The sequence below is a fragment of the Syngnathus scovelli genome, chromosome 7 (genome assembly GCF_024217435.2).
Source record: "Syngnathus scovelli strain Florida chromosome 7, RoL_Ssco_1.2, whole genome shotgun sequence".
NCBI lineage: Eukaryota > Metazoa > Chordata > Actinopteri > Syngnathiformes > Syngnathidae > Syngnathus > Syngnathus scovelli.
The window spans coordinates 8,253,800-8,364,201 of record NC_090853.1 but is presented as its reverse complement, the minus strand read 5'-3'; the positions used below and the strand labels follow the sequence as shown (position 1 = coordinate 8,364,201).

The following is a 110,402-nucleotide window of genomic DNA, read 5'->3' as shown; positions in this document are numbered from 1 at the left end:
TGAAGCTCCACAGTAAAAGAGTTGAAGTCACACTGAAAGTGTGAAAATAAGAGAAAATAGTTTGTGTGCGTGTGTGTGTGCGCACGTGTGTGCGCGCGTGGGGGCATGTGTGCAGATGTGATGAATGCTAATACAAGAATTAATGTATTTCATTTTATCCTGGATGTAATGATAAGATTTCAACCTGTGTTGACATCGTTACCGAGAGGATATTACTGTGGTGTCTCTGACTCAGTTGACAGAAATCAAGAGATGTGAAGGCAAAGCCAAGCAGCTCAAGAAATGTGTGTGTTTAGTCTTAGCAGACTGAGCAACAGAAGAGCTAGCCTGCAAGGCCACCCAGCCTACTTGACTTGGGTGACTCGGCCATTAAGAAAATATGACTGCCGTGACCTTTGGAAAACCCTGCACGAGTACCCAAAACATCAGAGAACTGTGACCCTCCACCACGTGCATGAGTGGGAGTAGAGGTGAGTGCAGAAAGAGAAGATGAGGGGAAAAAGTTAAGGCGGGGGGCAGGGGGGGGGGTTACGCAGAGTGCATTTTTATGAGCCTGCGCCTCTCTAGTTTCTGGGTCATCTGGCTGCACGGGCATAAATTTGGAGGCCCTACTTTGCTTGGCCTTCCACGTTTTCCGCGCTCTTATCCAGGGTGGCTTGTTTGCAAACTTTTCCTCCAGAGTTGGCTTTGCTCCTTACGATGTAAGCCATTTCTCTTTCTTTATTTCTCCACTTTTTGGAGTATTGACCTTCTCCTCCACCATCTTTCCTTGCAGTCCCCCTCTCCATCTCTTTTTGTTTATAGTAAGGCAACACTACTTCTCTCCCTTCTGTTATTTTCTTCATCTCCCAGCCCGCATCCCTGCCCGCCCGCTTATAGATGGAGATTAACTGGGGAGTGCAGCACCATCCGTCCTCATGACTGTTTGTTGTTAAGGAGATGGATGAAGGTTCCTTCTGCCAGCCCCACGCAGCCGCAATTACACCAGCCGCCATGATGGATGGCGGCGAGGGAAAGGGCGGAGGGAGAGGAGGAGATGGAGAGCGGCTGATAGAGAGAGGGGCATCTATCACGCCCCTTAATCTACCTGTCAGTGCACAGGCATGAGCGAGCGGAGGGGGTCGGCTTTACCCCGACTGCTGCTCTGAGGTGTGTTTCTTCTCCCTTACTCGATTTGTTCCGACTCATTTTCGAAGACTCAAGGCTAAAAGGACTCAACTTATTAAATGTCTACGTGTAGAAGCAGTATTTATATACATTATGGAACACAAATGAATAGTTACGTCTACAGTTTTGACTGGCTTTATATGCATGATTGTAGTTGAACTGTATATGAGAGGTATTTCTAATATTTAAATGAAATTCACATTTACATTCAAAATCAATACGTGGCTTGCACAGACAACAGGCAGATAAAGCACTATACCATCTGTGAGGTAATTTTAAACATACTGAAAGGACGTTCCGGACCCTTGGAGACCCCACAACATAGAAAATGGATGCATGTCTTATATTTACACACTGACGATTCATTATTGCACAAGCTTAATGACAGCCAATAGGAGTGGAATATGCAGTGTTGGTCAACACCGCTGTAGAGTGCAACCGCCATAATAAACCTCTGTTAAATCAATATCTCACTGGCAGTATCAATCATAAATTACCATATTTTAAACAGCTCTAAGTGTATTTTTTTTGTAAATTATCCACTCACACATTTGCACCTGAGCAGTTTTATTCTCATACCTGTTGATGCCATCAAAGAAACTGCCGGCGATGAACTACAGTGGAAAAAATCTACATACAAATTATTGCCACAATCCAACAGAAACATTATGAGAAGCAATCAGGGGTCGCCTGCCCTCTGCTCCTCCACCCCCTCTCATCCTCATCTTCCTCCCTCATACCGCCTCATCTGTCCAGAGGAGTGAGAGATGGGATGGAGGGATTAATACTCTTCCGCCCAGCCAGCCCTGGGAATGATAGATGGACAGATCCAGGAAGGGAACGGAGGAGGACAGGAAGATTAAAGGAGAGAAGTCTGAAGGTTCATAAATTCAAAGTCGGAGACCTGGCCCACATCATGCACTAATAAGATCTGCAAGGAATCCATGATGTTGGAAAAAGGAGACAAAGGAGAAGAGAGAGAGCGATGGGGAGCAGTATAATAGCATTAGATATAATCTAATCATGGCAATAAGATGTGAATGGATAGCGGTGATTATGTAGAAGAGAGACGGTGGCGCCTTGATGAAGCTTGGAGGTGTGAGGAGAGAACATCGGGCCTGGCCTTTTGCCTCCCAAAAAATATTGCACTGCACCACTTTTTGGTTATTTCAGGTTTCCTCATTCCAATCAAGAGTGGCTTTACACATAAGTGGCTGTGCTGCTGTGCACTTGTTGGTAGATGCACATAGTACATATTTGTTTTATATTATGGCAAGGGGAGGGGGGGTCAATGCGATGTTAAGCATCCACTGTAAGTGAATAAAGTGCAGTTGTGCGGACGTGACCTGACTCAGATGACATAAAGTGCTCGGTCACCGCCCTCCTCTCATCTAGGACCCCGCACGCTTCCCCCACTTCTAACCCCCGAGTCCACCGGGGCACATTTTTCATGGCCCAGCTGTCGGTGGGCCGTGATTGGTTGGCTCGGCAGACAGATAGCCGATAGGCTCTGATTAATAGTTGAGGCCCAAGAACTTCCTCATTGATCAACGGGACAGGCTGGAGGAGGAGGAGGAGGAGGAAGGCTATGGTGGAAAGAGAAAAAGCATGCCTGTCGCTCTGCAAGTGCTGGCTGATAACCCGGTCTGATAGCGTGCGTGTGCGTGCGTGTGTGCGTGTATGTGTGCGCGCGTGTGTGTGTGTGTGTGTGTGTGCGTGTGTGTGTGTATGTACTTATTTACAAGTACAGATTAAGGGAAGAAAGAAACAGAATAAAATGGAAAAGTTGCTACTGTATTAAATTTTCGTCTGTCTTACATTGGGGTCAGGTGCCCGATAGCAGCTGATCACACTCGTCAGACACGCGCATGAAAGGATGACTTGACTATCTCATTTTCTTTGACTTTCACTTGAAATACTAATTATTGTTTTTGTCAGGCATGATTGACAGAGCATGTTTTACTGTATCTTGGATTGTGTGTGCGTGCGTGCGTGCATGCGTGTGTGTCTATCTGTCCCTCCTGCTGCTCTGTCCAGCCTCCAGTTGATTGATGATCTCCGCTCCCACAGGGTCAGAAGGGTCGTGACCTCCCACTTTTGACCCCCTGCTGAGAGGGTTTTTCTCTCTCTGTCTCTCTCTCTCTCTCTCTCTCTCTCTCTCTCTCTCTCTCTCTCTCTCTCTCTCTCTCTCTCTCGCTCTCTGTCTGTCTCTCTCTCTCTCTCTTTCTCACTCTCTCTCTCTCTCACACACACACACACACACACACACACACACACACACAGAAATACACGCCAAAAAACAGATGGCCTTATGACAACTGGCAGAGGAAAACTGCACATCCCAACATATATAGATAGATACAGTCATTTTAAAATCATTGTTAAATCATTACATCACTGACTTTGATACCTTATACACATATACGTACATACATACTCAAATACAATAATCAAACGTTTATTGGAATATATATATATAATATATATATATATATATATATATATATAATGAAATGAAAAAATGTAATCCGATTGCAGCTCAGTTTGATCATATGGGTTCATAAGAGGGAGGAGCAGTCAGACAAGATGAAAAGGAGGGAAAAAAATGCAATTGTTTTTATTATAAAGTCATTTTCCTTTTAATTTCAATAGTTTTGTGTCATTTTGAACCAAAATCGCTAAATTTGTATAGTTATTTTAAAACCAAAGACGAAGTGTTGGCTCGTGAGTGAACGATTCGTTCAAAAGAATACAATCTTTTCAGTGAACGAGAGTGAACGAATCACTTCCTAAAGTGACTCGTTCTTTTTTCAGTTCATATGACTTCAACCAGTAGGTGTCGGTAATGCACATTGAAGCTGGTGCCACTTCACCGTAAAACAAAACGAAGAAGAAAATTAGGTACCTTCCGTTCATTGCATTTCCCGTTCACCAACGAACCGATCTGTGAGCGAACGAGTCAGTGAGTGAGTGATTTGCATTTCCAGTTCATCGCGAGAACGGATGAGTGAGAGAACGAATCCTGACTTTCCCGTTCGCGAACGAGTTAATGGGTGAACTGCCTTCCCGTGCATCAACGGATCAGTCAGTGAACGTGTTGCGTCTCCTGGCGTGGCCATATATATGTATATATGGCGTGGATATATATATATATATATATATATATATATATATATATATATATATATATATATATATATATATATATATATATATATATATATATATATATATAATTATTGTTATTATTATTATTTTTTTTAAATAAACATTTATGTTAAAACTTGTCTGGTGTTTTATTCCCTGTTTTTATATTCGCCAATTAAAACAAAAATCAGACATTTGGTTAACTGCTTTATATGACAATATGTGTAGGTACACCTCATGGACACTTCAATAGGTACGCTACACGAAGTGAAAAAAAAAAAAAAAAGAATAAATAAATAAAGTGTTAGTTCCACAACAACAGTACATGTAGTTAATTTCTCGCACCTGGGATCGAACCTAGTTCTTATTGAGCAAGAGCACGACTCACTAACCAGTGGGCTATATCGACCGGCAGCCTACAATTGCATGCACTGTTTTGTACTCGTGATGTGCAGTCCAGTTCTTTTGAGTGAACTGAATCTTTAGAATCGGTTGTGTGTTTAAAGAGGGTAACTTAGAAAACATATTGGAACGCGGCCCCGAGGACTAGAGCTTGACACCTGTGACCTTTGACCATGATATTTCCCTAATAAAGTGGCCTGTTATTAGGTACACTTGAAAATGGCGGCGTACCTAATGGAGTGTCCGTGTGATTCCCTCGTTAAGTGCACCTGCGTGAAAATTTTTAGCTCCTGCAGAACGTAAAAATGACCAAAATCTTTTCACACAGGTGTGTTTAACGAGGGTAACTTGGAAAACATATTGGAACGTGGCTCCGAGGACTAGAGCTTGACACCTGTGACCTTTGACCATGATATTTCCCTAATAAAGTGGCCTGTTATTTGGTACACTTGAAAATGGCGGTGTACCTAATGGAGTGTCTGTGTGATTCCTTCGTTAAGTGCACCTGCGTGAAAAGTTTTAGCTCCTGCAGAACGTGAAAGGAGCTAAAACTTTTCACACAGGTGCGCTTAACGAGGGTCACATGGAAAACATGTTGGAACTCGGCCCTTCGAGGACTGGAGGTCGGCACCCCTGGTTTAAGTGCCACAAAAAAGTGCCACAAAAATTAAATGAAAGTGATATATATATATATATATATATATATATATATATATATATATATATAACAAATGCCACCTGTTGCTGAACCTAACCCTTAATTCGTAAATGTTAATAAATGTAATATTGCTACATACAAATACAGTGAACAGAACAACAATTGTGTGTTGTTGTTGTTTGTGGAACATGAATTGAACCAGATAAATAAAAGCTCTCCTCTTCTTTCATAATGTAATGGCGAAAATGTTGTGGTCCACCGATCCCATCAATTGCATTTTTGTTTTATACAACCAACAAAATGACCATTGTTTTTAAATGGTTCATGAAGGGAACATTTCCAAGTAGGGAATGCTGGAAAATTGTGGGTCTCATCTAAATGTGGCTGGGTCAGCAGTGTGTGCCTGGCATCGTTTTATAACTCAACAGTGACATCTGTTGGTTAAAGATTGTCCATACCAGGGACAGTGACAACATAGTGGTGCTTATTTCTATCTCTCGAAGAAGTAGCGCCTCCCACAGGGAGAAGAGAGAAACAAGGTGAAAGCAAAATATAATCAAAATGAATTGTAGTGTATTACACGTTGTCATCATTGATCCAGCAAATTTGTGATCCGGTGATTGTCTTGTTTTGGAATTTGTAGCAGAAAAATGGCAGCAAGACATGTCAGCATCCTGTGTGGTGAGGCGAAACCCAGGCAAAGTATTAGAGATTGCTTATGTTGATATGATAGAACATATCTTTTGAGGGAGGTGTATTTTTGAGTATTATAGTGTTATTATTTTTAATGAATCAACATCGAAAAAATCAAAACACTACACACTGTCACTTCATGTTAATTGGTACAAATAACATTCCTCACTCAATGTTTAAATGATGAACAAACTAAAATACTGTGAGGCTGTATGAGAATAGAAGTTAATAGAGCTTCATCATCATGTTGCATGATACATAAAACTGTTTATATTGCATCATGTGTGCTGCACTGCCAACAAATGTGAACGTGTGTCATCATCTGAAATTTTCAAGTACAGTACATACACACACACACACACGCACACACACGCACACACGCACACACACATACACATTTTGTTTGACTTTTAAATATGTCAAGAACAATGAGTTATCTAGTGCATGAAATGCGCCATACAAATAAATCTGCCTTGCCTTAGACTTTGTTACAATGCAAAACATTGACCTGCAAAAGCTTCTGGTTTATGTGGCCACCTGCTGGGCAATATTGCGATCACAAGAGTTGTAATTAGAGAGGCACCTCTCCATGCAACTAAATCCCGTGCCCGTGTGTGTGTCTAAGGTGTCATAGTAGGGAATCATGTGGTGTCTGGTGACACATGCATGTTAATTATTAGATGTGTGCGGAATATTTGTAGATCTAGATTAAAATATGGAGCTCCTTTTATTACAATTGACAGTTCTTGGACATCGAAATAAAAAACATACACTACTGACAGTCTTTTTAAACTTTATTCACAGACAGAATTTCATAGGCAGGTAATATATACAGATAAAAGTTGGTTGTATTTACCTAACATCAAATATTACGCACCCATCTGTTTTATTAGTAATAACATTAGTCCAGTCTTTGAGTCTGGACTAAGGCATTATACATCTTACAAAACAGTTTATCAAATAACGAAAACACATGCAAGGGGGGGGGGATATGGGTGATATGGGGGACAGATACATTATACTATTAAATGATTCACAAATACATTATTTTAAATAAATTATATTGAAAAATGATGGGCAATAAAACTAATTATGGCTCTTGACTTCTTCAAGGGTGGAAGTCGTGCGCAGTAATGCCCAGCGAAGTTTTCTTTTTTACCAGCCAAATGAAAATGGAATAAGCAAAAGCAAAAATGCAAGCAACTAGTCATCAGTAGTTTGGTCTTTCCGGTATAGAGATCAAGAAATGACAAACTGTAGCGCTTCTTTTAGGCGCTAAAGTTTGTGCGTGTGAGTGCTATTTTTGCGTTTTGTGCTGTGTCAACCCACAGATAATTAGCTTCCAAAGCAGAAGGAGAAACAAAAAGGTCACTTTGACAACACATGGAGAGAGTCATCTCTCCAGAGTCATCTCTCCTACCAACAGTAACCATCGTAGTACTCCCGAAGGGCAGAGGCCAAAAGGATTGGCTACATGAAAATCCTGTGAGAGAACCTGCATCTTATTATTGCATCTTAAGATTGGCTAATGGAAAAAGGGGAGGCAAATAAGCAAGGGATGGAGAAGTACATAAAGACGTCAAATGAGTGGTAAAGTGCAACATGATCAAATCCACAGGGTGCTACAGTAGCTGGGGAGGTGACTAGGATGTGCCGTATCACATGTGACCATCCCGCTCACGCCTCCTCGCAGATAACCGTCTCCACCACAAATGTATTCTCAAAATGGCGAATGCGGTGGCAGTCCTTCGCCTCTCGCTTGGTGAGGCCTGTGAGAGAAAAGAGTCGAGACGCACACACATGCTGAGAACCTAAACCACACTTTTGATCAGATTACAAAAGCAAGTCAATGACCTGCAAATAGCCTTTTGTGCTCGATTACTCACGTCTGCGGGAGACACGGCGGTTCAAGCGGTACGTGTCTTTGCCGTTGCAAAGGCGGTAGATGAAGGGTCCAAGCTGACGCATGTTGTGCACTTTGCCGGTCACCATCATCTCTTCATGAATTATGTAAGTCTGCGGCAGGTATGTTCCTTTCTACAGGACCCCCCAAAATACAGCACAATAGATGAAAATCTGCACTATTAAGAAACCATATAAAAAAATAAAAATAAAGATTTATTTTTTATTGCGTTACTCATTTTATGTGTGTACTCCATGCACACACGGCAGCACACTGCCCCTAAGAGGCCAAAATGTGCATAGCAGGAAAAGCCAGTATTCATATTTATTTATTGCTATTAATTTTAGAATATTCTTGTTTGTACTTCTTTTCTTTTTTATTTAGCATTTTTTTCTGGTTCTTTCAAGATATATTTGTAGTGTAAGGATTTTTTCCCTGTCCTACCAACATACGCAATTTCACATAATATGGCAAAACCTATTGAAATCAATGAATAATCAATTTTATTAATCGTGATATCAGTACCAGTGAAAGTAATCATTATTAATACATTACCTTGACATTGATAAGCAACTCCCAAAGGTTACGCGGGGGCATCACAATGGTGGTATTGAGCTCAATCACGTAGCACTTGTCCAGGGCAATATCATGGTAAGCAGTCAATCCCTGCAAAACACAACTGCTTATTGCGGATGAAGATAAAAATATACAGTCATACAGTATGTTTTGACGTTCCAGCAGCAGGTCTCTGGCAATTTTGCATTTACTTGATTTTCCACATGGGAAGTATGCTAACAACTCTGAAGCCAGTTTGAAATTATTCATAATATAGATTATAAAGCGAACATGATCTCAACACAAATGACAGTGAAAGAAAGTTGCAGACTAAACACAAGATGAAATCCTGGATCCTTATAAATGAATGCATGCTCTATGTGGGTGAAACAAAGTGTACATCGAGTACAAGTACAAATCAAATTGCTCACTCTGTGGAAATCGTGGATTATGTCAGCAGGATCGCTGCCTCCAAAATGAGGCACAGGCACAGTGATCTTCTCATAATTGTCTGCCAAGTAGATGCCAACGTTTTCTGCCAGTTCTTGTCGCCCACGCAGCGGTGCGTACACAGAGTCCTCGTAAACCACCTTGCAGTGGAACAAGTTTTCCTCTGGGGCCTGTTTTCATGCAAAAGCAGGCCAGAAAAATTTTCTCAAAGTTAATCAAAATGACTCATAATTAAAAAAACATCAACAAACACCCACTGTTTCATTCCCTAGCTTTGAAATGCGCATTTCGCAGTAATGACCAAAAAAAAAAAAAAAACGGCCTACGTGTGGTATGAAGTAGTAGCGGTACACATAGATGGAGGAGAGGACCAGACCGGCCATGAAGACAACCAGGCCGAACGTCAGGCAGCACAGCCCGTTGAGTGGCGACTTCTTGGGCCGCAAAGGCAGGACAAGTTCATCCTCCTCCTCCTGAGAAACGCAAATAATAAAACATTTGTACTGTATATAGGCAAGCCCAAATTTAAAGTTGAGCACTATTTGATGCGGCGTAATTAGAAGGGAAAAAGAAATAGAGAAGGTCCCCTACTATAATGCAGTAAATCTGACAAGATTATACGGTTTTGATTGAACACTTTGTAAAAACATACTTGGTTCTCTTTTGTTTTATGTGTCAGTTTTACATTCAAATGGAAGTGACAAATATCCTAAAGCTGGTTTTATTCAACTGTTGTTCTACAACCCTCCTATTCTTACAGGTAGGATTTATTGAAGTTATTGCAGATTGCTTCAGGGTGTAATTACTGTACACTGCAAGAAGTGTCTGTATTACAACACTCTATTAAAGCAACTAACTTCCGTTTTTTAAGCGGTTTCAAATGTTGCAAGGAACACCGGAAGTGATGAGAGTCCTTGGCAAGGAGACGCTCACGATGAGACAAGATAGTGTGAGTCCAGCATAAACGCCTCCAGTCTCACAGCCCATCTGCAAGTGCTGCTTTTTGGCGGGGTGTCACTATGTAGTAGGGTATGAATCAGCGGTGAAGTGAATTGGCTGTTCAAAACCAACGCTGAATCAGAATTTGCAGATTCCAGTCAGAACAGGTCATATTGAGGCGATCCCCGATTAATCGGTAGAATAATAGGATGATCGATTCCAAAAAGATTTGTTTGTGACAGCTGTGTTAGTTGCTGCGTTCGCTATTCATTTATATTCAGCGAACCAACTCGAATCTGTTACTGATTGTACTTTTGACAAAAAACACATCTAAGTACAAAAAAAAATGACGAATCCAGTTCGATCGTAATGGCAAATGGAGTGCATTTTTATAGTGCTTTATTTATCCCATATTTTATTCAAATCAATTATCCTATCACTTATACCAGGGGTGTCAAACTAATTTTTTTTCACTGGCCGCATTGTAGTCATAGCTTCTTTCGGAGGGCCATTATGACTGTCAACCCAAATAAATGTATGAGCACCTCATATTATATACAGTAAAAGCTACAAAACAAACTGACAAATAGTTTTCAAATCAGACGAATAAAAACTGGTCAAATATTTTAAAAAAAGATATTAAAAGTGAAGACAATCTACAATTCTAGTAATGACACGAATTTGATGCATACTTTGTGTTCGCAGGCCACATAAAATGATGTGGAGGGCCGTATCTGGCCCCCAGGCCTTGAGTTTGACATCCGTGCTTTATTTGAAAACATGAAAATAAACTATCTCAATCATTTCAGTGTTATTCTGTTCATTGTCAATGCTTGAGCTGAGATTGCTTATTCCTTGGACAAGATGTGCAGTGCCTACTCGTCGGTTCCTTATCTGTGTGAATGACACTCTGAACGGGAACATTTGGGGAGACTAAGCTAAGTGCGCGAGGACAAGGACACAACTGTGCATGTGTGAACACATTCTGTGATACACGCAACCCTTTGTGTTCTCTCTTCCCACAGAGATGGAGCGTTTTATTTCACACCAGCTGAAAGCGTGACGCACCACGAGGCCTATTTGCCTCCCTTCTGCTCTCTCCAAATCACATTTTTCCAAGTCAGGAATGCACAAAAAGCGCTGCAGTTTGTCAATATATTTCCTGTTCATTTGCAATCAGAAACACTGAGGTGTGCAGGAAATTTGCCACCCACGTCATTAGATGACGAGTGCATCGCTCACTAGCTGTGAACATTTAAATATGATCCTGCAGCCAGCTGCATCTGCCATCTTGTCAGCAAAAGCTGGTGCATTTCTTCCCATCCTGCCTGAGGTGAAAGGCTGCAGTTCTGAATTTTGGGCTAAATCCTCGCAAGTCATTGCAAACTGCAATATCCAATATATAAGCTGCAATATCACTGTACACAACTGGCTTTGTGTGTTGTCCTCTGGGGGATAATATATCGCGCATGTGTTTGAAATAAATTCAATGGACGCTGAAATGAGCGCATTGTAAGAGGAAGCCATCACAGCCTAAGCAGGTTTTGGAGTCAACCAAATGGCGTTCGGTGTCATGTTAAGCTTCACTGGCGTGCAGGTACACGATGTACACTTACACCGCGTTATAATAAATTAACCACAGGAAATATTGTTAACAGCATAACAGTCACTATAAAAAAAAAAAAAAAGAACGTGAACTCACCATCGGATGAGGAATGAGGATTTCGGTCTTGTCGCCATCATTCTGTTTATCTCCTTTCTGCCCCGCAACAGGCTGGAAAGTAATCTTCACCATGTCTCAGTGTGTTTGTGTGTCTGTTCTTCTGATCTTGTTGAATAGCTAGGCACAAACGAAACCTTCACCTTTCAGACGAGAAACCTTCCCACCGCTCTACTGCTTTTTGTTTGTCTCTCTCAACCGGAAGTGGGCTGCCGCCCCCCCACCGCCCTCTCTCTCTTTTTTTTTTTTTTCATTCTTAAAGGGGCCTCGTACGGGCACAGTGTTTTTATTCCATGTACTTTGTGGTCACTGAAAAACTAGCAATATCTAGACATTTAACAGCTTGATCAGGAAAAAAAAAAAGGAACCCCAAATACTCGCAGGTCGCCGCCATTCGTGTTTTTTTTTTTCCCAACGCAAACTTTTTTTTAGGATATTGAAAGTTTCTCAGCATAGTGTGAGTAGGCCTAATAAAGTATTTTTTCGGACTTGATATTACACGCAGTATACTTCCGTGTAAACAGAACTGCAATAATGTTCAAATTTTGTGTCAGTTGATTTTTGTGACAAATGCACAATATTAGTCATTCATGCACTTGGTACGTTTTATGCACGAGAGCCTTTTATACTTGGGTATGTGGTTGTTTTATGGTTGAATAGTTAAATCTTTTATATATACATTGAGAAATGTATTATGAAAAAAATCAACAGGCTATATTCAGAGAATGTTTGTCCATGTTCAAAATTTTGTTAAACAAGTGCATGATCCAATGTGCCCCCACCTGCCTCTATCATTTAAGATGCCCATCCCTGCATTAGGGCAATGCAGTTCATGAACTATGTCTTGGACTTTTTGTAACCCCCCCCCCCCCCCCAAAAAAAATAAAAAATAAAAAACGAAACCAAGTGCATAAACATCAGGGTTGAAGCCATAAAATAACAGCATTATTTCATTTCAAACTTTTTTTCTTTATTCTCATTCGGCTCAGGACTTTTGACACTTCCGAAAGCACCCATATGTTTTACGCTGAAAAGCTGCATACAAGCTGAGTTCAATGTGACATTTCAAAGTTGTTAAATTAACAATTCCAGTACAACATCATTAGTACAGCATCATGCACAGCCAGTGTAGGAACATGCATGTTCAATGTGCGTGGAGGGGCTGGGCTCTGAGCAGTGCTGTGGCCTGCACTATAGGTATTTATTACCTGTTTGATCTAGATATAGTGGACTACGTCAACTCACTGCAATTCTGTTCATAGGTTTGTTTACGTACCATAAGGACAAACCATCACGCCCAATTCTCCCAACCACAAATGCTCAACACTCATAACTGTACTGGATTTATATTCCATTAAAAGACCCTTAGAGGTAGTTGGAAAGCTACTAAGGTCTTGGTAAGTATACCACAAAAGCACTTTCCAAGAAACAAGCCAATAGCTCAGAATGAATGGGGAAATGCAATCACTGATATTGAGGAGTGGATATCCCTTGGGGTTCTCTCCTCCAATTTGAAGTTGGTTCTAATTGGCTTTTAACTAAAGCACTACTGATCTCAACCTCCCTTTTCTATCCAGGAGAGATGTTAGAGTAACCCAACCAGAAAGGTGCTGATTAAAAAAAAAAAAAAAAAAAAAGACAGAATGGATCCCTTTCTGAGCCTTTCACTTTCCCTCTTTGCACATTTTATTAATATTCCGTTGGGTAGGAAATATGGGAGCGACCCTTTAAGTTACAAACAAGAAACCAAGCAACCATCTCAGCAGTAAAATGAAATGTAAAAACAATTGCTTAATGAAGGTTTAGAAATTTGATTACCATTAACGTTATGTTTAAGGTAAATACCAATATTATATTCCTATGTTATGGTTTAACAAACAAAAAAAACCTACAAAGCAAAGAAAAAAAAGTCCATATGTACATGTTCTCACTATTCCAAAAAAATAATACAGAGAGAACTTTTGGGTTTTCACAAGTTTCATCTCTCTTGCTTTTCCCAAGAATTCTCAGTGCTGGGTTATTTAACAGCACTCAGGAGGTCAAGACTACTGTGTGTCATGGCATTTGCGAGCCCCCCACACACACACACAAACACACACCATATTGGACGAAGGCATTGACGCATGCATGTGCATGTCAGTCTGACCAGTCTGAACATGGCAGCAACACTGGCTGGGTCGCGGCAGTGCCGCCATCAGGCGTTGATGCCCCTCCGTCACCTTCCAAGGCAGGCAGCAAACAACCATGTTTCTCGTACCATTTCCATCACAAAGGTTTGAGGCCATAATCTTTCAGAACATGTGTATGTAAGTGTCGGTCATATACTCATATCTAATGAGTACTCATTACGACTAAAATCCTGACTTCTAGGTGTGTACCAAGTAGGAGGTGTTCATTAACTTTTGTTTATGATGGACTTGTGTGTTTTTGGATCATATTTGGGTTAAGGTGCATGGAAGCAGCAGCATCTACTGTTTTCTTTTGAACTAAAGAGGGGGGGGGGGGGGGGGGGGGGGGTGGACAAATGTTCACTTGATGGCTGGCAACTTCCCAACAACTTTGAAATGCTTTTTTTGTTCAGAAACCAGAATGGCAGCAGCTGATGGGTCCGTTAAGCAGGTGTTGAGCGGTTGGGAAGTGGTGGCCCCGCCTCCTTCGTTGTCCTTGGCACCTTGCCTCAGGCCTCCTGCGGGGTGGGCCTCTTGAGGTCCCGGATCTGTTTGACCAGGTAGGTCTTTTCATCATTAAACTGTTCATCCTCTGTTCTATCGTTCTGGAACTTGCTGAGGAACTCGATGAGCTTGGCCTGGTTTTTTAATAAGATGTCCAGGATGGGCTGCGTCTTGTTGGGGTTGGCCACAAACACCTGACACAGGAAGCGGAAAAGCACATGTTCAAGTGTGTGCCGAGTGCGGTACCATAAGATGGTTGCCAAGGAGTCTTTTTTTTTTTTTAATCTTATTCTAATTTTTAAGAAACAAAGATGGAAGGATACATTTTGCATAATATAATGCTTAGATTTGTAAATGATTTTCCGACCAGATTGTGACACATGAGATTGTGTTGCCAGTGAAAGTGTTTTTTGTTTTCTTCTCAATTACTTTACCTTAAAAACATGGAACGCCTCAAACTGAATGTTGCGGCTCTTGTCACGCAGCAAATTCATCATGAGCTTCAGATTTTCGGGCTTGCTGATGTATTTCGTCATGATGCTGAAGTTGTGCCGGTCAAGAAGCAACTCTCCTAGTAACTGTCAATTTAGAGTGACAAAACGGATGACGATTAATCAATCATTTACTTGTAGGATTTGAGGGCAAGAGAATACTGACTATGAGAATGGTTGGCCACTAGATGGTGCTCATGGGAGGGATAACTCTTGACACCATGAAATTGAGTGAGTTAATAGTAAGACATTTACAAACATGGAGCAGAGGAATGAGGAAGAGATTTTAAAGGTTGTAAATAATTTCCTTTGGATGTGTGTCTTCTGCGCTACTAATAAAATGGCAGTGTTGAATCCCGGTCTGAAGAAAAGTTAGGCCCCTGGTTTGGAAATTACGGACCTTTATTCAACTTTGCATTTTTAAGTCAACCTTTAGACAAACTGTATGTGCTTACATGTAGGAATAGAAGAGGTGAATTTTCGTATGTTTGGGGGTTTGCTTTTGTTTGACAAGTGATCAGAATAACATTTTATTACATTGGATTTGTAGACCTGTGCTTTTACCTTGAGAGACTGTCTTTTTGTCACGTAGTTTTCAGAGTGGAGTAACTTCTCGTATTCACTAAAGAACTACATAGAGGGGGAAAAAAACAGAACATTAGCTGATAGGCCAACGCAGCCCTGACAGAGATACTGTATGACTGATAACAGTTTAATAAATTGTTGACGGATTCAAACCTCGGCAGTAAATGTAGATCATTTATTCCCTCAATGATAATGTCTTGCACACTTTATGTGGATCAATGTCACACATCACAACCAAACTTAGTACACTTACTTTGTCATAATGTTGCTCCAGAAACTCTGCACTCAGTAGCTTGTGTCTTGTAAGGAGGTCCTACAATCATATTCGCAACAAATGTAGATTTGGTCATGACAATCTCTACTTCAATTTTTGCTGACGAGACACCACTGTCAAGTATAATTTAGGTTAGTGTCATAGTTGTAATCGTAAATGGTAATACGTGTAAATAAAAACTAAATTTGATGGCGTGATGACCATACAAATAAAATTGTGAAACCAGCTCATAAAATATAATTGACTGATGTCTATCATAGCTAAAATTTTGGCCTCTGCTCTCACATGACTTCAGGTTAAAAAAAAATTCTGTAAAACAGATGTTTGTGCATGTGCTGCGGTACTTATCACAATACAGCCTTCTTACTTTGAAAGTGGCGAACGCATCTGAGGCAATGTCAAACGTGGACATCTCCACATATCGGAAAAAGTCATAAAACTGCTCCGACCACAGTGTGATTTTGGCCAGGGGTTCATGTCGGATGCATTCCCTCAACATGATTCCGCAGTTTAGGGCAATCTCCGGAGACTCGTACCTGCGCAGAACAACAACAGGCCTACTGAACAACTCATATTAACCCAACACATACACACATAAGAGTATGGTTGCATTTTTTTTTCCCTCCTCAATAGATTTCTTGTGATTTGAGCACACCCGATAAATGTTTCCTACCCTTTTAATAACATGAAGAGTATATTCTGCTGGGTACAGAGGTACTCCACCGTCGGTGTTCGAGTGCCAATTTGACGTCTCAAGATGTTGTTGAAGATCTGTGCTACATCCTTCTTGCCCTGTGTGTGAAATGATAAATAACCAAGCCATTGAGGTAAGAGCACAGAAATTTAAGATAACAACATGGCCACACACTTCCATTTTTGTTTGGTGATGTGTATTTCTCAACCATACTCTCGCAGTCGGAAGTATTCAGGAGTGTGAAAGAAGAAGTGGCAGATCACACAACACAGCCACTTATGACACAAGTGCATGAGTCAAGGAAGCAGCAGTGAGCAGCTCTGATGTGGCACACAGCAGAAACACGGGGCTTTGTTATACACAAACCCAGAGAAGGTGTCACTGTCAATGTTTTTCCAAGACCGGGACTTGACTCAACTCTTTATTTTAATGAACAAAAAACAAAAACAAAAAACAAAGAATAATTTATAGAAAATGGGACAGGCAAGCATTAGATCCACACCTATAATCATTTTTTTTAAGACTGGTTTTGTCCAAGGGACCACCATTATAACCAAGAAGCAACTCGGGACCACTGCTTTGGTGGAATATTATTTTGCACCGAAGGAGGATAAACCTATACAGGCTATTTATTTGCATCTGTATGTCTATTTTGGGAATCTCAGCTACATTTGACATAATTTGGATATGTAAATAATTCACAAAATTAGCTGGAAAATAAATCAAGTCTAAATAATGAATCCATTATATTTTAAAAAATGTTACAATTACTTTCCATTTCCAATTTCGTGGACCAACTGCAATACTGCCACAAACCACTAGTGGGCCGCGGACCACCAGTTGACAATCACTGTTTTAAGATGTCTTCTGCTATCTAGTGGTACTTCTTGTAAAAACACATTTGTTCAACGTCAAACACTACCAGGTACCTATCAAACATCAACCAGTAGAGGCAAAATTGATTGAAAGATTTCTAGTGTCCACTTAAAACTAGAAATGTGTGGTTGTCAACATTTAACCAACCGGGAAGTCACTAATTGTTTATCAAACATGTAGAAGAGTGGCTCTCAACTTTCTTACATCAAGTACCACCCTAGAAAATGCAGTACTTAGCTTTCAAAGTGCCATTTATGACCAATGCTGGAATGTGTTTCTGAAAAGATTTTCTAAGAAACCTCTCTGGAATTGTACATATTTTTTAAATACAGCCACTGAAAGCTTATTTGCAAAGCGACGGTTCTCGAAACTCCACCTCTCACTCGCACCAGTATTGCACACTACTGACATTTGTGGTATAATGAAGCTCAACTTGTTCTTCTTCTCAATGACACAAATATGAGGAAGAATGACAAATAGTAACTTCAACTAACTGTAGAGATACCACTGATCTCATGTTTGGATTCCAAGTATTTCTCCTTTGAATGTGAAACAAAAATTGCAACCTGTTTTCTAAACAAACAAAACAAAATCAAGACAGTGGCCCACTGAGCAATACAATAAATTTTGACACCCTTCCAACATACATCCTTTCATATGTACTAATACAAAGTCATTTTCCATAGATAGGTACATGGTGGTTTGCTTTGTCTTCTTCATCAATAAGCTTTTACCTCAAAGTCAATGAGCTGGAGGTCAGCTATCAACGTGCTGAGCAAGCCGCTGTTGTAAAGCTCCTGAGCGAGTTGGGCCACAGCTTCGGTTTGGGGCTCTTTCTCATTAGTCCCATAAAGGATTTCCTTCATGGCCACCAGGCTCTTTGACACCTCTTCCGTGGCCTGAATAAGTAGATACATGTGAAGACTGAATTAATTACTACATAATGCATAAATGTATGGTATATTTAATAAGCCCAGGTACCATTTTCTGAGACTCAGCTTACCTTCTCAGCCTTTTTGTCAGAGATGTCATGCTTCTCAAGCACCGTCATGCTGTCCTTTAGGTTCTTGACGATGTCTGTCGGCGACTTGTGGGACTTGCCAAAGGGGAACGGCATGGCGGTGGGTTACCACGAGAAACTGATCAGCGCGCGCTCCACCTGAGTTGTCACATAAAGATGGAACCGAAATTGTAATTTATACGGCATGAAAGTAGCATTCTGCCCATTACGACACGTTTGAGCAAGTTCAAGTTAGTTGCAACACTGCGTGAAAGGGTGATACACAGAGGTGACTGTTAAATTATTCCACGCAGACGTGACAGAAGACATGCTCGTACAGGGGCTGAAAAAAATGATAACAGTAGATAAAGACCATACCATGTACGTCCATACATAAGTGCAACACTAACAACATCAGCACATAATGTGTACAGCATTTTAAATACAAAATGATGATGACAAATCATATTGGTACTTTAACCATAGGGTCAATGGAGTACTTGTACATCTGGATCTGAAAGGCAAATATAAAAAGAATCTGCATTGACCTGTAATTTCAAATTACTGCATTGGATGTCAAGAGGCAAAATAAGAAATGCTGTGGTTTTAAACCCCTCCTTCACCTTTAATACTAGTTCAATCTTGTCAGACTGATTTGAAGAACTACTTTTGTTGACACAATACATAAAGCTCAGTACAGCCTCTCCTACAAATAATAATAAATTTGGAATATATAAATATATAGTATATAAAATATATATCTAATAATATAGCACCTCATATCGGTCATCGGTTGACTCTGACCTCTAAATATCAGCATCGGTATCGATTTAAAAAAACAAAAAAAAAAAACATTGGTCGACCCCTAATTACAATTATGGTGACAAAAATTAACATGGTCAGTAGTACTATCATGATGTTGATAAAAGAAATGTATGTTATAAATAACACAGCAATATAAACATATCCACATACAACATATTTTATTTAACACAATGACAACATAGTCAACTAATAAAACATAATTCTCGTGTTAACTGTGTCAATATCTCTGCTCCTCAAACCTGAACCATGTGACCAAAGACACACATAACAAACAGCTGTTGACAACCTTATCTCACTGGAGCTGGTTAACTTGAGTTACAAAACAAGGTCACTTATCTACAGGGGCCCCACCTAGTTACTTTAGACTCACACCAGACAAACATTTTCAACAGATAGCAAGATTGCAAACCACATCTTTGTTGTAATTTTAAACAGGACCTTTTAGGTGGCCAAAATAGTTGCAATGGTAAAATGAAGCTTCATAATGCTTCATGAACCGGTTGGGTTTTTTTCCCTCTAGATGGCACTATTGGTTTAAAAGTGGTTCAGAAATGTCAAGTGTTGAACAAAGAGTGCACTCTAGAGGAGTAAAAAAAAAATACATCTGGTTCATGAAGCATCGTGAAGCTTCATTTTCCCATTACTACAAAACAGATAATCCAAGTGTGAATGAAAACTATGACAACAATATCCAATATAAGTTTGCATCATAGCATGACTCATAGTAATAGAGATAAAGACTCATAGGTTCGTGTCACTCATGGGTAAACACTGGAAATAAACAATTACGGAAAGTTGAAACTGCAACCCATCAATATTCATATTTAACACCAATAAAAGCATTCATTTTAACACGATTGGCCATGAGAAGTTTGCTTAATGTTACATCGTTAATAATCTGGACACACCTCAAGTTTCCCAGGTGGCCAAATCCGTCTTTCACCCTGACTAATGCTTGTTAACATATCCAGCAAGGCAGTCTTTCTACTCCTGACCTGCTTCAGTATCAGTGACGCAAATAGGAAGGTATCACATATGGCAGGATCCATCAGCTGCTGCTGCTCCAGTGACTGCTACTTGGCATGTTGGGGTGATCATTAAACCAAAACCTATTCACACATTTCCAACAGTAAGACAACAAGCTGAAGAAATATTACACAAACAATGCAAACAGTGCCACACACCTGAACTACTATGTGATGCATCACAAGAGTTGCAAAATATTGTCTGAGCTGTATTGGTTTCAAATTATTTTTGGAATTTTCTGGGCTGGCTACGTCATAATAGAGCTATTAGCATAAAAATGAGACAGTGCACTATAAAAACAAGTGAGTAGGATGCAGCGCAATTCTCCCCCCAAAAATTCTGGAATACATCTGTCGGAGTAAGGTTGTTTTGTGGGCTTGTTCTGGGGTAGCAATGATGAAGTGAACAAACGATCATCAATTTGTCGGATTGTTATTAGGTTGATATATTTTCTTTTATAGCGTTCTCTGACAACCTTAATTAAATCCAGGGGATAATAAATAAAAGCTAACAGCCCATTTAGCTGTTGTAACATGAAGCTGAGTACCTCCCATCTGTGTTCAACCATGCATGCTTTGTGATGGGCTAACGCCTGCCAACTTTGCGCCAAGCTGGCACAATGCATACTTATTCATTGCGTAGCAAAGACAGACACAGCATCAACGCGGGGCCATGGACGTATATGTCCCGTAGTACGTACTGATTTGGCAGCAAAATAAGAATAATATTTTAGAGAGGCAATGCGGCCTATTATGCTTCAATCACAGCTCACCAAACCGCTGGTTTAGGGCTGTGTGTGCGTTGTAGCGTGGTTGTCAGCGCTGTGACAGGCCTCCAGCTTCCAAATCATCTCAGGTGCTTTTACTCCTTGGGAGTGTGTGAGAGCACTGGCTGTCAAAATATGTAGTATGATCGTCGAAGGGTCACCAATATAACGGTGGTGAGCTAGCTTAGCATGGCCAGGCCTGGCAAAGGCTCCGCGCGACAGCTTGCACAATCAAGCAAGCCTATGACACCAACAACATGTTAAAAGATGTGCTAAACCACTACTCCTGACGTCATCAAGACAAATGTCAGTAATTGTAAGGCGTTTTAAATGAGATACCTTTTAGGGCTTCGGATGTTAAGTTATGTAGTCGCACAATATAATGACAAATTGGAAAGACTGGAAAATGCAGCAGATTACCTCGTGAACGGCGTTTTCACTCGTTCCCCCCAATTCGTCACGTCGGTAAAAGGCAACGCAGGCCCTCCTCGAAACAAAAAGTGCTTTGTTTTCCTGCGTCGTCGTGCCCCCTTGTTTGTAGTGTAGATAGATAGTTGTGTATGTGCAGCCACAGTTTCCCAGTTCCCCCTGCTGACTGTGTCCGGCTGGTAACATTGGCAGAAGCGCCACTGTCACCGTCACGTGTCTCGCGCGCCCCCCTTTGGCCGTCGGATGCGGTGCAGTCATTGCGGATGAACGTCCGCGAGGGGGCGCGCTGAACCCTTCATCAAGTCGGTGGTGAACCGCACTGTGGAGCTCCTAATTTGGTTGTTCACGCACTCATACTCAATCAAAGCAACATTTCAGGCAACGTGCATCACGTAAATAGATATTTTCAGGACTACACATTTTCATTTTCTTCCATCAAATTTAGTTTGAGTTATTTTGTTAGTTTTTGTTAGCTATAATAACTTTGATTTCCTTGTTCATATTCCTATACGACGTTGCTGTCATTTTTCTTTTTTTGTCTTATATGGCCGTAAACTCTCAATGGATTTTGGTAAATACTCAGTTTATCATTTAAAACATTTCTAAACTCAAACATAGAGTAGTGTACCACAGTACTAGTAATACAGCGTGGAAGTAGAGTTGACTCTGGACTGATAACCAGCTCACCAGATCACCAGGCCGCATCCAGATAAACATCTAGCCACCATGCATCCTTGTTTAATTTCAAAGTTTTCTTTAGTACATGTAATTAGACTGAAATTGATGAATGGATGTTAAATTTTTTAGACACAAATTTATAGATTTATAAAGTTATTGATTATCAATTATTAAATAATTATTAATTATAACCATTAATTAATAGTTAAATAGCATATATAATTAATGTTAATAATTTGTGTTGGCACCTCAATTGTCACTTCAAGATGAAGTTGACTGCTAGCACTGGTCACCTTGCCAGAGGCTCCTCCTCTTCTCCAGCCTCACTGTCCAGCCTCTCTGGGGGTCATTACTCTCTTCATGCTGATTAGGTTTGCATGAATACAAGCCTTTGTTCATCCTCTGTTCCCACGACCCAGCATTCGCCTGGCAGTCGCGTGGCTTCAGTGCACGGACCCCCGCTTCAACGCTCCGTCCAAAGATGGGTTGGGCATGTGGTCAATCCGACATCTGCTCAGCAAAACGTCTAAAAGCAGATGCTCGACACTCGCCAGTACAAAGTGTGGTCAGTCAGCCGCTCCCTCGTTCAGTAAATTGCACACTGCAGGTATTTTTAAGTCCGTATCTCACTGAGCAGCAAATATTTTGCGTATGCTGTTTTTTTTTTGTCAGGGTTTATTGTCTAATGTTGCAATCAGTTGCAAAAACATTAGCCAGACATTCCTAAACAATTTTAAAGTTTGCAAACAATTTCTCTTGTCACCATCAAATTTTGAAACACTGTTGGCAACTGTTTGCAATTGTTTGCAACCTTTTAGGAACCCTAACCAAATACCAACATCTGTACGCTTGCAAACACGCGGCTCAGTGAGATTCGGGTTTTGGGGAAGGTGCTTTATCCCCATGTCAGTTGAACCGGAAAGTGCAGAAATAACTTATTTAAGAAGAAGAATACTTTAAATGATCTCACCAGAGAAAATTACATGTCACAATTCAAGGATATTTCACTTCATGACTGGACCATATATGCACTGTGTCACACCCAATGTGTATGCACGTGTGCTGCCCTATTCCCTGGTGATTTGTCAACATTTTCTTTCCATCTGTCTGTGGCCTTTGGGAGTGGAGCTCTGGCCTCTTTGCAGGTGTAATATAACGTTGCTGTCGCGAAGAATGGCTGAGGGGCTCCCCGGGGCAAATACATGGTAACTGCACACCCTTGTTCATCTCTGGGAGAGCAGGAAACTTGCAACTTTCCATGGGTGGAGGCCTGAAAAAGAGTGCATGGTTTCAGGGTGGACATCTGTTGCTCGTGCTTTTCCCCCGCCTCCTCCAGGCCGGTTGGTTCTCTGAGTGAATCTTTTGAATGGAGGCAGTGACCTGGCAGTCTTGAGTGTGTGTGGGAAAATCCCACAGCCAAAGAATTGCTGTATTCACATGCTAATCGTGTTTGTATAAATAGGAGGGACGTAGAGCGCCGAGGGCCCTAGAGACACACTGAGATTCAGAGAGGAGACTTCCAGCATCATGACTGCTTCATCGATGGCACACGCTGGAGGAAAACACGCTAGTGCAAAAGAGGAACGGAAGGTGTGCCTTCATTTTATACTATTAACCATTCTCTGGTTTGAGACAAACGTACACCTTGTTGCTTAGCTGTGACACATCTTAACTGAGGTTTATTTCTCCCTCTGCTCTTTACAGATGCGGAAGCCTCTGATCGAGAGGAAACGGCGCGAGAGGATAAATAACTGTTTGGATCAATTAAAAGAGACCGTGATCAACGCCTTCAGACTCGATGTGAGTACTTCACGTGTCTTAGCTCTTGATCAGAACGGCTGAAGAGAAAGGAACTTTATGAAAACTGTCTTTTTGTCTCTCAACAGCAATCCAAACTCGAAAAAGCGGACATACTCGAGATGACAGTGAAACATCTGCAAAATATCCAGATAAATAAACTTACTGGTGAGAATCTTTGCCAGATTTGTGTGATGCAACTTGTTCTATTTAAATAGTGCCTTTGGAGTTAATGTTGTAATGTAATTTAAAATTTTTAATATATATGATCATTTTTTGAAATAAAAGCCTGTAGAGCATCCAACAAATTGCTCATGACATTGTACATGTTTCAATGAGAACATTCTGGGAGGGAATGCCTGATGCACGTTATGTCGTCACCACTAGGGGCGCTATGTTAACCAGCCATCCTCCCTTGCAGACCCTTTGGAGGCCCAACAGAAATACAGCACAGGTTACATCCAGTGCATGCATGAAGTACACAACATGCTCCTCACTTGTGACTGGATGGATAAGACGCTCGGCTCCCGCCTGCTCAACCACCTGCTCAAGTCCTTACCGAGGTCCACTGAAGAGCTACAGCCCACAGCCAGAAATGATGTCCATGGAACTCCAGTCAGTCAAAGTGCTCGACCTCAGCGCGATTCAATCAGGAGGGAGCGACCCGGCTGCCATGCGTCTGCCGTCTCTGGGCGCCAGGATAGAGCTGTGCTCCGCAGTTCCCACTTGGGGATGCTGGAGATGTGGCGGCCCTGGTGAAGCTCCCAATTCAATTTCATCAGCATGTTGTTAGGCCAACCTCTGTTATGTATCTTATAGATATGCTGCTCAGAAGACAAACGTGGGGCAGTTTTGTTCCAGTCGTTATTGTTTTAGGCGTGCTATAATGTTTCTATAAAGACCTTTGCGCAGTACTTCCCGTCCGAAGTTGACTTCTCGTAGCCTGCATTTTAGAAGGCTCTTATTAATCTTTCATATATTTATTGTGTTAACACGCTATTTATTTGCCATTATAATGTATTTCTTTCCTTCATTCTTTCACTTTCTTGCCATTGCATAGATCTTTGTCTGATCCTTGTGCTGAATTAATATCATTGACAATAAAATATATTATTTACTGAGGTTGTTCTGACTGCAATTTGGTCTACTGTATAAATGGATGTGTTTGCTTTGACTTTTTTGTGACCTCACTCAGACTACAAGAAATATCCCCATTTGCAATGACTCTTTTGTAAAATACCATTGTTGACATTTTTAATATTTTCTATTGCACTGACTTGCTGTTTTGACATATCAGTGCTGTATCCACCCACCCATTCATCCAACCAACCATCCATTCACCCGTCTTTGCATCCATCTGTCCATCTATTTTCTATCCTAATTAGCTAAAATAGCACCATCATACAACAGGTACTGAACAGGTACTGAAATGAAAAGGAATCCCAACTCCACTCAAATAATGCAGTCACACAATTACAATTACACAAAGAACACAGAGAACACGCTGAGCTACAACTAAATAATTGTAATAACTTTTATGTCCACTTCTATGGCTATCATCACACTTCTATGACTGTCATCACTTTGTGTGGTGGTTTCTAATTGTTTTGAAGTGACACTGTAAGCATTATTTGGGACATTTTGGTTTTTACGCCTGACAAAAGTCTAATCTGTATTAAATATAAATACATTAGGAAAAACAATGTCACTCCCATAATGCAGTGCTGAGACCGACCGCGGGTGTATTCTGGGCAATGATGTTGTAACTCATGAATGGGATTTCAAAGCTGTACATATGGCCCATTCTCCTTCATTATGGTCGTTATGAGTGGCCCCCTTCATGGAGAGGGGGATGCCTGGTCCCTCATCGAGCCCTCCAACAAAGGCTGGTCGGGACAGCTGCTCCCAGTCCGCACCATTAAAGATATGGCGCGGGGATCTGGGGGTGGCGAGGTGCCAAAACCATTCCACTTCAAAGGTCTGAGACGCTTCCTTCATTTGGGGCAGTAGAGTTTTACTGACGCTTCTTGCAGAATGACGCGCAACAGTGGCATTTCCGTGCGTAAACGTGCTCGGTATTTGTTTATCCAGAGACACTGTGCGCATCTCTCATCAAAGCCGCTCCATTGTAGTGCTCGTTTGCATAATAATAGACTGCACAGAACGTTCACAACAGGGCAGAGATTCTATTATGCAAAAAGAAAGATATTCCACTCGAGTAGGAGAAATAAAAAAATCTATGATTTCGCAATATATTTTAAGTGCGGTCTTAGTAAGTAAAAGCACAATCTTAATGTTAGGAGGTTGATAACGTGGGAATACAGTAGAGTTGCACACAAATCAGAAGTCAACAAACAGGGAGAACAAACGCATATGCAGTAGACACGGGCCATGCAACACCTGTCGCTTTCTTTGGATAAGGGCCCTTAATTCCCCCGGCTGATTCTGTTTGGGCCGAGGGGCCGCCAGCAGCAGCAGCAGCAGCTGCCAACTGAAGGCATCGCATTACAACCACCCAACAGGCGAGGCGATCTGCTGAGGCATGGACACAAAAGCGAGCAAGAAAGGGGAACGGTCGGGCACAAAACTTGCCTAAGGAATCCATCCAGATCCAATACAAGAACATTTCTATTTTTTTTTATTATGACATCTAGAAATATTGGAATACTTAAATCTTATATTTATCATTTTAGATGTAGTTTGCATTGATTTAATTCTAATGTAATTTTAATTATTTAGCTTCAACGTACATCACAGACTATATGTTATAATGGATGCCATCTCATTTATCTTTTACTATCTCATACAGGGCTGCATATTGTTATGGCAAAAACAAAAAAATACATGGAATTAATTAAGTTAATATTCAATCATATGAATTGATTTTTACAACCTTAAGTGGCTGTGCCTTTTAAAACTAAATGAATTCAAAATAAAAACACAGTGGAAGAAAAATCAAACATAAATGTGTTAAATACAGCACAATTGCAACTACTGTTAACACAAATACATATGACAAGGATTAATAGACCTTAACTTGCTTATTCATATGCAAAAAAGTATATATGCATTATTTAATATTGTGTGCCAAATACACTGGTGGGACAAGAGTATTAAGATTATTTCATATTATATATATTATATCATATTAAAGTAAATTAATGAAATTTTTTGCACATCATATTATAAAATAGGCTTCGCTTGGAAGAAATAGCTAGCCATCTGCCATTTAATAAATAAATAAATAAATAAATAAATAAATAAATAAATAAATAAATAAATAAATAAATAAATAAATAAATAAATAAATAAATGTGAGCAGTATCGCACGTTCTGTGGCCTTTACTCTTAAGTTTTGCATACAGATGGGGAAAAATGAAGTAGTCGCTGCCTTGACACAGAAAAACTCTCTCATTAAAGTCTGTCCAGCTCTTGCGTTGCTGACCAGAGACAAAGAGCTGCTTGCCTATTGGCTGCTGCCGTGTGCGCTCTGTTGTCCCCCAGCAGGAGCAGCTCGGCCCCTATTCACATGTAAATAAGCCCCTATAAAAACTAACAACAGTCAGCCGGCGACTGCACCACGTCTCACTTGTATTGCACAATAAACACGAGAGGACTGAAAGCTCGACTGCGCAACATGGCTCCTTCTGCTCGGCACAGCAAGACCGATATTGGCGTGCAAGAGGAGGAGTGCTACTATGGCATCCAGAAGGTGGACAGGAAGGTAGGCGAGAGGACATAGGAGAACATGTCGCGCTGAGCTGCAAAGCGCAGTGGGAATAATCATGTGGAAATGTAATGTGTTGCAGACAAGGAAGCCTCTGGTGGAGAAGCAAAGGCGAGCTCGCATCAACGAGAGTCTGCAGGAGCTGAGGACCTTGTTAGCAGATGCAGACGTGAGTACGCACTCGCACGCGCGCTTCATCTTATTCAAATGACATTCAGAATTTACTGTTAATTTGAATTTCCAATCCCCCTATCAACAGTTGCACTCCAAGATGGAGAACGCGGAGGTGCTTGAGATGACGGTGAAAAAGGTGGAGGACGTCCTGAAGAGCAGAGCCGAAGGTTTGGACCTCTTCCATGTCATTCAAATATAAGAGGAGATCAGCAATCATCATTGAAATTGAAAGTCTGGAGGCTGAAATTAAATTCATTGGTGTGGCTCCTTGATATGCAGGCTCTGAAATTAATCAATGTCCGTGATTGCTGCATGGGCCGGATGAGTTCAGTGATTCCCAACATCTGAGATTTGAGAGATCATAAAAATATCCAATGTTATGTAATATTTATGCATTTACAAAAAATAATGTCACATTTCCATCACAGTTGAGTTTTTCCTAATCTGCTTGCGCCAACAGAAGCGGACACGCTGAACCACGAAGCAAGCGAGCGCTTCGCAGCCGGCTACATCCAGTGCATGCACGAGGTCCACATGTTCGTGTCCACCTGTCCCGGCATCGACACGACAGTGGCCGCCGAGCTTCTCAATCACCTTCTGGAGTGCATGCCCCTCAACGAAGATCACCTCCAGGACGTGCTGATGGATCTAATTGCCGACACATCCGGGAACGCAGATGGCACGTGGCGCGGAGGCGGAGACCCGCTTTGTTCGACGCTGGCCTCCCCCGGGGGAAGGAGCGTGTCCAGCGGGTCGTCCTCCGGCACGTCCGGCGAGGACTCATGCTCCGATCTGGACGACACCGACAGCGAGCACAACCAGAGCACTGCGGAGGCTTTGGAAAACAGGGAAGCTCTGAGCACGCCCACCGTGACCTACTCCAGGTCCATGTGGAGACCCTGGTAGGAGCCCGCCAGTTTCCATGGGCTGCGTGGATCTATGGGCGCCCTTGAGGAAAAATTCCACCCCAAAACAAACACTTACTAATTACAAATGAACACACTCTTGTACAGTTGCCACGGCCATGGATTTACAAATGCTCTCCACAACTCACCTTCACAATGACACTGTGGGTCCTTAGGATGGTTCATGTTTGTTTTTTTTCTGTCTCTTTGCACATGCCAACTGAAAACGTCTGCAACTGTCCATTGGATTTCGTGGCTTGGTTATTTCAGAAGAGTGGCTTCTCCTTTAGGCAGCACAATGAAGTAGTGGGTAGCGCATCTGCTTCCCAATGCTGAGGTTGTGGACCCCAAGCTCAGCTTTGAGCTATCCGTGTGGCGTTAGCATGTTTTTCCTTTTTTTTAAGTCCGACTTACATTCCAAAAACATGTATGCCATGTTAAACGAAGACTCCATATTGTCCATGGATGTAAATTAGATTGTAAAAGGTTGTCTATTTGTGCCCTGGCCACCGGTTCAGGTTGTCTTCACCCATGCTGACCCCAACGAGGAAAAAATATCAATAACACTGATCAACAGCAAATTTTAATCAGAAATAGCTTTATGTGTCCCTAAACATATTTTTTACCCTGATTTCAAAAACATCTCATTTTTACCCCTAGCACATCAGGTTTGGTAGATATTTGCATTATTTGTCTTTAAGTTTGACCTATAAAACCTTGTACAATATGGATTTTACCATTCGTTGTAATCTAGAGCTCTGACGCTTCAGAAAAGAACCTAACCATTAATTCATAAATATTAATAAATATATACTATAGCACATATTATTATTATTGTTTTGTGAAAACCTTTTGTGCTAGAGAAAAGTCAAGGGCAGATTCTGAATCAATGCCAAAAAAAATCTAGAAAAGTTGACATGTCTGATTAAAAAAAATGTCAACGCGTTGACCAGTATAATGGTTATAATGGACGTCGTTTCCTCAAAGGCATGTGGCCTAACAGTGACACTCTTCCTCACAATATTCACTTATCGTTCTGCCACTAAGGACAAATGAGGAATTGAGCCCTTTATGTGAATAACTTTCACGTACTGTATATAGCATTTGTAAGGAGAGAAGCAAGCTCTTTTAGAAAATGTAAGTTTGGCAGTGCCTCTGATTAATATAAATATTTCTAATGTATTTCATAAAGATTTGTAGTTTACTCCTTTAGAATTGTTGTCTTGCTATAAAGTATAGATCTCTGGATTTGCTTAATAAAATACTTGGATGGAAATGCTTGAGCTACTTATGTGACTCAATGTGAATAGTTTTGTGTAGAATCTTTTTGTTTTGTGAGTGACGATGAGCTGTTAATGTGAGATTGTTCTTTAAAAAAACAGTGGGAGTCACATCAGAATCATGAGTTGAACTCAACTTTGCCGACTTAGAATTTGGATTTAATAGCTTTCACTAAAAATAGCCACAAATATAGCAATTAGCTTGTTTTGCATGTAGTTCCTTGTGTCAGTTTATTATTGGATATAAACCTTCAAAGGCCTATCCTTCTGCCTCCAGACTGAAAATTAATGTGGAAATAGGAAGCATACACAGCAGAAACATGTTGATAGCGTGTCCAACTTTAGAACAGTAAAAGAAGGAGAGGGGCCAGTACTTTGAAAAACATGCCACAAATTATGGCATGGCATCAGCAAACAATTTAGTCTGATTTTATTTTGTCATGTAAGTAATAAATAAATTGGAATGTAGTGGTGTAAAAGTGGTTCGAAATGTAAATAAAGTACATATATGTGAAAAATCTACTCAAATACAGAAAGTTTTGTAATTGCTCATAATATTCTCGCCATTGTTTGAACACTGCACAAGGGAATTTAATTATTCAAGTGCTATTTTAATCCTTAATAATTGCTTCACGTTGAACTTTGCATGGCAAATGTTTTTAGTTCCTGATTGCACAGACATGCACACAGTCATAACAAGCTGTTTCAAAACATGTTTTGTTGAAGGTTTTGTGTCCTTGACCCGCATGCAGTTAGAACGTCACGCATGGTACACAGACAGGGTGTGTCAAAACGAAAAGAAACTGAATTTTGCTTTCATTCCATACGAAGCCCAGCACGGCTTCATCCGTGTATTGTGAAGTTCTTAATCCAATCTTGAACTTGAATCTACTCTGTTTATTGTGAGCTATTTGACAAAAAGAACATTCTTCATTAAATGTATAAAAATACATCGTTCAACAATGCAAAAACTCTTCAACAAAACAACTTTCGCATTGCTTTTCGTTAGATCTGTACCTGTTGTAGCTGGTGAATGTGTGTGTGCGTTCCCATTAGCACATCCTCCCCTTCGAGTCGCACTTCTTTTCACATGAGCTCATTGACGAAAAGCTGTTAAATCCTGTCAGGGTTGAATGGACCCACCATCAAAATATACTGACAGCCATCGCCTTCCTTCCTGACAGAAACAAGCAATAGTGAAAAACATTCTCAGTAAAAGCAAATGTTAGTCCATTTCACGCGGCCCAAATTGGATAAATGAATATTTGAATAGAATAGTTGCTGTCAGATGATCTTGAAAGTATTTAAGACAAGTAAGGCTGAGTGTTGGAGAGGGAGGGGTGTGAAAGTGACAGGAAACACTCTCAAGGAGTAGCCGTGATCAAAGGTGCCACTGACCATTTGACAGGGAAGCGTCAAAACCTTGCAGAGCTGAAAAGAACTTGGAAAGAATACAAGCTGGCTCAGATTCTTCAAAGGCACAACACATATGCACGCACACACACACACTGAGCCAACAAAATTAGAACAGGCATATGATGATCTCATTTCAATTTACACAGTTTGAATTTCTCCATATGAAGCTTGAACCTAGTTGAACATTTTCCTTTACCAACGTCATCTTCTCTTTCTCCATCACACAAGAGGCAGGACTTGAGCGTCTTCATGCATCAGCTGAGTTTTGGTTCAAAGGTCATCTTACTTAATGCAGCAGTTGGCCCGAGAAAGATTTAACGGGCGCTCGGCGGCATATGGCACTGAAAAGGATCCCCTGGGGAGCCCGGCAGCCACCCTCAACTGTCTTTGACTGTGAGAGAACAATCACTTGGAGCAGAAGGCTGAGCACTCCATGTGTGTTTAAAAGCATGCTACTGCATTAATAAGAATCTTTTTTTGTTTTCATTCTGTCAGGAATGATTGGAACCAGGGCGACCAAATGCAGCTTGAACCGGGGTTTATTGAAGGGAAAGGAGTTGGAAGGGAGGTAGGTGGGGAACCGAAGACACAGACGGGATAGAGACTCAGGGACAGCAAACAGACAGACAGAAGTCCACTTAGACACGGATAAAATTCTGACCGTGAGGCTCCAGACAAGACCAGGGGAAACCGACAACAGGGACGGAAGACAACAGTAGACACAGACAGGGATGTACACACGGGCAGGGCTTAAATACATAAGGTAACAAGAGGAAGCAGGTGACAGACATTACGGCGATGAAGGGGTGTGGCGGAGGGAAGTTGCCGGCCGAGCGTGCTCTGGCACGGACGGGCGAGACACATTCACTCACAGAGGCCAGTGAGTGTTCAGTTGTAGACTGAGGTTGAAGTCACATAATTATCTTGGGATTGAATTGATTGAATTGAGTTCTTTCGGGATTTTGAACACCATTTATTTTCCATAATATGACTGACCCTTATAACTTCAAATTTCAATACAAATACCCCATTAGGAACTTGTCTAAAATGTCATTTGATTTAATTGTTCATTTGTTTTTGAATTTCTTAATTATTTTGATATCTCACTGGTGTTGGGGGCTCCCTGAAAAGTGCTGATTTTGGAGGATTTCATCAAACGTCAATATATTAATGTATAACTATTGTTATCTCAAAATCCATTTTGTCCCCTAAAGTGTCACATGATTATCAAACTAGGCATGTGTAATTCTGCCTAGTAACTATAAAAAATATACTCAAAACTTGGAATTTTTTAGTCACATAGCACTACAATTTTTATTTTTATATTTTATTCTGAACATTACTGTATGTGTAAAGACATATAAATCAGTGGCTGCAGAGAACCTAAATCTATTTGCTGATACCAGACATGTTTTCTTTGTTTAGTGCGCAATTAGTTTTGTCGATTTTGTGACGTTGGTCATGGAGTCTCTTTGCCCTTTCATGCAAAGCATTTCTTTGAGGCATTAAGTAAGAAATTCACAAAAAGTCCAACTAGGAAGTGATCACAAATCTGAAAATCAATCATTTTCAAATTGGGCCCCAAGTTCAAAACACAGACGTGCGACTTCCAATCAGTTTCGGTCCACTTCTGCTTTGTATTTTTGAACTCCTACCTGTAATAGTTGTTGCTTATTTACGAGAAATATTGATAATTATCTGTGTATTAAGTATCATATGATGCAGTCTTTCAACGGTTTAAATAGTTCTTGTAATTTTATTTGAACATTATGTCAAACTTTCAAACACAAATTCCTACAAACAAAAATGCACAAAACTGCACTATAATTGAATCTAACCAGACTCATACAGTGGCAACAAAACATTGTACGCGACACATTTTCATGTGCCAGTCCTGCTTATGTATATATTTGTGCATTTACAGGTCAGGCTGTTTCCTCCCATTCACGCACCACTCTCATCAGTGTGGAATTAATTGACTTCCCTCTTTGTGGGAAAACAGTAAGGCGTAAAAACATTTTCCATTTCCTATTCCTGATGTATGAACCACACTTCCATTCTCAATGCGGAACGTATCTAAGACTGCTGGGTCATCCTTATCACTGTACTGAGATGTACAATTAGAGCAAATGGAGTTTCTTCAGGTTTCTTTCCTCTCCATGCACCGAGGCGTGGAGCCCATACGCAAGGGAATCCTCGCACATTGTCCAATTGCGCATTTAGGGGCAGTTCTTCACTGTTCGCAGTAGTAACATGACAGGGGACTACGCCCATCTCCAGCCACACTTGTATCTAAAAGCTTTTCTGCAAATGAAATTAAGTGGACAAAACAGGACCACAGAAACCCATTTAAAATTGAATAAAAATAACAAAAGAAAAAGACAACCACAAAAACTACTGAGTGGGATGTCCTTGGTCCAGCCTGTGCTACATTCCGAAACCGAACCCAAGTTTGTTGAAGGACCTGAGCTGGTTCCGGGGCACCTAGCATCCTGACTTTATACAAAATAGCAAGAGGGTTGTTTTGGCAGAAATATTGGATAGATATTTCTTTGCTATGGTCCCCTGATTTCCTCTATTATTCTGTATTCACAGAATACACAAGGATTGAATACAGTGCTGGAAACCATCGAGGCATGCAAGTTAAGTACTCTTCGATTCGTATGGATTTCATACTCTTTGGGGTTTGGGGGGAATAAATAATGGCGCACATTTCCTCGTGTGTAGGATTCATACTCCAGTTTAGATTAAATCTCCGACTAAAGTGATATTTAAGGTCCTGTAGATGACTAACATGTAACATACACAGTAGTCAACTGTTAATACAATCTTGAAGTAATTTGGCAGTAGCATAAGAAACCCTGGTCTGGTTTATAACAACTACAAATAAATAAGTTAAATGCACGTCTTGTGGTGTGCATCTGATTGTCACTGCTGAGGCAATTTACAGTCAGACTGCGTGTGTCCCGTCCCGTGGCTGATGAGTGAGTGTGACACTCGTCAGTCGGTTTGCCTGACTACAGAAGTGCTATGTGATGGTCCAAAAACTAGGTGGTATATATTATAAAAAAAAAAAAAAAAAAAAAGCAAGAGGTCCCTGCTGACAACAGCACATCAGTTCCAATATTCGTCATGGGGAACAAATGTGACAATCATGTCTTCTTTCATTTTAAGTTACTTTCATAAAGTTGAACAACTACACATTATTAAATGCTCCCAGGAAAACAGGGGGAATTAAATAAAATGGAAAAGTGTACATTTCATATCTGAGACTGTGTTGAGACAGCTGTACAGCATAAAGGCTCTGCGTTAACAGACTGCTGCATGATCCCACTTTCTCAGAGTCAACACACAAACACGCTTGCAGCATTCACACAATCATCACAGCTTCAGTTCATCTGTGTTTAAGAGTCTTGTTGAGGACGACCAGGCACACGGTTGTTGCGTGTCACATTTACAATGTTGTGTGTCTGAGTGTTCGTGTGTTAAGGGTCCATGGCTGGTCAAGTGTGTCTCCTCTCCCTCGAACGTTTCATGAGCCAGGGTCCAGTTTGGGCTGCGACTCCTCCGTTTGGCTCTGAGCATTCTCGCATTCTTGTCTCAGCTCCTCGCCCATCTCCCCCATGTCCATTTCAGGGAGGTTCTCCTCGATGTGGTCCTCTGCAGCATCTTTGCAGTACAGACACTCCTGAACACACACGCACGCACAGTCACGTTAAAGGTTTTAGTTGGTTGGCATGCTTTGACTGGCCAACACACACAGATTAACAGTCGTATAAAAACATTTGCGTCTCAAATCTTTTAAGGAATTCACTGCGGACCTTCACATTGATAGCTGCAGGTAGACCCCCTCTTCGCATCCACGGGTGTTCCTCCAGCAGCTCTCGCCGCTGGTCTGAGGAAAAGTGGGGCTGGCTCTTCTGCATCTGTCTGAGCCGTTCCTTGTCTTCCCGCAGGATCTTCTGAATGTCCCTATGGAACAAGTCATGCAACATTGTAATGTTCTGCTCAAGGGAAGGATAATAAGCCTCACACAGTGTGCATTTACAATTACAAATCACCACAATTGCTCTGAATTGTTGACTCACCTGCATGGCATTTGATACGTCATCATGACCTTGTCGTCAGCATTGGCCATCAGCAGCCAAAGAGGCTCCTGGAGAACGTATTTGATGAAATGCTCGCCCTCGCCCTTGGCCGACGCCTTGACTTGTGACTGGCCATCGCCAGAATCTCCTTCTCCTCTCGCCTTGACTTTGGTTTTAGTCTTTGGGTCATGTTCCAAAGAATCAATACTGCCAAAGTATTTGCTTGTGTTGCTGCTCCCTACATAGCGGTTTGGAGAAACAAATTTAAGTCAAGTCAAATGGGGCTTCAAAGCAGCTTTCTGTTAGCTTTGATTAACAACTATGGACAAACCTGTTCTGCTGCCTGAGGCTCCACTTGCTGATGTACCGCAGCCATTGCAACCAGAGCCTGAACCTGAGCCCGATCCAGATCCTGATCCTGAGCCCATGGAGCCAGATGTTGCTGAACCGGTGCCGGAGTGAGAGTCCTCCTGCTCTTGGAGAAGGATATCCAGTAGGTCACAGGATGACGAGTGACCGTCACTATGTGCGCCATCTTCTGGAGAATTAACCTGCATCGTCACCTAACACAAAAAAAAACCCCCACAAAAGTTGGAAAAGCTGCCATTTGTGCAATCATTCATTTGCAATAAAAGTAACTATTATCTATGTTTGATTGATTGGAGTTTTTTTTTTTTTTTTAGTTTCAGGGGGTCGAGAGTCAGCAGCTTGCATTTGTTCATACATTAAGCAAAAAAAGTGGACCATACTACCTACAGTAACATTACGAGGTGTGATGAGTGACATTCGACACATTTCCCAAAAAACTGTCATAAAACCAGCTGAATCAAAATAAATACATTTACACTTAAAAAATTAAAATTCTTACGTATGAAATCAATAAAGATGTAAAGGAATGACATTTTGGCTATGATTGGCTCGTTTTGTATCATTTTGTCAGCAGAAAACATTTTCATTAATATGTTTTTTTCATCTCTAATGTTTATTATTTTGTTCATTTAGTTTAAGTATAACCTTGTAGTCATTCTACTTGTACTAGAGAGATAAAGGGCCTACTGGTAAACGGACCTTAAGCTGAATACCAAAGATAGTGAATATATTGCTATGTGGCTTTCCATGCGGTTGTTTTATCGATAGCTAGATCTATAGAAGATTATGACTTGAGTCAACATTTCAGTTCAATGCCAAGAAAAAAAAAAAAACTCTCACCTGCTGAAGATTTTCAGCCTTGGCTGAGGCGGTTGCATTCTTTTCCCCCGCAGGTCCTGCTACAGCAGAACATGCCGCTGGACTGGTGCCTTGGAGTCCAACAGAGGCCACTGCACTGTCCTGCCGTTCTACGGAGCGTTGGCCCTCTTCCATGCTCAGTAAATTGAGCTGCAGGGGCGAGCTGCACCGTGACTCAAAGAGCGTCGGTGACGTGGTGCGCTCGCGTGCTCCAGAAGCCGGGGTAGAAGAGCGAGAAGCTGCCCCCTCTCTGGGCTCCAGACCTGAGGCTTTAGGGGCTTGGGTGCTTAGGCTATATGGGAAGGGCTGAGGTGGATATGGGGCTTGAGCTACAAATGGAGTCTGGACTGAGAAAGTAGGTTGGGCAGTGAAGGGCTGCTGGGCAGGATAGGTGGTTGGCCGAGCCTGGAATGGCTGCTGGGCTGGAAAGGCAGTCGGCACGGGGAAAATCTGTTGGCTGGTGAAGGGAGGTTGTGTTTGCATGGTGTACGCTGGCTGTGGGGTCTGAAAGGGCTGCTGGCCATTGAACTGAGGTTGCGTCTGAGCCTGCTCCAGGAAAAACGCTGGTCTGGGAGCAGGCCCCATTTGGCCCAAAGGTCCCATTTGAGGGAACAGGTAATTTGGTAGCACATAAGCCACCACTGGCGCAACAATGGGTGCGGGGAAAGGCGTGGCAGTGGGAGGGACTTGGTTGTTCTGGCCCTCAACAAAGCCTGTAGAAAGGGAGGGGTCGGGAGGGGGGACCTGTGCTGGAGCCGTAGGTGCCGGTGGATAGAGCTGGTACGCGGGCACCATGGCTGGGTAGGACACATTGAAAGCTGACAATGATGCTTCAGATGGGGACCATGACGTTTGGTTGAGGCCCTGAAGAGGGGGGCGGGGTTTGCGGTTCGAGACGGCGCTGTCTGACGACTCGGGATGCTTCATGCGTGGCTTCTTGGACTTTCTGTTACGGTTCCCCTTTTTGGCAGTAGTCTCTGGCCGAGTGGTGCCCTGTTTGGCAGCACCTCGTAGTCCCGATGGTTCTGAAGTGACCAATTACAAGGTCAGAAAGTTGTACTTCACAATATCCGCATTTCACCAAGAAGGTCATTCAACACATCAAGGACACGAACACACAAAATACTAGCTCAACTGACAACTAGCTCAAAAGACTATGACAAACTAGAATTAATATTAGTGACCATGTATGCCAAACGTTTCACAGGAGTGGAACATTTTGTTTCAACAAAGCAAAAAAACAACTCCTCATTCTATTCTGTTTCCGCTGAAAGTATTTGTAAAACTAGTTTTGGCACCAAAAGTCAAGACAGCCAAACCAAAGGGCAGGTGAAAGTAGAATGAGATTGTCTCTTTCATGTGGTTCAAGACTAGTAAGTAGTTATGGAAATAGGCCATAGTTGAATTCAACTTCAGTGCTCTTATCCAGGGCTGGTTTGTGCTATGGGCAATATGGGTGACCGCCCAGGGCGCAATCTACGTGGGGGTGCACGAGCGCTCTTAAGATAAAAAAAGAGGGCGGCGGGGGACAGCAGAGGAAAAGGGTGAGGGATTCCAAGGCTACACAACTGCTTCTGAATAAATTGTAAATTGCATTGCATTCATAAAAATAATACCTATCCACATGTAATCAATTAGGTTATGTGAAAAATTTACACACAAAAAATAAAAATAAAAATGGACAGTGCACGCACTATGTTATGGCCGCATTACCTGATGCACGCATACGTGACGTGATCAATGTTAAGTTAAGGTTGTTTGAGGGACCGGATGGTGTTGGCAAAAAAAATTGTTTCCGGGAGGGGGTGCGGGGGCGCCGCGATGCATGGTTCACCCAGGGCGCAAAAGTAGCCAGGACCGCCTCTGCTCATATCAAGTAAAACGCCCCAAGTTAGAGGGAGTGAACTTAGTTAGTGACAATCCATATACAGTCATTTCATGCTGTCATTTTGAAAATATTGCTTACCTTCAGGGTTGACTGGCCCTTTCTGCCTGTGCAGATGGGTGGAATAGTCCTTCTGGAACGTCCTGGCTTTACAGAGTTCTCGGCAACGAGTGAGGAAGGCCTGCTCTTCTTTCTGCGTGTGGGCTGCCAGCACCTGCTTGGTCAGTCCTAGGCGCTTATAGGCCTCTTTCTCCTGGCTCAGTGGAGATACAACACTAACGGGCGGAGCAGGAGGGGCAGGGCTCTCAGCCACGTCCTCAATTATTTCTGCCAAAACAGCACATTCATAAACGTCAGTCATTAGGATTGCTCCCATCTAAAACCCTATGCTGCTCTTACACTCTCTTGTTTTTTGCATGGCATTACAACATATTGTTTCGTATTAGCCAGTGTTTCAAGTCCTCATCTCATAGCTTTCTTTTGTCTTCTGTTTCTGAGGGAATTGTAATATTTAACTGCGAATATACACTTACCAGACTCTGGCTGTGGCTTCTTGTCTCCCACATGCACAATGGTGCTGCTATAGCTACACTGAGATGTGATTGACACAACACTTTCGGCCTTGCTGGGTAAGGGAAGGGGTCCCATTGGTGCTCCAACCACTGCGGCTTCGGACTTCTTCAGCGCTTTCATGTTTGACAATCCAGGCTGGCCCTCTAGCATCAAAGCATCTAAAGAACAGAGTCACCCATTGTTCGCTCTGAGTCTCACAAATCTCATCATCCATGCAACCATCCATTTTCTGATAACTAAATCCAACAAAGGCGGCTCGGTGACGCGCTGGGTAGCACGTCCGCCTCACAGTTAGGAGGGTACGGGTTCGATTCCACCTCCAGCCCTCCCTGTGTGGAGTTTGCATGTTCTCCCCGGGCCCGCGTGGGTTTTCTCCGGGCACTCCGGTTTCCTCCCACATCCCAAAAACATGCTTGGTAGGCCAATTGAGCACTCCAAATTGTCCCTAGGTGTGAGTGCGAGTGCAAATGGTTGTTTGTCTCTGTGTGCCCTGCGATTGGCTGGCAACCGGTTCAGGGTGTCCCCCGCCTACTGCCCGTGTACGGCTGGGATAGGCTCCAGCGCACCCGCGACCCCCGTGGGGACTAAGCGGTTCAGAAAATGGATGGATGGATGGATAAATCCAATAAAAGTCATTCACGAGAAATGCAGAGGGGACTTTCTCAAGTGACAGGAAATAATCTAAAAGACATATTAACGATAGTAGTAAATAATAATAATAATAATAATGCTGCTGTGAACACATTTTAGTTATTACCTAACCATACAAGACATTTGTCTAAGAACCAGAAACCGTGACGGCAAAACTGAGATACGAACCAAACTGTGAATTTTGTAAACCCTTCCACCCCTACTATGTGTCTACGTGGGTGTGTGGACGTATCTGAATGATCAGCCCATACCTGTGTTGGAACCACCAGGAGCCTGCACATTGTCCTCTGTACACTTTTTGTCATCATCTGAGTTGGATGAGGTAGTATTTGAAGAAAACTGGTATTTCCTCTTTACAGTAATGGGGATGTTACAGCTCTCCAGGTACCTGAAATAAGGGTACAGTAGATTATATATCTTGAGAAGGAATACTACACAAACACAGATAGGCACACACTCACAAACACTTACCGGATAACACTGTCAAGGCAGCTAATCTGCTGGTAGGAGCAGACAGTCTGGTCTTTGAAGGTGAATTCATCCATGCTCGCTGCATTACCATCTTTTGGTGCAGAATCCTTCAGACGCACCACTGGACTCTTTTGAGACACTGCCATTGTAGGAAGAGAAACAGAAACTTGTGTCAGACAGATACACAGCAGGCACGTAAAGAGGTTTAGCACAACTCGTGCGTACAAAAGAAAACAAACGAGCTGTCACGCTCTCCCTCAATTTCTGCAGGTAACCTGTCTCAGGACAGTATGCTAGGATTTTTCACAGTAGAAAAGCATCCTGTAACAACATTTTAATTTGCTTTTGACCACTTCTATAGAAAACAGTGACACCTTAAAATGAACACTTTCGATAATTGAAGAATTGAGCTTACCATCAGAGTTCTTCTTTTCGGGTTTGGATGGGTATGGAGCTGGTGAAGGCGGAGGGGAGCGCAGGCACACCTGGGAGTCTTGGTTCTTGAGCATGTGAACTCCCTTACAAATCTCCTGAAATGTCCTGGTGGGCTTGGCCTTGCTTGTCTCCTCAGCTGTGTTCCCGTTGCCATTGCTTTCACTGGATGAGCCATTGCTCACCTGTTGTTCGTGCGAACCGTTGCTGCCGTGGCTACCATAACCACTGGATCCCATGTTGTGAACCGGCTAAGGGTAGAGAAGCCATTACAGAAGCTGGCAAAAGCTTGTGATAAGGTGTGTTTAAATAAACTATAATGTGTATACATACTTGTAGGAGAAGCCTGTGGATCTGCTCACTAATTTCTTGGATGTCTGAGTCCATCATCTTCCCTTCATTGAAAGCCAGGGCTGCAAAAACATCTTCATTCACAGGACCCCTGAAAATAACATCAACCGTGTCAGTAAAACAACTTGGATATGGACAACTCCTGTATAAATGATCAAAATCTAAATTCACCATCAAAAGGGGTAAGATAACTTTTAAAGTGTGCGAGTAAAAGACTTACATGCGGACTTTGTGCCTGCCGATGACAAATGAAACTTTGCGGCTCCATGGGTTGACAAAGCTGGACCAGCTGGTGTCGATTGTAATGTATTCGCCATTTCTTGCGCAGAAGCGGATCGAGGAGTGGTCAAAAGGCTGGCCAGCATATTTTAAAACTGTTGGTAGAAGGCAAAGTGTTTATGATATGGCATGGTCATGCAAGTAATTCACAAGTAGCCAGATGGCACATATCAAAAACCCAGAAAGAAATCTAGCCTTACTCTTGCGATGCACGGCCAGCATGATAGGCCTGTCACTCGGGTGGAGATTGAGCAGTACAGGTGTCCCGATCAAGTCCTGGGGGAGGTAACCCAACAGCGGAACAGCCCTGATGGAGAATATAAGAATATTAGAAATTATTTCCCACATGACATAACCTTGTTCATTAAGTTCAAAAGGCATTCTTTTACTCGCCTTTCATCCACATCCTGAAAAACACAGTTGGGGGTGTGTGTGGTGGTGAAAATGCGCTTGTCAGGAGGGATTCTGGGTGCTAGTAACAGAGAACAGAGAAAAGAAAGTCTGCATTAGCCCTTTGCTGAGATATAACCAATTTAAATCAAGGATGGAAAAGAAGTACATTTTAAATTGCCCAACTGGCCCCCATCAAATTCATATTTTTAAAGCAGGAAGTGAATCATGCTTCTCACATATCATTAGTGGTCTCACCTTCATAACCGGAGTGCACCCTTTCTGCCAGTAGGAGGCAGCAGAACTGTTCCTCAGACAATTCCGCATCTTGAACTTTCATTAGGTAAGGAGTCATGCGGAATGGGTAGTACTGCATGTCCCCATAGTGTTCCTTCCCGCCACTGAAACACATAGATGAATAGTTCAATTAGTTTTGTTTCATTTATATCACAAGCAGACTTGCACTTAGTTATTTTGATGTGTTGTGTCTTATTATCGATAGTTTAAAGTACGGGTCAGCAACATGTAATTGGCTCACCAACTAGTAATTTCCTAAGAATGTTGTAGAAGTCATCATTTAAAAACACTTGCACAGATTTAGAGAAGTGTTGCGTATTGATATTTATGAATTTTCTATCTTGATAACCATTTTACTATTAAACGGGTATTTTGAACACATTTCAGAAGCATGTATAAATCATACATGTAGCCCTCAAATAGTTTCAAAAAGATTGGTTGGTGACCTCAAGTTAAGCCTTTAATGCAGCTTCAAGCAAGTGACCTAGGAGCAGTACTTTTCTGTGGTGGGGAAAAAAAGTCCAAGCAGCCCAAACTAAGGCGGGTAAACCCAAGAATAGCTGTGTTAAGCCCAGTTGGGAAGAAAGTGCAAAATAAAAGGGGCTGAATATTAGAAGCTCACAGCACTACCCCACACACTCTCTTTGCTCCTGCTTGGTGCGACTTGTCTTACTCAGGGATTGTTAGAGCAGAAATCTATGAATCAGAATCTGCCGTGCGCTCTCACTCACCTGATGCGGCAAAAGAAGGATTTCTCCTGCATGCACTCCGTGGGAGAAGACTCTGAAAAAAACACAGGGAGGAGGGTGGAGAAACAGGATGACTATATACTCAACAGTGCGCATGACCAGAATCACCCATCCGTTGCAGTTGGCTGAGATCAAAACGTCAGTGTAGTTCTACTCAAAAACATCCCCAAACCAAAATTTTATTAAGATAACAAATATACCTGCTGTACTGAAGGTGTTAAGTATGATTTTTTTAAAAGATATTTGAAAACGACAGGGGCCAGCATACACTCCATAATATTGGCACCCCTAGTTAAAAGCCTTATGATAATTTTGTTTTTTATTGCTGAAGCATACTCTCTTCTGGAAAATTGTAGTTATGATTCACCAGATACACAAATAAGCTCCTTGAATGGTTATCTCGGTCCCTAGACCTCAACCTCTTCTCCAGGTTGCTGGATGATTTCAAGAGCTTGTGCAAAGAGAAATAGTTGAAAAACCTTCTTCTCTGTATTCTCCTTCGTTTGAAACATAGGAGTAAATTAAGTGTTGTTTTGTTAGAAAAAAGGGATATGTACTAAGTATTAACATCAGGTCTGCTAATAATTGTGGCACATGATTCATGTATAAAATTAAAAAAAAAAAAAAAAAAACTTTCCTCAGTGTAGGTTTTTCTTAGCCACTGAATAAATGCATTTGAATTAAAGGTTGGATTTACTTAAAAAGGGGATAAAAGAACTCATGAAAAGTGACAGAATACATCTTGACGAGGGGTACCAATAATTATGGAAGGCAGTGTATATTAAACAGTATAATAAAAACAGTGTGGCGGGTGTCTGCATAAATTGGTTTGTGTGGTATTGATCATGCTAATAAAATATGTGCGATGTGTGTACAGGCATGTGTCAGTGGGTGGCTCATGTGAAGGAAACGGATGAGTCTATGTGTGCAGGTGGTGAAATTTAGGTTTCATGTGGGTTTCCCACGTGCCTGGTGCAGCTGGTGGGAATCCAACATCCATTTAGCGTGTTTGAATGCAACACATCCCACCAGTTTCGAGATTGCTGTTACCTGCTCCAGTGCACATGCTCCACGAGGGCAAGCGGTAAGGTGTCGTGAAGCTGTAGAACACGCTCACGTCCTGAGGAGTCAAGAATTCCACAAACTTGGCATTATGGAACACCTCACGCTTGCAGTTTAAGATAGTTGCCGCTTGATCGGAGATGTAAACTATTTTCCCTGTGATTAGTGAGACAGCCACAGCAAATATGTCCTGCAAGAAACAAACCAGATTGCTGTTAAACACTTTAAAAGAAAAAAAAAAAATGTGGTCATGACAATTTTGTACAGTAGAAAGAGGCAACCTTTGAGCGGCAATGAATAAATGTATGTCGGTGACAAAAGAACTTACAGTGTTTCTGAGGGTGTATTCAGAAGTGATGCTGTTGATCTCCTCAATGGTGTAAGACGACACTTCAAAACCAGGTGGTTGGCTGTCGTTGATCATCAGCATCTGGTAATACTCCTCGTTGGCTGTAAACGAAAAAACACCACATCTGTAAAGCTGTAATTGAAGACGCTGATCCATGACAACATTTGCCCAACAACATTGATGGTATGTTCTTGTTGCGGACTGACACAAGTTGGAAATCTTACCTTTCACCTGCTTGACACACCGTAGAGCATATTTGAGTGTGTTGACAGTGGTGGATTTGCCCTTGTTCCTCTTCTCCATGGGCAAATGCATCTTCAGTTCCTTAAGGGTCTTGAAGAGCTCCTTCTGTGTCTTTGCTTTAGCCGACTGTTCGCTGCTGCAGAGCGTACACGAGACACATACATGTGCATCAGAGAAAATGTCTCACCGAGGCTGGCACACTCTTGAGTATAAATTGGCGGAGGAATGATGATGGGAGAGACTGGCACTGAGGTGAGTCAACGTGATGAATTAAGGAGCCAAACATGTGTAAGGTTCATACTAACCTGCAACCACTAGTAGATGGATTGTCCTGCTCGGAGCTCACCAGACTGAAGGCATTGGAGCTGCTTGGTGGCGAGGGGCTGTGAGAGTTTGAGCTGTACAATAAACAACATGGTATGGACAATGTTAAGAGCAAAAGAGCAGCGAAAGGGCCCCAAAAAAATTTTACGTAACACATCAAGTGATCCAGGAACGTGCTAGAATGTGTCGGACCAACAACTTGTAGGTGAAGAAGGCCATTCATTATGCATGGAAGACCACAATGATTTTTTTATGGACAAACTTCTCGGTAAAATACGTCGATCAAGCTAATTACGATCCCATTACAGAGTCTTCAATGCGGTGCAAAACACGCTGTGGATGTTTCTTGGACTACCACAAATCAATCGCATTAGAAAAGATGTATTGTATTTTCCATGTGAACTACGACAACAAAGCGCATGCACGAGAAATGCCTGAAATTCAATTAGTTGAACTTTCCATATTAAAAAGTTACCAAGGTGTTTAGGGTCGCAATGGCTCTTCGAGGGCTCCCAAGGAAACCAATTAGTCCATGAAAACTTGTCCAGGATTTGAGTTTAGACATTCCCAAAATTTTGCATTGCGCTTACACGGACCAAAATGATCAGACTAATGATCAAAAATGTTGTCTGTTACTTTAAATTGGTCACGGGTGGCTTCATAGGGATAGTTCAGAAGGCAGTACATTAGTTTTAAGAATTAAGGTGCTTGTGAATAAAACTTTGGTGTCACTATCAATTTGAGTCGAAAGAAAGCAAGACAGCGTTGCAGCCATGACTCATACAAGAGAAAATGGTCCCTCTATTATATTTAATGATCCATACTTCCATGACCTAGATGGTCCGCTTCCACATAACGGCGGAATATTCATACACGATTGAGTGCGTTAGGGTGCTCTCACCTCTTGTTGCTTCCCGATGACTCGTGGAGAGCGGAATCTTTCCCGTTTCCATTTGAGCTGCCCACAGATTCATTGCCGTGAGACTCATTTCCATGCGATTCGTTGCCATGGGACTCGGTCCCACTCCCACTTGAGCCGGCCATCTCTACATCTTCGTGTAAGCGTGTCCGCTTCCTTTCATCGTGGGGAGAACCAGGCGAGGCAGGGTGCTCTTGGCTGCTGTCACTGCCTTCTGAAGCCAAGCCCAACTCTGGCTCCATGTCACCCCCATCCCTCCTGCCACAACCCTCGCTGTAACTGCTGGCCATACGGTGAAGTTGGCTGATGGCGGAGCACGAAGAAAGTTCTCCTTCCTCCACTTGAAGGCTGACCCTTTCGCGGGACCGTTCCCGCCCGTCCAGGGTTGAATAGAGGTAATGCTGAGAGTCACTGCTCTCTGACATGGAATGGGCCAATGGACAGGAGATAGGACTCTAGGTTGTCTTCCTCATGGCAGCACCACAAACGGTATTGTAGTGGGGTGTAAGCGTAGTTGATCCCTCACCAGGAAGCATTCGCTCTATAATAAAAGAAAATAATATGCATTATTATATTGCAATGAGATTTTCATGCGCAAACAACAAATAATTTGAGCCTGTTCGGAGAAGCTGTACATCAAAAATTCAGCGGTCAGGACTGTGATCAGATCAGATTGTTCGGGATTGGATGCAAAATGACAGGGCACCGTCTTCCAAAATAAACCAACACTCCACCTGCGCATGCACACATCTTCACAGTCTACCCATTCCTCAAAAGTTCAATCATCAAAAATAAAAGGGAATTCCAATCTTTCTGGGTGAAGCATTTCAATTGAAAGAACAGTATAGTACAACTATGAAATATCTCTACAGTCAAATGAATATTTCAAATACAGTAGCAGTCATAATACATATTTGCAATCATCATTCTTGTACTTTCTAAAGGATAGCCACCACAGAACACATTTGGATGCAGATTTGCTTTCTTGATTGCAGCATTGTTTTTCAATATTAGATCATTTACTGGAAAACTCAAGTACAACAGCTCTCAGGGAGCACATTTAATACACATTGTATGTTAATAATGCCTTAGATAGTAATTCTACACAAACGTGGTCAATTATCCATGATTTCACCTTATGTAACGCAGAGATGCGCAGCAGAATTTGCTAGGAGGCGCAATACGATACAGGTGATGTGCCTTCTGTGTGTCTGATAGCAACCATTCCCTAATACTGTACTAACAAAGTTAATGTCATGTTTCTTCAAAAGTCTCTTGAAGAGGTACTTACAGTATGTTTGTTTAATCCACCCTGCAACAAGCACTGTGGAAAAAATCCAAGCAAGCTGCAGCTACAATACTTATGTAAACCGTTTTGGGCAATTTGATCATTCTACTCTTTACATAAGCACCTCTGTGCAAAAAAAAAACCCAAAAAACTGAAATACAGGTATTTCTCTTAAAACGCACAATAAAGTCCAAGCAGCCACACATCCTGCTGCTTTTCACATGGGCTGAAGTTCAGAGGAGACCTCCTATTGGCTGCAGCCAACAACCAGTCAGGAGAGAACAAGGAGTGTCAACATGTTACAGTCATAATAGCCAATCAATGATCAAACATCTCCTTCGCTCTCACATTAAAAAAAAACTATATAACGTGTGTATATTGTATGATACGGTACGTTTCTTAAAGAGCTTCACCACAAAAATCCATCCAAACATGCACCCATGACACTACAGAATAACCACACATTCTCTAATAAATAGCAAACTGCTTCTAATGCCACTTCATCAAGGAAAACTTTACAAAACTAGATTTGCATTAGAAGAAAGTAAAAATAAAAACATCAGCATATAATGAAGCATGCCCTTGCTTTGCTTCTGTATTAAACTTATAAAAAAAACAAGATACTGTTTAAAAGGGCAAGAGAAAATGACACACAAGTACATTTTGACTTAACAAAGACACGAGAACCTGGAAAAAATAAATTTACCACAGACTCCTTCTACTGGGAACACACAACAATGGCAAATAAATAAATTGCCAAGGAAAAAGCTTCAACGTCCCATAGAAACATGCTCGCAGACGCATAACTCTCAGAATGACATAATGAAACTAAAGTCAAGTACAGTAGTGCTTTAAGAACTGCATCATTATTCAGGGGCTGAACCAGTCATACTAGCCCAGCTATCGCAGCATTATACAACGGCTGCTCCAGTCACATGGATTTGGATCCAGCTACCATAGCCTTATTTCATAAAACCAAATGTTTTCCACTTCATCCAGGCGTGGCACTTCGTCGAACTCATTACTAACAGAAATTATAAGAGTAACATAACTAAAGTCCCAAATACGGAGGGAATATAATTGTAACTTGATTTCTTGTTTGATTTCATTCTGTACAGACACAACATAAACAAGAAATAAATAGTTACATAATTCCAAGAATAGATTTATATTCCAATGTTTTCAAATAATCCTCTGTGACTTCCTGAATTTTAGACAAATGAAAACTGTGTACTCAGAAGTTAAAAAATTAAAACTAGGGAAACACTGTAGCTCAAAGAAAACAATCATAGATTTATAATTAGTGAGAAAAAAAAGCTTTGTAAAAGCCGACCTGACTTTCACAGTTCATTGTGGACGGGCTTTAAACTATAAGATTTCTGTAAGGCCTCAAGGCCTTAAAATAATGAGCAAAAAAATAGCCGTATATTAATAATTACTTCCACTTTTCTATTAAGCGGCTGTAGAATTGCCTCACTTCAATCGGCTATCCCCAAACATAACAGAATGTTGCAATTTTTACATTTAAAATACATTTTTACTTCTATGAATCTGACTATGCCTATTAACCGGCTTCCACGTTGGTAACAAGACATCATATTGACTGACATCGATTATTTCACATGCTCCCATGTGCTTGTACTTTAAAGGTCAGAAAATATACAATAAAAACGCTTGAAAGGGGCAAAAATCCTCCCTTCCTCCTCCTCACCCACAGTGACCTGCTATTCACAATCCACACACACGTTGACCTGCAATCCACAGCACGGTACACTGACACAGTTATGTAAAAGTGACGAACCAGTCCACAAACAGACACAAAAACAGCATTCGCGTGCCCCCAAAGGGCCCATGTCGCACAAATGGACATCGTCTTCCTTTATAGGTATTCACAAAACAATCAAATGTTATTTCTGCCTTAAAAATAGTAAAAATGTAGAGCAAACAGAGTGGCCGCGCATGCGCAGATCGGACTTAGTTATGCAACTTCTTTTTACGCTTTGACTACATCTACAAGGAGGAATTTAAGCAAAAACTCACCTGGTTGATCGAAAAAAAACTCCTCTTTCTGGACGTGTCAGACGACATGTAAAAATAAAGCCGAAAGGCAAAAACAAGACCCACGTAAAGCTCAGTGTTCGTCAATGGGAGACGGCATTCAGGCAGGCTGACACAGTAGTCGACAAGTCCTCCCCCAGTTTCCTCCGGTTTAGATACACCAGCCAATCAGCGAACTCATAGCGCGACCTCAATTCTCTCCCCGCCTCTACCGTTGTGCAATTGGTCAGAAATCGTAGATATCTGTGGAAAACGTGACGAGTTTACAAAGAGCTGAGCTGATTGCCCGAAGGACCTGCCAATCATTTTATATAAACAAGCCAACCTCCGCACGTGGAATCCCATGTTACGTGTCTCGCGTGGAGCGAGCGAGCTGGTTAGTTGAAACTTCTAGACAACGCGTTGTCGACGGGAATTACATAAAAGCAAAAGACCGAACAGACTTTTATTGGACAGTCACACATGAAGCCCATTGATGATTGCCTATTCACCAGTTAAACCTTTCGCGACGTGCGGTCAAAGCACTTAAACTTTGAAAACACGAATTCCTTCACAACTTAAGCGACGACCAAAAAAAAGGTCGTCAACCTGATGCAGTCGTAACCACAACATTAGGTACACTCGCTAAAACCAATAAAGTCCAAAAGAAAACTCATCCATACACTTATCCCAGCCGACACCCAGTCAGTCACAGGGCACAGATTAACAATCGTTCATATTGGGATTCACAATTTAGTACAAAGACAAACTAAATTGTATGTCAAAGGCTGTCTGTGCAAGGTAAAATGTTATGTAACTCGCCCTGTTTTTCTTCTTCTTTTTTTTAAGATAAAGCTCATTTTGTTTGACTTAGCAATCGTGCGAAGAAAGGGCAGAATGATGCGCAAGGGGTCAGAAGCGCGTAAAACAGGGACGGCTCCTGGATTGTTTTCTCCCGGGGCTAAAAGCAGTAATTCACACATGGGTGGCTGAGAAAATAATTCATTTATAAATCTGTGCAGCCCTTTCAGCATTTTCTTTTATAATCTAAAATATATTCATAAATTGTTTTTCTAATTTATTATTCCAGAGCCAATTCTTGCCAATGTCAGCTTCAACTAGCTACATTTATAAGGGGGCTTAATGAGGACAAGCAAGTGTACCTAATGATGTGTCCAATAAATGAGCATTATGAGCAGACAGCTCAATATGTTATCCCATATTTTAATTTGCATAGCAAGTTGCTCCGTTTTATGATGCTTGCGCCATACTGAAGCCCATATTGTGTTTACTTGGTTGCAACACAGGAAAATGAGTCCATCATGAGCGAACATGTGTTGTTTTCCCATGATGTCATGATAGCCACAACATATTTTACGCTCCACGAAAGTAAATCGCACAAATATAGCCACACGCTTGGTGAGTAAGTGCCAATGTCTGGTCAACAATCTTCCCTGCTGTCTGCCAGCCTGGGGTCCACTTAGTACTCCTTTCTCACATCAACCTCCTTTCACTGCTTACATGCACCCACCACTTTCAGTGGCATCACACTGAGATGCTAAAAATTTCCAGGTTATGTCGCTAAAGGCTCTCAAGCACAGCGGGGAAGGCTCTCACTTCCAATTTTGTTACTATGGAGTAGGAAATCTACAGACTGTGCGAGATGATCACTCGACTTGGAAAGATGGCTGCAGTGAAGGAAGGAATTCCAGAATTTGAGGTTCAGAAAGTAAAACAAAAATGACACAGTTTGGCTTTAGCCACAGGTGCCACAGGTAATTTGAGATCCTCAGTGTATCCATGAAATTGAGGTCAGGAGAATGTGAGACTCTAGAACCTTTACTTTTTTTCTGTTGTTGCCACTGAAGAGTTGACCCGGTCTTGCTGTACATGTTGGATCATTGTCATGTTTGTAAAGTCTAAGTGTTTCTTACTGTCTTCCAAGTTTTCCCAAGAACATGCATTTATCCATTTGCGCTGACGTTGCTTTTGGTTTTCTCTTTACATCTGTAACAATCTTCATTACAGTTTGGCTGAAATCTTTGTTGGTCTACCCAACCATGGCTTACAATCAACAACTACAAGATCAAAAATATTAATAATATATAACTGTTTAACCAACCCGAGTTGTTTTACTAACCTGAGAGAAAAGAGGAAGAACTTTTTTTTCCCTGTTTGTCACGTCATCCAACGCTTGTTCCAATTTATGCGAGGTGTCATGCGCGTATCAGCCCATGAAATAGGCTCCATTCAATATTCTCCACTCAACACCATCCTGTCTTTTAATAACATCACATCTTCATCACATCATTAGACTGGGAGAGTTTACATCCCAGTCCACAGGTGGGTGGAATTTTCTGAACAAGTGAGTCACCATGTGGGCAGCGCTGGAGCTTTAAAAGGCACATCTGATTGTCAGGATTATTTAACCAGAAATCCTCTTGGTAATATGTGTTATTATAACAATATTGAGACCACTTCTTTTTATTATTGGGTAGCAAGAATACTGAAGTGTAATGGATTACTGGTAAAAGGTTACTTTACAGGTACATATTCATAGAGTTTAAATTTATTTGATAAATGCAGCGTGCCAAAAGAGCAACAAAAAATGTAACACATATTAAAGCAGAACTTTGTTGTTTTCAAACCGCATTTGATTCTGCTGATCAATGTAAATCTCCCAGTCATATAAATCCTTCATGATTCATGTATACTGAACCCATTTAACACTTAAGCTATCGATATGTTTGTGTTTTCATCCACCTGGTTATATTACATAAGTTTGATGACCAGCACCAGCAGGTAACAGCCACAGAGCAAACATTGAGTTCTCAATCCAAGTGAGCCAATTAATAAGCACTGCGTGGCAACATTTTACAGATAATGAAAAGAACAAAACTGAGAGGGCAAATAATAACAATTAATACTTAAACTGCTGCTAATGACAAGGCTCAGAAATTGAGCTTTACCCAGCTGATTATCAGAGAAATAATAAGTGTGTTTTTTTACTTAGGTGGTGGTTTTGTCTCTCTGCTGAACAGTGTTATAGAAAATGGCTGACTGGTGATAATAAAAACGTAATAATAATGACCTTATTAATAATTAAATTATGTAGAGCCTTTCAAGGGACACAAGAACACCACTGTCTGTTGACACGAAGAATAACAGTCTAAAATAAAACTAACTAGTGCGTTTCAAACAGCTTGAAACACACTACTTTCACAGGACATTACATTTGCATCAATACAAAAACGGAAGTGTTTCATCCATGCATTTTCTGTAACGCTTTTCCCCATGGGGGTCGTGGGCGTACTGGAACCTAACCCAGCAGTTATCAGGCAGTTGGCGGGGGGACACCCTGAACTGGTTGCCAGCCAATCGTAGGGCACACATCCATTCGCACTTGCACTGACACCTACTGGCAACTTAGAGTGCTACCATGCATGTTTTTCAGATGTGGGAGGAATTCTTAGTTAAACCCACACAGGCACGGGGTGAACATGCAAACTCCACACAAACACAAGACCATATGCATTATTTTGAATGGACAGGCATCTTTATTAAGGCACATTTGTTCTTGCTGTGATTGATAACCTACACTAGGCTAAAATATTTAGTGCTTCATGATCTAAAATATTTTTGGCAATGTCATTTTATGTTTGACTGTTTAATGCCATACTTTGAGCTTTAAGATCAGGGCACGAATTCCGCAAAACTGAACACATGCACACAATCCCCACGTAATGAACAGACCACAGGAGGAAATGCAGCACAGGGGAAAATAACCTTTAATTAATAAAACTTATTAATAGAACTCCTATGAATAACACCAAACAACAATAAAATTTGACAATATCCAGTGTCTAACTAAGACTGTCAATGGCTAGTGGTGCAAACTACAGTTGCTATACAAAAAAAAAAAAAAAAAGATAGGTCAAGACCGTAGGAATTTTATACATGTAGATATGGTTTATATACTCATTGATGGATATTGCACAAAATACAGAGACAGATCCTTGGGGGGTGCACCCTGTCAAAATAATCGCCCGATATAAAAACTGCTCCTGGGAAAAAGTGGCACATTCATGAATAAAGTCGGCAACAAAAACATTTGCTTTTTGTTATTTCTCAGCAAGACCAATTGTCGTTGGGTGGCGGGTTATTATTATATATTTTTTAAACAAAATAGATTGCATTCATAGTAATTATTGTTTTGGACTTGATTGGACTTTCGGGGAAAAAAACCCATCTCACATTTCTTTCAAAAATGTTCCAGTGTTTAAAGGTCCAATTTGATTCAAGTCAACCATTGTAAAACAAGGACAAAAGGCTCACTCCCATCAAAGTCTCCTAGAATGAGGAGAAGAGCAATAAAGACATCTCAAATAAAAAAATACAATCCGGCTACAGAAACGGGGTACACTTATAGACCCACTGCCAAGCTGTACTTCCTGTTGGTGTCGATGGTCCTTTAAAGTATAGAGGAATGTTTGAAGGAGCTTGGGGCTGTGGTGAGACCATGTACCCATTCACTTCTACAGTACATGTGGCAAAGACATCACACCTCATGCCAAAGAGCGACACCGGATCAGCCTGTGATGTGGATGCATCCTTGCCTTCAACGTGTCTCTGGTGCTCTAGGAGCGGTTGTCTTTGGCAACATTGTGGGCCATCCAGTTGACTTTGGTTGTCCAGCTCTCTCTCAGAGCCTCATCAAATTTCTGCCGGAACTGTTTGAGTGCCTCTTCGTCTGTTTTGCCCAAAGCCAAGGAATCCTGTGGGGTGGCGACCATGGACGATAAAGATGATAATATTAAAAAATAAAATAAAAAATATTTGTACTTATATAGTGCATAAGAAAGGAAGAAATTGACAAAATTGGATAAACTGGATTAGTGGCAATGTGACAATTTAAAAAAAAATACACATTTCAAAACCGGATCTTATCTGTGCTCAATTTCCAATACTGTGTGGCAGAAGTGAGTGCCGCCAGAGCCGTATGTGAAGTACAACACTGCCCCCTGCAGAGTTGTTAGTGTATATCCATACATGTTGCTTATTACAGTAAACAAAAAATGATCAAAACCGGTTTTGAGGGGTTCTAATTACTGTTCTGTCACTCCAATGCTACTGATACCTCATTCATTTTAATTAGGCATTATTGCTATGTCAGCAAGAAATAGTGCTGAAAGGCATGCACGCAAGTATCATAATCACCTTCAGGTATTGGATGTCTTTGACTGAAGTGAGTTCAGGCAGGCCAGCGGTAAGCATGAGGGCAAACAGGGTGATGAAGAGGTTCCCATTCTTCCTCAAGATGAGATAAGCCTCCTCACAGTACTGACGGAAGCTGCCAATACAGTCAGTCACACACAATGGAACGTCATTCACAACCGCAAGTAACATTGATATTAAAGTGGTTATGTTGAATATGGGTGAAACATGCACATGGAATGTCTCTATGAGCTTATAAATTTATAATATATATATTTATAATTTAAATATTAATATGATGACCAAATTACTTTCCAACAGCTTATTGAGACTTATAACTTGATAAAGTAGACTAAGTGGAACAGACCTGCCAAATTTTTCAGTGTACCCAGTTTTGCCCTGTTGTATGACGTGGATAAAGTCGTGTGTGAGGATGAATGGCACACGTTCCCTCTTTATGCCAAACTTTGACTTGAAGTTGCCCAGTATGTGACCAAAGTCTATGTGGAAGAGCTGGTGGGCAGAAAAAAAGGCAGTGAGCTCCAGCTTTAAATCAGTATTATTATTATTTTTTTATTTACTGGTCTTTGAGGATACTGCACACTAAATTATAATAAATTAATTTTCCAACCTGCCCAGTGCTGCGGACCATGATGTTGTCACTGTGGCGGTCCCCAATGCCGAGGACATATGTGGCTACACAGTAGCCTGCACATGACAAGGTGAACTCCTCAATGGCCCGATCAAGAGCATCTCTGTTTGAATGCAAAAATCGATATTTTTCAGAAAAAAAGTACAAGCTATACATAAGAAATTACTCATCCTGTGGTACCATCATACCCAGAGTTGCGTTCCTTGAGCCAGTTGAGCAGAGCATCCTTATTGAATGCGGCAGTGGCTGCCACATTGGAGCTGGTCAACTGGATATTGGCAATTGTGTCAGCCGATGACACAACTTCGATCAGCCCTGCCCGGTCACCTGTCGCTAGGCAACCATATGGTACTATCCTGCACGACATACGGCGAGAGAATCAGGTTTTAGGGTGTAAACACACAAGAACTACCCCAGGGCAGTCACTATCAACTATTTTATCGATTATTCCATCGATTAATCGAATAATCGGATACACATTTATTTGCACCCACTCAATTATTGTTTTTGACACAGTTGTTTTTGTTAATTGATATTATTTAGTGATTCAAAATCAGGGCTTTTCCAGATATTCAGCCATAGGCACAAGGTAGTTAAGTGCATCCTGTTTCCTACAAAGCAACAAAAACAAGCAGATGCACTCACCTGAGATCGAGATTAGCCTCCTTCCATAGCAAATCCATTAACCGCAAAATCTGCAGTGTCATCATATCTTGTCTTAGGTCTGGGGAGGAAAAGTGAAATAGGAATTTTAAAGTCTGACAACTGTACAGTAACTAAAAACGCTCCTCTTGACTTTTCTTACCATCCCCATTCTTAAAGATGATTCCTAAGGTGTCCCCTGCCAGCAGCTTGTTGTTGTAAACAATCCAGAGCGGCTTCATCTTGGAGTCCATGTAGCGACACTTTTGCACACTGCCATATAAAGAATGAGTATGTTTAAAAAAAATAAAAAAAAATAAAATAATCCCCCTTTAACACATTGCCCCACACGCGGGTTGTCGACTGTTGACTCACTTCATGCCTGACAGCAGAATGTTGGGATTTAGAGGAGAGTGCAGGTCCGACAGAGTCTCTGAGTAGCCACTCTGCTTTAGGCAAGTCATCATGGCCTCCTTGGTCAACTTACTCCGAGCATTCTTCATGGTTCCCAGCTTTATTAGCTCATTCACTGACTTTAGCTTACTCAAGGCTTCCACCTAGTTGGAAAATACCCAGAATTAATCAAGGTAAATTATGATTTTGTTGTCTTACTTTTACATTTCTACCAATCAGCATATTAAAAACAGTAGATCATCGATTCCCACTGCTGTGCATGTTCGCCTTAAAAACACAGTGTCAGCAATATGTCAACGCAGAATGTGTCGTGTCCTTTTCAAAACAGGAAGTGGCTAATGCACAACAGGGTTGAAAAGGAAGTAGAATGTCCAAGGGACCTTCTGTCAGAGCAGCAGAAAGGGTAAAGGTTAAGGGGCAAGGGGGTGATGCTATTGCCCCTGTAAGAATACTATAAATCCAATGTGATAGAGATGAAAACAGATTTATTTTATTCTGGTCTAATTTATATAATAATAATAATGATAATAATAATAATAATAACAATAATAATAATAATAATAATAATAATAATAATAATAATAATAATAAAAGTAATAATGCGAATAAAAATCCCGATTGAATTTTAAGACGACGATTACATTGATTTGGTGTGAGTTTAGATATGTTGAAAAAAGATACCTGTTTCTTTAGAACCTCAATATGAGGGATACTGCCTCTACAGTAGGCTTCAAGCATGAGGGCAAACTGAACTGAAACAGCAGGCATGTGGATTTCTGACCTATAGGTGGCAGCACACACAAAGACTGATCAGCAAGTGGAAAACTGTCTTGCTACCCAGCTTTCAATTTTATGTTGTAAGAAAAAAAAGACAACAAAAACCATCTCTCTTTGGACTGTAAACAAACAAACAAACAAACAAACAAACAAACAAACAAACAAACAAACAAACAAACAAACAAACAAACCTTAAGTGCCAGAAGAGGAAGTGCCCAATCTTGCGATTTCCTTGGGCTCGCTCCAGCAGGAAGTGGGTAAGGGCGCAGTCATAATAGGGTTCATAACGCAACACCTGAACCAACTGAAGCAAGTACTGTGACAGCTCTTCGTTACTTAAGAAGAACAAGAGGGAAGCGAGAGGTCAGATTCTTACACTCCAGAAGATTGACAATTTGAGAGGAAGCATACAAACATGATGATAGTGGAAATGATGCAAATGACAGAAGAGGATGAGACAAAGGATGAGATTGAAAGGAATTGTGACAGTATTTATGCTTACCTCATATCATACAAGCAGCGTACAGCATACTCTCTGACGTATTGATCTGGATAGTTAAAATCCAGAAGCTCCAGAGCGTCTCTTGGACACAGTTTGGGCCAAATCTGAAGCAGTGCTTGCAGCTAAACCCAGACAGACATAAAATCAAAATTATTCGGAAATTTTAAACACTTAGTACATATAGGCTGGGGGTATGTAGTGTTGTTATGAATACATTTTACTCCAGTTAGAAATTAAGATGATCAGAATGATTAACTTTACATGACAAAAATATACTCTAGGGCTACATTTAACCATAAAATACAATAAACCAGATAGCAGACAAGGGACAGCAGTTAACTTGTCAAAATGAAACAAAAACCGTGGGATGTTTATCCAGCGTGACATTGTTATGTGCGTTTAAAATTTGTGGCATTTTCGTTTTACTTTTACACATGCACTTGTGTCTTTTGTAGGCTAATTTGTTTTAGGTAATTTTGGCATTACATTTGAGTTCAGCAACATTCATACATGCATTTATCTAGAGCTTTCACTATGAAATATCTTTAGAATCAATTATTCTAATGATTATTCCACCAATAAATCAGTTCAAAAATATTTTTTGCATTACAGTTTACTGTAAAACTGTTTTTTTCAATGTCCGTTTATTAATCAGTTATTGTTGTTTATCTGATATTATTAAATGATGAAAGAAAATCAAACAAACAGCAAATAAGCAAGATCTCATGATAAGGAGTGATGTCTTCAACACATTTTTTGAAACTTAGAGGTACTTCTTGGGGACTGATCTATACAAATGTTCGAGTGATACTTCTGAGATGGATTCAAATGCATCTAAATGTCAAATACAGATAATTCATGCTAGATCTTCAAATTGTGTTCCTCATTGTAATAAATTCCGTTTTTACATAAATTGATTATGGTTTGGTAGGTGACACGCCAGAAAATAGGGAAAATGTTGATCACTGTTTTCCACAGTAAAAGCAGATCCTTGCAAATTTGTTTGAAATTTTGATTAAATACAACACCTCATAAATAAATAAATAAATAAATAAATAAATAAATAAATAAATAAATAAATAAATAAATAAATACCACCTAATTGTAGCATTTTCTAGAATTTCTTGTTTTTGCAAACCTGGGCCATGTCCTCGTGTTTGCTCCACTTGACGGAGAGCAGCAGCTTGGGCAGTGACTGAGGGAAATTTTCTCGGCAGTCGTGGCGTAGTGTCCAGATCAAGTCCTTCTCATTCTCACATAGCTGAGAGAGTGCATCCCGCTCCATGATCTCCTTCAGCTCAATGTGGAACTTCTTACCGCCACGACCCTGAGGAAAGTGAGGTAACGTAAGAGAGAGACTAGGATAGTAAAAAGGGAGTTTGAAAAGTGACTGTAGTTACTATAAATGTCCACTAGAAGGCAGGCGTGTATCAACATTGCTTATTTTTCTAAGCTTCTATAAAAGTATTCAACCTAAAATAAATATGCAAACTAAACAAAACAAAAGATTCATTTCATATTTTACAATAAAGGTATTAAATGTATTCAAACTATCAACACTTGCAGAGCATTGCAGATCACACACTACCTCACAGATCGTGCATTGCAAAAGAAACACAGAACTAATGTTAGGTTCAGGCATGCCAAAGACAAAATTATGTAATGGGCTGTCGACGCCCAGGGGTGGCTTTCAGGTTGACGGATACGTAAGGCAGGAAAAAGCAAGAAATCTGATTGGAGTATCTTTTCTTCTGTTACACGCTAACAGAAAGAAACAATGGGTTTCAAAGGAAGAGCGTTGCTCTCGAGGGAGTGGTCATATTTAATAGCATTATTGCTCATGATGCCATGGAGTTTTTTCACTTGACTTTATATGTGCAATTACAACCTACTGTACATTAACTCACCATTGGTGCACAGTCACTTGCTCCAGCAATCTCAGCAGCCTTTTCCAGGATCTGTAAAAAAAAGTATGAATGGACATTCACCCACATATCAGGGAATTCAGTGTCTTGAAAAACTGTTGAACATTTTCACAAATTACTTACAACCAAAAATTCCAATGTTTTATTATTAAGATTTATATGATCAACCTACACAAAGTAGTACTTAACTGTCTGCTAAAGACTGTCTGACTTAAGTATCAAAAGTTTCATGATATAAATTTGATAATGTAACAGATGCCATGTCTTAGCTGGTTTACAATAGCGCCATACTTTTCTCATATTGAGACGGATGGATTAAATAGTTCTCCTTTTGATGATTCAGAGTTGGGATATATACAGTATATGTTTTATAATTCAACTATGCTTTAAATTTCACAACTTGTCTGGTGAGTTCCTTGGTCTTTATGATGTTGTTCACGAGTGTTCTCTAACAAAAGCGCTGAGGCATTTACAAAACCGGTGTATTTACTGTATACTGAGATTAAATTACACACAATGAACTCTATTCACGAAATAGGAGACTTTTGAAGGGAGCTGATTCACTGGATTCATCCATCAGTACAGGAAATGAATGCAAATGCACAATAAATATTTAAGATTTATCCATCCATCCATTTTCTGAACCGCTTTTCCTCACAAGGGTCGCGGGCATGCTGGAGACTATCTCAGCTGAAAATGTTTTTTTGCGATGTGCGAGGAAATCGGACGATTCATGATTTATATCATAGAATTTTGAAGACTAACGTATTTTCCGCACTATAAGGCGCACCAGATTATAAGGCGCACCTTCAATGAATGGCCCATTTGAAAACTTTGTCCATGTATAAAATATATACATTTGGCCTGCGGGCCGGACTTTGGACACGCCTGCTGTAGTGGTTCAATATTGGTACATATATAAGGTGCACCTGATTATAAGGCGCACTGTCGGGTTTCGAGAAAATTGGTGGTTTTTAGGTGCGCCTTATAGTGTGGAAAATGCAGTAATTTGATTACGTGGTACTTTGTGTGTGTCTAGCTAGCACATAAAATCTCAACAAAATACATTTGTGATTCTAAGGTCACAAGATGTGAAGTTCAAGGGGCATCGATACCTTTTCAAGGCACTGCAGGTACTGTACCAAATGATCAACAGTTCAATTGCTTACTGTGGTCTGACCTTGTCAAAGGGAGGGAACATGATGGGGTGCTTTGAGTATTTGAAGAAATTGATGTGCAGAGCTGTGGCGTTTTCTGTGAATGGATTGGTCTGAATAGTTCCAATGGGATTCAGCATCTCTTCAAGTTCATCTGACCAAAGCAAAATCATTTCTTGGTTAATTGCTGAACACGCTTAACCAGGTTTTCACTGAAGTCAAATAATTAGAAGTGAACGGTTGAGTTTAATACCAGGAAACGAAGACCAGCAGTGAAGGACGAAATCTCCCATCTTTAGCTGACCTTTGTAGTCAAACACCATTGTGTTCACCCAAGCTATGGGGTAGTGCTAACAAATAACGACAGAAGTTAGGGGTCAAGGGTATCGTAAAAGCGGGAAGGGTAGTGAACCTGCTGGCTTCTTACCACTTTCCCTGCTTTGCGAATGGTCTGGTACTTGTTTGGATGGGCGTTTTTGGTAGACTTCTGCTTCTTGACCTTATCCATGACGGCATAGATGGCAAAGCACAGGCGTGTCATCCGCGGCAGGTCACAGACCGAGATGTCAAACTCTAATGTGCTGTCTTTCCACGTGTGCTCTGAGCGGCCGTTGCTCTCGCTGCTCACAGCTGGTTTGCATAAAAGCTCTGTTCCGTGAAAAAGCCCGGCCCTGACCTGGACCTGTGTAGACCATCACAAAGAAATATGATCTGGTTTAAATTCAGTGGCACTAGTGACAATAAATATAAATAATGCATTTTGGAGATGGTTATTATTTAGTAAGCTAGGAGTTTCCAATCCAACTACCTTATTTTGTATATATTTTTTTTTTTTTACTGTTACTGATTTCTTTATGTTAATAGTAATGCAATACTGTAATGGATGTGTACAAGGTTTACCTTAGCAGTCTCCTCCGCATTCACCTTGCAGCCTTTCAATAGAACTATCTTAAATGGGTTTGGCACGTCCCACACACAAGTCTGTTCTTGCTGTAGGATGAGAAAAAATACAATGAATGCAGCAGCAGCAGCAGCACAATAAACTGCCATACATATATGCATGCATTCATATCCTGGATTGCAAATATGTACATAATGTGTGCATGTGGTGGGCTGTATGTTGCGGTGGGCACGGTACTACTCCAACCACAATAATAACAGGTGTGTCTGTGTGTGTGAGTGTATGTCGGCGGGTGTGTGCGTGTCTTTATTTTTACGTTTTTGTAACATTTCCATTGTTGAATACTTGCTAATTACAATAACTTGCGCTTTACAATAATCAAACATGAGGGAGAGACAACACCATGTTTATAGCAAACTGAGCGGTCTATTTACTTTTGTGTATTTATTTTTTGGGGCAAGGTGGCAAATAAAGGCAGGTAACAAAAAACAGCCTCATAAAACACAGGAGTTCATGGCGACGCATGTTTGCTTGGTAAATCTGAACACCTGTAAGTTTTTGGATATTTGGTTGAAACAATGACGGCACACGACCGCATAAACATTGGGTTATTTGAACAGAGTATTTAAGTGTGCTGAAGAACATTTACTGTCTACACATCACATCTAAACTAGCTACAAACAAACCATATTAGGTCTTACCCCAGCCCCTTTTGAGGGCCATTGATTTGCATTTGTCCATGCACCCACCCCATATATTAATCAATAATGGTTATAAAACACTATAAACATATTTACGTCAAATATAATAATAACAACACTATTAATAATTAATAAACATTACACCATTTATCCTGTTATGGATCAAAGGAAAGATGGAACATATCAAAGCTGCCTTGGGATAAGAGGATAAATTGATTACCAATCAATGACAGAGTGGACAGTAATAGAGCCTGAAAGGCTGCTATGTGAATCACTACACAAATGCTGCCCTGACAATGATTATCTTTAGAAAAATCTCAATAAGTAAAAACAACAATTCTTAATTTTCTTGAAAAAGCCTTTCCTTATATTCTAATTTTCTAACAATTTCAGAGTGTACAAAGAGCTATAATAAAAATGTATTCATTATTGGGGTTGCAATTTATACTTGACTGCACTGCATCACACTGTGTTTGTAATGACCTTTTTCCGGCTTCTTGAGAATGAAGCACATGAGTGACTCACAACGGTAACCCTTGTTTTTGGAGGTAGGGGCACAGGCGGGTTGGAGGACTTGCGACTGACTACTGCTCCAATGGCGGCGATTTCCTTTTCAAACATGGCCTTGACTGTACTGGAGGAAACCAAGGTAAGGTGTGGAGACTCCCTTGCCTGCATACATGTGCGTATATACTACACACAGGAAAGGATACACTACATTGAATAACCAATAACAATTGAATAAACATTTATCTGATACATATTGAAAATGCCATGCTCGGATATAATAAGCAGTACAGCTTTTTTAATTAATTTTATTCTGACAGCAATATGATTGTATAGGCTCCATATTTTTGTATCGGTATCAGTACTAAATGTATTTTGATACTTTTTCCAAATAAGAAGAGGACACAAAAAATGTCATTAATGACTATTATTTTTTCTTCATAAAGCTGATCAGTAAACACAATGAAATGACACAAAGACAATAATTTCAAAGCCACACATTTTTCAAATGAATAAAAAACGATGTAAACCACTGAGATTTTCTTAATGCACTCATAACACTTTTAGAAACAGTGAAAGTACAAGTCTTTTCTTATTGCACTAAGTTTTTTCCAAGTCGAAATACTGGCATATAGTCCTTCGTGACATTTGTCTCCGTGCACCTGTGTGTGTGTATCTGTCTCTCTGTCAGTCTCATCAATTTAATCTTGATTCAACATTAAATTTTCATCTTAACTTGCAATCAAATGCACCCACTGACCTTGTATTCACAGAGCGCATGGTCTCCACAGAGGAACTCCATGCAATGGCTGACTCTCAGGACATACTGTCCTCTCCATGCCTCCTCCTCATGCCCATGAGTGGTCAACCACTTCCTTAGAGCCAGATCTATCAGCTCGGCAGCGTTGCAGGATGCAGGCACTTTCAAACAGGCAGAATCCTTCAGGAAAAAGAATACAAAATATGAGTGTGTTTATCACTGCAACACTGTAGTTCTAAAATGTACATAAATCCTAATGAAGTATGTACTAGTCTGCATGAAGTGCTATACTAAATGTTTTGTGTTTATGTAAAAATGTAACGACTAAAAACACAGCACATAACACAAGTCACACATGTGCGTGTTGAATCAACTCAGACGGACGGGTCAATATGTTCTGAATGAAACAGGGAGGCTTACTGTCGTATTCTAATTATAGCTCAGTACTGACCCGATTCCTGAGATGGAATTATAATTTCCTGGCGATATAATCGAATTGCATCAATAAATTAACAGAAGCGTTTTGGGGAAAATGCAGGCGCATACCGCACAAATCTTTATGTTTAAACAACATCAGCATAGGTATGAAAACATCAATAGAGATCAGCGGCTACATGGCTGACAAACAAAATGAAATCCCTAAAGGAAGACTCACACCAATGAACAATGACCATGTTTGCTTTACAACAATAACACACTTCCTGCCCATATTACATCTTATTGTGTCTGACCTTCCAAATAAAAGTTTCTGCCAATTTTCACTTGAGCATAATATGGCCTTTACTTGTGTAAGGGAATACTGTAACGCAAAAGGTCTTGAGGATCACCCCATGATTATGAACTTCTGTGTGTATAACAGAAGGACAGAACGAAATGCTGAGGGAAATGGAACCATGGACCAAAGGCAGGGCTTCAATCCACTGACCTATCCGTCAAATTCAGTGAGAATGTCATAATTATGATGTTAGTTCTGACTCATTTAGACTTGTCACATGACGTACATGACTTTTCTGAATTACACTCATAAGATGACACAGAGCAGAAGAAGCTGTTGAGAGTTGCTATTTGGCAAAAATAAAACAGCCAAATGATCTCCATTTGCAATATTTGGTGTTTTCTTCCTTCAATCTGACAATAGGATGGAAAATGATCTGCTGCTGGCAACAATATGTTGCAGTCAGCTGCCTGCTTGACACTAGATGGCATTGTAATAGAATAAACAAACACATGCCAAAAAGAGAAAACAAAAAGCTGCCTGTTTTAGCTCATGTTTTTCTTTCCTCTTTAGTGAGCCACGTTATGCCACAACATTTTGTGACAAAGTTTACATTCACTGATTTACTAAGTTTGAGGATGCTGTTGATCATAGGTATGAATGTGAGAGGTCATCTATCTCGATGAGAGCCCTGTGATTGACTGTCTATTATGAATGAGCGTGACAAGTTTTCTATATCGGCCCTGCAATTTACTGGCAATCAGGTCTTGCCCAAAGTCATTATAGAGTGGCTCCAATTTAGCTGCACTCCGAGCGATAGAAACTGGATAAATGGTTATTCATTTCAAACATTAACTAAAACAGTGTTAAACATACAAAGTTGTGTCAAGGCCGCTGGGCCGTGGAAGCTCACCTGAGATTGGTCAACATGGATGATGACTTTTAAGGTAGCTGAGCGGTCATTGAGTCCATCTTTGCTGATCCAAGGCTCAAGCTGTGGGCAAAAACATGCCTGCAACCACTCTGTCCATGTCATCATCTGGAGACGTTGCATTCTCTCTTCACTGATGCGAGACATTTTACAGCGAAAGTCTTTTACTTCCTGGTCATCCATGCCATCGAGTTCATGAAGGCCTAGTAGAGATTGGGGGGGGGAAAAAAGCAGTTGCAATTTTCGTACAATGAAATGCTTCGAAGCATAAGACAAATATAATGTCATACATATCCTATCGATTGTCGAAACCATATTTAATTTTGGCACTTTCCATATGTGGAGAGACTTTAAATGAAAACGTAAGAAAGCAACAAAAGCTCTCCGCAGACTAGTAAGTCTAGTGATATTATTCTTCCTGACCTTTCAGTAAACATATGTGGCATTCAGAATGTCAACCCCCCTGGCTCATTCCAATGCAGTACTTCCTTTCAAATATTATTATTATTATTTTTTTTGTGTGTGTTTATTTGTGTGGATTACTATTTTTGTACATGTAGCTTAAACATTCACAATATCACAAATGAGTAACTTTAGAGCCACAAAGACCTATTTGGCCCAACATGTACATACAGTGGAGGAACCAATTTTAGAACTACAACCCGAATCTCGTATAGAATTAAACAGACACCTCCAAACATTAATGCTGGACCTAAATGCCAAAGGTACTGCTTGGGTGATTAAATCTCTTATGACTCAATTTTACTAAAGAGTTTTCAGCACAATAGTCCCTTGCTAATGAAAACATCATGCTGCTATTTAAAGCCATTTAACATCCGCATGACCCCCTAGCTTTGATTGAAAGTCTCTGCTCCACCTCACCTACTTTTCCACTTGACTGACATAGCAGAAGTTTATTTTACATTTTTATTTATTTTTAGAAAGATTCCAAGAACAGAAAATGTCCATTGAGATCTACTGAGCTGAGAAAAGGAGACTGTGAAATTTCGTGCCCATACCATACCACCAAATGCTTAACCTTCCCCTCCTATCCAAAGTATATATTTAAAATTCTACTAAAATGTTTTGCTATTTGAGTAATGATATACCTGAAAAAGCTTTATCTTGAGCAGACAACAGCCTTATGTTCTGAATGATTATGTCCCACTTTTTAGTAGAACCCATATTTGGAGCCAATATTCATTTTCAGTAAAAAAGAAAACGTTTTTAGGATGTCAATTTTGTTTACAACACAAACTCAACACTTTGTTCAAACACCTTAAGGCATAAACAGATTTCAGATTTGATACACCCATTATCTGAACCACTAATCTTCACGAGTGTCGTGGGCGCGCTGGAGCCTAACCCAGATTACTTCGGGCAGTGGGCAGGGGACACCCTGGCCTGATAGCCAGCCAATTGCAGGGCACAAGCATTCACAATCACACCTAAGTGCCTAATTACAATACCTTGTTTTATTACCAACCCACATATTACGAGTTTCTCTCTTACATTACAGACATCTTTGATGACAAATTCTAAGAAAAAGTGCGGAAACCTCCCAGGCACAGAAACATCTTAGAACGTTTAATGGAAACTTCAACAATAGAGAGAGAGCTACCTAACTACAGCATAAAGTGTTCTAAAATTTCAAAATAGTTTAAACGTTAATGTTTAACTTAAACATTGTCGAGGGCACCTCCGGCAGCTCTTCGCTTTGACTTGGACATGCACTTTTTCATTGATTTTCATATGATGTATTATTTGTGCCCTCTCTGCATCCATTGCAACCTGGTGATCCTGAAAGGGGGATCCTTCCATCTGTGGTTTCTCATTTTTCCCTGGTAGTTTTTTTTTTGTTTTTCCTTGCCCTTTTGGGAGCTTAAGATCAGGGGATGCTTTGAGAATAATTGTCAATTTTTGTCTATGTGAAGCCCTTTGAGACCGCTTGTGATTTAGGGCTATACAAATAAACTTGACTTGACTTGACTTAACTTTGTGTTAGTTAGTTGAAATAAAAGAAATGTAATGAGTTCCCAAGCTAAATGAAAAATTAAGAAATAAAAAAATCCTGAGGCTTGCCATATTTTGTGATCTTTTAATGGAAGGCAGATTAGTTTTTTTAAAGGTCGAGGCTGATATGCGTGAAATGCCAAATACTGGCCCTGACACTCAGCTGAGCTAATGTTCTAACCTGAAGCCCTTTTACACTGACGTATTGTAGAAATTATTTTTACACTAGACCAGGGGTATCAAACTAATTTGTGTCACGGGCCACATTATAGTTACGGTTGCCCTTGGAGTGCCATTACGACTGTATATAATTGGGCCATTGATTTGAGCAAGGTACAGACGGGACAGCTGGCTGATGAATAAATGTGTGAAATTCTGTAGTGGTGTTGCTGGGGAGGAAGTGCTGAAGGCATGTTGTGATCTGGGAATGATTTCTTAGCTAGAACTCCAAAGCAACTTAATTATTTTGAAATCGGACTCTGTGTGACAGCTTGAATTGTTTATCAAAGATGTCTTACCCTTGCCAATAAGCACACCAATTTTGGAATCCAGCAGCCGTTCAGCTCGACCGCAGTTGCGTGTCACCAACTTGAGAACCGGTAAGAAGGGACGAACATCACATAGTCTCCTCGTTTCATCTTCTAGTTCTTCGTGCACGGCCGTCTGGTTGACACACTGGAACATGTAGCTTTCCATCTCGCCCAAGGCAAGAAACAAGGGGAATGTCTGAGCGTGTTTCCATAGGAGCTACAGAAGAGGAGAATTAACTGAGAAAATTTATGACAAAATAACTTTTGAATTAGTAAGTTGTCTAGGTGGAGTCTTATGCAAGGGCCAAAAGTATGTAACTGTATGTACTATCTCAATCATAACAGAACTTTTTATGAAATACAGTATTGTCAAAAATCACTTCTGTACAGTATGTGTTTCCCAACAACATTGCAGTTGATAAAAAAAGTAACTTTTCCAATATGTTTACAAAGATTAAATTAATCATTTCCTAAAAAAACAAAACACGAAGTTTGCATTTAACTTTTTCTACATGCCCTTAATCTGTCTAGCAAAAGTATCATAAAGCATTTTCAACTACATCACTTGGCTCTTTGATCATTAAATGGGCAACAAGGTAAAAAATAAAGTTTCTGATTTAAGTCATATCCTTACTTAACATCTCACGTGTCTTTATTCATTTGGTGAAACGGCCAAGAGGGTTCTTACTCTGGCAGGCTTCTCTCCTGTTTGTCATATGATAATGTAATGGTGCTTTGTCTTCTGTTTAGAGACTTCCTTCGGGGATCACTCTCATATGCATGCTCCACTGACATTATATATTTATAAATATATAAACTCAAAATGATCAAATTTTCACAAATTACTCAACAAATGCTTTTGTCAAAGAAAGTAATTTCACATGTGGTGTGCATAAGTGGTTAATCACCTTGGCTTAACTTAAATGTTATTTTTTTTCTATGTTTGTCCTGGAGGACAGAACTCTGTTAAACGGAAGTCAAGTCCAAAAATGTCTTCATTATATTATGTTCTATACACCCCCAATAATCTAAACATGGCATTCTGATTAATATATTTGTGGAACATGAATTAAGCAGCAAAATTCCCATTATCACCCATCGTGGGAGAACACTTGTCAACTGAAAATGGCATGAGAGTGCCAAAGGGCTCAGCTTAAAAAAAAAAGGTTAGAACTCGTATTTGCAAAACAAATTTGAATTGTCAAAGTAAAGAAAGTTTCTGTAAAACAATGCTTAACGACTTAATGACACAAATCAGGGAAACAAAATTCCACAAATCATTTCCGAGACGGGTTTGAACAATAATTGTGTTAAACACAAACGAGCTCTTCTTACCAGTTTGATATGTTGAAAGGTGGCCTCGCGTGGAACATCCATTGGAATGTAGATACCAGTGGGAAGCAGGAAATCTACCGTGATTTGGTCCGGGGCATGGCCAGCCAAGGGCGAATGGTCTGCCCATATGTCCAGGAGGTCTGTCATGGCTGGAGGCATGGCAAGAGGTAGCACACACCACCTCAACCATAAGGACCTGCAGAACAGTCAAACAAAAATGTGTGGTGATTTAAAGTGTATAACTGGAAGACAAAAGAGGCAAACAACTTCCTGAAACAATCCTTGCACTGCTTCTTGTTTGCTACATACAGATGGTTCTGTTTGTAGCCTTCCTTAACAACAAAGTTCGCATAATTCAACGGTTCAGTGTCCACATGGAAGCTGGTGGATTTAACTTGGGCTAAGGCCAGTGCACAGCGGAATGGCCACTAAGCAAACAAAACAGGTCAGCCAGCCCTTTCCACAGTGGACACTTGTCCCCATGCAGAGAACACGTGCAAAGACCACATAACAGACATGTTCAAATTAAAATCTAGGACAAAATATATAATCAAACTCACAAGTGGATGTGGGAACTCAAATCCGACGGGTTCTACTGAGTTGCACAAAGAGGACATCCTACTGCTCTCAATTTGTGCTTCTTCAACCACAGCACTTCCACCTGCTCTTTTCCTCATTAGCTTGTCCTCAGATGTTCGTGCACATTAACTTCTCTACTTCGCCACAGATCCATTGCGGCTCAATCAGCCCGTTGGAAATGACAGGCCTGATTGCCTCTAATGTTCTTTCCCTTCCAAGCTAAGTGCTTGAGCAACCAGCAGATGAGCCGCTGTTATGCCACGTGTCTGAGGATGGTGCAATATCTGCAGAGTGTTTGGAGCCACTTGCCATTATCAACTGTACAAATGGAGCTAATGTAAAGTGTGTTGTTCCAAAAGTAGATTGCCCGGGGAACCTCTCTTTAGACGGCCTTTCTTCGACTGCATGGGATCACGATGAAAGATAATCGGGTAAATGAAATAGACACGCTATGGTATTATATGAAATACCCTGAAAATCCCCTCTATGGATTGTGTGCCACCAGGAAACAAACAGACAAAAGTGAGTCTTGAATGTTAAGGGTGCACGATTACCTAAACGACAAGAAACATGAAACCTAGCATGTCTGACTGATTTATTCATAAGACCAAAGGCCACTCGAACAAGATGTGCATGAATATAAAGTCTGAGCTTGTTAATTATAGGCTCTATAAATGACGTTTTCACACAAGACAGCTTGGAGAGTGTCTGCACATGCTGTGATGGCACCACACTGTGCCTCTCTGTCTCTCTCACATACACATGGGTTGATGTGTGCGCACATAGCCACACAAACGCAGGTGAGTGGGGTTATTAAAAATGTGGTGGCAGAAAGCAAAAAGTCTACTGAAATGTCAGGTTTCAGTGGCAAGCTACAGTTCGAGAGGACAGCAAGATTCATGCAGCAACAAAACAGAGGAGCCTGAGGGGCTACAGCTAGCAGACAACCTCCCCTACATTGATAATGGCCTATCTCTGAAAGTTAAGAAATATGAGCCAGTTTATGTTATGTTCTTCTTTTCTCTTTAAAGTGACATAGAATTTGCTTCCTAAACATTCCTTACGGCACACTAAAATTTCAGTTACAGAAGTTTATTTTATTTGTCACTTTTGTGTAAACAACAGCTACCTGAGATGTAAATAATTTGGTCACCAATTAAGATCCAGCAAAAGGGTTAGACATATGGTTTGACACATTTTTCTGAATAGGGCAGAAAAATCATAAATCACAATCAATAAATCATAATCATAAAAACAATTATGATTAATACACAGTTTGACCCATGCTTTGTGCAAAATGTCTACTCATGGGTCAAGTCAAAGTTAATACAATAACTCAGAAGCCAAAGATGATGAGAGAAGTTATTTTAAAGCACTTAAAAACTTGTGGTGAGTGTTTCCATAAGCAGATGCATTGTGGTTCTTTTAACACTCGTGTTACACAGTACCCTGTCACGTGATCTACATTTGTGTGTGCAAATGTTGAAAACAATTAGGCGCCAACACAGTTTGTGTGTAAACAGTGACCAAACGCTTCGTGACGCACTTACTTCCATAATGTGTTAAATATAAGTCCACAGCAACGGAGTCACCTCTTGACTACATACACCGCACTCTCCCGTAAATGACTGATGACAAATATACTGGCAATATTGTGGGTGCTTGTGTCAGCAAAGTGTGACTGTGTGTTCATGTGTGACTGAGTGTAGGTGGAATGTGAAAACAGAAGGCTGCGTGGAGGTCATGTTGACGACATCTTGGACAAAGTTACCTCCAATGTTGCTCAAAGAAAAAAGTGTGACTGACTTACTGGAACAATTACAAGCCACAATAATGTCCCAATACAGGAAACTCACACTGTTTATGGATGGTAGAGACAGAGCCAAGCCCTGAAAACTAAAAACAAAAAAAGGGAGTAATTGAGACCCCCACCCCACAAGAACGTCTAAAATTGTTTGAGTTGTCAACATACTTTGATGATCCCAAAACAAACGTTTCAAACAGATTTTCCAACATTACTCTAAAAAAAAAGATCTTGTTGAAACAAAACAAAAAAAGAACCGGACGTATGACGATAATCCCGTGTATCTATCTGCTTTGGAAGTCATAAAAATAGAAATTGTTAGGCAAGAATCTACATTGCACGTTAGCTTTTGAAGAAAAAAAACAAAAAACATACATGCTGTCGCAAACTTCCCTTAAACACCCAGGCTAAAATGAGTTGTCCCCAAAAAACAAAGATCTGATCAGTCAGGATGCATCATATTTGATTTCTAGCTCAGGCTATGGTGGTCTTTTGTGGCATCATTGAACTTTATAGAAAGAGCATCTACGAAAGTGTGGGTTCACTGTGTACTTTTTCTGACAAGATAACAAGGAAGGAAGAATCAATCCACTTTGGCATTTGTGTGTGTTGTGTGGGTGCTTTTTGTGTCTGAATCAGCAGTCACAAAACAGCAACAATACCTATATTTAGGATTGTAAATGGGTGGGTAGGTGGTGACTGTTCAGTAAATACTATCATGTACTTTTCCATTACAGGTTCCAGAGTGGCCATGGCCCGCACCGCCCTGGCCTCTCTTGGCCAAGCTTGTTGCTTTTCCATTACAATCAACTGGGAAGGGATCAACTGAATTGTGTAAGCCACTAGAATCAAATGACTGAAGTCACAATCTTGCTCGACCTACCTTATAGAACCAGGCACTGAGGAACGGTTCCATTGCACCACCTAACAGTGTAATGGAAAAGCGACCACGTGGTGCCAAACAAGATTGCTTTGGGGTATAACCAGTAGAATGTAAGTGTGATGGACAGACAGGAACAACACTTGTGTTCATGGATGTAGAGTTTGTATGCACGAAAAAAAGTTCTGCCTTCTTGCACATCAGTGATTCAAGCAGACACACTGATTTTCGTGATTTTTCTCCACGTGTGTATACATAAAAACAGAACACACAATACATACCAACATGTAGTGTCAATTTTGCAGTGCGCACAGGTTGTTTCGGATTAGTACTGCTACTTAAATTGTCAAAAACAAATGATACTTCAAAAAGGAATTCAATTAACACACTTCTGTAAGTTTTGTTGCACACTTGAGAAAACGCTGCACACTGAGAATCAGAGCACTGGCTTACAGACATGCAAGAAGAAAATGTAACTGTGCTGTCATTTTCTTCATTGCTATGTTTTACTATTCTTTCTGAGTTTTTTAAAACAGACAGTAAGTTGTAAGATGCAGATACATTAAAAATTCCAGCACTAAGCAAAAAGAAAACATCAAACAAAAGCTTACAGCATGTGACAATGTGGATTTGTGGACAGAGAGTTTTTCTGTATTAGCATAATGTTGCACGTGGCCCATTCATATCTGGATCAAACATCGTATTACAGCAACGATCTCCGGTGACACAGAGGCACACACCCACACTCAGGAAGGAAGCAATGACACCAGACAGGAAGTGAGTGACAAATAACAGCCGGTGAAAAATTCCCAATAAGTCATTCATAAAGTGCTGAATCAGATGCTTGGCATATGTTTTATTTCATTTTTTTTTCATCACAAATTAAATTTGAAATTGAGTCAAAAACCACTTCATGCCAATCAGTCATTTTTGACAAGACCATATTCTCTCTTTCATTTTGTGTTTTGGTTCCATTTCAAAAGAAATCCAGGGCCACTGAATGAAACAAATAAATCAAGACTTGTTTTTAGCAGACTAATATCCTGTAGGGAAGTGATGTTGAACTTGTAAACCACAAAGTGGAGCTTCAAAATAATCATATTCAGAAAAATGCAATGAGTGGGCAGACCAAATATACTTTTTCCTAGTTTATTGTTGATACTGACATACTATAACAGCCAAAATCTTCAGAGGCAACTGCATTACAGCATCGACATAAAGTACTGTTATCTGTGACATTGATGAGCGACTGCCAGACAGATTGTGGCAGTGCAAGTCTGCAATGTGACAATATTGAGTCTGAATGACATTAGCTCTAATGGCACTACTTGCCCTTATACATCAACTGAGTGGAAAATGAATGAAGACATGGAGACAGAGGGCAGTCATGAATAGAAAGGAAATACCATGGGCGCTAAACATTGGTTTTAAGATCATCCAACAACAGAATAAAAAAATAACTACAAATATCCATCCACCCAATTTTCTGTACCGCTTGTCAAGCAGTCAAAACTAGAGCTGTGTATGAATCGGTGGTTCGCTTGTTCAATTGGGAATCGCATATTAAAAATAGATTTATTATTTGCGGACTAGAATGAGATGATGTGACATTACTGGAACAACTGTTTTGTTCACACTGTGAACAGCTGTCAGATGCTGTGGCAATGACTGTATGCGGTCAACGAAGCCCAGCGAGACTGTATCAATGATTTTATTTTTATTTTTTTTAGTTACTTCACTGCAGTCACGTCATGCAGGGATCAAAGGGAAGTTTAGATCATTTGTTGGGTACCGCTGGAGCGAGAACATAAGCTACGGATGGCTTCCAGCCAACTAGCAAATAAAACAAAATGAGCGGAATGATTTAAAATAATCAGTTCAGGATCAATCCACCCTGGGTTGGCTACTGTATGGCAAGGGATCATGGAGATGAATGTGAATTATTTTAATCTAAAACTAACACGTACACTAATTCAAGCTGCCGGAAGAGATATCAATACATAAAACTTTATTCTTGGAGAGGGAGTCCTGCGATAATCTCTTTGTGGTAATAAAATGACACGTGGTTTGCTACCATTAACAGGTATCGATAGGGGAAGAGGCTGATACCCAGGGTATGTCACACTCTCCTGGCTGTTTTACTACCAGGAACTAGAAAGTAGAAATTAGAAGAACAGATAAATTACCATTAATTTCATGAAATTTTGGTCTGAAAGTTGGTTAGTACAACATACAAAATAAGTCTAAAATTAGTGACGCTATTACCGTACACCCTGGTGTAATAAGGAGATGGTGAAACTGTTCAAATTGAATCCTGCCCAACTCTAAAGTTGGGCAGGATTCAATTTGGAAGTTGTAACGCAACTTGAAAACAGAGTTAAAGGATGTGAGAGACATTCTTAAATTAATGTTTAATCCCTCTAGGGAGAAATTCAATTTGAATTCTACAGAGAGTGATGTGTGAAAGATGATAAAGAGAGATAAGAGAAACGCCACAGTTTGACTACGTGACACAATGAAGTAACTGTAATGGGTGGACCCAACTGGGAAGAGTGTCCACAATAAGGCTCTGTTTTTGGCAAGTGTGCCTATGTGAACATGCGTGCCAGCAAGGACAGTCCCGTGCCCTGCACAAACACTGCCCTTGTGTTGCCCTTGGCTCACCCAACCACCCCTCCTTACAACATTTCTTTCTTGGGCACAAACACGGACACACAAAATCTAACCAGCTTGACCTCAGCGATCCTCCACACGCGCACGTACACACACTTGTACGCACGCACACACAAAGCTGGCTCGCGGGGGCAAAAGGGTCACATGGCGATCATACAGCCCCCCAGACTTCCACAACAAATATTTACACTCACATGATCTGTATTTTGAAGTGTGGATTCCAAAGCCTCAGGTGACCTGCAGACACATTCAGTACCTTGCACCACACACAACTAATAGGATCACAGACATGTAAACAACCTGAGAATATTTTATTGCAAATACACCTAAATCTTGATTTTACGTAGCCTTTGGGGTCCAGAATTTGGGAATTGCATTAACCCTGAAAGCGCGTTGTATAGAAAGTCTTGGTTTTTTAGAAAGGCATGTTTTTAGGCAGCCGTCTGTCACCTTGAGTGGTCAACACATGTCGAAGTCTATTGGCATTTTAATAAGAAAACCATTATGCAGATGACAATATCAGGCAGATTGAATAAGTCATTTTGATGCTTTGTGAATTGGATGGAAAAGAGAATAAAGCAGCCAAGACAGAATAAAGCAGCATTCTACTCGTGTGTCCGGCCACGCTCTTTAACTTGTGAGTGACTGTGTGGATGAGGTGCTTCCGCGAACGTCCCCCTTTCCGAATGAAAAACAATCCTAGCCTCCCATAACACTGTAATAAAGGAGTCATAAAGATCAAACAGCCTGACTTCTTATCAAACGCATTTAAATTGTTCACGGAAATTCATCAAATCACTAGCGTTAAGGTTTACGCGCCAGTCATTAGACTACGGTCCTTATATCGTCCATTTAAGATACTACTTGAAAATGTATTTATGAGAAAAAAAATGGGGGTCCATGACCAAACCACGTTAGACAGCAAGTCGCGTTGGATCGAAGCGAGTAAAATCAAAATTTAGGTGGTGTTTTTTTCTCGGTCTGCAATAACTCCATCCAGCTTGTAACCATCTGACATCCCCAAACTGACTTTTCCAGAATCTCATTGCAGCCTCTACGCATGCTCTGCCAGGGAATTGACTTGAAATTGATTGTCAGACTGCAACCTTTACTTCTTTACCTTAATGAGTGTTTTGGGTCGTTATCCGTCTGGCAGCTAAATGGGCTTTATAAATAAGCATAAATTATTCAACGACTGCCAATATGGTTTCAGAAAATAGCAGATCAAAAGCTCTGCCGTTGACTGACCTCATAGAAGAGATAACGGAGGAAAAAAGTTAACAAAATGTATTCTGTGGGTATATTCGTTGATTTAAGAAAATACTTTGGCTTAATATATCACAATATATTTCTAAAACAATTGCAATAAAATTTGAGTTGAAAATTGCAAATAACTGATGTGAAATCTTAATTGACACTATGTCCAGATGGGAAAGTATAGTTCAAGATGGAGGAGGATAAATTGTGGTGTCCCCCAGGGGTCTGTGCAAGGACCTTTATTGAGTTTGTTTCATATTATTCCCCCCAGAAATCTGCAAAGAAAAGTTTGGAAAGGAAACAATTCAGATTCTACGATGACTTGATTTTACAGCCTATAAAGTTGTTTTTCCATGGGCATTAAAAAACAATCTAAAAAGACGAGCTATGAAGCAAATTACCTGACCTGGATATTATAAATCTACTGTATGTAGTCAGATAAAAAGTAAGAATTCAACTAAACTGACTAATTATTTCAATTTTATTTTCTTATTGAAAGAATATTCAGTTTTACAATTCAATAACATTTCCTTTGTCAATATCATGCAGACAATTTATTTCCTTACGCACAGCAATGACGTGAGGTCATCTTTAGTAGACATCTCCATGAAATGAATAGAAAATTATCATATAGCATATTCACTTCCGTAAACAATGTCTTTTTTGCCTGTGACTTGGCGTTATGCTTTATGCGCATGCGTATCACATCACATGTTCCGTTTACATTAGAAGCCACATTTTTTTATATTGTAAACGAGTACACAAAAAGATTGGAATTCACATTTGAATTTATTTCCTGTTTTTATGACTGCGACATCTAGCTGCCAAGACATTTCAACAACATATAATGTAAGATTATGCACTCCGCATTGTCTGGAATGTACCATGCCCACTAAATTAAACCGAACTAATCTTATCTCCCAATGAGGAGTATTTTGGTCTTCCTTTAAATCTGGAAGACTCGTTCTTTCTTGAGGCTTGTCTTTGACAACTAAAATCAAATCTCTAATGGATGGAGCTCAGATTATTGGCTTTGGCCATAGTACAATAAATAAATCATTTGTGGTGGTGTATAACACTAATGGGACTGCTGGGAATATGATTGTGTACATCATCAAAATAGCTCTTTGTCAGCATTACCACCATTGCAGAGAAGTATCATTGGAAATGATAACTACTACAGAAACCCAAGACACACTGATATGGAAATAAAACTTGTGATCACCAACAAAAGCACACACGAACTACAATTTGGTGTTGAAAAGTAGGAAGTTAAAACATACTGTAACTATAATTACAGTCTGTCAGGCAGTCTCAACAGAACATCAACCACTGGTCATTTCGTGTCACCATGGAAAGATGGGGAGAGACAGCCAAAAATAACACTGAATCGAGGCATTGAATGTCGTAGGGACAGTTTTCAGTATTGGTCTCTCAGCATCTTGCTAAACCAGCATTCATCTAAGCATTGGACAAAGGGCCCCACATAGGCAATGAATGACATGCACAAAGACACACACAGACAGACACACACTCAAAGATGTACACAAGTCTCAAAAATGCTGGGTCAAAAACAACACAATTTGGATTAAAAATTGGACTCTAAAACTGACCCAACTTCCTTGGGTGTTTTGTAAAAAAAAAAAAAAAAAAATTCTGGACAGAACAACCCCCAAAATTTTTAACCCAGCAGTTTTAAGAGTGTAAAAAATGGCAGACCTTTGCTGGGACAGCAACATTACAAAAACATCTACACTTTCTGTCATGACTGGACTAGACTACAAACACTCGTGCAAAAGCAGATCTTACAGACTATGTAATGATGCCCAACCCTGTTATATTTTAGTAGCAAGAGTAATGGGACAAGAAAAAAGAAAGAAAGAAAGGAAAGCCACCCAAACAATGCACTGAACGGAGGGGTTTCCTAGTATTGTAGGGTTGAAGCATATGGCTTCATGTTGGTATTTACATAAAAAAGAAATATATTACTGATTACCTTCTTGGTCGTGTTAGTGTGTTGGGTCGATACAACACAATATGGATCATAAGTAATTGGAGCTATTCTTACATACATGACTAGTAGGGGAATCAGTATGAGCAGGTGGGAAGAATCTGCACCCATTACCCATTTTTGATGCCTGTTGACAGTTTGCAGGAGGAAATGTGGTGCTGCACGCCGCGAGATGCCACACCTGTTTACTGGTTTAGACGTTTACCTAGCGGTTGTTGAATGAATGAATGAATGAATGAATGAAATTGTTTGGTTTAAGCTTTGCATAAGCATGTGCAACTTTCACATACAGAAAAGGCAGTTTCACCAATGTCGAGTCACACATCAAGCAAGGCTTCTATGATTTCAACATCAATCAAAATAATCTTGATTTTTTTCCCCATATTCTCCTGTCCGGTCAGGAATGTGTAATTTAAAAATCACACCTGGCTGTTTTGATTTTTCATTGTATTTACAAGTAACATTCAAGAAGAAAGAGGCAGTGCAACAGTCATGGCTGTGCTGTGGGGCCTGGAGGAATTAAGATTGACATTTGAACAGCAGAGTCAGCAGCATGACTGATACAGGCGCTATTTATGGAGGCCCAGGTGGAGGAGAGGGCAATCCGGCCTGATACTGTATTTATTCAACAGTGGGAATTTCAGCAGATGACATTTTTGACCAGCTACTGTGTATCTGGGCCACAGAATTAAAACGCCGCACTGAACTAACAACATTCTCCTTTTTCGCATGTTTGTAGTATTCATCAATTAAGTGTGTTGATGTTGAGTCCCTTAATGGGGTCACTTAAACCAAATACCCCAAAAAATATGGAATTATTTTTTTTAGAAATGTGGAGAATATAATCCCTCCATTTCCAGTATGTAGTAAAATGTAGATCAGACCTTGCTCACCCCTAATGTAGATATTTATCAGCCATATCTATATGGCATCCACGTTTCTACCATCTGGCTCAAGTTCAACGAAAGGAAACCAAAGAGATCAAAATGTGAAGCGACTGATATGGTAACCAACTTTGTACAAAACAACATATAGCAAAGCAGTGCAGTGATGACACGAAACACGGCTATTCCAGCTAAAGTCAGCCAACTTCCTGTTTTTCTTCAGTGGTTAAGATGCTCAATCTCGTCTCTAACAGATTGTGAAACGCAGCGGTTAAAAACAACCAACCCACACAGTCGTGAATATATGAAAGTCAAATATGTCAAAACAGGCAAAAAAATGATGAGAGTTTAGGTATGAATTTGAAGAAAGTGATTACACATACACCTATGGTGAAACCATACTTGGGTTGGCCAGGAAGTGAGTTGTTTTACACAGTGATAAAATCTCAAGCAAAAGATGGCCAACATTTAACTCTTTGAAAGGACACATTGAAAGCGTCACACAATCAAAAGTTTTGTTTTCTGTGTTTCTTTTGACTTTTAGATCGTTTCCAGAAAACAAAAGTTGCTATGTGATCAGCATGCGTTGATCTTTCTGACGCAAAAGGGATGACGCTGCTGCAACACTCTGCCTTGTCCCTATTGGGCTAAGAAGAGTGAAGAGTCCCCTTATCATTGTGCAGTCACTCGAACAGACTTTGATACAACCTCTGTCCCTGATACCCCTCTCCCCCTTTAGACACACACTCTTCCTTTCCTACACCTATCTTCAAGAGAAGGAATGTTAGGAATGCTAAACGTTAACATGACTCAAAGACTCATCATCATCATCCAAGTCTCTCATGTGCAGGCTTTCACAACACTTTTTGTCTGCAAATACTACCTCTATTTGGAATAACATCGGAAATGTGGATTAGTCACTGGATTATTTTGACCCTTCATTCCTGCAAGCAACTTCAAAACTGTGGCCTACTTATTATACTGTACAGTTTAGGGCATAACATTTTAAACATTTTGGGGGGCCCTGAAAAGTTTGGTAAACTTTGGAGGGAACATCTTGTTTCACATCGTTGTACTCTTGCACAACCTTTCAAAAATTGCAATTACTGTCCCACGTGGCTATAAAGCTTGTAGAGCAAGTGGCATTAAATAAATTAACTAAGATATGCCAAGTAAATCAACTATTCATTAGAATCACCTTCACATAAAAAAAGTGCGACTAAATCATGTGCTCGTGCCACGAGTTCTACAAAGTTAATGTAGAGCCATGACACAAAATGAACACACAATTTCTACTGTCAAGATAAAGGATTTTTTTACAAGCACTGAACTGGACTTTTTCTTGAACTGAATTTAGGTTCATCTTTTAATTTTAGCAGCCACTGACAAACAGCTCAAAATGAGTGGCGTGTGAGTGAGACTATATGTAATCTGGCATTTGCCCCTCAGTTGCTGTAAATTAGCTACCTTTCCAACTGAGCAAAGGTCTCACTGAGCACCTGTGGATCCACTTACGGTCACTCCAGATGACACAAAGACTAAACTATCTGGCCATAATGACTATTGTTAAATTAGATAGAGAGACAGACAGTGACGTATTGTGGCTGTGTGAAGTCGGGCATGGGTAATCGTACTTTGATTCTTAAACCGCTTTCCCACTTCACAGTATCAACATGGACTGGCACGGTTGTACACAGGAATACAATTCGTATTCAGGGACAAATTCAATGAGATATGACTTATTGTTCGAATCGGCTGGTGTTACAGTTAAATGTTTACGTAATGGTCGCCTACTGGTTACATTTTACAATGTCCTTTTTGGGTTGAGTCAGTTTGCTCAAAGGCAGCTCTGGGGTTTTTTCCTTGAGCTCTTATTTTAATAATCTGCTATCAAGTCATATCAAGTGGTTGTGTGTTATTATCACTCAAACTTTTAAGACAGTATATTAAGCGTTGTGTTACTCAGACTAATATGTAATATCTGATAGAGTTGTCGCAAAAAAAAAAAACAAAAAAACATCAAAACAGATTTTGAGCTATATAAATGCAAATTTTGAATCTGTTTATTTGATTAATTATTGGAATAATCGATAAAATAAAATCAATAAAAAATAAAAACAATTAAAAAAAATGCAATAGTGACAGCCCCAATAGGTGATCTCTGTAAATAGTATGACATAGTATGAGCCATGCAGCAGGAGAGTGTCTAACCTGCCACTGAATTCCATAGCTGTATTTTGAGATGACCCAAGCCATGAGAACTAGGTTGAAAAAACAAAAAATAAACAAAACAAATAAAAAATAAAACAACCTCAGGGTCTCCCTAATATGTGCTTAGGCTTTGCTGTTCAACCGACTGCATCTGATAAGAAATGGTGAGAAATCATTTACTTCTGCCACACACAGGAAAAGAAATTGCTAATGTAAGCCAGTTACACATTCCTCTCCTATTATAACACAAAAGCCCAGCTCCATTCTCCACACAAGAATTTGTACAATTTGTAATTCTTTGAACATGCCTGGTATAATCTGTATACAAGTGAATAAAGCTCCCTGACTACTATTTGAGGAAGTAGAGTGCAACTATGAAGTTGTGCCCTGCACCTTGCCAGTCTCTTCACCCACCACAGTCAGCTAGGATAGGCTCCAGCTTCCCCATGATCCTTGTACATAGTATGCAATGCATTTATTTACTGCCATTACATTTTGTTAAAGGGTAAGATATCCCGCCCACCCTTGCACAAAATAATTCACTATTGTATGTGCCAGGAATAGTCAAAACTGTACTCTGGTTAATATTGCACTGAACGAATATGCAAAAAAATAGAATTATTTAATATAAAGTGGGCAAAATCTTCACTGGTCAAAACATCAAAACTATAGTGGTGAATTGTCTGCTAGTGCTAATATAGTGCAGTTGCCATTGAATTGTGTCAGTTGACCGATTTTTTTTTTTTTTTTAGAGCGATGGCAATCAGAGGCATCTTTATAGGCTTACAAAATCCGGTTGTAGTGATGACAATGTTTTATGTAAATAGCACATAAAATGTCTTCCTTTGAAACCATTACGAAATCCCACATCAACATTGCTGCGTTTGTTTAATATGAGCTCAATGCACGTTTAGGTCAGGTCGTATTGACTAGGAAGAAGTTTTAAGTAAATAGCACGTGAAATGTCTTCCTTTAAAACTAATATAAAATCCCACATAAACATTGCCATGTTTGTTTAATGTTAGCTGACTGCTCGTTCAGGTCAGATTGTATTCACTAGAAAAAAGTTTGTTACGAACAACGAGGAGCCAGTTCAGAGGAGAGTTGACGACTGGACGATTTAATAGAAAGGAACTCTGGCTGTGAGGCAGCCCTGCCGGCTGCATGCCAAGTCAAAAGCGAACAATTTATATGTATTACATGTCTCAATCTTATCAGTTTTTATTAACTCGAAGCTAATACAACATGAGTTAAGCACTCGGATATCTTATGTTGGCACAGTGGTTTAGATTAAGGCCGTATTGTGCAGTGTCATAGTAAACACAAGAAATCAAATAACTATGCGAATAATAGTTCATTTGTTGGGCGGTCAAATGAGTACAGAGAAAAAAAACTGCCATGTTTGATATTTTCTTCTTTTTGAAATTCTGTGGGTGTGGCTTATATTCCGATGCGTACAACAGTCCCAAAATGGTGGTATTTAACGTGGCATGGATTCCCAAACTGTGGTGGGCTTTGATATATTGTATAAAGGGAGATTATTTGTACATTTATAGCCCAGACCTGCCAAAAACACTTGATAGGTTGAACACAGAGCAGGAGAAGAACAGATGAATGACTTGGGAATATCTGTATTTGATTGCCATCTCCAAAAGAATTTGCATCAAGCCGCATCACTTGATTTTGGCACAATTTAGTAATGACTCTTTACACGCACCTCAACAACTCATTTATGAATAATTTGATTTCAGCATGCCTTCCACCACATGTCTCTCTCTGTTAGTCTTTTTTTCTTTCTGCCATCTCCTTGCATTCCTTGGCAGGTCTTGGCCTGCTGTATGTTTGTTACCTGAGGGGAGAATTCCAAAAGGCTCCTCCTATCTCACATTTGTATTTCTAGTGAATTTTCATGTGGATCATGCTAAAAAATATATCTTTTATTTATTTATTTATTTATTTATTTATTTATTTATTTATTTATTTTCTATAAAAAGCTTGGCTTGCAAATAAACATGTGGGTCTGTAAGCCTAAAGTATTGTGAAATGCTCCAACAAGTGAATAAGTCTCAACCAACTCCCTTTCGCTATGCACTCTCGGAGGATGTTACACAAGCCACTAACGGTAATACCAGAAAAATGTCAATACAAGGACCAGGCTGTTGAAGTGTTATACGAGTGTGTCGACGTCACATTTACGTCTGAAGACTATTTAGCCTTCTTCTCTGTTTGACATTTCAACAACAGCCATCTTTAAATGTTAGCATGTTAGCAAGCATGTCATCTACCAAGCACCATTGTCCAAGCACTTACAGGCTTCAGTTAGATGTGGGAAAAAAACAACTCTTGATTTACGGCGGTGGTGGGGTGAGCGGCATTGTCACAATGAACTTGCCAAAGCAATAAAAGTTTTGATTGGTCACATTGAAGGTTAATACGGGACAGCAGAGTATTGGTTGAGGCCATGTGCCTCACAGCCAGACTCTTTGGGCTTGCTTATTCTTTCAGAATAATACTGTATGATGGATCATTGAAGAATGAATTATTCATAGATGTGAAAATGAGTGTGAATGCTTGTTTGTCCACGTGCTTTACAACTGACTGGCGACCAGTTTAGGGTGTACCCCGTCTCACGCTCAAAAGTCTGTAGTCAAGGGCTCCAATTACGTGCAACCCTAATGAGGACAAGCACTCTTGGCCTCTATGTGCTATTTCATATTTTACTATACTTAAAATGGGGTTGAACAATCATCGCAAAGGCTGCAATATGGAGGGAAAAGCAGCCTCATTTTGATCAGTTGACTACATTATGTACATACTATGTATGCATGGATTATCTGTACGTGCGCGTGTGTGTGTGTGTGCTCAAGAAGGATTATTTTAAAAATTGATTAATCTAACAATTAATTTTTGTATCAATTGAAAAATCTGATGAAACAAAACACGGGAAATGTGCATCCCTCTACTATTCAAAAACAGGGCATGATTTCCAAATTGCACTGCATAAAATGCACAAACTTATATTATGATTTAGTTACTGGTTCGATCTGTAACTTCCAGTATGCAGCAAAGGGGGAGGGGATGCTACATTGCACACAGGCTGCAAATTATGGGCTTCGGGTGATGAGTTTTGTGATTAGCATTGATCGACATACCGATCAAATACTTTTCCACGTAAATCAAACAATCACGATTGGAGCATCGCTAGTTAGTACTGTAGCTGCTTTGTTCACTCATGTCTGCCCAATTACGTCAGTTAGCCTTATCAGTGTTCTGTAAAGTTAAAACAACAGTGGGGGACGGGGGGAGGGGGGGGGGGGTCAGCTGGCAGTTGCCCCTTCTCAACGCAGGACACAGGGTGGTGCCTGAAAAAAACAACTGTGCCATAAATAACTGCAACGTCACAGTGACATTTTGTTGTTGTTCTTTGTAAGTTTGTCTGTGTTTTAGACTTGTAAACATGTTACAGACATATGTTTACAAGTATTTTTGTCATTTTGCACTCACAGATAACATGTAAGATTTGACTGACTAAAAACTATAAGTTCTGTCAAGAAGATTCCTAAAGCTTGGCTATATGCTGAAAACCCGAGTAATGATAAATAAATGCTTTGGTCTTGTATGTTTAAATTTATGCTAAAATTAAGGCAAAAGAACCATGAAGTAAAATGAGAGGCAATTTATCAAATTCAACAAGACTTACCAAAACTTTTAGCAGTCTTTTAAGCATTCAATACAACAACTTCACAAAATTCTACTAAACAAGTCATAAATCAGATATGCAAGTCAGTTTGTGGCTTTTTCATAAAACCTTTTATGGCTCATGAAAAAAATATGTGGACCACACTTCTTAAGCCCTCAACTATCAAGCAAAAACAATCATTTTTTTCCCATAATCATCCAGCCCTAAGACTTGTAGGTCCTCCACTTTTCCAGTGATATGTTTTTAAAATATGATTGGCATGTCAGATTAAAATTCTCTCACCTATTAATTAAAACAATTTGCACGTTACATCAGTTTAGTCTCCCCTACCATTTTCTTCATGTGGGGCCTATCATAAAATGTGTCCGCTGCTCCGCTTAACTTTATGGTAGAATGGCTGACAACATCAACAAAAGTTTCACATCCTCTTTGTTTCCCTTCAACTGTCGAAGATGTGTGCAGCTGGTATCAGTGGAATACATCTTAAATACAAAATACAGTGGTTGACTGACGCAACCAGCTTGGTAAACATTTCACATGTGACAGCTGTGCATCTGCTGTACATCTTAAAAACAAAATACAGTGGTTGACTTCCACGAATGGCAACAGCCAGCTTGGTAAACATTTCAGAGGTGAGAGCTGTGGCGTTTAAAGTAAATCCTAAAGATCAATCCAGATCTGATCCACTGGTGAAAGGAGACTTGCATTACAAAATGTTAAGAGTTTGACAAATGCTGCGCGCCTGGTAACATGAGCAGAGGCACAATAAACGGGGATTTATAATGGCCCATGATTGCCAGAAGCCAAGAAACGAGTGTTGAAATTTGATTTGAAAGAGGGCAAAATGTCATTTTCTTTGCCCACACGGTATACCAAATACATGGCAGCAAATTAAATTCTGGATCCTAAACGTATCCAAATGTGCTCCACAGATCGGGCATTTTCCCACTGTATATATAAATTAATTCAAATAAACATAATCTTACTGCAATTATGCATGGAATTCCTGAAATGCCTAAATGATGCGTTTGACTAGAAAGCGTGTCAGTTTAAAAGTCGCCAGATTTATGACCGGAGTTCGGCGCGACCCCTCATAGCAGGGCAACAACTCAATTTCACTTGAAAGAAGATCGAATGGTGACTTACCTTGGGTCACCCTTCTTGGAAGGACTTTAGACAGCGTTGCAAGAAAACAAACCTCGTCACGGTTCACGACAAGATTAGTATCAGGCGTAAAAGGGTCGAGTAAGAGGCGATCATCTGGCCGGGTGTCTCCAGTCTCAGGTGGAAGACCCGCACAGCGGACGAGCTTCCTGTTTGTAGCCGGTGAAGCACCGCCGCCGCCACTGATACTTTCTCCGCCAGCAAGCCCACCTCCTCCTCTTGTCTAAGTTAGCGATAGAAAGTTGCACTTCCGGTCCCCGTGATTTAGAAACTAACGCTACTTCTCAAAGTTCACTAAACGCTACCAATAGAGAAAGCACTATAAACTTCATAGCAACATTTGGAGGAATTATTTAGAAAATGGGTGGCTTGGCAATGTGAATATATTTGCACTCATTTAAAACTTCAGATAACTATAATGTAGAATACCTTTATTTTGAAGGTCTAGTCTCTATTCATATGTCGTTATTCTTTCTCGCCTGTCAGGAGCAGACTACATAGTTTGCGCTAATAACATACGCAGTGTCGTTCCGCTCTTTTTATTTAATCAACAAAGTTCATTTATATTTCAGCATGACGTAATAAAACAAACAAAACAAAAAAATAACAAAAAATACAATATGTCTACCGTATCTTCCTTTAGTCCAACTGTAATGCGGCCATTGAACCATTCCTCACGTCAATTATGAGTTTAGTACAGCACTATTGCGCTTCACTCAAATAGATTGCGCCTTGTTTGTAAATACATAATTTTGCTCCCCTTCACCAAAATAGATTGCGCCTTGTCTGTAAATACATAATTTTGCTGCCCTCTGGCGAATTTTTACCCTTCACGCACAACTACATCATGGAATGAGGCATACAGTACATACAGTTGCATACAGTCCACGTAAATTATAAGAGACACATTTCACCGTGTAAATAATTGAAGAACCAGACAAAACTAGTGGAGTTACGTACTTGGTATTGATATATTTTGCTGCCATTCAACTTTATCTACTTATTAATTGTGCAGTTATATATCACATATCTTGGGGGCGTTTAAGATTTTTGAGGAACCGTGAACATGTTTTACTTTTACTCACTCACTTCTTGAACAATATTTTATTGTATCGCTTTTTCTACACACAGTTAAGTTTTGTTTGGTTGACTCATATGAGAATTCTTCATGGATAACTTTTTTGGTATTCTCGCTATAGTTTACAGTTTTATAGATGCAATCGTGTGCTTCTCTTGTAGGCATACGGGTCCTTGGTACGGTTACGCCGTAGTATATGACATTTGATTTATGTTGTTATTATTTTGTAATAAACATATGTGTAGCTGGCAAAGGTAGGCTTTGTCATCACATGTCACATTTGCCTTTTTTATATATAAATGTTTTTCATATCAATATTTACGTTCCATTTAGGTTCTAAATTCCGATTTATAAACGTGTTCGGCTTAGGCGTGAACTCTGAACCACAAGTAAATAATTATACAAACCATAAGTACTTCCTCGTTAAACCACAAGGGAGCAGTACAGATCTAAGTAGTGCATCCACAATTTCGAAAGGAGCACATTTAGGCGACTTTAAAACAACTTTGACTCTCATCAATGAAAGTTCAATTCATTGATGTCCGCTTACTCGTTACTGCGACAGAATGGAACCATAACACACCACAAAAACCCCAGCATTAAACCATGCTGACACGAACACTGAGACAGTTTAGTCACGAATATCATGTAGCGTGTGTGTGACAAAGTAGTGTATCAAGATCAACCCAATTACCTTCTCATTGCCTGAAAACCATTTGTTCAAAGGGAGTAGCTGATAGTCATCCAATCGTTGCTTTCCCTCTTATTTGATTCAAATATCCCACGGCCATTCGTCCAAACCAGCGCTGCAATCTCATCACATATGCGTGTAATAAGAAGCACATTAAATTTGAAAAGTTAATTTAAGCGAATGCCAATAACCTTGCTTAATTGTCAGAATGGCCTTGCCATTGGTTTTCCTGCCTGTCTGGCCATAAACCTGCTCTAAAGCGTAAGAAGAAGAATCACAGGTGTTCTTTCTTATCGGCACAGGAATGTGGTTTCATCCTTGATTAATTGTAACGTTAACAGGAGAACGATTCTTCTAAAAGTTTTTTGTTGCGGAAGTTTGTAAGGGATGGAGAAGAGGAAAGGGTTTTAAAAATAGAACCAGTCAATGCACGATGGGAAAACACATGCCATTTAAATCCCGACAAAGCAATTTGCAGCTCATAATCAAGAGAACGGAAGCATTTTATCTCATTTCCCTTCGCAGTATAAGCCGGCTTGTTCCGGTTCATGTCGAGGCTGGTAAAATTTTAAACACATCAATGCTTTCATGGAGTTGAAATGCCATGAAAAAAAAAAAAAAAAAAACAAGAGCGTGGTCAAGAACGTGATTGGCTATGTTTGTTTGTTTCTTCCATCAAACATAAATGCACAATTTTAAGCACACTAAAATGTTTATTAATGGTAATTCTTCGTCTTAACTAACAATTGGATTGGAAATGGATCCAATTACACTCAAATATATTATTTGCTTGTCCCAAACAATAAAAAGGAGTTGATGGATAATGGTCGTTGCTTAGGAACTAAATATATGTTGTGATTAATTTTGTACGTGTGGAACAGCCTGATAGATACAAAATATTTGGTAACTCCTTTATTTATTTATTTATTTATTTATTTATTTATTTATTTATTTATTTGTATTTAGACATCTTTATTAATGGCCAATTTATTTGTAGCTTTCAAGTGTGCATTCATACTTGCAGTTAGTCCATGAATGAAATGGCCTATACAAAGAAACACAGTGAAGCACGGAACAGAAAGAGATACTGGACATAAGTACAACTTGTAGGGCAAGATAAACAAGATATGATAAGATCAAATTAAAAAAATGGCAAGACAAGATGGTGTAAAAAAAATATACAGTTAGTAATTTTAAACTAACAAGACTAGCTTTGCAAGCTTTTATTTTCCTTTTGTCACACACACACACACACACACACACACACACACACACACACACACACACACACACACACACACACACACACACACACACACACACACACACACACACACACACGCACGCACGCACGCACGCACGCATGCGCACACACACGCAGGAATCGAACTCACGATGTGGATGTATCCCTCCACCATCCTCGACTGCCTCGATTTGCAAGCTTCTTAAACTGCACTAGTCACTAGTAACGAGATGCTTGACAGCTAATGAGCTCAAATTTAGAGATCCGCTGCTCTTTTCTTGGTTATAAACAGAACTGGGAAATCTTGGTCCAGAAAGTAAAAACCCTGCCAGTTTGGCAGTTTGGCATTGTCGCTTTTTTTTTTTTTCTTTTTACGGCAGGTGAACTATCTTGTTCACCTGATGGTTGAGTTCAAGCACCGTGGCTTAAGTCACGCCGTGGCAGGGTTCTTACCTTCTTGACCTGGATTTCCCATCTCTGGTTATACAGTAAATACAAGATTATAAATTTGATAGAACACATTAATTCATAGTGCAGAAGTGGCTCAAACCAAAGAATGAACCCAAAAATTCTTACTGCTGATGAATAATTCAGTAAACTGCTTGGATTCTTTATGATGTCTGGATTTATAAATCTTTTACAGTTATATAGTTATTGTTAAGTACTCAATGACAATGTCATCGACAATGACAATGTTAAGTGTTCAATGACAATTTAGTGAGTAGGTTCTACATAAAACATCTTATTGACAGAAAAGCTGTTAATGCATATATAGCAAAATTGCGTTACAGCCATAAATTCTTGCAAATAACACTTGGATTTGGGTAAATATTGAATTTTTGATACAGCTCATATAAACTGTATAAACTGTACTTATATGGTGGGCAGATTAGGTCACCTTTTTTAGTCACCTGACCTGGAAGATATACAAAAATAAGTTCCAAATAAGAAACAAAAGTTATAACAACGTTTCCTATTGATAAACCTTGCAGCGTATATCAACACACATTATTGTGATTATTTTGGCTTGATAGAGAAATATTAGACGTTGCTATTGTCTTGCCGTCTTGTCATCAAGATAGCAATCAGCAGCAATGTAAAAACATCACGTGAAGAAATCCCTGCATGGGTGAAATGAACCAGAAATGTGGAGGGGACTGTAAGAGTGAAACTTTTAATATTTGACCTCCAAGAAAGGGGGGCGGAAAATAACACTCGTCCTGATTCAAACAATTGCCGGATTTTCTATGAATCAAATGGTTGCATATTTTCCTGTTTGGAGCAGATGTATAGCAAACAGTGGTGACCCCCCCACTCTCCTTTTCAATTGCTGTGGAAATGCTTGCTCCTCATTCTAAAACAGAAAGAGAGAATGTCAGTCATTCAATTGTGTGCGGGAAATAGTGTGACTTGACCGGACGGGTTGCATCGCATATGCCCCGTTGAGCATGCGAGCTCTCATAACCGGAACGAGTGCAGGTAGAAGTGCAGCACGGGTTTGCGCATGCGTGCAAAACAAAAGGAAACGGGAGGGTCAAATGCGTTACTCCTACAGCGACTTGACCTCGTTTGTCGTGTTGATAATAATCTGTCATCTGGGTGCGCACGACAAAGGACACAATCACGGTTATTCATGCGACTATTCAGCGGAAAAGACGCACGCAAACAAAACTACACGTTATTCTAAATTTAGGAGCCGTGGGGGGTGGGGGGGGGGGGGGGGGCACGATGAGGATGTGCTTCGTTCAGGCACACGTGTAAAATATAAAATAGAGGCGCAGAGATTTATTTTAAAAATAAATGCAAACAACTCGATAAAGAAATAATGTCCGATTTAGCCGAAAACACTTTCAAAGGAGGTTCACGTTTCATAATGGACACATTTAAATTTTGTTTTGAGGAAGAAATCAAATCTTTTACTTGGGCTTTTTTTAAAGAATGCCTCATGATGTTTCATCAAGATATCCTCCAAGTATATATAATTTTTCATCCTTCCATCCGTATTCTGTTGACGTTATTCTCAATGGATGATGTTAATTTCATGAACATCACCAAGTTTATTCATTTGTCATCAGTCTCTGCATGGGGTACAATATGGAAGTTGAGAAAGAATTTCAAATGCAATAATTCCAGAAAGACTCTTCGGGAAGGTGTTAAAATGGCAAAGCATGTAGGCAACTGCATACTTATTCTGTTTAATTAAACCAATGTATTCAGTTGTGGATTTTAAAACGTATAAGCCTACTTAAAAACTGACTTTTTATTTACAAGGAATGTCGACTAATTATAAAAATGTTTAGTTTAATGCAACCAGCGGGCCGCGGATCGGTACCGGTCCGTGGGTCAATTGGTATCGGAAAAATATATATATATACGTATATATATTTATATATATACATTATATATTATCGACGATCAATTAATTCAGGTCAAGACGCTCGCCTCGGTCACATGACATGTTTCCCTAGTCTAGCCGGCAAAGTAAGCAAAAATGAGTAAGAATTTATTTTGAAAAATATAAAAATTTGGGGATTCTCTCCCAATTACATCCGTTGGTGCACCTGTGGCTCTTGACACAGGTAAATTCAGGTCAAGACGCTCGTCCTGGTCCCGTCTCGAAGCTAGCAAAAATGAGTAGAAAAAGACATGTTTGGGAAGAGGAAAATGTGGAGACAGAAGAATTGGCTACAACCTCCAAGAAAAAGAAAACTGGATTAAAATCAAGGCAGAATATCATGGGATCGCCACTAAAGCGCTGAAAACCCTGCTTCCCTTTCCAACGGGATTTTCTGCGGTTACAGCGACCAAAACAAAGCTACGGAGCAGGTACTTAATGGTGAGTTTTATTCTAATGCGCTTTGCATTTGTTTTTCTGCCAGTCGTATAATTTTATTTCATCGTATTTATATATTTATCATAAATTTCCGGTCCGTGAAAATATTGTCTGACATGTAACCGGTCCGTGGCGCAAAAAAGGTTGGGGACCGCTGGTATAATGCATGGCTAATGGAGATAAATACACTAATTGTACACGAAAATAAGCCGCGTGCAATAATTTTGCACGAATTAAGCAAAGAATAATATTTATTTATTTTTGGTGATATCAGTTTCCGTTGAAGTCTTGCATTTAGAGTGTGGCCCACAGAGTTTGCATGTTATAAAAAACTTAAAACGGTGTTTTTATTGTCTTGATACGTGCTTCATAACGGCACATGTGTTAGAAACTGCCGAATAACTAACAACTCGCGCAGCATGCTAAAAAGCATGCAGCTATTTTATTGGTTGAGAGTTCCGGATGGAATGTTTTTACGTGATTTATACAGGCAGAGTTTTTCTTTCTAATTTCATTCATATTAATAATAATATTTTCACGAGTCATTAAAATATACCTGGACAATTGGTTTGATTAACTTAGAGGTCTATAAAATAAAGTTCATCTAGTCACTCACAGTGCTGAATGTCTGGGGCAAGACCAAATCTAGGCTTGTGGAGCCATGAACCTCGACTAGCCTTATCTCCCCGAGCCCCTGAGACATCCTGTATGCAGGCCCATTGTTCCAGACCTCCCGGGTGAACTGTCAACCTCTGTGAGCGCATGCACACCTGCCTTGCGCGCCACACTTCACCGACACGTTCATTAATATACTTCGTCGTTATGAAAACCTTTGTTCTCTTGAGGTGAGCAACTTTATTGAATAGGTGGGAATAAATCTTTTTAGACTCGTTGCCCAAACATTGAAGAACTGTCATAAAATGATAAAGCAAAGGTTATGTTTTATCGAACCAAAATTCGTTACAGAAACGTTGTAGAAATGCTAAAACATTTTCATGATCGAGTCAATGTAACAGTTACATTATAAATATTCCGTTACATAACGGAATATTTTCACGCGTCAAAGCGTCGTTTCATGTGTTATGTACATGAACCACATCCCTCTAAAAACTCGTCGGTGCTAATAGTTTATGTTGCGCGTTGCGCGCATGCAAAAACAGTTTTTAAAACACTCGTATTTGTTGTTCTAAGAAGTGTGTTTGGAATACATATGTCATTCAAACGCGCCCTTATCTCCTGCCTGTTTATAAAACATAAATGTGAGGAAGCAGAGAATGTACATTGCTACATGCTCCCCGTGTGCACATGGATACGCAAGTGTTGCTGCTGGTTGTATTCCGATTGGCTGGTATGTGATGCACGACAGGCAACAAAGTGAAACAGATTCAAATCATTTAACCTTTGAGAGTTTGTCCTTGTAAAACACTGGGAAAGACAAATATGCCTAAGCGCGATCGAGCTCCATGGCTGTGATAAAAGACAGGGCATAATAATGATAATAATAATAATAATAATAATAATAATAATAATAATAATAATAATAATAATAATAATAATAATATTTGAAAATTAAACTGCTGCAAGGCAAAATCGAATGCTTTCATTCTTAGTGTGCTTCGACTTAAACTTCCATTTTTTTTCTACTGTTACAAAGTTGCCATTATTATGTTATGACGTGTAAAATTAATATGGTATAAATTAAATGAATTAAACTCTTGCAAGGCAAAATCGAATGCTTTCATTGTTAGTGTGCTTCGACTTAAACTTCCATTTTTTTCTACCGTTACAAAGTTGCCATTATTATGTTATGACGTGTAAAATGAATATGGTCAACCCAACCACCCTGTAAAAAATACAGCAAATACGTCAGGGGGAAGACTGTTATTCCTGCACATGCACCATAGATTTAATAAAAATTCCCCTTGGAGCAGACACACGGGAGTCTGTGTGTGTATTGATGTTGCACTTGGATGAAAAGTGTATTGGACAGTCGTGGGGAGAAAATGAATATGAGTGTGTGTATGCGCCTCAAAATGAAAACATTGCTCAGTTTCACTTTGAACATGGGCGCCAAATTCATGTGATCTCAGAAGGGTGAGCCCATAACTTCATTACCGTGGAACTCCATAAGAGGAAAATAATAGACTTCATCTATCCACTTTCTTCCATGCAAAGACCAAGTGTACACTCAATTTGCATCATGAACTGAATGGAGCCCTACGTATTTATTTGTGACGTCCACCCGAAAGTTCAACTCAAACAGCAAACGTGCCAAACACAACCATTCTTATTATTGAAATTTGATCACAACGTCAATGTGTTTGAAGTTGTAGCACAATATATCGGGTTATTCTGCTGCTGTCACAACACAGCTATGTCCCTGTGGGTGATCTACGGCTGTCACCCAAAAACACACACCCAGAGGATGTAAGTCCTCAGTGTGTATGTCACCTGGCGGGTACTTCAATTGTTGCATGCATGCACACTAGAGAGAGCTTATAACAGACACCAATAATAATAATAATTATTGGTTTTAATGCGACTGTGGCTTTTGCTATTCTTGTGATTAATGTGCTTTTGGTTTTGTCGTGCATAACTGTCAATGTGATTTTCATCAATATTTCTTAAATTAAAAAAGTTGAAAATACAAGTTTCAAATACAAGTCTTATTTTAAATTGGCTGTTTTTGTAAAAACAGAATTTCGCAGTATGCTTCTTCCCTTTAATCTTATTTTCTCTGTAGGCAAAATGAAGCTGTACGTTTCAATGTTCAAATTAAGTATTTTCCCCAATAGTCTTCCGATATGTGCCAGGCTGAAAATGTAAACATTATAATGTTAATGTGCTACAGTACAATACAATACAGCTTTATTAATAGTTTGTGTATATTTTATGACTTCATGATATAAGAAGATTAAATTAGAATCAAGGGATCCGGTTATTTGCTTATAGGCAAATTAAAATAATCCATTTGTTTAATTTTGCGCAGATTGTGAAACGTTCAAGGGAAGTTTTTTTTTAATGCTGTTGCAAAAGCTAGATATTTCCAGACATTCTTTCATCACCAGTAATTACCATTGCCTAATGTTTGAAATAGATAGCGTCATCAACACTGATTTTTTTTTAAATCAAATACATGTTTATTAAAAAATTCACAAATCTAGAAAATATGGAAAAGTGCTAATTAAAATTAAACATGGCCCCAAGATCAATGAAACAATATACAGTATCACTTTTCTTAAAAAAATAATGCAAAACCTGGTCCTGGCCTATTTCATGTTATTAGAAATTAATGTGTGTGTGGGGGGTGTCAATAGAAAACATAGAACAACTAAGTGACGATGAATCATTTTTGTCAACTATAAAGTTACAACCATGAAAGCCTGGCTCAGTTAAAGTTTTTAGAAGCCTGAAGTTGATTCAGTTCTATACTTTGGCTTGCATTTGGGTCAAGCCGTGCGTAAAGTTGAGAAATTATAAATGAATTCCACAACCATTTCACGGTGGAACAATACACGAGTTCGCCACAACAAAGTCACACACACAGGCAGTCCAATTACACATGTTGCGCTACCTGACGCGCCCTGGTGACCCCGGCGTTTACACTCGAACTCCGGTTTCGCATCATTGGCACCTCCACTGGCTGCAAACAAACATGGTGTGTCCCCCCGCAAAAAACATTAAAAAAATCAAAATCACAGGAAACGACAACAAGGAGTCAGTTCTTATTTGTACACGGCGCACATTTAAATATCAATCCTCGTGTGCAAGGCTGAGTGTTTGCTCTCGTGTTCCCAATACGAGCAGTGCATCATGGACAGCTCCGCGGGCTGGCGGGAGCAAGCGAACTGAAGGCCGGCCCCGTTGCCGGCCGAGACCGGGGGCGGCGCGGCGGTGGCCGGGCTCAGCTGCTGAGAGTGGTGCGGGTGGGCCGGGTGGTGGTGGTGGCTCATGCCGTTGTAAGAGTTCACCATCCCCGGGAGCGCCATGCTCTGCACCCGCGAGTAGGGGTTGTAGGAGGCGGGGGCGGACAAAGCCTTGACCGGGCTCACATTTCCGCTGGCCATCTGACAGGACGTGTAGGGCATCGGGGTGGGCGGCTGGCCCAGCGACCACGAGTTATTCATGAAGCTGGACTGCAGGTACTTGGGTGGAGACAGATAGCCGTAGCCGTCCCCTCCAAACAAGGACTTCCCCGGCTGAAAGTGCGTGGGCGGCGGCCGGAACGGTCGCTTCATTCGGCGGCGCCTTCGGTAGTTGCCCTTCTCGAACATGTCCTCGCAAGCCGGGTCGAGGGTCCAGTAGTTACCCTTCCTTTCCCCGCCGCCCTCCCGCGGAACCTTGATGAAGCACTCGTTGAGACTCAGGTTGTGCCGGATACTGTTCTGCCAGCCCTTTTTGTTTTTCTCATAGAATGGAAACTTACTGATGATGTACTGGTAAATACCAGACAGAGTAAGCCGCTTCTCGGAGCTCTCCCGGATGGCCATCGCAATGAGGGCCACATAGGAATACGGAGGCTTCTGAGACGGATCCGGCTTCTCCGCGACTTTTTCCTGGACCGGCTCTTCTTTGGGCCGCTCTTTCTCCTTCGCGGTGTTGCTATCGTGGATCATCAATGCCATTGTGTCATCGTCCGGGTTTTGGTATGTGGCCATCATTTCCCAGCGAAACCAAACCGGTCCGGTCCAAAAGCATGCAGAAAAATCAACGCGCTTGTCTCCCGATGCTCCCGTGGTGGTGATGCGCGGACACAGCAGCGATTGGTGCACGAAAAAGTCTTTCGTTTGCGGCTCTTTAGGTGGCCACACATGAGGACCTTCTTCGCTCTTTTTTTCCCACCAAATTGGTTTATGACCGAGGCGCAACTCAAGTTGTGATATGTGACTCGGTAAGCCCAACCCTTTCCTCGTTTTTTTCCCCACGTTCATACTCGTGCTGCGTTCGCTCACTGAACGACGTAGTGACTCGTGATTTGTGCACATGGGAGTTCCGCCTCCGCTTTAACGCTAGATTCAACAATACGTTACACCTACTTCATGAAAGTATAACCTATGCCACTTTAGCATGCATCATTTTTTTTGCCAGCGTTTCAAAACAACATGGCAGTTATTATTATTATTATTATTATTACTATTATTATTATTATTATTATTTACTGCATATAACAAATGTATTTTGTTGCTCACATTTAAACACTTATCAGTTAAATGGCTAATGATATATACATATTGCAATGCAAAAATAATTATATTTGTTGCAGAACAGTGGAACCCGGCTTAGCATCTTATGTGTATTTTTGCAAGTCAACTAAAATGGTCAGATATTGCTCAAGATGTGAGCATTTTTAAACGAGTAGCCTACCTCTCTGAAAATGCCAAATTCAGACTTTATCATTCGTTTGCAAACGCAGGGACTTGATGCCGCACTTATCATTAAAATGATCTTAACTTCGTGGGACAACATCAACAAAAACATCAGCAACGGACGCACAAATAAGAGTAATAATAACGTGAAGAACACGAACAAATATTGTGCGATTTAAAAGTTAAAGTCCCAATGATTGTGTTGCTATTTCACAAAGACTTACACATACAGACCATCATGTTAAATATTATTAATTGTTAAAGTGCAGTGATGAAAATCTGTTGCAACATTATGGGTCAGCAGCATTACCAAATTGTTTCAAAGTAATTAATAATTTGTTGTCTCGTTCCTAAAAATAATGGCTTAAGTAACCCTTCCCCTCAGAAAATACAAACTGAATCATATAACGAATTTTAAACACACAGTAATTCCTCTATAGTGGAATTGTCTGTTCAAGTTGAAGGTGATTTTAGCAGAGGTAGTTGCAGCGTGTTTATTGTTTTTGCTTTTGTGGTGCGTGTGCGCGTGTGTGCGTACGTGTTTGTGTTTGCGCGCGTGTGTGTGTTTCAAAATTGCTTTCGCACATAACTTTATAGTACGGTCACATAATAGGCCAAGAAGCAAATAACATAAGAATGAATAAAAACAATAAAAATAAATAAATAAATAAAATAAAAATGGAAAAACACAATATTTAAGTATGGGACACAACTGTTTGTATTCGTAGTCAGCAAAGCTGCGCGAGAAGTAATACCGGTCAGAGACAGCTTCATTATCTCACGATGAGAAGGGAGTACATAGAAAAGCGCTCATTTTCCTGGCCACCCACGAGGGTCCCGCCGGGCTCTCGTGGAGTGCATTTCCGTGTTGTGGGACTGTGCGCAGGTGGAGCAGCATTGGCATATGTGTCATCACCCTGCCGACAGTCTGCACTCTGCAGCTTTGGCCGCAGCAGCTGAACTGCGCCGAGCCAACCGTCTCTCAACGTGCAATTACCGCCGACTGGCACGTTCAAGACTTCCACCATTCGTCTTTCTGCAAGACTAAAGACTTATGACGATCATTTCAATATACTATTATGCAATTGAGCTACATTAAATAAACGGTACGTTAGCTAATAATTTAATATAAACACCGGGCAAGACTCTTTTCTTTGGTTTAATTAGCACACTTTTTTAATTGCAATCAACCCTACATACTGTAGTGCATTTAATTGCTTTTTAAAAGTACGCTGCACAGGCTATTTTCAAATGATGCTTAAATGTCGTACAGAAGTTCAACGAAACACCCCGTGTTTAATGATTAATGTAAATTAGTATACAGAGGTGAGAGCAATATAACGGCCTCACCACTGAAACATAATTGCAAATCATAAAAATCATATTTTAACATGATGAGAATATTATATATTGTATATTATACAGAGATGGACAATGAAGGTGAAAACTGTCCACCAAAGTCTCTCTCTCTCTCTCTCTCTCTCTCTCTCTCTCTCTCTCTCTCTCTCTCTCTCTCTCTCTCTCTCTCTCTCTCTCTCTCTCTCTCTCTCTCTCTCTGTGACATGCGCATCGCGTCACAACAAAGCACGTAAACCAGTGTGTCAACAATGTGTAAACAAAACAAGGGGTTTGAAACACAAACTGATTGAGGCGCTGTGGAATGTTAATTTGACACTAGCTTGTTTTCGTGTCATCACCTAAAAGTCCAAAAATAACATTTGGAATAAAGTCAATAGCTAAGTATTTGTGTCATTGGTATAGATTTGTTACTTAGCCAACATGTTTTTTTTTAATGTATGGCTAAGCATTTTTAATTTCTTCTCCAAAAATGCACTTACCTTATTACAACTAAAAACTAGTAAATAGAAATCCGAAAACCACAACCCCTCACAATCAATCAACAAACATTGTAAATGCATCACAAACACAAAACGTAATATTTATTTATTTATTTATATATTTATCTATTTCTTGATTTTTGTATTTATTTATTTGTATGATGCCCTAATTGTTGCAGACTTGACCATACATCATACTGAGTGTCAAAAGAATCAAGTAACGCAGGAACCTTCTTTAAAGTGTAAATGCAGACACTGTAGTCTACAGTACTTAACCTCCATGAAAAAAAACGGATCAAATACATGTAGTTGATTAATTATTTCTGTCCTACAATTAACACACAGAGGCAATCAACATGCGTATTGACGGTTTGAAACAAAATGCTTTTTAGTAACTCCATCCAAGCATAAATAAAAACAACCATACAAACAACTAAAAAACCCCCCAAAAAAAACATAAATCTTTACTCTCATGAATACCTGACAAAGAACCATTTGTCTTCTTGTCTTATCTTTCCTATATAGGCCTATACGGCCGTCACTGCGAAGGGCCGTAATGTAATTTGAAAGAGTGGAATTCCTGTCTTCTTGCACTTCCTGCCCTTGCAGATCTGGGACTAGGATGTTTATCATAGCGCGTGCGGGTGGAATGCGGCGGACGGATTCGCCGGGTCAGGTCGAGACCAGAGAACTACCACCCGGGGTGGAGAGGACTCATCAAGGCAGTGACCTGCATGTTTGCAAATGAAGATAATGAGGTTGTTGATCATTATTAGGACCAATATTAACAACATCATAAATTCTGAGACCGTGACATCACATATCCTGGTGAGAAATGACCTGTACGGATTATTCAAATGGTGTGTATACCTCGCACGTTTTATATGATTTTATGGACTATAAATTTAATGCAATGGAATTGTTAATGTGCTCAAATCATATAGATTGAATTTGTTAATTGAATCTTTCTGAGATGAAAGAAAGGCATGCAAGCAAAAAGGAAGGATGGATGAACAGCAGGATGAGGGCGGGGTAAAAAAGGCAATGGGCCCTCAGCCCTCATGTAGTTCCTTCATCATGGCTGTGGTCTCTCTCAAAAGAGATGATAGAGCAAATAAACAGTGACCACCAGGTTTCCTCCTCCACCTCTACATCCCCCCACAGATTAAGTTTGGGGAGGGATGAGGGTTCCTGGGAACCTATTGTTAAAAAGTGATTTAAATGTTTGCTCTAGGCCACCAACTCATGTGGTGTAAGACTTTTGTGATCTTGTATATTCATATATTTCCACGAGGACCACCTTTTGGAAAGAGGATGTTCAGTGGGTGGTGTGTGAGGAACATTTCCTTACTTTGTCCAGTCCATCTCCTCAACCTCACACATAGTAGTTTTTTTTTTTTCACCCCATAACCATTTATTCATTTTATTTGGAGGGCAGGTCTTCACGGTTCTAAATGGTTAGAAAAAGAAAATCTGTTCCAGAGTGAATTGTCACCATCTTCATAAGCAACATAGATCATTTGTAAGTGAAATTTGAAACATTTTAGTTTTCATATAGGTCTGACTGAATTGAGATGGAAAAATAATACAATCTCAATTCCTACAATAAAGCCACGATTATGACAGAAGAACAAAAACCGGAAAACCACTGAAATATGCACCACCCAATGTTGTTTCTTAAATTCACAGACACACAAACCTTAAAAGAACCCCCCACCCCCGAAACAAAACATCAGATTTCACCCCCAAATCTTACTAAAATTAGCAGTGGTATAAAACCTTAGGGGTGTTTGGGTCTAGAGGTTTCACTATATTGCATGAAAAGGAGATTAAAAAAAAAAAAAAAAAGAGCCGAGGAAGCCAAGACGAAGACCAAACCCTATGCGAGTCAACAGTCAGTTACACGGTAATTGTGGTTGGGGCACTGAGCCATGTGCCCCAAGGCAGTGATGTGAACCAGTGACCTTCGCATGATACTCCATCCATCGCAGTTAAAAAAAAACAAAACAAAAATTAAAAAAACTACAAAAAAGTTATGTAACTGGAGACATTATTTAAAGCAGAACAATCCTGCAAACATTTTTTAATAGCATACGGCATAAAAATATGAAATGTTCTATCCGGCAAACATTTTTTGTTGCATGTGCAAAAGCAAGAAAATTATTATAAGTTGATGTTGGACTGATGAAATGGATAACATGATGGGGAAAAAAAATAAGGGACTGGAGGAGAAAGGTGAAAAGAGAAGAGCCACATTGTGTTCTTGCTAACCTTAGAGAGGATTGAAGTACTGCAGCCTGCTGCCAACAAGCTTTTCTTTGAGGTTTTTTTGAACTGCTGCCAATACTTAAATGATTCACAGGAGCACATCGACTGTATGTGCGTACTGTACTCAAGTTCAAACTGATGTGGACATTTCTATTTTCTTTTCAGTTTATTCCTGTTCTTAGCATGCAAATCTAATGCAAAAAAAGGATGAGAGGCAAAAAGGCAGGCAAAAAAGGTGTGCCAGGTAGCAACAGTCCAAACCTGGGGGTGGGTGTGTCTAAAAAGAAAGCATCAAGGCACACACATACTAAGTAAACATGTTCTCCTCACATATAAACGTCCTCACCCGAGGAACTTCTTTTCACCCTGGCAACTTAACAAGCTGCAGCCCCAGCCGTGCTCACGCTTCAAAATCCCCAAGTAACCTCACACCCATCTCACTACCTGATCCTAGTTTGGGATTAGATTTCAGCCCAAATCAAAACAAGTCACTTCGTTAGAGGTAATTACACAGGTAGCCTACCACGCTGGGCAAACAAACATGGCTGCCAGCTGACACTCTGAAGACAGATCAAAGCTGAGGACTGACAAGAAACAGCAGAACATTCAAACAAGGGCTTGTTAACCACTCCAATACTTTCATTTTCCCCTCACACATGCACAGCACTCACACCGTCTTCCTCATACCTCTCTTCAGTCGTCTCCAAATGGACAGATGACTGTGCACAGTTGAAAGATGACCCTGACGTGAATAGAGTGATCTTTATAGTGAGCTGCATGTGAAAACAATAACGCACAGGATAATGGTGAGGAATAGTAGAGCTGTTTTGTGCTGTGCTGTACTGCTCTGCTTTGGTGGTCTGCGCGTCTTGTGAGGAACAAAATGTTAGACAGTCTTTACCCAGTGGTGGCTGAGGGAATTTTCACCAGGGAGGGTGCTCAGCGGCCACTTCACAACGGCCATCTTAACGTCATCTGCAAGTGGAGTTCTTCCAGTTCCCTGTAAAAGTACTCTGCACATGCCGATTTTGGATGGATGGATAGACACTCACATTCTTGTCATGTCTGGCCTCTCCTGTGCTGAATTAGAAAAAAAATGAGAGGAGCTGCTTCGATTGGCCAGGAAGCAAGTTGGCTATGTTCACTCCCACAGCAGCGCAAACGCCCATCACTAACTGTGCGTGTCCAAAAAAATATCAAAGGAGAGTCCATCCATGCGCATAGTTGGAATGCGCTTTTAATCTTGCTCTGGGTCTCTGAAAATGTCTTCCCTTTCTTTTATACAATTCCTTTTCATTGAATAAATGTGATTTTAGCATTTCCCACACACTGTTCTGCTACAGTAAGTGGTTAAATGATTCATTTTTGAAACGCAGTTTTATAGCCACAAGTTATTTGTTAAAGAAAGCCATTGTAATCAGATGCATATTTTCATATTCAATGTCCCCAAATTTGATGTCATTATTGGGTAACTGCCACTTTAAGAAACCATTTGATGTCTCAGTTACACTTCAACAAGCATTTTGCCTTTCTTCACTGAAGGCTGAAGCAATGGATAATTTTTACTCTTTTCTTTTGTAATTTTGACCACAGTACGTACAGTATGTAAATAGTTGGACATTTTGAAGCTTAACATGTCCACCCTGTCATAGTAAAATATCAATTGATATAAAAGCCTTTCAAATATATTTGTAAAACAGGAAACAGTTATCTTGCTAACCTAATTGCTCAGCAACCTAAATGCTCAGTAAAGGTCCATCATAAACTTGTCAACGTCACACTGACATTTATGGAGCCCTATATTGTACCCCTTTTATTAACAGTGTAAACACATCCAGCACTCCTACAAGCATTCAGAAAAGCATTGCAAAGAATTCAGGGTCACTGAGAGGTACTATTACTATCAACATTTTACTTATTACGTTTATATTTTAGAACAGGACTTTGCTTTGTAGGCATTTTTTTTTCTTGCTTTTACAGTCATGTATATGGCTCTTTCTCTTCATTTTTTTCTCTGTTTTGCTTTCACACACCCTTCAAGTCTCCTCTAAAATCACTATGTCAGGGCAACCACAAAGATATATGTAATTTAGCTAACATGCCAACCTATCAGTGTTTAATATAACAGAGTGTAGGTAGACTTCAGTGAATACGGTAACTGATGTTATCTGATCATTTCATGGAAAGAAAAGAACCTGAGACCAGTAAAGTCCTCACTAAGCACCAGCTGTCCATTACCGATTGATAGTCTTTACCTATACCACTCAATCTCACTTCCTTTCTTTTTAATTATTATTTGAAGTTACCGAAGTAATTAAGTCACGCAAAATCTCTGTTACTTTGATATTGGAAGGGATGACGCTCCAATAGAATCATGCTACAGACTTCATGAATGGTATAATGAATATGGAGTCATTGGCACATTTAAAAGTGAAAACAGTTTTGATTTTGGATTACTATGATTTACACATCAGGAGACAATGACAGCCAGTGTTACGACTTCAAACGGACAATCCAGACTGAGTAAAATAATATAGGCACGAGATTTGCAAACCACAAATACCCCCCCACCACACACACACACACGCACACGCACACACACACACACACACACACCACCAAAGCACACTGTGCTCTGCCAATACTGTGTCATTCTCTGCCGGATCAGATTCCACATAGCGCACCACACAAGCCTCCTCAATTCCAGCTCTACTGCCTCTGTCATGACCACAATAACAAACAGGAAAACCAGGCAGTCGAGCGCACAGGCACGAAAGATAACACACGGCGCACGCACAGTGTGGCAGTGACTGAACAGACATGTTTGACCGATTATTTGACTTCTCAAAGAAAATATCTCCAAAAATATACTCTTAATATTTTTATGACTGTTATCCTTCTTCTTCTTCCTGTTGTTATTATTCCAATAGTTTTATTATAATTGTGAAATTTAGTTTTTCAAATAAATGAAAGTGTTGCCCCGCGACTAGCTGCCGTCCAGTTTATGGTGTCTCTCCAAATGTCTGCCGGGATAAGCGCCTGTATCCTAATGAAGACAAGCGGACGAGAAAACCAAAAGATGGATACATTAAAATGCCACCGGCATTAAAGCTACATGCATCATAGTGTTTCAATTTAGTACATCTGCACCTTTCTTTTGTTAAACTGAAAATTTCAGCCAGTGGATTGGCTCTCCAATAACTAATAAATTAGTATTGGAGAAATGGGAGGTACTAAAAGTCATAACAAATGTGATGTCATAACCCTCCTTAAATGGGTGTTAATGGGTTACAAGATTTTCCATTCTTTGTTGAGAAGACAAATGCAATCTTTGAGACTTGTCTGTGAAGGGCTATATAAATAAACTTGACATAGTATCTGTCAGACATTTGGAGAAGAGCAGAAGTAAGTAGGAGAACACATCCCATGGCGAATGGAGCAATGCAAAGGCAGAAAATGGGGGATAAAAGGGGGGAGAGAGAACACTTCCTCTGGTGCATTGTCCCCCGAGGGCAGAGAGGAGGAGAGGGCCTACTCCCCTGACAGATCTGAAGATGTCCTGTTTTGCTTTTCCCTAGCTCTCCCTCTTCCTGCAGGAAGCAACATCATGCTGGGCACCAAAGCTTTGGCAAGTGCAAGACAGCTCTGGTACTGATGTGTGCTGTCCACAAATGGGATGGGACATTGCAGATGTGCACAAGTCAAATGGAATCAATATGAAATGTTGACAAATCCCTCTAAATTTCTAAGTTGTTTTTATTTGGTAAATGGTAGAATGACATTTTATTAAAAGAGAAGCAATACGCATATGACAATATCAGGTGGATTAAGTCATTTTGATATTATGTGAACTGGATGGAAGAGAGAATAAAACAGTCACTTATTCTACTACTGTGCCACACTCCTCAACTTGTGAGTGACTGTGAAAACGATCTTAGCTATCCGTAACACTGTAATAAAGCGATCATAAAAAAAAAATCAAACAGCCCGACTTCTTATTATCAAACGCCTTTAAATTGGTCACATAAATTCATCGAATCACTAGCGCTAAGGTTTACGCACTAGTTATATAGATTCGTACCGTCCTTATATTATCCATTTACAATAGTAATTGAAAATTTATTTATAACAAAAAAAAAATTGGTGTCCATGACCAAACCGCGTTAGAAAGTCGCGTAGGATCGAAGCGAGTAAAATTGAGATTTAGGTGTATTATGTGAAGAAAAAGGAAATGAGTAGCAAATAGTTCAGGATAGGACAGAATAAAACAGGACAGGACAGGACTGGGGTAATAACCCAGGCAGTGCTATAAATGCTGTAAAGAATTTGAATACGAACGAGAGGACACTCCAGGAACTTGACATAATCATAAGACTTGATCTCACCCACATCATCAATAAATCTAATCAGTGCATAAACTCAAATGGTAAATGAAATACAATTTCCGTTTTTTGGGCCCCACTCAAATCAACTCATTACTGTCTTCTTTCTATTTCCACACATGAGCCACATTGTGCTGCCAATCCTGTCCATTCAGCCACACTGGCTGCCTCCGTGTGCATTTTCCTCTCATTCTTGGTGTGAGACCTTATCTCTGGATCAGATAAGGCTTCAGTACTGGTTTTAAAACTTCAGCGCAGATCTGTCCAAACACATGAGCTCATGCCAAAGCACCGCTGCTGCCTGTTAACTCCATGATCTAATATGTAGTCCATGTGTTGGTTGCTCATGCTGCTCGAAGGTGTGGCGGATTCTTTCTACATCTCTCACTTCAATTTTCTCCTCCAGTTTCCCTACTCAGCGTCCCTCTTTTACGAAATGTGTTTCTTATCTGTCACTCTTTTGTTTTTCTAATGTCTGTGCTACATGGATCCAAAGTGATCATGCTACTGCTATCAGACGTGGGGATCTCAAACACACCGAGTTGTCAGGACAACAAAGCTGGACGCCACACAGTTAGCTCGAGTCTGACCTGCATGATAGTTTCCTTGGTGATCAGCGTCACTTCCTGTAGGTGAGCAAAACGATGCGTCTCAGACAAAAAGTAATTGATGGGCAAAAGGTTTTTACGCCTGCATGTCTATTTCATCACCCTGTGTGGCTGCTCTTGTGGACGTATGCATTATATCTCCGCGGGAGGGGGTTCAGGGTACTAAGGTTACCCCCTGATCGAGGCAGTGCAGGGTCATCTCGTTGCGGGACATCTCTCTGGGGTGACCTCGCCGCCCCTCGTGGCCCCATGAACAGACGAGACTTCTGAGGAGAGAGGAGGAATGGAGAGACCCCCAGAGAACAGGACCCCTGGATTGCCCCAGACCCTAGACCCCAGCTCTAACAGGGTCCGACCCAGGCCCAATGTGTTCCCAATCAGGAGAAACACAAACAATTCTTTTATTAAAGAGATTGGCAGTCAGCCGCACACACACACAAAATCACACACAGTACGCAACGCAACCTGTGATGCATTAACACTGAAATGAGAACAAAACATTTGAGGTATTTATCAAGAGAAATAAAACAAGCGTAAAACAATGCTGGCAAACTGCTGTCAAACCACCAATAATGCTGACTACCCCCAAAATTGTGTCTTCCCTTTCCTCTTCTGCCCATTTTCTTTTCAGTTCATCTTGGTCTCTATCTGGAAAAACAAACTGAGGGATTAGGGATTTGAGGTGGAGTAATGAGTGCCAGGTGGAGAAGTATGACTGTGGGGGTCCTCTGCCAGATTAGGGGAGATGGTGGGGTTGCGGGCGTTGGGGATGACCCCCCCCCCCCCCCCCCCCCAATCCCTCACACTCCTTCCTAAAGGCGGCTAATGTTTCTTTTGAAGAAATAATCCTGTTTGGCCATCTAATAGCACTCGGCAATTATGAGCCTTTGCAGGGCATGTATGGTATTACCAGAGGTGGCTACCAGGATGTGCATGGAGGTGGAGTGAACTAGATCAAAAGTCCTGAAAGGGTAAGAGATGTTTTCAAACATGTAACTAAATAGAGCTATATGTTAATTAAATAAAATTACTCACTTTTAAAATCCCTCTTTCGGTGATAAGGAAAATGCTTACATTGCAAAAGGGTGGAAATAGTTGGAATCTTTTTGTTTCATTGGTTTTTGAAACAATACTGTATGTGAAAAAGTGTAATTCATATCATCAAACTTGAAGAGAACAATTAATCTTCTGCCCTTTAAATGTAATCAGTTAATGTATTGTTGGTGTACTCAATATTAAAATTAATATTTTTGCAATACCATATATTGAAAATTAAATCAACTGTTGAATCAATAACCATCGCAGAAACTTTAAACTATCTCAACAGTAACATGTTGAATCAATAACCATTGCAGAAACTTCAAACTTCAAACTGTCATGTGCTGACTGTTTCTAGATTGTGCCAGTGCAATATTTATTTCAATCGTTAGTAAATCATCCCCAGAATACAAAAAATCCATTAATTAAACGGTTCAATTTATTTTCATTCAAAATTCAACTATCTCTATCTCTGTATAGTGTTGTCCACTCATAATAATTTCCTTATATTGTCCACCAAAAATTCATAGGCTTTTGTAATTGATTTTATTTCATTTTTAATTTCCAACGTACAGTATTTGTTGTTTCTTACATAACTTAGTAGGTCACAATAATTGTATGCGACAGGTTGGGGTTCAAATGTTGCCCCCTTGTGGATCACTTTAAAGCATAAAATGTGTTATTTACCAACTGTGACTGTCCTTCACTGTTCCATTTGATCACATAATACAGTACAGTACAATAATATCTGTGACGATGAGCAGTTGTTAATGCTAAAAGCTATGATTAATTGTTCTTACTCAGAAGAAATAATGTGTTCATGTGAGAAAGACTTAAAAAAATAAAACCTCTTCCTCTTTAATTTCAAGTGAGCTTTATGGAGAGGAAGAATAGGCCTCTATGCAGAACGGGAGGTGAATAAGAAGTCAGACTTTTCACACCCACACTGATCATGTACGCACACACACGCACACACAAAACGCACGCATTCTCTATGCCAGCCCAAGCGTGACATCCACCAGACGATGGAGAGGTGCATGTATGTGTGTGTCTTTGGGCGTGAGACTCATGTAACACAGCCTTATCTTCCTCTGTCTATTCTACGTCTAAAACATCAACAGCTGCTGGACGGCATAACTATGAACTTAAGCCAAAGTCGGTTGAACTAAACTAAGAATGGCACTCATTTACTTTTCCGTGTTTCAAAATTAAAATGTCTTCTGTGTTTTCTTTAATGCTGACTGAAAGTGAGGTATGATTCACTTTCCAATTTGACCGGATTTACAGGTAGTGAGTGGCCGAAATTCACTAAGACTATACCTAACCAAAATAGCACGAAAACATCTGAGTAGTCTCTTTGAATTCAAATGTGACATCTAACACATTGCACTTTGGATACTGTAAACAAAATCTCTACAGGAGTGGTTTGTAAAACGTTTTAAATCAAGCACTACATAAAAAATAATTAGCCCACCGAGTATCACCATCATGACCAACATTAAAACACAGGACTGAAGTAGGCCCATGTTCCATCAAAAACGCAACATATAAAAATTATATTGAATATTGTTATTATTATTGCTGTTAGTCTGCATTTTTTTATTAAAATTTACATTGTTATAAAACAGATTCTTTTTTTTACAAATAAACATAACTTATCACTGCTGAGTAACATAATTTTACAGCATGAGTGAATAACATCAATTATTTTATAAGAATTATTTAAAGTGATTGAAGGTGACTACCAAAGTTTCAATTAAGAGCAAGACTAAATATTAAAGTAATATTGTGCAATTGAAACTGAGAAGGAAACGTTCCTACTTCTGCCAAAGGCCAAGATTCTTTGTTGAGGGAAGCTTGGGACAAATATTGGTGTGTTATACATCAAAGTCCAACACACGCAAGCGTAGTAACGCCCTAAACGAAAACCATGTAAAAAATAAACATCACCCTTTGTTCTGACAGCTGAGGCCTGTCTCATCCATGATTAGAGAAAGAGCAGGAGAAGAAGAGGATACGGGTGTGCAGGCGACATAATGATTGGCCATATTAGCAGCGTCTAATTCAGTATGGTGAAAAGACCGGAAGTTGTCAGTCAGCAGTGACCCTGTCGCCAGGAAATGTTACTGTGGTGGGGCTATAATGGTGGCACGCCACTGCTAATCACAAATTGCTGATTAGCTCTTCCGTGTATGATAGCCGCTGACGATGGAGTGTAGTTGCCGAGACATTTCTGAAAAAAATAAATAAATACTGTACATGGATGGATGTGTAAAATGAATGTTGCTTCTTGTTCATGAAGTTGTTTTGAAGTTATTTCCTTAGTGCGTATGTCCAAATTTCCGCTCATGCTTGCTAAGCCAATTCCTCATTTTAGGCAGGTATGATAAATTGAACAGGAAAAACAGTAAACCCCCTGAACGTTCATCTTCCCCCCCCCCCCCCCCCTCAATAAATTGTAGTTTTTCATGCAATGCTTTAACATGCTTTTATGGGGGAATATGCAAGTCCAAATTATTATTATTATTTTCTTAGTCCACACAATCTTTATGCAAGTACTAAAGTCAAATAACACTAAATATTTGGTATTAAGGAAAAAAAATCTTATCTGAACATTGTTAAGAGCTTTAAGTATTTAATTCAGGGAGAAAATCAAAACAAAATGAAACAACACTATAACACTGTGGCCAGGGATATTACATCTGACCGCTGTAAATCAAACACAGGTGGATGAACTCCCTTCTTCCTTTGCCTGACTTCCAGTGTGACCCTTCCTTTCTTCTCCTCTGTCAATCTTTATTCTTCCAGTCACTCTACACAGACACACACGTCACTGAAGAGTATCCTAGAGAAAGAAAACAAAGAAAGACATTATTGGAGAATGAAAACATCCACGTAATCACACATTTTAGATGTTAATGGAAAACATGAAGAGTTAGAACATGGTGCATGTGTTTACCGCATCAGCTTTGGCTTTCTTTTTCCTCAAAGGCAATTTGATCAGAACCTAAACATGCAGATAAAATGTATGTGGAACTTATTCATTAAAAAGAAAACCAAAGCACAGGCATGCAGAATATTTACAACTTACTGAGGGCCTGGTGATGAGTGTGACTCTCCTCACCCCTGACCCCATAACTGTGTTGCGGGCAAAGAGATTGATTTAAAAAAAAAAATAGATTATAATAATAATGACGATATGGTATTCAGTGAATCGATTCTACAGTGATTCAGAGGATTTGACGCATGATGTTATTATATTTATGAATGAAATACAATTGGAATATGTATGCCCGCAATTCCATCAAATTCTCTGAAATCATGTTACACAATCCGTGTTACAACTTAGACCAT

The 110,402-nt window shown here is 40.2% G+C and overlaps 7 protein-coding genes and 2 long non-coding RNA genes across 13 annotated transcripts in view; 2 read left to right on the top strand and 7 right to left on the bottom strand.

Moving 5' to 3' along the window:
• Window positions 1-6,843: 6,843 nt before the first annotated feature.
• itm2ca (integral membrane protein 2Ca) lies at window positions 6,844-11,847 on the bottom strand. Its single transcript, XM_049725576.2, has 6 exons — window positions 11,617-11,847; window positions 9,302-9,448; window positions 8,957-9,145; window positions 8,526-8,636; window positions 7,954-8,104; window positions 6,844-7,836 (listed from the first exon to the last, which is right to left on the bottom strand). Exons 1-6 carry the CDS (start codon window positions 11,707-11,709, stop codon window positions 7,745-7,747), a joined length of 783 nt encoding a protein of 260 aa, XP_049581533.1. The 5' UTR covers window positions 11,710-11,847; the 3' UTR covers window positions 6,844-7,744.
• A 732-nt stretch (window positions 11,848-12,579) lies between these two features.
• On the bottom strand, window positions 12,580-21,479 carry cab39 (calcium binding protein 39). 2 transcript variants are annotated; one of them, XM_049725549.1, is made up of 10 exons: window positions 21,264-21,479; window positions 20,850-20,944; window positions 18,230-18,385; window positions 17,961-18,125; window positions 16,330-16,448; window positions 16,024-16,192; window positions 15,636-15,695; window positions 15,362-15,427; window positions 14,741-14,884; window positions 12,580-14,500 (listed from the first exon to the last, which is right to left on the bottom strand). In XM_049725549.1, the coding sequence occupies exons 3-10, from the start codon at window positions 18,341-18,343 to the stop codon at window positions 14,312-14,314; spliced, it is 1,026 nt and encodes a 341-aa protein (XP_049581506.1). In that variant the 5' UTR covers window positions 18,344-18,385; window positions 20,850-20,944; window positions 21,264-21,479; the 3' UTR covers window positions 12,580-14,311. The 2 variants fall into 2 exon arrangements, with proteins under 2 accessions (XP_049581506.1, XP_049581505.1); XM_049725548.1 differs by lacking the exon at window positions 20,850-20,944 and having other exon boundaries at window positions 21,264-21,478.
• Window positions 21,480-23,415: 1,936 nt separating this feature from the next.
• her8.2 (hairy-related 8.2) lies at window positions 23,416-24,872 on the top strand. Its single transcript, XM_049724896.1, has 4 exons — window positions 23,416-23,540; window positions 23,655-23,750; window positions 23,837-23,915; window positions 24,169-24,872. The coding sequence occupies exons 1-4, from the start codon at window positions 23,478-23,480 to the stop codon at window positions 24,504-24,506; spliced, it is 576 nt and encodes a 191-aa protein (XP_049580853.1). The 5' UTR covers window positions 23,416-23,477; the 3' UTR covers window positions 24,507-24,872.
• A 2,330-nt stretch (window positions 24,873-27,202) lies between these two features.
• On the top strand, window positions 27,203-30,355 carry her13 (hairy-related 13). Its single transcript, XM_049726293.2, has 4 exons — window positions 27,203-27,471; window positions 27,557-27,643; window positions 27,734-27,815; window positions 28,109-30,355. The coding sequence occupies exons 1-4, from the start codon at window positions 27,385-27,387 to the stop codon at window positions 28,552-28,554; spliced, it is 702 nt and encodes a 233-aa protein (XP_049582250.1). The 5' UTR covers window positions 27,203-27,384; the 3' UTR covers window positions 28,555-30,355.
• LOC125972542 (uncharacterized) lies at window positions 28,704-32,001 on the bottom strand. The gene is made up of 3 exons (XR_007482845.2): window positions 31,911-32,001; window positions 30,851-31,010; window positions 28,704-28,837 (listed from the first exon to the last, which is right to left on the bottom strand). It is a non-coding gene; the product is annotated as an uncharacterized lncRNA (long non-coding RNA).
• Window positions 32,002-32,985: 984 nt separating this feature from the next.
• LOC125972529 (period circadian protein homolog 2) lies at window positions 32,986-49,045 on the bottom strand. 2 transcript variants are annotated; one of them, XM_049726277.1, is made up of 23 exons: window positions 48,868-49,045; window positions 45,522-46,080; window positions 44,602-44,694; window positions 44,278-44,432; window positions 44,033-44,154; window positions 43,693-43,894; window positions 42,625-42,676; window positions 41,855-41,997; window positions 41,600-41,678; window positions 41,407-41,513; window positions 41,148-41,301; window positions 40,910-41,018; window positions 40,560-40,827; window positions 40,145-40,283; window positions 39,925-40,061; window positions 38,983-39,180; window positions 38,531-38,776; window positions 38,278-38,427; window positions 36,547-37,589; window positions 35,669-35,900; window positions 35,338-35,575; window positions 35,071-35,221; window positions 32,986-34,937 (listed from the first exon to the last, which is right to left on the bottom strand). In XM_049726277.1, the coding sequence occupies exons 2-23, from the start codon at window positions 45,962-45,964 to the stop codon at window positions 34,782-34,784; spliced, it is 4,617 nt and encodes a 1,538-aa protein (XP_049582234.1). In that variant the 5' UTR covers window positions 45,965-46,080; window positions 48,868-49,045; the 3' UTR covers window positions 32,986-34,781. The 2 variants fall into 2 exon arrangements, with proteins under 2 accessions (XP_049582234.1, XP_049582235.1); XM_049726278.2 differs by lacking the exon at window positions 38,278-38,427 and having other exon boundaries at window positions 48,868-49,044.
• A 3,584-nt stretch (window positions 49,046-52,629) lies between these two features.
• On the bottom strand, window positions 52,630-85,910 carry pik3cb (phosphatidylinositol-4,5-bisphosphate 3-kinase, catalytic subunit beta). 3 transcript variants are annotated; one of them, XM_049726279.1, is made up of 23 exons: window positions 85,686-85,910; window positions 68,541-68,736; window positions 67,194-67,422; window positions 64,645-64,865; window positions 63,017-63,196; window positions 62,233-62,442; window positions 61,048-61,137; window positions 60,575-60,829; window positions 60,401-60,497; window positions 60,171-60,301; window positions 58,973-59,023; window positions 58,204-58,392; window positions 57,066-57,187; window positions 56,755-56,898; window positions 56,468-56,567; window positions 55,748-55,929; window positions 55,536-55,645; window positions 55,376-55,454; window positions 54,919-55,086; window positions 54,710-54,833; window positions 54,446-54,591; window positions 54,082-54,214; window positions 52,630-53,639 (listed from the first exon to the last, which is right to left on the bottom strand). In XM_049726279.1, exons 2-23 carry the CDS (start codon window positions 68,697-68,699, stop codon window positions 53,502-53,504), a joined length of 3,258 nt encoding a protein of 1,085 aa, XP_049582236.1. In that variant the 5' UTR covers window positions 68,700-68,736; window positions 85,686-85,910; the 3' UTR covers window positions 52,630-53,501. The 3 variants fall into 3 exon arrangements, with proteins under 3 accessions (XP_049582236.1, XP_049582237.1, XP_049582238.1); XM_049726280.1 differs by having other exon boundaries at window positions 62,275-62,442; XM_049726281.1 differs by having other exon boundaries at window positions 62,278-62,442.
• An 8,754-nt stretch (window positions 85,911-94,664) lies between these two features.
• Window positions 94,665-96,475, bottom strand: foxl2a (forkhead box L2a). Its single transcript, XM_049726286.2, has one exon. It carries the CDS (start codon window positions 96,207-96,209, stop codon window positions 95,295-95,297), a length of 915 nt encoding a protein of 304 aa, XP_049582243.1. The 5' UTR covers window positions 96,210-96,475; the 3' UTR covers window positions 94,665-95,294.
• A 13,113-nt stretch (window positions 96,476-109,588) lies between these two features.
• Window positions 109,589-110,402, bottom strand: part of LOC125972545 (uncharacterized) — a 24,954-nt gene continuing 24,140 nt past the window's right edge. The window contains exon 4 of the long non-coding RNA XR_007482848.1: window positions 109,589-109,893. This is a non-coding gene — a long non-coding RNA (uncharacterized lncRNA). The remainder of the gene's footprint in view (window positions 109,894-110,402) is intronic.

What these genes read in the sequence shown, in the direction of transcription:
- LOC125972529 (XM_049726277.1), bottom strand. Translation starts at nt 45,964, where the DNA reads ATGTCAGAGAGCAGTGACTCTCAGCATTACCTCTATTCAACCCTGGAC. An exon ending in TCATCGGGAAGCAACAAGAG is followed by an intron (nt 44,695 to 45,521) that starts GTGAGAGCACCC and finishes TTTATTGTACAG; the next exon opens with CTCAAACTCTCACAGCCCCT. An exon ending in GGCAGGCACAAAGTCCGCAT is followed by an intron (nt 41,019 to 41,147) that starts GTAAGTCTTTTA and finishes TGTTATTTTCAG; the next exon opens with GGGTCCTGTGAATGAAGATG.
- her8.2 (XM_049724896.1), top strand. Translation starts at nt 23,478, where the DNA reads ATGACTGCTTCATCGATGGCACACGCTGGAGGAAAACACGCTAGTGCA. An exon ending in GTGCAAAAGAGGAACGGAAG is followed by an intron (nt 23,541 to 23,654) that starts GTGTGCCTTCAT and finishes TGCTCTTTACAG; the next exon opens with ATGCGGAAGCCTCTGATCGA. An exon ending in TCAACGCCTTCAGACTCGAT is followed by an intron (nt 23,751 to 23,836) that starts GTGAGTACTTCA and finishes GTCTCTCAACAG; the next exon opens with CAATCCAAACTCGAAAAAGC.
- itm2ca (XM_049725576.2), bottom strand. Translation starts at nt 11,709, where the DNA reads ATGGTGAAGATTACTTTCCAGCCTGTTGCGGGGCAGAAAGGAGATAAA. An exon ending in TCCTCATTCCTCATCCGATG is followed by an intron (nt 9,449 to 11,616) that starts GTGAGTTCACGT and finishes TGCGTTTCTCAG; the next exon opens with GAGGAGGAGGATGAACTTGT. An exon ending in TAATCCACGATTTCCACAGA is followed by an intron (nt 8,637 to 8,956) that starts GTGAGCAATTTG and finishes TGTGTTTTGCAG; the next exon opens with GGATTGACTGCTTACCATGA.
- her13 (XM_049726293.2), top strand. Translation starts at nt 27,385, where the DNA reads ATGGCTCCTTCTGCTCGGCACAGCAAGACCGATATTGGCGTGCAAGAG. An exon ending in CCTTGTTAGCAGATGCAGAC is followed by an intron (nt 27,644 to 27,733) that starts GTGAGTACGCAC and finishes CCCTATCAACAG; the next exon opens with TTGCACTCCAAGATGGAGAA. An exon ending in CCTGAAGAGCAGAGCCGAAG is followed by an intron (nt 27,816 to 28,108) that starts GTTTGGACCTCT and finishes TTGCGCCAACAG; the next exon opens with AAGCGGACACGCTGAACCAC.
- cab39 (XM_049725549.1), bottom strand. Translation starts at nt 18,343, where the DNA reads ATGCCGTTCCCCTTTGGCAAGTCCCACAAGTCGCCGACAGACATCGTC. An exon ending in CTCTTCATGTTATTAAAAGG is followed by an intron (nt 16,193 to 16,329) that starts GTAGGAAACATT and finishes TGTTCTGCGCAG; the next exon opens with GTACGAGTCTCCGGAGATTG. An exon ending in TGGAGCAACATTATGACAAA is followed by an intron (nt 15,428 to 15,635) that starts GTAAGTGTACTA and finishes CCCTCTATGTAG; the next exon opens with TTCTTTAGTGAATACGAGAA.
- foxl2a (XM_049726286.2), bottom strand. Translation starts at nt 96,209, where the DNA reads ATGATGGCCACATACCAAAACCCGGACGATGACACAATGGCATTGATG.
- pik3cb (XM_049726279.1), bottom strand. Translation starts at nt 68,699, where the DNA reads ATGCCTCCAGCCATGACAGACCTCCTGGACATATGGGCAGACCATTCG. An exon ending in ATGCGCTCTGTGAATACAAG is followed by an intron (nt 62,443 to 63,016) that starts GTCAGTGGGTGC and finishes TCCTGTGTGTAG; the next exon opens with TATATACGCACATGTATGCA. An exon ending in TGGTCCGCAGCACTGGGCAG is followed by an intron (nt 54,592 to 54,709) that starts GTTGGAAAATTA and finishes TCTGCCCACCAG; the next exon opens with CTCTTCCACATAGACTTTGG.